Source organism: Perca flavescens, chromosome 8 (assembly GCF_004354835.1).
Source record: "Perca flavescens isolate YP-PL-M2 chromosome 8, PFLA_1.0, whole genome shotgun sequence".
Taxonomy (NCBI): Eukaryota; Metazoa; Chordata; class Actinopteri; order Perciformes; family Percidae; genus Perca; species Perca flavescens.
This window is the reverse complement of record NC_041338.1, coordinates 24,216,817-24,360,995: the sequence shown is the minus strand read 5'-3', so window position 1 is coordinate 24,360,995 and position 144,179 is coordinate 24,216,817. Positions and strand designations below refer to the sequence as shown.

The following is a 144,179-nucleotide window of genomic DNA, read 5'->3' as shown; positions in this document are numbered from 1 at the left end:
ATTGAAAATACAAAACTTAAATGGGTCTGCAGCTTGCAAGTGTCCATGCCAGCAAATCAGATAGTAGGTTGTCTTATTTCATATCAAGAGACATTAACTCCCAATCGTTTTCAAACCCCTGGAGCAAGGGAAGATTGTTGAATTTCACTGAAAACCATCTGCTTGTTCTGAGCAACAGGGGATAAGAACATGCTGAGGAGTAAGCTCTCCAGATAGCTTGTATTGGCTTATGATTCTTTTGCCTTTAACGTTCCTTCTGGCATCCTGTCTTTGGAGATACCACATCCTCAGGCCTCTGGGAGGTTCAACTTGTTGATGAGTTGATATATCAGCTGTCCATATTTTGTATGTAAGTGTAAAATCTTATCTGAACCATGGTGTCTAACAATTGCAATTAAAAACATTTTGCAAAACAACAGCTCTTCTTCGATCACCGAAATCGGTTTAATTGTGATAATAAATATTTCTTTATCTTAAATTGAAGTAGTGTACTGCACAGTTTAGTCCAGGTCAGGTTAGACAAATGACACACCTTATTTTCAAATACATTGCCCTTACAGCCAAGGGCAATTTGAAGTACAGAAAATAACACCATTGGTTGTATGAACATCTGCTCCCTGGGTATTTGATTTCCCAGGCAGATGTTAGACCCCAGCTGCTATCACAAGATAATGTGTATGTTTGTGGAGAGAGCTCCCATTTGGCTGTTCTGTTGATGGTTATGTCTTCCTTTTGTGAATCAGCCAGCATCATTGTTAAGTATGTTTTACAGTCTCTCCCACCTTGATGCCCTTTATGCCCCTGACTGTATGAATCCACCTTAACATTTTTTTTTTATATTTTGTCAGACTAAAAGGTCAGGTGATATATCTCCCTCCCATACAGTACACTGTATATATACACAATAGTGATTGTGTGCGTTTGTGCACCTGATACATTCTAGTATGATTTAAGTAGAGCTGGACCGAAAAATTTGCCAATATTAACACAATGCAGATATATCGGTATCAGTGTATAAATTGGCTAATAAGTAACATGCATGTACTAAGATAAAGTGATCAAATATGATAAAATGATACAGTTAAAATGAGAATGTAGGGCTTTCTCTTCACATCTACAGAATAAATGACCCACTGTATAGACTTACTGTAATGTGAGATAAAATGAATTAAAACTCAGTCTAGAGTGAATTTAAATTTAACATCAATACAAGAAGCAGAATTTGAGGCTAAAATTCTGTTTCATTTTACCATCCAATTGCATTTATTTGAAAATGATCAGATCCAAACCTGCACATGAATACATACCAAGCCTCTCATTCTATATCAACATTACAGCATTATAACAACAGAATCACTACAAATGTATGACCATGTCCTCCACAGTGTGGCTGCACCTTCCCCTCATACTCTGACCAGTTCAGGTGCAGGTAATGTCATCATCTGTGACATGTGAAAGAGTAGGTAGTCTACGAAAAGGTAACTCAAAGGAGATTAGTCCCACTCCTGACCCAGGAAGAAAAATGTAGCATTATCTGCTAGAAGAGAAGCATGTCAGAGACTCACAGGTCTTAACTGACCCCACCACTCCCCACTTTTGTTGAAGGCTTTAAATTCTCCACTCCCAAGTTCAGAGTCGATTTGTTATCAAATCAAGCGTCGAGTGTCTGATTCATTGCTATTCAGCACTCTGGCTGATTTATATGCAGAATGTAAAACAGATGCCTTATGCGATACATATTTATGGTGAGCCCTGCTCTCACAAGATTTATTATAGCTTCTTTCATCGGGGTGTGCATGAGCTGTGCTATGATGACTTGTATTTCCTCTCAGCTGCCAATGCCAAACTCATTAAAAAGAGGTGTGACTATTAATATACATTGTAATACTGACAGCTCCTAATTTATAACCCAAGTGCATGTTTGGGGTTTCTTCTTTCCTTGCTTCTCATTGTTGTGGTGGGGGTAGTGATCTTTTTGTCTCTTCATATGTGTGTACATTAGGGCTGTTAGAACAAATTCTGAAAGTCAAATATAATTCGAACAGTAAAAAACGCAATACTATTCGAATGTGATTTGTTTAAATAAATATGTTGGCTAACGGTTGCTAATCTCCCTCTTCTCGCCTTGGCCTACCCACATGTGAAAACGAAATGCTTTTGTCATGTCACGTCTGATGAACAATAAGTTAGCGGGAGTAAGAAACACAAGGCATTGTGAGTTCTTAAGATCACGCAGCTATAACGTTAGTACGGGGGGTTATAGGCTAGTTTTACATGATAAAATCATCCACCAAGCCATGCTTACGTTATCATTAGCTAGTTAGCTAGTTCTTATTTCCTAACTGCGTCGCAAGTTATAGTAACGTTAGCTTAGCTGGGAGCTTCTTGGAGACAGCTAAAGTTAATGTTAGCTACCCTACAGCTGTCAGAGTTAGCTTCAAAGTCATGTATTAACGTTACCTTCAAACAGCTGTATTCTCAGTAACATGACAATCTGCAAGAAACAGGTTGCTTATAAATCACAAAAATAGTAGTGACAGCACCATTTGCTTAGTTATTAACGCAGTAAGTATCGTAGGTAACACTATTGGTAATTATTTTATGACAAATTGTTTTGGCTGTGCTTTCTAACATGATGTCATTGTGCTAACAAAGCACCGTTAGCCTTAACAACAGAGCGGCTTCAATACACTTGTTAGATAATGTTTCATTACAGTTCTCTGTTGATTTTGGTTTGTCTACCTTCACATTCTTAAAAAAAAATCTTCTATACACATTCACACAGGCATACAGTCATACATGCACACCCATACATACTCATATACACTATACATATTCATCCAACTTGTGATTCCAAGTGGATTCCAGTTACCGGTAGGTGCAAAGCATAATGGAACATCAGCAATGTTTTATAAAACCAGGTCAAGAATACTTGACAATTTTTTTTACTACTAGTTTTTAGTGATCTCCTCCTTTCCAAGAGGAAAACAGTAAACACGCACTGCTATCACTTTCCCAACAGTTAATTGTTATTTTGTTGTCGTATTCTGAGCAGGGTTAACGAAATTCAGACCAGGTGATGGTCTCTTTTATAGAGAAGTATAAAAGATAAAAGAGAGGATGGACAAAAGAGAGTACAAACGAGTCAGTAAGAATATTGAAAAACTTCAGAGACATCAAGGCCCACACCACATGATTGCGTATTTGGAACCATGGCTATTTTCCAGCAAAATGCCTAAATTCTGTGGTAGAGTGGAGCAATATTGGTAAAAAGTAAATTCACAATATTTAAAAGCTCTAATGAAATGGCTTAGCAAAAAGATTTTTCTTAACTTGAACAATCATCAATCTCTAATGAATGCAATTAAATTCGCAAAGACCAGCTGTCACTGAACATTATCAAGACTTTTTAATCAATTTTGAAACACATCAGAATGAATATAGAAATATATAAAGGGAGAGTTGTGAGATACTGTCCCATAGTTGTATAAACTGCTGTGCAGTATTTTTATGTGAGATAAGTGTTCAAACTCATGGTTGTATTATTCAAACTGGACTTTCTGGTTCCTCTGTAGCAACACCCCCCCAAAAAATATGGGATTAGTTTTGTGACTTTAATTCCAAGCAAACCTTCTCAAGTATCAAACAAAAAACACTAACTCAAGCAAAAAAAGTGTCACCTCAAAGGTAAAACTTAAAACTTGCAAACAAAACATTTGTCTAGTTGTAAACTATTGGTCTTTTGTTTGTTTGATATTATGTCTTTTTGTTTACAGTTCCCTCTGCTTCTTTCTCAATGATCAATCTTTTGCTCTCTCCATCACGTTTGCAGTCATTCTCCCAGCTTTCTCCTTTGCGCTCCCTGAGTTTTTGCTTGTGATTCTGACACAAATATCTCGCGTGGGCGGGTCTTACAGGGGTGCTTATATGGAGTTATATTCCTATCGTTATTCAAGAGCGCATTCTTTCAATTTGAGAGCCTTTCTCACTGATATTAGGTTCAGATTTTGTAATGATTTCCCTCAAAACCTTGCTCTCACACTCAAATGGTCATGCTCGCGCTTGGATTTGCTCTGCTTGTGCTCAAACTTTGTGCTCGGACTCAGATATGTTGTTCTGTGGACAGATTTCCTGCTCTCAGCTTTGAACCTTCTCCTCGCACTTAGCCTGATTCTGCGCGCTTGCAAATCTGCTGCTCTCGGATCTCTCCTGCGCGCTTGGATTTTTCTGTGTTACAACACTATCAAAATTCCACAACCAATAGAATGCCAGGTGTAGTGTTGACCAATGAAATGATCCCTGCCCCGTTGAGGGTGCGTTCGTTTTATGTGAGAACATCCGTTGCGGCCGGCTCCTATGTAACCATGGGTCTGTAACCCAAGTTTATTTAACCCCGCCGTCCATCGCTTTATTATTAGTATATGTCAATAATGTGCACAGAATGGTCGACGGTCTTTCACCTGAACCCATCAGGAAACGGGAGAAAGCTTTGAAGTGGGACATATCAAGTTACGTAGCTACACAACTATGAGGGTGAGTAACATAAATTAAGCACATAGCATATGGCGCTAGCCTAGCTTGATGTCTGTAAACAAATAGCTTTTCTTTAAATCAGTAGTTTAGCTAGATAGATTGAACGACATATGACGGACAGTATGTGTGTATTTACAACTGGTATTTAATGACCCCACTTTGTAATTTGTCCTCGTTTGGTTAACCATGTTCCTGGGGATTTGGCTAATTTCAGACATCTTAGAGGCATTTGTAAAACCTAACCTGTAATATAACTGAAAAACAAAATAAACTGGATTGTTTGTATCAGTTTTTACATCACTGGCATGTTTTTCAGATGTTCTAAATTCTTATAACATTATTTTAACAATAACATTTATATATATATATATATATATATATATATATATATATATATATATATATATATATATATATATATATATCTGTATAGAAAGTTGGAAGTACAATTCCAGTCCTATAATAAAACAAATAGTTATTTATTTTTACCCTTATGAAATCAATACAAAGCAAATTGAACAGAAAAAAAATAAGTATTTTGTTTCAGTTTCCCTTCTTCCAGGTGGGGCTGAAGTACCCCTGTTGAGCTGCACCGTGTGCATGGACCAGTGTTGTACAACCACACTACTGTTGTTCCAGTCAGTACATTACTCCAAACGCAAAATCCCATTGGTTCCCCCTGTACTCACCTGTGTGCAGAGGGCAGGCATTAGTGGCACAAACCAAGTACTTGGCAAGTCTGATAATAATTTAATTGTAAAATCATGTTACATACACTTATTTCTTTCTTGCTTAAATTCACAGGGTGCACAACAAGGCCCAAGAGAGAAAATTACTGTGATGTCCACAAATCCAAAGCAGAGAAGAGAAGGTAAGATAGTAATGATGTTAAAGAAAGCTGTGTACACCTAATACCTTATGTGTTGATGTCTATGAATTTGTTTTATATAGGAGCACACTATACAAAGACAACAGTGGAGAGTTGCTGGATCGGTCTGTCCTCAAAGTGCCAGAGATCTACAAGGACTTCACCCGTTTCTGCACCATCACCTGCATAATCCAAGTGATAAAAGAGAGAACAAACTATTTTGTTCTCTGCTTACATGAATAGGTGCCTGTAATGTCTGCACACATAATCAATTAATAAATGTTAAGTATCACTGATATTTCTTAAATCATTGTGGTTTTTCAGAGCAATAAGATTATTAAAGCCATGTTCATACTTGCAACAAATTAAAACCCTTATCAAGGCAAATAGGTTTTTCATTTTCTGTAATCTAAATCTAAAAACAGTATAATTAAAATTTACCAGAGTGGACACTTGCAGGTTGTTAAACAGCTTTAATTTACCTTGTCAAAACAGTAAGTAATTCATAACCAACTGCACAATATTTTACACAAAACCTAAAAAGCGTATGGTTCATACTCCTGTGAAGCAGTACACTTTGCCTGTAGGATTTACTATAGCAGGAACATTGATGTTGGCAAACTGATGACCCAGGTACAGGTGAGTTTGTGAGCAGGGTTATGATATGAACTAAAATAAAGATAAGATAAGCCTAGTGTTCACAAGAGGGATAATTCAGGTATTGCAACACAAGTTATAGAATAATTGAATTAAATAGGAGGTATATATAACTAGTAGAAAATAAATTAACTAAACAAGAGCAATTAAGGCAAAGTTATGAGGTAGTAGCAAGCTAAAGTGACGTATAATCAATAGCAGTGAGTCACATCAACAGTGTACACCAGAATAATATATACTGTGATTAAGTAATGATACTTAGTGTTGTCTGTAGACTACTAATATAACAAAACAGAAAAATAATATAGTGTACGATGCAGTATGGAGAACAACCGAGTCTCATATGACCCCAAGAGACTTTAATTGCAGCTGTTGATGATGTTGCAGATGGTTGTAGTCTGTAGCCAGTCATACAGTAGGTAGATCTGGAGCAGCAGGGTGACTTTTAGCTTTCATGGGCTGGTGATAAGACTCTGCTGCTATGATGCAGCATTGGTCGAGCCCTTCATTCTCAACTGGAAGAAAAGAAAAGAAAAGAAAATGCTTGTTTTTTCTGTTCAGTTTGCTTTGTATTCATTAAAAAAAAAGGAGCAAATTATTCTAGATCTGTTTTTATTATAGTGATAACATTGTACTTAACATTACAACGTTTTATACAGACTGATATGAATCCATCATTTTCAAACTAATGTTATATGAAGAAATGAAGACTACATTCTGATGAACAACACACAACAGTGATGCAAAAACGAACACAAACAATCCAGTTTCTGGTGTTCTTTCAGTTATATTACAGTTTAGGTTTTACTATTGGCTCTAACATTAAATTAGCAAAATCTCCAGGAACAAGGTTAACCAAACGAGGAAAAATACACATACTGTCGGTCATATGTTGTTCAATCTAGCTAAACTATGAAGAAAATCTATTTGTTTACGGACATCAAGCTAGGCTGTATGTTAGCATGTCTGAAATTAGCCAAATCCCCAGGAACATGGTTAACCAAACGAGGACAAATTACAAAGTGGGGTCATTAAATACCAGTTGTAAATACACACATACTGTCCGTCATATGTCGTTCAATCTAGCTAGCTAAACTACTGATTTAAAGAAAAGCTATTTGTTTACAGACATCAAGCTAGGCTAGCGCCATATGCTATGTGCTTAATTTATGTTACTCACCCTCATAGTTGTGTAGCTACGTAACTTGATATGTCCCACTTCAAAGCTTTCTCCCGTTTCCTGATGGGTTCAGGTGAAAGACCGTCGACCATTCTGTGCACATTATTGACATATACTAATAATAAAGCGATGGACGGCGGGGTTAAATAAACTTGGGTTACAGACCCATGGTTACATAGGAGCCGGCCGCAACGGATGTTCTCACATAAAACGAACGCACCCTCAACGGGGCAGGGATCATTTCATTGGTCAACACTACACCTGGCATTCTATTGGTTGTGGAATTTTGATAGTGTTGTAACACAGAAAAATCCAAGCGCGCAGGAGAGATCCGAGAGCAGCAGATTTGCAAGCGCGCAGAATCAGGCTAAGTGCGAGGAGAAGGTTCAAAGCTGAGAGCAGGAAATCTGTCCACAGAACAACATATCTGAGTCCGAGCACAAAGTTTGAGCACAAGCAGAGCAAATCCAAGCGCGAGCATGACCATTTGAGTGTGAGAGCAAGGTTTTGAGGGAAATTATTACAAAATCTGAACGTAATATCAGTGAGAAATGCTCTCAAATTGAAAGAATGCGCTCTTGAATAAAGATAGGAATATAACTCCATACCCACGCGAGATATTTGTGTCAGAATCGCAAGCAAAAACTCAGGGAGCGCAAAGGAGAAAGCTGGGAGCATGACTGCAAACGTGATGGAGAGAGCAAAAGACTGATCATTGAGAAAGAAGCAGAGGGAACTGTAAACAAAAAGACATAATATCAAACAAATAAAAGACCAAGAGTTTACAACTAGACAAATGTTTTGTTTGCAAGTTTTAAGTTTTACCTTTGAGGTGACAATTTTTTTGCTTGAGTTAGTGTTTTTTGTTTGATACCTGAGAAGTTTTGCTTGGAATTAAAGTCACAAAACTAATCCCATAAAAAAATGCAATGCTCTGCTTTTCCTTAAATCACAGTTTTCATTTTTCAGTCTGAAGAACACCTACTAACATTTTTTTTAGGGAGGGCCCACTGACATCCTGCTCTAATTGTTTCAACCCTACTTTGTTCTAGCATGATAGCTCTGCACTATGTAATTAAAATATATTAATAAGCAAATCAAACAATATCAAGAATCTAAATAGCTAAATCACTCGTGGAATTTGGCATGTTTATATACATATACAAGTACTAATGCAGTCTTCTCATTTTTAGCCCATTACAATTTCAAACAAATCTTTTTTTACAGAGAGAGAAACACACTACTCTCTCATGTTGTATTTTTCAAACAAAAGCTAGTGTCTTTTTGCTTGACACAAGGTGCAGTAATTCTTTCCTACGGATGCAGTTTAACTGATCCTGTTACGTCATTTTCAGACAGGTCAGCCACTCATATCTGTCATAAAATATCAAGCAACAGCCAGCAGACGATAAGTTTAGCTTCGCACAAAGACTGAAAACAGGAAGGAAAAGCTAGACTGGCTCAGTCCAACGGTCCTAGCATCTGTAAAGCTCACTAATTAATACAATATATCTAGTTTACTCCGTACAAAAAAGTCAAGTTGTGGTTTCATGGTTGCTTACGTACTGGACTACGTACTGAGCGCAGTGTCTTCCTGGAGTCTCAGCAGTTGCCTGGCACCTCAACACAATCTTGAAACCCCTCAAGATTTTTTGGAACCCATCTTAAAGAGTATTGCAGCAGCAATAACAATACACAGCAATATAGCCGATGAATAATACTTATTTTCTATCAAAACAGTCACAGTTACTATTAGGGCTGTTCCGAATAGTTATGGTAGTTATCCGCATGTACTGCCAGGGTTTTTTCGACCAGAGTTGGTTAAGTTGTGATCTTATTTTGTTTATTTATTAGACTAAAAAAGCTGAGTTACCTCATTAACACATCAAGCTCCCTCATAACGGTGAGCAATCGAGGAATCAATTACTCATGCCCATCCCTATTCCAGTGTAGCCAGCAGATATCCGGGCCAAGAGATCCTCTTCCGTGTGCCGTTCATGATAATAATAATAAAATAAAAAGCTAAATCATCATCAGACGATAACCGATGGATTCCGAGGTTGCATTTCAGCCAATGCGTTTCGCCTCTTTTCCTCTCCACACGGACTGCTTACTTGCATGCAACCAAAGCCCCTTCAAACGTGACTGGTCAATACTACTCAGACTACAAACCAGAACGCTTCCAATACCAAAATCTTGTTCAGTTGCCTACAGATTCTGCATTCATATGCAGATATCTGTTTATAGAAATTACCTTAACGAAATGAAAAGACTACAGGAAGTTACTGCACCTAGCAAAAAATAGTCCATGCATGGAAAGTATTTAAAGGTTAGGGAATGGTTAGGCAATTGAAATGTTGCTAATAATAATAGGAAAAGTACCATATGTCATAAAACTATGAGTCATTCCTTTTATAAGTACATAATAATAATGATAATACTTTTAACTTGTAATAATACTTTCTTCAATATGAGTTGTTCTTGCTTGTGCACATGAGACTGTACTTTTGTGAAGTTTACAAAGTTTCTTGGTAAAATGTGGACTAATCAGCAAAGAACTGAAGACATTCATTGTGTGTTTAAAAAAGTATACAGTATGATCAGCTTTGAATTAGAAATATTTGAGCACAACCCTCAAAGAGGCCATAGAACTGCATCTATTACACTTTCAAACTGTCAAGACTAACTTAAAGGAAGACGCCGACTTACTGGGACTTTAGCTTATTCACAGTAACCCCCAGGGACGGACTGGGGCTAAAAAACAGCCCTGGACTTTCTCCCAAATAGGCCCATCATCGGGCCATTCGCCCCTAGCCGTGCGTGACAGACACTAGCCACGATGTCCTGATACTATGCCACAATACTGTAGCGTATCAGACAAGGTATTCACAGTAAGTAACATCTCAAAACCAATGATGATAATTGGGGTTGTTTATTAATGAAGCCTCAGCCTTCAAATAAAAACTACACTTTAGTGATAAAATAGGCTACTTTTTGTACCTGAACACCGGGATTAGATATATTGTAGGCCTATACCGAAACTTTATTTACTACTATAACTATTCAAATATAAATGCATTAGCATTGAATAACCTGTTTAATATTTTGTCAGTGTCATATTACACTTTTGATTCATATTAAAGCTGTGAAATTATGAAAATGATAGGCCCTATCAATTTTGTCTGTGAAGCTTTCACAAACAACCACCAGGCCTTTGCCAGTTCCACAATAGTAAATGCAAATATGAAAGACAAGGAAAAACTGCACTCTGATGGAAGACAGACAGAAAGTGCAAGCTAGGATTTTTTGGTTAAACTTTTGGTTACATTTGGTGAATTATTTAGCCCCCTTCCTTGTTTGTTAGCACGTTTAGAGTGGTACCAATGCATGCCTGATGTATTCCCGTTTAATTTAATACCATAGTCTTCATCCTAGCCGCAAAAGTGAGCTCACTACAACCTCTCATATACAACCAAGTTAAATCGCGGTCAACCCACGATTAATTTCTAACACGTTTAATGTTTCAAATTAACCTAAGAGAAATGATTAAATACGTTAAGTTTGACAGCACTAAATGGCACGATCATTTTCATATTAATGATGCACACTCATAACCTGACTCCGCCAGATGGATTGCTTCGCATTTGCTCGGCATATCCATCTGGGAACTTTCCGTTGGAGAACTTTTGGGAAGGGGCGAAAATACTGGTTAGCTGATTGGATGAACCATCTGTCTATCACCTATGATAGATCCTGGAGGGTACCGGTTCCAACTAGCCTACTGCTCCGAATAAGTGACAAAATAACACCAACATGTTCCTATTTACATGTTGTGATTTGTATAGTCACAGGGTGTACAAATAACAAGGTCATATGAGACACAGCTGTCTTCTAACCATATACAAACTGGGAACTATATTCTCAGAAAGGGGAAGCACTGCTACTTCTGCTACTTGGGCGGAGTGATTAGCTAGCAGCACCTGAAGCCCTGTGGTGAGGAGAAGAGAGTTCGCTCAGAGTTGGAGTAATAGAGTTAACAATTACTAGATAGTAAAAGCATAGTGACCTTGTTATTTGTACACCCTGTGACTATACAAATCACAACATGTAAACAGGAACATGTTGGCATGATTTTGTCACTTATTACAGTAGGCTAGTTGGAACCGGTAACCTCCTGGATGTGTTACAACACGCACAGAGATGAGAAGGGTATGTATCGACTTGTGTAACTCAGGGGGTTACAGTGAATAACTTAAAGTCCCAATAAGTTGGCGTATTCCTTTAAAGACTTAGTGCCAAGTGCACAGATATTGAATTTGGGCAAGAGTGAAAGTGCATTTAAGAAATCACTTCAACTTGGCAAATATTAGACCTTAAAAAAGAGAGTGATCAAGGAAGGCCAAGGTATGCAAAGCAGTAGGGTTTATGAGAATTCATGGGAATCACAAAACAGCCATTTAGTATAGATAAGAAGTAGTAAGTATTCTTGACCTGGTGTTATAAGGGGTTGACGTATCAATCAAGTATCAAAAACTGAGGAGGATCACGCTGTTGGATGTTGTCCTCCTCTCCTACTTTAATGCCTAACGAATTTATCTCTTTCTCTCCCTGACCCTGTCTATCACTTGTTGAAGCCTGGAAATATTGTAAACAAATTAATAACATAACTAATTACACTGGTCGGACTGTTCAGCTCTGTTTCAGACTGATACCTCCGGTTCAGGCTGGTCCTCATCCTCAACACGTGCCTTTTTCAGTCGCGGAAAATACTTTTCAATACTCATCTGGATTGAAGCAGCAAACATTCAGTGTAAGAGTAATTTTATTTCATTATTCACAGCTGCTACATATAGTGTTTTGACCTCGATAACCCAACTGCATTTTACTGCAAACTTGCGACTAGTTAACTTTCTAAAGCAGGCACAATCGCTTGTTTGCTAAGAGTCGGGTCAGTGATTGTGAATGTGTGATTGTGTAAAGGTGTTCACGAGATAGATGCTAACCTTTAGTGAACTTGTGAATTTCGCCAGCCGTATTCTCTCCTTTATGGAGACAGACGCTGTGTGCGCGGTGGGCTCGATGGTGTTTTAAAGGTCCCATGACATGGTGCTCTTTGGATGCTTTTATATAGACCTTAGTGGTCCCCTAATACTGTATCTGAAGTCTCTTTCCCAAAATTCAGCCTTGGTGCAGAATTACAGACACTAGAGCCAGTCCCACAATGAGCTTTCCTTAGTATGTGCCATTTCTGTGTCTGAGGAGGAGAGAGGGGGGGCAAGGTAGAGGGTGGGGGTGTGGCCAGTTGGTCTTGACCAACTGCCACTTTGCTTGTTTGAAAGCCATGATGTCTCTCTCTCTCATGGGTGGGCCAAATTCTCTGGGCGGGCAAAGCAGAGAAAGGGGAGGTAACCTTGTTCCTTATGACCTCATAAGGAGCTCATTTTCTCAAAGGCAGAGCAGGATACCCAGGGCTCAATTTACACCTATCACCATTTCCAGCCACTGGGGGACCATAGGCAGGCTGGGGTAACGCAGATTAATGTTAAAAACCTCATAAAGTGAAATTTTCATGCCATGGGACCTTTAAGCCTCCAATGTCACCTTCCAGGCAGCTAACCCTCACCTTAACCTTAACTATAACCATTGCTGCGCAGCCTGGAAGGCGACGTTGGGGGCTAAAAACACCAAACAACGCATGGTGGGAGGAGCTGTGTATGTGAGCGAGACACAAGTGACAGAGAGACGGAGGAGAGTAGTGAAAGGAAATGCAGCGGAACGTGTTTTAAATAGCGTTTAAAAAAAAATAATTATAACGCAATGTGCGGCGGTCGGTGTTGATAGTGCGGCGCACCACCACACATGTGTGGGAAACACTGGTATATGTATATGAATATGAACTGGCTTTATCGCTACTAAAAGTTTTTAAAATGTTGACACATTCAAAATGCCAAAGATCCATTAAATCTATACTACCTTTTAATGAAATAGACATTTTTAATCTTTCCTGAACTGTTGGAGTACATGTTAAAATAAATTGTAAAACGCTACTCTTGCTTGAAATACAGCTATAAATGGTGTTTTTCTTTAATAAACAGTCACCTGGTGAGACAACACAAGCGACTGCAGAAAAAGATTAAAAATGATTTTGTGCATGTTTCACTTCACGTTCCAAATGCATCCCAGCCATCTATTCCTATTTCTGTCTCTCTGCGTCTCTCCCTCAGCCCACACTTGAGGTGCTTTTATGTTACACGACCACTCGAATTTGAGCCCAGGGGGACTCTATGGGTCCCTGAGCGAGAAAGCCCAAAAAAATCTATAGACCAGATGTATGATGTTATATGGTCAAACTGGCAAACACAAAAGGTCTAAAAACAAAAGCCATGAATTAACTGAGGGCTTTCAACAGTGTGTTTTCAAAACAGCCCAGCTGAGAGCTCAGATGCCTCTCCTCCCTCTCAGTCACTCCCTCGCTCCAGTCCAGCATTACCCCATCTCTCCTTTCTCCCCCTCACTCACTATCTCCCCCCTTTTTTCCGTCTTATTCTCTCTCTGCCACCCCCCGAGACTAAATGCTTAAAAAGAAAAGAAAGGACACCATTTTTGCTAATTAGTTGAGGACTTAACAGGCGCAGGATATGCTGCCTTAGTTTTTCATCTGCTGTCCACGGGCTGTCGACTGTCCTGTGAAGTTGAGCCTGTGTGGCTAAAAGTAGAAGAAAGGAGCAGGGGAGACACACACAAATGCCTCAGTGGAGATCCTGAACAGGCCTCCAGTGGGGGTTGAGCTCAAAATGGGGGCCAATCATTAGTATTTAACATTTGGGAATAAAGAAGCCTTAAATTAGAAGTGTAAATGGCTCTGTGCCCCATCTCCATCCTTAGAAATGTTCACAGCCTTTTTTAGATCAAATTTTTAAACAAATATGTTTTTTTTCTTTCTTCTTTTTGGTGTTTGTATGTGTTGGCCCTGCATGCAAGGTAACGATAAACTTAAAAAAAAAGAAATCAACCTTTACAAACAAAATAAATTAATTCTGCAAAGTATTTAAAGTAAAAGTATGGTTCATACTACACTTCTCACTTAATTGCTGTATTTCTCTTTGTATTGTACTACATTTTCAAATGTCATAACATACTTTTAGTCTCTACATGTTTTGAGTTAATTATGTTAAGAACGTTATGCTTCTAATAAAATAGATTTATGTGAATTTCTTTTAAAGATGGCTCTGAATTAAACTCAAATTGTGTAATTGTACCTAAACGTGTCTTGGTGGAATTCATGCAATGATACATCAAAAGCTCACATACAGTAGCAACACTGACACAATGTTAGGACCACACATTCTGCAGACGCTGCAGGATGGTATCAGTAGACAGTGATCTATGTTGTTCATTGCTAAATGTTACATGAGCAATGTTTATGTAAATTACATTTAATGGATTGATCTTGGGCTATATGCAGGGTGTATAAACTAGTTTCACATATATTTTATAAAACATGCTGCTTCTAGTTGAGAAAAAATACTCTAATAATGTGCTCATCTATACGGTTGCATGCAGTCAACAATTATAGCAACTAAAACCATTTCCAGCAAGAGAAACAGAAAAAAACAACACATACACAGACGAGGAAAAGCAAAGTGCAAGGCATAAACTTGATTTACATTTCAGAAACCAGTAGGTTAGTTACAAGGTTATTCTAAAAATATGTATGTATAATCACATTAACATATGCAGGACTACAGCAGAGCACTAACTGTAAACCCTCTTAATACCCATACCGTATTTCATGTCATTGAGTCTCGGGGGAAAGGAAACTGACGTGGTAAGCCTGAGCGTCTGAGGTTTAGAGAAGCACAACAAAGTAGAAAATTAACAGTGTGCATACTTAATAAACAGTTGTTTCACTGCAGCACAACTTAGGGTAATTCCCGCAGGAAGAGAAAGGCCAGAAAGCAGAGGAATGGCAATGTGACTCGCAGCAGAGGACTCTGCTGTGTTTAGACAGGAAGTCAGGGGTGAGGAGAGGGAATCTGAGAGTCAGAGTTCAGCAATCACTATTAAAAAGCGGACAGAGTGTCTCTGGCTTGCAATAGCCTTTCAGCATTTCTGCCTTAAAAGTGATGTTATAAATATCTTTTCCCTGATAACTGAAGCTGATAAAGAATCTGTCGGAGCCAGAATTGGTAGTTTTGTTGTCATGTCCTAAAACACTTATTGAGATCTCTAAGTGGTTGTTATATTGCTCACTAAAAGGAACAGGATAAAACAGCACAGACTGCTAGCATTTTCAGCTACTGTGCTCAAATGGGTGTATTTATCAGAGATGTAAGACACACATCCTATAAAACCAAGGGCACCAGAGAAATTCTTCACATGATCACCGCAGGCCCATAACTGTCTGGGACAAAAATGGAGGCTGTGCCGTATGTCAGTTATATGGAGCAATAACCAACTTAAAGAAGTGTGGTAATAGAGCCATTTACCTGATCCAGAAAAACGAGAAGAGAGGACCCCCCCTCCCCGCCCCCATCCCCACCCCACACACACAAACAAATAGCTGCACAAGCACACAAACATGTTTAAAGTTTGTGATGTTTGTTATTTTTAAATGAGTATTATTGTGAATGTAAGTTTAAATTATTGTGCACTATCAGCAATTTGATACAAAATAAAAAAAAAATAACATCCACAAAAATTAGATACACATTGTAGTTTAAGATCCAAAGAATACAATGCAAAAAAAGGTAATAAAAAGTACTGGACGGGCAATGCAAAATAAGTTATTTCACCATTTTGTCTTATTAGGAATGTTTAGTTTTTTTGTCAATTATTGGTGGTGTAATTTTCTCAGGTGTTTGTAATTGCACCCCTATTTGATTGGTTTTGCTGCTTGTTGCTTGTGATGCCTGATGAAGGTCTATGACCGACACTTGAACTTTCAATAAAGTTAGTGCTGACAGTGTTCGGGTTTCTTAAACTTTCTTTTGCATTAATTGTTTTCCCTGTGCACCTGTCTGAGTAATGGGAAATTAAACACATTATATAATACAGAATGTTAATTTAACATTAATTTAAGCAAGTTGAAATTACTTGAAGTTACATGCCACTTATTTTGTCACAAGACCAGACATGAAGCTCCTGTAATGAAGATGTGAAGAATAAATTAAATGATTAATTACTATTATATCCCTTACTGTGCTCTGCTTGTTTCAATACAGAAAAAAACATCTAGTCATCGCATATTAGTGCACTGTAGAGTATGGTATATGTACAATAAAGTATGTATAACAAGACGTTGCATAACGACATAACTGCTTGTCATTTGTATTAAATGTTTTGCTGTTGATGTTGTGGTTTGTCTCGTTATTGTTGTAGTCATTGCGGTGGCTGTTCTTGTCACATCAGCTCAGCACATTGACTTGTGTTATTGAAATTGTTAAAGATTGCTGATGCAGGGAGGCATAGCTCATTGTGCTACCTTTTTTTTTTGACAGGCAGCATGGACGTGCTGAGTAATGGGACAAGGATGTACACCAGCTCACAAAGAATGCTGAAAAGTGGAGTAAAAAAATACTAAAACCACCATTGCTGTTAAATGTGTTGTGGAAAGAGTATAGTATCAATGGCAGCTTACTGTAGTAATTATTGTGTACAAGGGAGCAGAATTATCAGAGAAAATAAACTTCTCTACAGTACATCCAGGCAAGAACTATTTTGTTTCCATCATTTTTGCTTGTAGCCATAGACACAGAGCATGATTTCAGAACAGTACAAGCTGGGAGTGTGTGTGAACGGGCATGTTGTTCAGGAGTCAGGCAGGATTACGCTCTGAAATCCTCTGAAACGGGAGCAGCAGGGGCCACTTGAGGCAGGGCAATTGGGCGGACTGTGAAGCAGGTCTCCAGTAGAAATGTGCTTATTTATGTAATCATGCAAGAAATATCTATTCTATTGCTTGTGAAAGCATCTAAGATGGGAACTCCAAGCTTCTCTGTTCTCTGATTCATGATCAAAATAACAGTATAACTGCTCCCCCTGGTGTGCTTATCACTGCATTGCCTGGGAGAATAATCTGTGGTGTAATTAGTATGCACCCTCAGGTCAAAGTAGTGACTTGGTAGGAGTGCGTGTTCACATAATGCTCCAGCTCAGTAGCCTTTCTCTCACCTCTCCTGGCAGCCAGAAGAGACTGCACCATATTCCAACACTCCACTGAATAAAAATGAAAAAAGAAATTCTCCACAACATACAACTTGATTGCTTAATTAAAACATTTGATATCATAGTCAAAATGTCATAGTATTGTCTCTTAAGCTTTGTTCTATGTCTTGAGTGTTAAACCTTGATGTTGAAGAATTAAGATTTATATCTCTGTCAGGGGTTCTTAAATGGGAAAAAAAGCAAGCTACATGAAGCGGCTCACTTTCTTTGCCTCGTCTTCCCACCCACACACACACACACACACACACACACACACGCACGCACACACACACACACACACACACACACACACACACACACACACACACACACACACACACACACACACACACACACACATACCGTACAAGCTCACACATACACAATTTAAAGACAAAATGTACTTCTCATAATTCAGTAAGCTCATAAATCACAGCAGGTTAATGCTCCACAAAACCCCTTCAACATCCTCTGTGTTAAATCATCACTTTGTGGAGGGAGTGGGAGAAAAGACAGGAAAAGGGGACAGGCAAGCAAAAGAGATAGTGCTGTACTTTTTCAAGTATGAAGTCTGGGAGTGTGTAGATCTAGCCCTTCAGTCAAATATGTTGCCAGGCAAGGGATTAGAGGTCTGTGAAGCACTAGGTCTTGACCTGCAAGCCTTGGAGCCTAGCTGCAACCTGACCCAAAACCAGGTGTATGCCTGTGGGTCAAAGGGTTGGAAAAGCATGCAACAAAAGACAGCTCCTCAATAAAACCCTCACTGCTCCAATTAACCATTTTAAACCTTGTTTTCAAGCCCTCAAACAGCTCCTGCAGTATACAAGCACGGGTTTGCAATGTGTGGTGAAAAGCCTCATATTTCCTTAATTGTAAAGGCCCACACAAATGTCAACTAAATGAAATGTGTAGTGTGTATATCCTAATAGAGAGAATGTTAATGGCATGCTTACTCCCTGCACCCGCCCGGCTTTCCTTTTACTTTCAAAATAATTTACGGTGCATTTAAAGCACCCCGTCATCTGCAGCCAGAGACCCATAACTGTCATGTGAGTCGATCATTTACCCAGCGATCTCCTAAGTGTTAGGTGTTAATGGGTGGAAGCTGTGGAAAACATAGGGAAATAACTAACACCTACAGAACCAACAGATCATCTCTGTAGAAAGGAAAGCTGTATCATTTCATAACACATTCAAGACTGCAGCGGTTAATCAAGCTACCTGCCAAGAGGACTGCCATACCTCAAGAGCATGTCACAGGAGAGGTCTTTAAGTATGCTCATATGGGACTGTATAACTGAGTGGGAGTCTTCTTTCACTTACATTAGATGTTGACACCAGGGAATTGGGAACATTATATTTTGTAGTGACAAGGTTAATGTAACGTAATGGAGACCTCTAATTTTTGGTGCTTATTGTTGGCCATACAGGATACCTGGTGTTGTATTTTTTTTTTTATGTCTAATTGTTATAATTGAGAATTTAAAGATTAAGTAATAATATACACATGCAGCCACAATTCCATACTAAACCATTTCCAGACATGAATGTGATGAATGTTCTGCATATGTTCAGAAATCTAAAATAACAAAAATAACTCTGTAATTATCATCCTGATTATTTCAATATTTATTAGGCATTCCAGGCTGGGTTGACCTACCGTCTGAAATTGACTATACACTTGAACAAGCCTACAACTGGCTGGCCTCAGAGGGTTATTAATTGCTCCAGCATGCCCTTGCACAATGTGTTTGGATAGGTGTTTCTTGTAGCTAACAAAAAAGCCTTTGTATTGCTTCACTTTAGTCCGTGACTCAATTAGGGAAGGAAATGAGAGTAAATACAAAAAGCCATTGTCTTTCTTCAAGCCACAGCTTGAGCTAAAGATGTTACATAACTTTACAGTATCTTCTCAGTTATATGTTTTATAATGTATAGCTGTAAATCATCAGTAGGTCAAGGTGATGGTGCAACATGGTGATACAAGAGGTAACAATCAACTTATCAATTAATTGACTAATCGTTTCAGCTCTAACACAGTACAACCTCAGGTTCAAGTTAGTTTGGATTATGACACATGTGAATATGACACAATTTTAAGTTAAAAAAACATTTAAAATGATTTAAAGTACAGGCGACATCTGGTGTAGTTCTGTCAACATACATCCCTTCAACATCAAAATCTTGAAAACACACAAGCCTTTCAGACAATTTCCTTTGTAACACTGTGTTCACAGTCTGCTTTGTCTCTCTCTTTTACCCATGTGTGCCTCACCCCAGCCCAGCTCCCCTCATTCACTCTACTAGTCTTGGAAAGGGGTTTCCTAGTGAGGTGAATTTCAGCGTGCACTTGCCAAGTGACCCATGACCATGGGCGGACAAGGTTACCAGCCATGACTTTTACAGCCGTTTCTGCCTCCATACGAGTGTCTGTGTTGCCCTGCCTGAAATAGTAAGTTGGATACTGTCTGTAATGAAATGCGCAGAACTGAGAGGCTCAGGACAAACCTGCTGTTCTGATGCCCTTCAGGCTCAAGCTGACAAAAACATCAAGACAATGACAGCAAAGTATGAGAGGTGAACAAAACCCCAAAGGATGTTAGAGAGAGAGGGGAGCAAAAGGTGACAGAGCACTAGAATCCACACGATAAATAAAAGTGCAATTTAGCACCGTTATGGGTCCTTTGTCTTGTACAGTGCACCTGTGCGACAGGACTTATAGCTGCCATGTAGAACATCTTTTGGATGCGGACCCTTTTACATGAATAGGATAGAAATAGAACATGCAGTACACAACACTGTAGGTCTTAAATGTACAGGAGCAGTTTTATACTCCTCAGCTGCTCTTTGTTAAATCGGTGATCTAAGATACACCACTCATACACAACATTTTGATTCAAATCAACATGTCAGCTCATTGATGTACGAGGATAATTACATTTTTAGGTGGAAGAGAGTTGTCACATACACCTCTTCTAATTTTTGACAGTTTTCAGAAAAATGTCAAAGTAATTTTGTCTTATTTAAACTAGATTATGTGATACACACCTGCAAATCAACATTATGGGCCAATAAAACCATTAGAATAACAATTACAATTACATTTAATTATCTTTCTTAAAATAAGAAAAACAGCATTTCGTTTTCTGTAAAAGGCTGCATTACAAGTGCTGCATATTATACTACATTTAGGCCTGTATACCTTTTTGATACTAGCAAAAATACTATTATATTTTCTTTTACACTCTTATTATTTTATCTTTTTTTGCAACAGAAAATACTCAAATCTAATTGGTTACCACTTCTCTAAACATATGCCTGTGAGTGCATTGTAATCCATTTCTTATTTTAGTGATGAAAACAAGCCAGCTTTTGGGCACTATCACACACAAGAGACAACATGTCCTTTCCATTGTTTACTACAAGAAAAATAATCCAGCACTACAAAGAGATGTCCCCTGTTGACATGTACTTTAGTCTAAAATCTTTCTTTGAGTAACACAATGTGACAGCATGGTCAGTAAGGCTGCTGTGAACTTCAGTCATGCAGGACAGTGTAAACCGTGCTTGAGATATAGTCCAGTAAAATAATCTCATCTAATGCAATAAATTGTGCTTTATTATATCATGGGTAACATGTGTATACTTAGTATGCCAAAGATACTGAACACGGGGCGCATAACAGTTTTATGGTGTATGTAATGCCAATTGAATCGTATGTCAGCAGTATGAGTAAATAGTGGTCTAACACAATCGGAATTCAGATTACGACTGTCTTTACTCAAAGTGGCATCTCAGTGGTTTAAAAAGTCTGTTTTACAGTAAAGGTTAAACTGGAGGAGAAGCCAGATAAAGGCAGTGAACAAACTGCCCAATAAGACACAGTAATGTTCTTCTTGAAAGCTTTTAATCTTTAACTCTGCATCGCCATACTTTTTTTTAATCTTCTTCTCTTACTTTACTAATCCTGCAAGGGGAAATTACAATGTTTGTTGTTATTACAATTACACACACATGCTCAGTACCTATACATGCACTCATGGAGAGATGTCAGAGTGAGGGATCTGCCTTGCTCAAGAGGTGGAGGAGGTGAACTGTACTTTGGTCCGTATGGGGACTTGAACCAGTTTGACTGAGCTACTGCTTTTCTTAGCACTTTTCAGATGCTGTCTATTTTGTTAAATGTATTTCTATGAAGCTAAAAGTATTTTATTGTATTTTCTCCTTGTATGCCCTCTTAAATATGTAAGATGTCCTTGTGTATCTAGAAAGGCGTCCGCCAAATAAAATGTATTATTATTATTATTATTATTCTTACATGTCAACATTACAGCCCCGGTAGGTCAAGTCTATGGGTTAATTTTTGCCCAACATTGTCTTTGTCATTTTTGGATCTATCTTAGTTATGCAGAGCTTGATGGACGAACACATAGTAACACATACACAATACATCTGTGTGTGGCACAGTACATATCACAGCTGCAATGCTGAATACTGATCCGCTGTATATTTTGTTATTTTGTCCAAAACTAATCCATGCATTTATACTGCAAACTTGAAATATGAAATAAGAAGGAAAAAAATGGAGACTAACAGACAATAAAAAAATGTAGCCTAAAGAATTACATGAAGAGTGAACAGGGAAATTTGAGTGAGAAAAGCATGCATGAATGGCAGCCAGTGCAGGGATGGCATAGTCAGTGTGTGTGTGTGTGTGTGTGTGTGTGTGTGTGTGTGTGTGTGTGTGTGTGTGTGTGTGTGTGTGTGTGTGTGTGTGTGTGTGTGTCATATGAGTATGAGCTCCTAGTCCTCTAGGGTGCACATCCTGTCAGAGAGATCATAATAAACTGTCATCTGTACAGCCAGGGGCTAAAGTTCCATGCTGGTGCTGAGACCACAGGAAGACTGAAACACTAACTGATGCCATGCCTTAGAAGGTTTCCGTACTGTGAACACACAGGCCTAAAGATAAGTGTGAACAATTTTTTTTCCCCTCCTAAATAACAATGACACAGGATACGTCTCTCTCTCTCTCTAATATAATTATTACTGAACACTTAAAACATTTAACCATATTTAAGCCAGATGCACTTAATAAACTGGCAAGTTTAAATACAGTATACAATCCAACCCCTAATGCTGTTGCGTTCAGGACTCTCAATGCATGCAGGTCATAGTTAAGTTTAGCCAACAAAAGCACTATGGTTTAAGAATAGGGAACTGTGGGTTCAGTTAAATGTAAGTAAATGTGTTTTATCTGGTGTTTAAAGGCAGAATTGACTTTTTCAGTATCCAAAAGATGACAATCTTTCCCTAACCTAGTGTTGTGAGTGCCTACACACAACCATTTAAAGTTTAATAACGCTTTAGTTGCTTCGATATATTGGGTTGCAAGAGTGGAGATTGTAGGAAACCAAATGAAATACATGAAGGTACTTTTGGAACAAGTAGCGCATTGACAAAACAAACAGCGAAAGATCGTGCAAAACATTTCAGACCGTCCTGCCAACCTGCATTAAACTTCAATGTACGCTGTAACGATTTTTCAGTAGCTGAAAGCTGCAAAATCCTGGAGGGACTGTTTAATGCTATGTTACTGAGAGATGAGTCAATATTTTTTCTGTTCATTAAACATGTAGGCCTACAATTACCGGTACTGTTTTTTTTTTATTGTTGACACGCATGTCACGACGCACAACCTTTTCCTTAACTCAAGGGGCTGTGTTCATTTCACGGAATTCTTCCTTGGGCCCATCACAGAATTTTTTGCGATTCTGTGAAACTGACACAGATTTTGAGTTAGGGGGCCGTGTTCATTTCACGGAATTCTGTGAGATCAGGTTGGACTACAATAGTTTTTAGCTAGGTCTACCTCATAAAAAGTGTATATGCACTGTATACATGTGGTTGTATTACCCTACCATTACCCTATGAGGGCTATTTAAAATTGCTAAACTCCTCTAGGTTTTGACCTTTCAGTCACTCAGCCCTACAGTGTGCAGGGTTTTTCCTGCATAGAGGGATTTTTGGCACCCCCCAAAAAAAGTTTTAGCCAGCCCCAAAGGAAAATCACCAGCACCAAAATGGTGACAATTGAGAGTAAAAATAGTAATTCAAATCCTCTAAAAATGTGTTTAAGAGCAATTTACCAAACAACCGTTGAACAAGCAGAATATAAACTTGAATATGAGAGTTAATCTCAGTTTTATCGTCGAGCTGTACCAGACTCTCGGATGGTTTTCTGAACCAGTTTTGTTAATTGGGTCACATTTACTCAAGCCTAATATACAGTACATTCCTGTTTATTAAATTGCCAGAAAGCACAGGGAAATTCATAGATTTCTGTCAAATAAGGTAGCAAAGACTTGCGTTTACTGTGCGCAGACCGATCATGCTAACTGCCGTGCGTAGTCTGCCCCCCGTTCTTAGCCAGGAAAAACCCTGAGTGTGGTGATGAGTAATGTCAGTAGCATCACAGTCTTATATGCTTTGAAATAATACACAAAACATTTACATGGATAGAGTGAGGCCGACATATGAGCTCTCATGGCCCACCCACTCTCGCTCTATAACAAAAACTAGGAATGTCACTTGCAGGCATGGGGGTCAATTGTACACGCTCAGTCACTACAGTGTCATGTGAGGAATTCTTCACCAACCAGCTCCCAATTTCATGGCAAATTTCCACCACGCACTCCATCTGTTTGGGGAATGTAAAGAGAAGCGGCAGGGAGCAGTTCTCCTGGATTAAGTCTGCTTATCAGTTTATCATTCATCAGACAGCGGGAGTTTCAGTACAGAAGAAAAAGAGAGGAGAGGAGGAAAAGAAAAATCCCTAATTTTCTACAGCCATACCTTCCTTTGTACTTCAGGATTGACGACAGGGTTGAGAGAACCTGATGAGTGTAAAGCTTTAGAGGAGAGCAGGGTGAAAGAAAGCCAGATCAGAACAGAGATACCATTAGAGAATCTCATAAATCAAGAGTGCTTATGGTGGGGGAATACACTCTTAAAGACCATCTGGACTTCCCAACCTTAACATTTATTTTGAGCCCGTCTCTGTTGGGAATATGCTTTTAAGGACAGAATTGTCTTCAGTATCACTACACTTAAGGAGGCTCACTTTATGTTGTCTTCACTTAGTACATTTTCTGTCAGTGATTAATAAAGAATGGCCACTTTTTTAGCTCAACACAACAACCCCACAACCATTTAACTGCAAGGACACAGCAGCACTGATGCACAGAGTAAAACAAAAAACGTGGCTAAGCAATGTACTATATGCCGCACTGTGATGACGACCAATAATAATGCCTTTGTTACCCGTTCTCCATGAACATCATGTTAGTCAGGGTGAAACCCAGGCTTCTCAAAAAGATAAATGTGATTGTCTCTGAGGCCTTCACATGCCTGTCAACTTCCTGCAGACACCTCTTCCTTTCTGCGCTTCCTGATGTTATCATAATCCGGGACCCAGAGTGGACCTTTGTGGCTCATGGCCTCGTCTTCCGCTAGCACACGTGTGCGTCACATTATCTGCTGAGAGGCCAGACTTTGCATCCTGTCAGGTGGGGGAGGGGTTGTCCAGCAATGTCGGGAACAGGAAAAGGAAGTGGACACGACCAGGATTAGGTGAGAGAATGGAAGGAACAGAGTACAATATCTATCCCCCGTCTCCCTTCAATAATTTATAAACAACCGTGTCATATTTTCAAAACTGTAAAAAATAAACACAGGTTTTGCACTATGTCAGCACGGTTAAAAGCATGTATCTGGAATCAAATTGACTGACCCCACGGCAAACAGTTTCTCCATTAATTGGCATTCATACCAGTGGCAGTCTACTGCTATAGACTGGCATAGCTAGTTCTTAAGTGCAATAGGCTGAGAGGTTTTGCAAGAAAACATTTTTCTTTGTGTTGTGTGTGTGTATTTGTGCATGTGCACATGTTGGCCCACCACTTGGCTGTACTGTGAGTGAAAGTCAAGCCATGAGCTTGGTCTGGCGCTGCACACTTCACTGGGCTTGGAGCTCTTATTTCAATGGATGCCTAAGTAGAGTTTGACTTTGAAGGCTTTGATCCGGAGGCAATGCTATGGCATTTGACTTCTAGCTATAAAAAAAAAGCAGTGTGTCAGACCTCTGGGGTCACTGGGATCACTTATTGCGGCTGAAAATAACCAGTGGCAAGCCACGATTTGGGGAATCTAAAAGAGGGCTGACATTAGCAGGTGCCCTGAGGTGGAATAGAGACAGCTACAGAGCAGGTCACTGACCTTGGACCACAGATAACTTCTTTTTCAGTCTTTTTTTTTTCTTTTTTTAAACCTGAGGGCCTGGTTACACTTAGCGGAAAAGTTCAGCAGCTGAAACTGATGAACAACAGCACTACATCACCAAGTGTAAAAAACACTGCAAAATGGAGCATCGATTAATAAATCACAATAAGGTCCCATTTTTCAGAAGCCTTGTTATGCCCTTATGTTTTATTTTAACAGCTATAATCAGACATCAGTTTTTTCGTAACTTGCCATCTGAAAAGTATAGGGAAGTTCACATAAAATATGAAACAATATTTGATGATGAACAGTATCAATAAGTAAATAAGTAGCCATGTGGCAAACCACACTGTGTCTAACTGTCCTTCCTTTATAATCTGCGCCCAGTGGTAAAAACTGATAGATCTCACATTAAGAAAACAGTGAATCACATGTTCAATTAGATGTTTGCTTGTCATGTATTTTTTGACTGCAGAGTCTGATCTAACATATTTGATCAGATCACCAACATTCTGTGGCTTACATGCATATAAAGCACTTGCAGTGCTGCATTTGCTGATTCAGAGAGTCTATATAAATTAAGTGCTTATTGATTTTTACTTTAGTGGTCATTCTGCCCACACTCACATGAAAGAGACAACTTGTTTCTAAGCAAGCCCAGGAGAAAAGAGGAGGAAAATCACTACTGCCAAGAAAGTGGTTTTTTTTTCTTATTTAGTAACAAAGAAAAACTTTGGAAGGAAATTACTGTAGCATTTAAACCCATGCGTTTAAAACATATTTGCATCAAGAAAGAATAGCTTCAGAAAAAAACACATAATAGTGATACCCCTGATTGATAAATCAACTTCTTATAAATAAGCATGCCAAGTTTTTCATATGAAATAACACCACAAGCTAAAGAAGCATGTTGAAACACAACTTGAGTCACATACAAATGTGTGTTTTGATCAGCTCGTGAGCATCACAGAATAACCAAGTTTCCACAGAACTTAAGACGTGCGATCAACAGCTAATGACAACTTGTGTTTTACGGTCAAGAATGGCAACATTGGTGGTCTCTGTGATATGTCACATGGATCATATAGCATTACTGAGGTAACTTATACAACACCACATCAACACCAGTAATGCTCTAAGCCTTGTGTGACACAAGCAGGTGCTAGGTATTACTGGACCTTATCATATCTCAAAAGACTGAATCCATATCTTGTTCTAATTCCCAAGAAATATATATGATGGACAGTGTGATTGCCTGCAAAACTATAACTGGAGTGATTCCACAATGATCATCTGGACTACAAAATCATTCATAGAGGTTATGGGTTTAGTTCCCAAAGGGCAATTCAGAGCTTTTGACGCACAAGGGCATGAACATGTGTTCAACCTGTCTCGCTTCGTCTGTCCCATTTTTGCTTGTAAAAGAATCAATGGGGCACAGATGTACGCGACTGTGTTTACAAGTTCATTTCAGGACGTAATGTCACAGAGGATTTACCCACAGACAGGCCGTACTGAGGACTTCAAGCTACTGTATTCATAAATTTGAAATGAGGAAAGAAAAAGCCAAAACAAGTCACTCCTCTGTATCAGAGCTCTATCAAAGTGTTTCACTAGATGGTAAAAACTAATTTGTATATGTCGTGTCCGTTCTTTATGATATTAATGATATAATATTCAAAAGCATAAAATAAGACAGAAGTTGTATTATGGTGGAAATCTAAGCATAAATCACATTTAGCTGACATTTGTCCCATATATGCCATCATTTTTGCATTTCTGTCAATGCAAACACATTACAAGCTGGAAGACTGTTTGGGCAAACTATTTTATGTCAATATAGGGTTAGGGCTAAAAAAAAAAGAAGTCTTATCTTTGGTCCATGTAAAGGTATCTCAAAAACTAATGATCAAATTTCAAGTAATTCTGCTTTTGATGTTCAGCAGCTCAAGAGGATGAATAATATTCGTTTTTCCTATTAGATCACCATCAGACCAAAAAGTTACATTTTCTAACATGTGAATGAAGCATTCTGGTGCACTCCGAGATGCAAATAACTGTGTGTGTGTGTGTGTGTGTGTGTGTGTGTGTGTGTGTGTGTGTGTGTGTGTGTGTGTGTGTGTGTGTGTGTGTGTGGTGGTGGTGGTGGTGGTGGTGGTGGGGGGGGATTCTGAGCACATACATGCTCCCAAGAGGACAAGCCCATTTCATTTTAATGACCCCATGGCCTTTTTTCTTTTGCCAGAGTCAGGACAATCCTACAATGGTAGAGCTTTAAGAACGTTGTTTGTTTAGTCGAAGGCTTTTGTGTTGTAAGGTGTAATGAACATCGCAGGCTGCTGGAAAGGTTTTATACTTTTAGTCCTGTTAATCCCTAAACCACACACTAACCCTGACTCAGCTGCTGCTCGCCCAAATAAGAATGGTGTCCTAATAATGGCAATAATGGTGCCAATGGAGCTTGTGGTGCTCCATTACAAAGACTTCTACTTTCATTAGCTTTTCAGTCAGAAAAGGGAGACATCTGCATCTTTTTGTATTGTTTGTTTTTTAAACTGATCGATTCATTGTTTAGTCAATAAAGTATCAAGAAATAAAAAGAAAATCCTATCACAGAGCGCCTTCGTAGCCAAGTGGTTACAGTGCATGCCACATTACCGCAACGTCCTGGTTTTGATACCAGCTTTGTGTCCATTGTTGCATGTCATACCCCTCTATCTCCCCCCATTTCCAGTCTCTGTCTCTACACTGTCAAATAAAGGAAAAAATGTCACAAAAAAAAAAATCTTCAAAAGAAGAAAATTTCTGAGAAGGTCACATCTTCAAATGGCATGTGTTGTCCCAACAACAGTCAAACATTAAATGCTATTCAATTTACACTTACGTACTTTAACCATAAATGTTCAACCAGACACAATCTATAATTCCAGCTGCATGATTCAATTAATAATGACAATTCATATTTGTTTGGCTATGTTGTGTGAACCTATAAATGTGTTTTAAAATACTTTTAAAAATAAAAAGAACAAAGACAGTGATTATCTTAAACTCAAAGCAAGGCCATACAAAAAAGGCCTTATTCTTTGTGTTCATGTTTGAAAAATGATTACAAAAAAATGCTGCTTTTCACTGTCAACAGCATATTAAAAGTCTTAAAATATGTTTGGGTGGAAAAGACATGACAGGGAGAGAGAGGTGGAATGCGAGGGAACAGAGTGCAGAAGGCAGACGGGGAAAGGAGAGACAGATCTATACATGTCAGGAAATAAGGTAGAAAAGGTTATTTACTTGACATTGATCTGTTGTAGCGGCAGCAGAGCTTGCCCTGTTTCTCTTTTGTTAACCTTTAAGCCAGAGTATACTCACAAATGATGGGGGAGTCAACTAACGGGTGTAAATTATGGATCGAAGGAGTTCACACTACCTCTGTCAACGACTGGTGCCTATATAGTTACAGCCATGAAGAAATTTAAACTTCTATACGGATAATATGGACAATTTGACTATGCACTGGGGATTGAGTATTCTTCTAAAAAGTACAGCCAGTTGTGATACATAATATTTACTTAACTAATCCTGGATGTATTATTTTGTGCGGTACTTGTGTGTATGTGCGGTATCATGTTTTTACTACTAACCAGTTATGGCAAAATAGCTACCTGACAAAACATGGCAACACTTTTCTATATCTATTCAGATCAACTTTTTCAACCATTTTTTTTTTATTTTATTAGTTAATCTTGCGAGCATTGTCAACACTTCCCGTGGTTGTTTCCCCAATACTGCCATCGCATTAAAATGTGTTTTTGTGTGAAACACACACAGGAAGGGACGAGTTAGTATCAACATGAACATTTTTCACATCAATAGTACCTTATCAGAGTTAATGAAAGGAGCAGAAACTAAAACAACAGACCTCCTGCTGTGATATTGCTACTGTAGTGTTCAGTAAGGAAGATTTATACACAAAAGATTGTTGTAGCACCATGCGTGAATGAATGTTGTGGAAACACTGTAAATCTGGTAATTGTTGATGAATAATATTATTTAAGACTCAGTATCAACCAGTAACAAAAGTGACGCTAGAGAATGACCTGTAGGTGAACCCTCTACTGTGGGGTCGTATTGTTCAATTTAAAATAATTGTAAAATGATCCATTATTTATTTAATGACTGTGGGAAGCACCATAGAAAATGGCTATTTAGATGTACTAGTGCAATATCTAATAATAATCGAAAGGCAAACGCCACCACTTTTTCAAATCACTTCAATCCTGTATGTGGAAATGAGCTTCTTCATGAATATTCAAAGGCAAAGTAAGCAAACACCAAAACCTGATAACGATTTAGGTAAAAGGACTCGTACTGCAGGCAGAAGGGTCATGCTGTACTCTTGTGCTGCACATCAGCAGTGCCTGGCCCCAGCCCAGTGAGCACTTCTCCACATCCATCATGTCTCTTTTTTAGTCCATGAAGATGGCACAGACCTGATGCACTGAATGAAGAACTATTTGTTCTTCCATATGCCAGTACTTGTAATCGGTTTCTCAGGATCCTGCCAAATTTTGCCCTTTGCCAACAAGGGCCACATGTTTCCACAAAGGGAAGTCTGGCATGTGGCATGCTGATGATTTTGTAATTTGGGCTTTAGTAGAACAAATCTTAATACCAATCAAGTCAGTATAAACATGTTTGTTTTACCTTACTTTGTTTCCTCTGTTCTTCCTATGTTTCTTATATTTAGACAAGTTAAAATCATAAAGAAGAGAATAAGTGATGGCCTCTAGCTAAACAATGTAAAATAATGTTCACAATATTGAATGAAGTAAAACTTTTATTTTACTTTCTTTCTTTCTGCCTAGATGCCCACCCACCTTAGGGCATTTTGTGTCTGGCATTTTGCTGACACCAACAACCTCACACATCCTTCTACTTACACTGTTAAGGCATTGTAATTTCAAGATGTGGGCTATTTTCACTGGCCTCACTAACTGACTGAAACTTAGCCAGTCTCACCGAGTTGGCAGGGCTGCTAAATAAACATGCATTGGTTGCTCAGGTTCACAACCTTTCCACAAGGCACAACCATGTGCTCTAATGGAAACATTCAATGTTGCGCTAAGGGCTGTTTTTTTTTTTTTTTTCTCCTTTGTCACAGCCCCGAGTAAGACAAAAATGGCTGCATAAAGAAGCCAAATGTAGGTACACATTTATGGTAAACTATGAATACTTGACTAAATACATGCCTTGCTTTGTCACAAGGGTCAACAGCCCTATAAAAAAAGAAGAAAAAATATATACATATTTTAATGTCCCTATACAGGTGCATGTGGAGGCACTTCAATCAGTCCATTGTGTATTCTGGTGACTCATTTTCACAGAGGAAGTAGACCCATGGGGTGAGTTGACCCTAAAAGAGCCAGGAAATTTGTTTTTTTTCCACCTGAACTTGGCTATATCTCACTTTCTAGAGGTGCCTGTCCCACTCACTCACTCTCAAGAAACAAGCCAATCTCCCTTTGTAAATAGAACTATGTTTTATAATTCCCCCTCTCTCTCAGATGACCATATCAATAATGCAGAGGAACCGCATCTGTCCAGAGCCATGAGATTATTTCTCTGATTTGGGCTGACAGTTATGGTAATAGTTTGGCAAACAATCTACTCGAGCAACAATGACCACAGATTACAGCTGTTTTCAGATCAAAGAGACTGCAGAGAGGCCCATGATTGATTGCTCACCAAGAGACAGAGTCAGGCAGTTCAGCCCCCCACATCTCACTTTTGCCTCTCTGGTGTGATAATGGAAAAATTCCTTCATTTCTAATCTTCCTGGGAATTCTGGTATATTAAGATACCAAACCAAATGTTAATACGACAACAGGTGGAACACTGTTTTTGTTTATGACTAAATTGACAATAGTAAATTTCAGAAAAGTTTACTAATAACACAATCATTCATTGTTATATTGCCATTAATTTATATTGGCAAAGTTACTAGCTTGCAATGTGTTTAAGACCTATGGGAAAGGCACAATCAATATTTTGGTTTCAGTTGTTTACAAGCATTTAAATACTGTTACTATTACATATTATGCCATTATCAACCATCAACAAGCAGAGAAGCTAACCCTGCCATTTTACAGTGTACAAATTAATATGACTTTTTGAAATTGTTTTTGTAGACACGCTAGCTTAGGCCAGGCTAACTGTAATAGCATGTCAAATAAAGGATTGTGCTGCATGAGAAAGGAAAGGGCAGCATTTCAGACTGAGACAATGAGTACGTTTACATGTACACCAATATTCCACTATTATTCCGAATATGACAATATTCCGAATTTGATACGGATCATGTAAACAGCATATTCAGTTTGGATATTCAGAATAAGGCCTTTTTCCGAATATAGCATTTTCCGATTAAGACTTGTGGGATATTCCGGTATTATTCAGGTTTTACTGCCATTCTTTGTATACAACTCATTCAGAATATGGGTCTCAATCTGGGTTTTTAACCGCAGTTTACGGCCTCTTGCCTGTTTACAACTTATGGTCAACTCTGTGCGTTGCTATGGTTACTGTACACAAATCCACCAGCAGTTTACAAGGCTGCAGACCCGATAAGAAGGAGAAAAACAGCTACTTTTAAACATTATCAAAGACTTGGATATCAACAGGTTTTTGGATATGTGCACACATCGCTACGCCGACCTTTTCAAGAAACTGGTTGAAGAATGAAAGAGGGACGCTGTGTTCGCACGGTCCAACAAGTCCTCCACCGCTGGTACACTTTGAAAAAATCGTATTTAGCACAGCTGTATGTAAACGGGAATATTAGTGGATTATTCACTTTCATTAGCCATGTAAACAGCTTAGTCGGAATATCAGAACTATTTTTCAGAATAAGGGCAAAAAACAGAATATTATGTGCATGTAAACGTAGTCAATGTCTTAATTAATGGAACTTCTGGAATCCCATCAGATGCATAATGAGGAAAATAACCAAAAGGCCTTTCATAATGGCTGTAATTTTTATTAGCTGCATATTTAATATTTACTAGGGCTGGGTATGGTTAAAAAATGTTCAATACTGTTACCTTGACTTTGATACAGGTTCCTGAGCCAATCTGATCAAATCCATTGTAACAAAAAGATATTAAAATATTACACAACAAATCTTTATTTTTCAGCTCCTTTACATATATGCGACTCACAGTCAAGCCTCTCAAAATACCACACTCAAAACACACGCGCAAAGTTACTGTGCATAAGGCTGCGACATCGCGGAAGATTTTTTGAGTTAGTTGAAAGAGAGCATCAGTAGAAAACTACACTTTAAAATGTAACTATCATTCTCTTTTTTATTGGTGCCTTTTGTGTTCAGTTCAATGTTGAATTAATTATTTTGGGAATAATTTCCTTTGTTTTTTTATTCAAGCAATTTGTTGTATATTAGCAGTATACTGAAAGCAGCAGAAAGGCAGAACTTAGCACACATTAATATCTGTTTATTCATCGAAAGTAATATCGTTATCGCGGTATTTAACAACATTATCGCATATTGCATATTTTCCTCATATCGTGCAGCCCTAGATACTATGGAGGCAATTCGGTACACATTCCTAGTATGAACAGCTTTTTGCACCATTGAGATATGGCCTCCCTTTTCTGTGGCCACTAGTATGAGCTTTATAGCCACGACTTACAGAAAGAAACACTTTTTATTCACCTTTTTGTACTTAGAAAGTACTTTTGTCATGCATTCACTATACAAAGCATAATATGCATGTCTGCATCTGTATTTATTTGTTTATTTATGGGGTGTATCCTATAGAAACTATGTTGTTCAACAATGGGTATTTCATGGTCACAATTAAATCTGATATGGAACATGGCAGATTATGATTTCCACTTAAATGGTTTTATATAACCTTTACTGTATCTTGTTACCTCTAGTTCAGATGCCCTATGTATACAGCACAGCCCTTTAACGTAAAATATAACAGTAAAACAGGCGCACTTCCTTCATGCGCATCATTGTTTGCTAGTATGAAGAGGTTGTATCTAAATACCTTAGATATACAACAAAGAAGCTCATTATATATTAATGACACAAAAGCTGTAACACCATTTGGCTAATACAAATTTGCATATTTATTAAAAAGGAGACATTTGTGATTAATGGCATCCAGCCATGTCACATGTGGATGAGGAGAAAAATCATGGATCCTTGATCATGTAAAGTCCCGAACAGTACGCTACTGTAGTCTTCCAACACTGCTCTCTACCATTGTATGAATTACTTTTTATGCAGTATTATACACATTTAGGACCAGGTATTCAGCATTACACAACACTGTTATGTCACATTGTTTAATGTATAATATACGACAAATCAAGCACTAATCTTGTAATTTGAGCAACACACTTTGACATGACATTACCTGAGAAGGCTGTATTAGTAACACACTAATTACAAGTTAGTAGACTGTATTGAACTGTAAAAAACAGTGTGGAAATACTGGCTCGTCTACCCTTCATTCAAAGAGGAAAAAATAAAAAAAGAGAATAAAAAATTGTCTTGACGACAAGGACATTGTCAGATAAGTGGAGAAGGGCAGTCAGAGAGCTATTTAGAGTGACGGTAAATGGCCTTTTTACCATTTTAGCTACCCCTGCCCCCCTTCCCCCGTTTAGGGATGGCATTAGAGACTGCAGACTGACATACATTTTTTATAGCTTCATAAAGTCGTCCAATGACCAGGTCACCCTTCTCATAACTAGGGAGCAGAACGCTTGAAAAAAGCCATTCATCACCATGAAAGGGCCTGCTTGTCCAAGCGCCTTCAAACATGCACACAGCCTGGCAAGAGACGCTCAGCACAAATGCTAACGTACTTCTGCCACTAATGCCAGATGACCTTCTCACATCTATTAGCGGGCTGGCTGACGCAGAGGGCAGACACGAGCCCCTCTTGTCTCCTGCAAAGATTTCAATGACAAGGAATGGAAAATATCATGCATGATAATGGCTGTTGCCACCAACAAAGCAATCTTTGCCATTTATTTAAACAATACAAGGTAATGTCAGGTGAATATTAAATAATCTGTGATTAATTATACACGCAAGAAATCTTTGTCTTCAAATATATTGCCCTGTAAATGAGTCGTTATTGTAGAGGTGCAGTTAGAGGTAATATAACAGAATAACATGACATGCTTTTTGAAATGTGTCCCCTTTGATTTGGCAAGCCAGAAGGACCTCCAGTGTAGAATTGGAACGTCCCTCACAGACAAACCATCAGACCACCAAACCCCATTAGTGGGCAATTAGTGACAGCTGGTGGGTTGTCAGCTTGGTAATGGCCTCAAAAGGAGTACCCATGGAATACAAAAACTACCAACGATGCAACCGTTTAAACCTGGGCGATAAAAGTCAAAACGGAAAGCTTCTAGTGTGGAAACTCGTGTCGTATCTCCATTTCCACATCTAAAAATGAACAAAACCATGTCAATCTAAGTTATTGCTGTTTTTAAATGCATGGTATTAATACAACAACAAAAAAATAAAACATATAGGATGACAGCTTCAAATGTCAAACCTGGTAAAAATGTTGATATATTCAGCTAATCTCATTTCAACCAAAGGTGTGCTATTTTAGTGTCCTACCAGTTCCTTCTCTTGTTGGCCTTTCATTTCAAAAGCAAGGGCTAAAGTGTGAGAGGCACAAGAGGTAGAAGGGCAGAGGAGGAGGAGGAGGGGTGGGTGGGGGTGTTGAAGTAGTTTAATAATTTATTTAAGAGGGAAAGAAGGCAGCCAAGGGGAACAAATAGTGTTTCTCCCAGAACCAAGCCCTCCTGACCCCGGCCCTGCGTACCTGAAGCCCAAGCCCCATCGCATTAGTGAAATTCTTATTTGATGGCATTTTAATATTCTGCCTTGATGACTTTTTAGCAACATTTACTTTCTGAGGTCTCGAGCGCTTCCCCCAGAGGAAATGAAACATGTCAAAACCCATTACGAAAAAATCAAAATTTAAATACCTCAGCCGTGTTAGCGGTAATACACACAATCCCCACCGCTCAGAGGCAAGGCTCACAAACACTCATCTGCTTGCCGGCTCGTAATGAGTCTGTTTGATGGGTAAGCGATTTGTGGGTCACCGAGCATACGTTACAGATCCAATTTAACCCTTGATTGCTTGTACTCTGGAGGACCTGGGAAAACGTGTTATTGAAATTTAATACCAGATCATTTCTTCTTCCTCCCATGCAGGGACAAAGGTATGCTTACATGACTCCTTCAATGGCCTATGCAGATGGGGGAGGCAGTGGGAAATGCAACCAAGGAAGAAATGGGAGAGACGAGACAAGAGAGAAAAACAAAGACAATTTTTAATCTTTCCCTCATCTGCAGGTCTTGCTAAACACCAATCCAATTAGCCCCTGAAGGCGCTACACTGAGCACCAACTCAATTGAGAATGGGTTTTCTAGCATGTGATATATCACTTTTATAATAATGTTTATTGTCAGTTGACACTCAAAAAAGATGATGACTGATTCAAGGAAACAGAGATCCTGCCATTCTACAAACACTTTGCTTACTCTGATTTGCATAGCCCAATCAACCAAACTGCATCCCAGACAAAAGTCCATGAATGGGACAAACAAAAAAACCTTTTAGGATTTTTTTTGGCAAGCAACAACATTGAGTTTAAAGTTCATGACAATAAACACTTTGCCATTCTTTTTTGCTCATTTCTTTTTCAGAATTGTGGTAGTAAGAGAAAGGAGTTGCGTGTGCTGCTGAAGTATCGTTGAGCAAGACACTCAGCTTGCACATGATTAGTGAATTAGTATTATTTCTTACTTATTAACTACTATTGTCTGAATCCTTTTGTTATATTTCATTTTTTTGGAAATCTGAATAATACGAGAGCTCTGAATGAACTGAAGACTTATTGGTAAGGGGGCTAATTGAGAGCTCAAGTGAGCAGTCACCAGGCTGGCATGGCTCATTCACAGTATTTGTCATTAGACTCGGCTGCAGGGAGAGAATAGAGTGCACTGCACCATTTGTGTGTAACCAAGATTTATGCTAATGTCGCCCTGCATATGCTTATTCTACATATCTATATTAAACTTAATAGACTGTTACATTGCTTCTTAACCTCGGCTTCCATACATGATTACCTTTTCTGATTTCTTTGCAAAATGGCATATAAACACGGGGCATGGATTTTATCAGCGTGTCAGTGAGTTTGTTTCCAGTGGCAGCCCATGGCTCTCATCATCATTTTGATACTTCAGGGACTCTATCTAGAATGCTTGCCTAAGAGGCTACAGTTAGTATGTCACTCTGTATATTTCCAACAAAGCTGAGCAGACCCTTAGACTTGGTACTCTACATTTGCCCAGGAGGTGTCAGTGATTAAAATCGCTTGACACAAATACTGTTCTTCAAGTAATTCTGAGTCATTATATGTATTCAGCAACACTTTCTACAAAAATGCCAGACTAATTTATTTGTTTTAAAATACTTTAAGTAGCCAAAATACTTTAAATATTACAATAATTACATAATATTAAATATTATTAAAAAGGATCATGTAATGTGAGGTTTTGATCATAGCGACAAACTACCAATCATTATATATATCATTATATCATTATATTATTATCATAATCATTATCTACATTTTCCTTCATTTCTCCGAGCATTTTAACGTCTTTCGAGATATTGTTTTAGTTTTCCGTCATTAAAAGCAGCAGCAGCAGACAGCCATTGTTTGCTACTTGCCCAGTACCAAACAACAGACAGACAAGGTTAAACTGGCTGGTGAACAGGTGGAGCATTTACCAGCTAATGAGCCAGATACTTCCATCAGAAATTGGTGGAGACCAAACCAGAGGTAAAAGCCGCGTGAGGGACTTACATTTGTCAAATAAATGCTAATGTTGCTCTCTTTATAATGGACATGTAAAAAGGCAACTGCTTGGTAACAAGTTTGCCATATCATTAGGGCTGTCAATCGATTAAAAAAAAATTAACTAATTAATTGCACAATTTGCTGTAAATAATCGCGATTAATCGCTTTTTTAAATTGAGACTGAAGCTTGTAATAATGGATATTTAAATGCTAAATCACTTAACTTTGCAAATATGAAGAAAAAAACAAACAAGGAAAGGTTCTGCTAAGTTCAGAATGTTTAATATCTTTCAGAACAACAGCAGCAACAATTTGGCTTAGTCCTGCTGAAGGCTGCTGGAACGGCTAGAAACTGTCTGACTTGAGAGCAGATTTTTGTCACCGTCCCCGGCTGCTGTCGCCTGCTCTCGTCTACTTTACAGGCGAGGCGCAGTTCATCTCCAACGAGCCGAGAGTTCAGTCGGCGGAAGGGCAGTCGGGACTTACCCGGAAATGGCGAGCGCAATGAGGTGACTAGTCTCTCAAAATCTGACGAAAATCTTCTAAACTGACCTTTGTTGAGCTGAAATGAAGACAGATTCAGCAACTGCATCCCGGCCTATTTCTCGCTTAAAATGTTTTCAGAAACATGTTTCAGTGAACTATTTTAGTACAATATGAGTTCGTATTATGAACGGCCGCCATGACAGTCTGGCTCTCAATATCCGGAGAAAACAAACCCATGTGACGCGTTCGTCCAATCAGCTGCCGGTTTTCATTACTTGGGCAACAATACAGAGTAGCGCCGCCTGCTGTTATGGAGACGTATTACGTTTCTCAGCCGCCACATGAAGTAAACAAACACAGCTGCGTTAATTTCGTTAATTTTTTTTAACAAGTTAAATATTAAAAACTTAAAGCAAAAATTAACGCGTTAATTTTGACAGCCCTACATATCATCTTTAAAGGAATACGCCGACTTATTGGGACTTTAGCTTATTCACCGTAACCCCCAGGGTTAGATGAGTCCATACCCTTCTCATCTCCGTGCGTGTTGTAACTCTGTCTGACGCTCCCAGCGCTAACTAAGCCTTTCACAGATCCTGGAGGTAACCGGTTCCAACTAGCCTACTGCTCCAAATAAGTGACAAAATAACGCCAACATGTTCCTGTTTACATGTTGTGATTTGTGTAGTCACATGGTGTACAAATAACAAGGTCACTATGCTTTTACTATCTAGTAATTGTTGACTCTATTACTCCAACTCTGAGCAAACTCTCTTCTCCTCACCACAGGGCTTCAGGTGCTGCTAGCAAATCACTCCGCCCAAGTAGCAGAAGTAGCAGTGCTTCGCCTTTCTGAGAATATAGTTCCCAGTTTGTATACGGTTAGAAAACAGCTGTGTCTCATATGACCTTGTTATTTGTACACTCTGTGACTATACAAACTTAGTGCTATGTAGTGGAGAAACTCTGGTAGTACAGAATTTATTAACAACTTATCAATACAGGAAAAATACATTATTATTATCCTGCAGGAGATCTGACGCTAATTAGCCACTGGTATCTACTGTAAATGTTGTATTTCCAAGCTGACTATAGCTGCTGTCCTTCACAACGAAGAAAGACACTTTTTTTTTAAGTCTACCAAATCGTATAATGTGTCCACATGTAGGAGTGAAAATGATATATGGCAGATAGTTATTAAATGTAAAACTGTCAGACTAAGGGCTCTGACAAATTTTCATGTGGGTGTATTTTGGGAGCATCGTGCTGGTCAGATGACATTTTCCAGAGGTGCAGATAGGTGTATTCATCACATGCGCCCATTTGGCATTTTGGTGATGCGCCCTGTGCCGAGATTAGAGGAGAGGAGTTAGAGTAGGGATGTGCCATTGGCGAGCCAGCACTGCAATTTTGGTGTCAAGGATGACAATGTTTAGCACTGTTCACCATCTGCCAATTAGACAAGCTTGACAGCATTGCATTTTCAGTAGAAAATACAGTTGTAATCAGGCTACGGCTATGTCAGTGAGGCAAAATATAGACATGACATACAGTGAACATGGTTTATTCCAAAAATGCCTTGCCACTTTCTCGGCACACAGTGAATTTGACTGTTTCGTGATTTGCACAAAAGTGCTGTGTAACTGTATGGCATGTGTGATTTATTAAGAAAGATAAAGCAATAATTGACCAGTTTTTGAACTGGTTCAATCACGAACATAAAGATAGTCAATACGGATATGTACAGGGAGACTGCAATATGACAAGTTGCCATTTTCCTGACTTTGGAGTTCGCTTTGTCCAAATCTAAATAAATTCCTATTTATATTTATTAGAAAATTGTAGGGCTGTCCCCTCTTAGTCGATTAGTTGACTATTCGGTTGCTTTGGTCTTAGTTGACTAAGATTTCATTAGTCATTTTTATGCTATTTCATGCTGAATGATAGCCTAGAAATCTAGACGCACCAGAGCGGCAGCAAATGTAATTTGCAGCCAGGGTCAGTCTAGCAACTATCCGTTGGCTTGCGAGCTGGAAAAACCAAATTCTGGTCAGGCCAATCACGTCGTGAATAGAGTCGGTGGGCGGCATAAGGACAGAAGAGTTGCGACGGTTCCGCGTGAAATGAACCCAACATCTTGATGTGGGTCTGGCTTGTCAGGCTAGCTGAATGACTTATTTCCACGAAACTTATGAGCACCTCTCTAGTAAAGACAAGATTTAAAGTGGTGCTTTTGCCTTATTATTTATGGAGAAAATCAGCTTAACAGATCTGTTAATTAACCCTTGTGTTGACTTCTTGTCACACTGACCCGTTTTCAATTTTTGTTTTATATCAGAAAATATGGGATGTAGAAATAAAAACTGAAAATGTGTAGAAGAAAAATTTAACAATTTAAAACGTTGGAAAAAGCAAAAACAAACTGTGAAAAAAGGTGTCAAAAACGTCGGGAAAAAAAGTGTTTTTTTCAAGACAACACAAACAATAAGTGGTAATCTAACCATTTAGCAGTTACTGGAAAATCTGATTGATTCAGTAGTATTCTATGTATGTGTAAATACAGTATGTACTAGTTACTCGAATGAGAAGAGGTTGTCTTTTTTCTGACATAATTTGTAGAATAGAAGTACATAACAGTAATTGATATATCTAAGGCTAAAAAGGTTTTTAACTGTGTTGGTGGGGTCTACTGTATACATCAAGCTTCGGGAAGCCACTTAAGTGGGATGCAAAGCTGACCAGAGCTCCACTTGCCCTAAACCCTGGGCTCTCACTTTACACACCATACACTTTCAACTCCCTTTCCCCCCACACTATCCATTTTGCCAGGTCCTTGACTTACAAATTGCTGCTTTAGACTTGGTTTCATTGTAACGGCTTTCTAGGGAGAAGGGAAGAAACATTTGGGAAAAAAAAGCCCACTCAAGACACTCATGTCCCCCATGCAATACAGCAGAGCTGGTCCTTGGCTAACAGTCAGCACATTGTTTCCGTTTTTCCCTCAAAGTACTAACATCAGCGCTGTCAATAACCTCTCTATCCATTCTCTAACCTTCCCATCTTTTCAATCTACTTGGAAGACTTCCAAGAACCATGAAAAAAAGTTAAAATGCCTTGGACATAAGCCCTCAATAGCTCAGCGTAATGCCCTCTTTAAATGTAAGACAAAAATATCAGGGCTCTTTAGCATGCCAATGAGACTGCACAGAGAGCAGTGTTCCCAGTGGAAGGGTGACAGGAAGAAGGGCAAGTCCTTCCTCTGAATAAAGAGGCACTGTGTAGAGGAAAAACATTGAGCAAAGAAACCATTTGAGGTGATACACATGCACACAATCCCCCACACAGTATGCTAATACACAGATATTGAAACAGTCACTGAAACATATGTGTTCACTCTACTACAAAAGGTCCAGTACATAATAATATGCTTTATCATATAACATATCTCAGCACCAAAAGTCAAGGTCTCATCTTGTAAATGTTTTAATCGGCTGCAGAACATTTACCCTTTGGTTCAGATTTACTATCATAACAGCAAGCTTTTAAAACTCCAATCTCATTGAAAGCAGCGCTAGCCCTTTTTTCTTTTTTTTCTAACCTAAAACCTAAAATACCACTTCACTCAACAGCCTTGTACATTCCATCACACTCACCATGGCAAAGAATTAAAAGAGTAATCCAATGAAATATTAATTAAATTATTGTGGGGTTTTCACTTAAGTGCACCATTTTCATAATTGTTTCATAAATTTTATTTTCCAGTACATTTGCTTTAGATGGATAATTAATTTCTGGCATTACCCTTTTCAATTTGATTTTGTTTATGGAAACTGCAGAATGCAAATGTTTGTGCATGTATGTTTTTATACACAGATTTAGCAGAGCTTTTAGCCATGCCAAGATGTGATATATAAGCATATACACACACACACACACACACACACACACACACACACACACACACAATACAATTAAATACAATATAATATGTAACATAGAAGTTGAGAGAATATATAGTTATATATGCTATAATAACAATAGATACATATATAATAACAATATAACAAAGCCAGGTGTAATGTGAAATGTGTCACGCATAGTTACGAACGCACGAGTATCATCGCTTAACTCTGCTGTTCCTTCCACCTCTATGGATCATTTTACCATCTTTCAGCTTAATGTTTTGGTTTTACAGCCCTCAACTTTATGCTTTTGATTTTACTCTGACTGTTCTCATCAACTCCGTTTCCAGACACAGAAGGCAGTTGTTTTAAACTAAAATGTTCAGACAAAACCCACTGTTTGCTACCTGCTCAGCACCTAATAGCAGACAGGTTAGTGAATAGCTGGTGAACATAGTGGAGCATTTAGAAGCTAAAGAGCCAGGAGTTGGTGGAGACCAAAACAGAGCTAAAGGTTGAGGGAGTATTGGACTTACATTCATGAACACAACTCCAAATGAATGCTAATGTTCCATGTATATAGAAGACTGTTTGCCAAAACTGAAGTAACAGATAAATAGTAATAGATAACTGAACGGAAGCATGTCTAACCTAAATCAAATCATATAGAATTGATCATACGTGATATTTTGTGTTGAAATTTGAATGAAGCATTATAGCCTTGTTAACTTGTGAGCATTCTAAATGCAGTGATAACCTGGAGCCAATATGTAATATGTAACCATACATGTATTAACAACTTAACCTTAAAACCATATCCATACAGAAAGTTACGTTATTATAAATCTCAACACTGTGCACGTCTCCTCCTAACTCATGTTAAATCATTTTAGTCTAAAATTAAGTCCAAAGTTAATTTGTAATCATTTTAATATATATCATTGTTCATTTTTAAAAGTGTTTTAATCTGTGTTTTTGGGATCCTGTTTTCTAATGTTACTATACAGGTGTCGTGTTGCACTCTCTCATCGTCATTCAAACAACTCTGAATTGTAGTTTAACACTTCCACAGCCAACCTAATAAAATGTTGGGTTTATATTCGGGCTTGAGTCCATAAATACAGTTAATGGGTACGGAGAGAATGAAGACGGAGAGAATTGGAACTAAAGGCTCAGTAGCAACGATTAGCTCCGGTTAGCGGTTATCTCCAGTTAACTCCATTATAAAGATCAGGTCGAGCAGACAACCCGGGTAAACAACCAGACTCTGATAAATGACGTTCAGGGCTTTCACAGCTGTGGGGCCGCGGCGTTTCTACGGTTTATCAGTACAGTTAATCTGGCAAACCACATCACAACAAGCAGCGTGCTACTACCAGCCCCAGAGTCTGAAGTGAATCGTTACGCTGTGCCATGCAGGCACGACGACTTCACGAGAGAGAGAGAGAGAGAGAGAGAGAGAGAGAGAGAGAGAGAGAGAGAAAGAAAGAAAGAAAAAAAGAAAGAGAGAGAGAGTATAAGGGTGGTGGGGTGGGGTGGGGGGGGGGGGGGGGGGAGGGGGGGGTGCTGGAGGCCGCTGGTCTGTGTGCACTATAAAATGACATTGTTGATTGGAGAAAAAAAATGTAATTCGGAATTTATCTACCTGGGCGGGTCTTAATCTACCTGGGCAGGGTGCCCAAGGAGAACCTATGTGTGGTAAGCACTGAGATGTATTTATATTTTCGAAACATCGGTACTTAGAGTATGTCAAACGACATAATATACATCTACACAAGTGAAATGAGAGCAAAGAACTTTACTCTCACTGTTTTCAACAGTTATGAGAAGCTGACAGTTAACAAGAAGACACAGTGAACTGACAGACATCAAACACGCACAGAAACATGCAAACATACGTCTTCATACACACACATAGTCTGTTCCTCCATGTTTGTCCTATGACTTTTCTTGTGGCTAAAAATGGCAGCTTAGTAGCTTCAGAATCTTGTTTAAGTGAGGCCACATTATCATTTCAGAAGGCAAAGACAGAAGGCAACATATGCCGAGCACAGTCCTTTGGTCCCTCTGACTCAAAGTATTCATCAAAAACCTGTGCTCTCCCATGAGCTTGCTGCCATATGCCGCTGGAAAATGTCACCAGTAAAAGCCATAATAATTCACCGGCTTGAGATCCGCATTTGATATTCCTGTTTTTCAAATATTGGGACATGCATCTCATACTTTGGAGATATACAGTATGTTGCCCAGCAGTGAACAGAAGACAATCGTAATCATTGGCCTTTACATCTAAAGGCAGGCGCAAGTTTGCCAACGCCACAGCTCTTAATATCAACGGTCCTCGGTGGAGAGGGTGGAAAGCTTCAAGTACGGTGATGCCCACATCACCGAGGGCCTGGCCTGGGCGCTGCCTACTGACCTAGTGGTGAGAAAGGCAAGGCAGAGACTGTTCCACCTCAGATGCCTGAGGAATTGCAGGTTATCTCCTCAAATACTGAGGATTTTCTACTCCTGCCTCATTGAGTTATGGGGAACCTCACTGACTGGTATGGAAACAGTACAGAACAAGACCCCAAGGCTCTGCAAAGAGTGATTTGTTGGGCTGAACATACGATAGGCGATGCCCTACCCTGCCTAAAGGATATTTACACCAGGCGCTACAAGAAAAAGGCTAGGAGAATCATTGAAGATCCAAACCACCTGGGTAACAGCCTTTTTTCCCCTGTTGAGGTCAGCAAGAAGGTACTGGATACACCAGACCAGCATTGAGAGGCTCAGGAGGAGCTCCTCAGGACACTAGGATCATAAATGAGGGGGATAGAATCAATATCATATACACAATAAATGCAAAATTTATCAGGGAAAACTATTATTTGGTTATGTGATTTCCACCACAGAATGAAACACTGAAAACATATATGATTTTAAAATGTTGCATTTCAATGTAAATAAATAATCCCCCCCCAACCCATCGATCTTATAAAAAAAGCATTCTTTTTTACTATAGAAGTACCAATTGTTATTCTTACAAACTGCATTCTGACATATCTGTCTTTTGGGCTAACACAACATGTAGGTTTCAAAGTCAAGAATCAACTCCAATTCATAAACAGTTCCAGCTTTCTTAGCAACATACAGTACATACAGTAAAGTAAAACATTGGTTGCTATTTTTCAGTACATACGAGTTTACTGAAAATATGCTCTGACTTTAAAATCAAAATAAAAACTTGAGTAGTAGTCACACAGATCTGTACATCTTTTATTTGGCAGGGACGAGTGTGACACTCATGTCAGAGCCCCCACCGTCCTCGCAGGTACCCTTAACCAAGAGGTTATCCTCTAATAAGGTAGCAGAAAACTGTGACCACAACTCCACAAAGCTATTAGTGGTACGTGATGGAAGTGCCAAAAACTGCTGAAAGTAACCAAGAAATGTCTGGTCAACTTAATGCATTCCATACTAAAACATCTGTCAAATTGTAACTGACCACAACGGAGGAGTTGAAAGAACTTAAAATGAGAATGGACAACTAAATATACTTGCATACAGCCCCAGACATTATTGTACTGTAAAAAGTTTAGATCAGTTGTCCTAGCACACTAAACTGTGGAACATGTGAACAATATATACCACATAAATAAAGGTAGACTGCCAAGGACACGTGAGACAATCAGAAATTTCAGTAATGTCACCACTAAGATATCGGCTACATCCGTGTCCTTGAAAAATCCCCCTGACATATCTGTGAATGCTTGAATAAGAGGAAAATTTAAATAGAAGTGACACCTACAGATTATTATTTTATAATTGGTTTTGAATATGGGAACATGGGTCCTTCGTGACCACTCTGCTCAGATAGCACTAAAATCTGCTTACATTTTAAAAGAGTGCTACAGTTTGCATGATGGCCCACTGTGGAGTTTAAAATGCATGTGGGAGTGATAATAGCGTAGTTTTAATCAGAAAACTGGCAATCCAGAACAGACAGTGTAATGCAGAAGGTATAGCAATGTACATGTTTAACGTAGAGTATTTTCTGACTACAACCTGTATTTGGCTTAGCAACAAACGATTATATTTGATCATCCACATTTTGGAATATAGTGTTGTTACACACTTTAAAGGTTTAAAAGGAAACTATGGGGTTTTCCGAAGGAGACAATTTGGCAGTCAGGAGCTCTGAATAATGGAATTTTTTAAATGGTTAAAATCTGTGTTTTCCTTATTCACGCAAGGGCAAAAAGAGAGAAGAGAGCGAGAAAGGCAACACTATTCTGCGTGTTAGATGAGGGAGCTGTGCTGTTATCTGCTGATCCCAGAACTTCCCTTGGAGCACCGGAGTGGGTCTGTATCACGTAGTGCACCCTGCACTGGGACTGTGCAGCCTGCTGACAGGAAAGCTCGATTAGCGAGCCACAAAGAGGCCAATATAGAGGAGCACTTCCTCAGCCAAAGGGGGTTCGTCCGGAGAACACGCTCCAACCCTCTTTCCTGACAGGGGACAGTGACAAACACACACTGGCTGGCCCACCTTGGGGATTGCATGATGGATTGGGATTTGGTTTCTCCGACACACGTGCATGCATGAATACCAACGTACAACACAACACATACAAAAAGCTATGCAAATAAATACATACACCCTTTGTTGACAAGAAAGAGAGACTGCAATTTTTTGTTCCATTATTAAAACACAACTGCTAAATTGATTTGGAAAGTAACAAAGTTTATGTTCTTCAAAGAATACTGGCAGTCATCCAGAGAAAGAGATGAGTATGTTTGGACTGGCCCCAGCCCTGCGCGTGCTGCCTTCACTCAGACAATGGGATGTAGATGTGGAAGTGGGCCTGGGCCAGATGAGGAAAACGAGATAGCAAGGGTGGGATGAGGGGTGGAGGTGCACTAAGCACAGACTGGTAGGCTGTTATGGGACCCTGTGGCGGAAGGGCATTGTTCAGCAGAGGAAAAACACAACAACAATAAAAAACAACTCTTCCTGAATCTTTTAATATGATTATGTAGAGAACAATTGAGTGGGTGGGATCCGCTACTTTGAGGATATTGAAAGAAGCCTCTCCTTTGAGACTTGGAATGATCCTTTCACACCTTACTTTGGAACACGAGCAGGAAAATAAAACAATGCAAGTTGGTGAGCAAGAAGCATATTGATCAAGAACAGCGTGTCCATTGAGAGAGATTACAATGGCCTTTGGCCTGTGACACATTAAGCAATGAACCAAAGGTTAATGAGGGGAAAATTGAATGATAATAGATCTATTTTTTCAAAGATACAGCATATTACGCATTACGCTTTGGTATAATGCAAAGTCAATCAGTATGAACTCAAATTCAATATAAAATTGACTCATAACAGGTAATTATTCGGTACTGCAGAAGGTAGGAAAATGTCTTTAATGCTAATATAAAGCACAGAAAAACAAGATATGCATAGATAATATCCAATCATAAATCCATCCACAGAAACAACAGAAAGTACAACCTTGTGTTTATGAGAGTGTAACAGAAAGAGAAGTAAGTTGGGTGTGTGCATGTGTGTGTATAATTGTATGCTGGCCACATGATGTCTAGTTCTGTGTCTGACTTTTTCAGCGGATGCTCGGCTGTAGATTACACTAACCCTAAGGTCATGCACCTGATATACCTTTGAATCCCGCTGTTTGCTGGAGTGCAGAATCTTCTCAGGGGAAAGACACGTCCACAGATAAGAGTCTGGTGTGATGTTGCGCATCTTGGCCCTCAAGGCCTAGACATTGGTTTTCTCTTCATCTTCTTTTCACATTTTTGCAGCTTTCCATTGATTTAGTAAGCGAGGGTTGTAAAAGCTGGTGTGCTGTTGCCTGTATACAGACAGTTGGGGATATAAACATTGGAGACAAGTCCACATTTTATCATCGTATGTCAATGTAGACACACTCTACCGGTTATCCCCTTCACATACGCAATGTATCAGAATTCTATTAAGATCCTTAAACCAAGTATACACAGCTAAGGCTTTTACAACAGTAATTATCACATGATAAGATGTTGGCAACACACTGAAAAAATAACTTCTCTTACAGTACATGTTTTTGGTCGTTTGTGGAAACAATACTCAAGGGCATTAGTTTTGTTCTTGATTAATATTATAAAGACAAAACAGTGAAAATTGAGTTTACAAGACCATGAGTGTGATTTAAATTCCCTTGAACAACAACTATGTTCAGGTCACTGTTGTGCATAGTGATCTAGTTGTTTTATAAATTAGTGTTTGGGCTGAGTGTTTTAGACCACGGCAGAGGGGAACCCTTAGGACTTCAGAGAAGGCCCAGCGTATCAGCAGATTAAATATAAGCCAAATAAGGTAAGCTCCCTGATTTTATTTTAACCATGCTTGTTGTGCAGCGTGTTACAGCTGTTCACATCTTTAAAAAATACCCCAAAACATTATGACTTTACGACGTTGAAGGCCCAGTGCCAGACCCCATGGTTCGCTACTGGACCAGGGTAATAACTTATATAGTCATGCATTTCTCAGCCAACGTACATATTTTTTGGAAATATATTCATGTATTATTTACATATTTGTATTTGATTAAACTACAAGTTGCTGTAATTTTGCAATACTAAGTGGGTCATATGTTACTACCTTTCGTCATTTTTGTTTAATTCAAAACTCCCGGGAAATGGGCTTTTTGAAAAAACAAAGTTGGATATTAATATCTAAATATTAGGGCTGGGCGATATGACAATATACATCGTCAAAACAATATAGAAATCTTTCTCATACATATATTTCTGTATGGTTTCTATTGCAATGATGAAAAATCAGCGGCCGAACTGCCTTACAGCATTATTTACATCATTTGGACACTTTACGTTATGATGCTGACACGTGGGAGCGAAGTTGGAGTGAACCATAGAGGTGCTGTTTTGCTAACATGAAGTATGGAATATAGAAAAAAGGGCTTTTGCCATGTGGTTATTTTATATCAATTATTTATTTATTGAATTACCAGAAGAAAATGCTATATCATGATATACATCATTATCAAGATTAAATTACCTACAGTATATATAGAATATAATAATATATATAATAATATAGGATAGAAGGCCATATAGCCCAGCCCTACTTCAATGCTTTGTTGTTTTTTACAAAAAATGCCCCAAAACACCTAAACTAGCAGGTCACAGACCTGCTAGTTTGACATGCTAGTGTACCGACATATAGGTCACAGACAACACGATTACCCCAGCCTTAGTCTCCTAACACTCGCCTATTATTCTTCTATTCTTTAACATAATATCTGACAAACTCTTATAAGTTGTATAGCTGTAAACATTAGAGCTGTCAATCTTCCTCAATAATACCATTCGAATTCCATTTGATTTTTTTTTTTATATTCGAATAATATTCGAATATTGAATGCTCAATTGCAGCCTGTTAAATAATATATAATATGTACTACACTACTACACTTGAGGGGACCTGCACGCAACTTTGTTTACATTCATTTTCCACAACAAGCACACAGCGACAAACACAAATCAACAGAGAACTGTAATGAAACATTATCTAACAAGTGTAGTGAAGCGGCATTGTTGTAAAGGCTAACGGTGCTCAGTTAGCACAATGACATCATGTTATAAAGTACAGCCGAAACGATTTGTCATAAACTAGGTAAGTAACAAACGATGCTAACTGCAGTAATAACCAAGCCAAACGGTGCTGTCACTACTATTTTAATGATTTAAAAGCAACCTGCTTCTTGCAGATTGTCACGTTACTGAGAATACAGCTGTTTGAAGGTAATATATGAAGTCAAAGCTAACGCTGACAGCTGTAGGGCAGCTAACATTAACTTTAGCTTTCTACATGAACCAACTATGCTAACGTTACTATACCTCGCGACGCAGTTAGAAAACAAGAACGAGCTAACTAATGTTAACGTAAGCACTTTGGCTCGGTGGATGTCGATTTTAAAGTCATGTTAAAACTATTTCCCGTCCTTCGTTACAATTTCCAGCCGCAGCCTGTCACTCCCCCTTGTACTAAGTAAACTCGGTATGCAACGTTAGCTCTGTAATGTTGTACTAACGTACGGTATGTAACGTTAGCTTAGACCTCACAATGCCTTGTGTTTCTCACTCCTGCTAAGTTATTGTTCATAAGACGTGACATGAGTGACACATGTGGGTAGGCCAAGGCAAGAAGAGGGAGATTAGCTAACGTTTCAGTAACATTTGAATAGTAATTTCTGCATTCGAATAGTATTGCTTTTTTTACTATTCAAATTATATTCAAATTTCGGTATTTGTTGCAACAGCCCTAGTAAACATTGGGTGGATAAAAAGTCAATGATCAAATCATGCCACAATAACAGGTCAATAATGGACTTCAGTCACATTAAGATACTGCCATTTAAGTACATTAATCACTATCTTATTGCAATGTAGAATGAAATAGAATTGTGTAAATTTCAAATAATAGTAGCAGAAATGCAGCCTCCAAAATTGTTCTGTTTGACAATTTAAGTGAAAGACGGAAAAACTGAGAACCCAGTGTGCAAAGAAACCTTCTCACTTCTAAAGAAAAAAGCCTGAACCCACAGACCTCTTTCTTAAAGGTAAACACTTATTACTTCAGGGGTGCCTGAGGGGCTGGGAGCCCCTCACTTCACCAGGCTGTAAATGTCATCTTCTCTTTGACACATTAGTGACAAATGAGTCAAAGCTCCAGTGGCATAGAGATGCTTTGCCCTTCCTTTCTCTGGTCCAGGCAACTAGCTGGCTAAAATCAAAAGCAGCGTTTAGAGTACTGACGTATTTATTACAAGTAAAGTAATTTTATAAGTAAGTTTATTAGTCTACTCCTCAAAATTGTAGCCTGGTTATTAAAGAGTGTGTTGTGTAAAATAATAAAATAAGTTTGTTATTGTTTTTTCCCTTTTTTAATGAGGTTGCTTACTTAAAGCATCATTGTTATTTTAAAGCACCATTTTAAGATATAAAACCTATGGTCATTTATGACATGTAGTAAATAAATTTAGAATAGATTTTGTATAATCTGTATGAACTATGTATATTTATGTTGACATAAACTGACACAACAATACAGTACTGCTTTAGAATATTTCAAGTTATTTCCATTAAAAAAAAAACAATGCAAATTTCCTTATTCTCTTTCAGGCTTCCATATCCCTCTCTCTAAATATATCTATTAATGACTGTATTGGTAACGTTTTATTGTTAGAACTAAAAATAACTTTGGTAGATCCTGCTCATTATTAAAGAGCACACTAATCTCTAAGGCTTTTTTCTCTCTCTCTGTCTCTCTCTCTCTGTCTCTCTTTCTCTCTCTCTTTGACTAACATTAGGTTGCCTTCTGGAAGTTCTGACCTGGGCCAGACAGCAAGGCTTCAGAACTGGCAACTGTCTCTCCACGCCATTAATCAGGCACACAGAGGACTGTCTTCCATCCAGATGGGGAGCCTCTCTCCAACCAGAGAAAAATAAGCAGGCTAATTAATTCCTATTGTTAAAGACAGAGGGAGATTAGATGGAGAGAAATTGAGAGGGGACAAGGAGAGAGAGTGGAGTCACCTTTAACAAAGCCCTGAATTCACAATATATTCTCCCTGCATGGTCACCGTTTCTTCTGCAAAATATATCTATGACTTGAAATGCTATATGACTGAATGACGAGGACAGAGCGACATCACAGTTAGAGGTTAATGAATGATAAGGAGCCTGGAGCACTCTGGGACACAGTGTGGCAGTGATTAGACGGGCCCAATAGGATGCAATCAAACTCTAAGTCCACTTTACAAGGATGGGTGAGATAAATTATTATAATTCCCACTGGTTATATTACTATGTAGCTACTCTAAATACCTAGCTACACACTGATAGCTAAAGACAAATGTTTAAGACCATTAGCTACTAATATAGGGCATATCAGTCGTTGATGTGGCAACAAAATGGTTAAATTATGGATATTGCGCACATCCAACCCCAATACAGTTTTGAGTTGCTCCACTGCCACGACCACATACACAACAGGGTAATGAATGAGCAGATAGCAAAATTACTAAAAGAGTAAAGTAAAGAAATTGGATTTCTATCAACATTATTATTATTATTATTATTATTATTATTATTATTATTATTATTATATTGTCATCAGCATCTGTTCCAGCAGCAGCAGTGAGCTGTTTTCTGGGAACAGTTCTGATAAAACCCACTGTACGCTACCTGCCCAGCACCAATAAGCTAGTAGCAAACAAAGCATAGCATAGCAATTAGCTGGTGAACACGGTGGAGCATGTAGCAGCCAGATATTTCCATCAAGAGTTAGTGTAGACCAAAAACAGAGCTGAAACGAGAATGAATATATAACCATATATACGGTAAAGAGGGACGCGTCCTCACTTCCTCCCACTGTACAAAAATGAAGCCAAAAAAAACAGGTTACGGGCTCTGCCATCTTGTAATTTTGGAGACAGAGTCTGCAAAATTAGGGATCGGGCGGTGGAGATGTTTTGGCTTCACTTTTGGTGGAGCTGTCAAGCCATCCATCTTTGCATACAATCCAAGACAGAAACACAACTTCAAATAAATGCTCATGCTGCTCCAGGGGCCCGTTTCAGGAAGGAGGTTTAACAAACTCTAAGTCTCACCCTGATCTCTGAGTTGATTTACCCGGAGATGTGAAACTCTGAGTTTTTGGTTCCAGAACAGCTGATTGGAGTTGGTTCAATCAACTCAGAGTTGGTTCACTCAGAGTTAAGCGCATGCACCACCACTATAAAAAGGCAGCATGAATGGAGCCACGATACTACGATTCACCATGGTAACATCCACAAACAAACTGGTCGGCGGAAATACTCATGCGCACATACAGTGAGGTTGAACATATATTTCGTTAAAAAAGCAACACAGCGGCTGCTGCACGAGAGATCATTTGCACGGGAGAAAATTGCTGCTAGAGTAAATGCGTAAGTTTGAATATAGTGTATTAATATCATATTTAATCATAAGTATCATATTACTGGTGAAATGATATTGGAGCTATAATCTATTTCATTTAGGTCCAATCCTGTGGGAGAAAAAGTACTAGGCCTACTACTCCCATTCTGAGGCTGCAGCACCATCATTAACAGAATATAATTCATAATCTTTTATTTCAAAGGGTTAACATCATTCACCTGCAATGCTGTGGAACTCCTTTTTAATGGCTCTTACTGGTTTGTGTCCAGGGAACACTACAAAAACGTTTAAAACACGTTTCAGAGCAAGTCACATTCTTCTGACGGCGCTTTGCTATACAGTGGCCTTACTAATATGCTCCGCATCACCATGTAAAGAAAACTGCCGTTTGCAAAAAAATGTAATACGTCACAAAGAATCGGCTGGGATGTAAGAGCATGTCCACGATGGGTGATGTTAGTGATATGAGGACGGATGAGGTTATGTAGGCTACATAACTGATAGACTGGGAAGAAAAACAATACTGCTCAAATAGGTAGACTAGTATCTGGAAATGAAAACGTGTCTATAGTCAGGGCCTCGATATCATCTCCCGAAGTATGTTTAACTCCCTGTGAAGTAATACAGCTTCTTCATCAACGGGATCGTCGACAAAAGGAAATGCCATGTTTTGAGGGGAAAAAAAACGTTTTATAGTCTGCCTAACACGGTTAATAAACCAACCCTGTTTTTTGTATTCATACAGATAACAAACAGTTACTGACTGATACTGACTGAATGAATGAATGAATGAGGTAATGAAAGAGCGCTGTGTCAGAGGGAGGAGACAGAGAAACTCGAGGTTTACTCAATAAAACCTGCTCGCAACCAGGTTAGGTTCACAGGCTCAGTTACCATAGTAACTGACTCTGAGGTTAAGTTCCCTCTCTTTCTGAAACGGGCTGGAGTCACCCCTCTCTCTCTCAGGTTTGATTAACCTCCAGTTCTGAAACAGAAAACCCAGAGTTTCCCTCATCTCAGGGTTAACAATCTCAGAGTTTTCACTAAACCTGCTTTCTGGAACGGGCCCCAGAGTACTACGTACTACGAAGCAAGATTTGGAGTTAACGAGGTAACTTCAAGTTCAACCCAGGGTTTAGTGTATCACAACGGTGGATCACTGGTTACCAGGTTAAATTGCCATGGTAACTTATGCTGAACACCTAACCTGCTCTGGAGCAGGTTATGTTGGAGATTAGAGATCAACCGGTGTAAAAGCACCGCCTACTGACCAATCAATACTCGGATTGATAACGGTGTCACCGTTCTTAGAAGACTGTTCTCGTGGAGCTCGGTGCGTGGAGATAGAGAGGTGCGCTCATAAAAGTTAAAACATTTAGAGAGTGATACGTTAGCCGGTAAGGGACATACGGGCTATACTTCTCCGCCTTTCGCGTTTTCGACTCACAGCTACTGGTAATGAATATTGTCGCTTCCGGGCCGCAGCAAGTTTGAAGAAGGAAACATGGAGGACCACACGTATTCAAAATCCAAATTTCAGCAACAGGAGTCTTCTTCTTCGCCCAGAAAAAGAAAACTGATATTGAAAAGAGCAAGAGACTGGAAAAAGAGTGAACATTGGAGCTGCTTTGGAGGCACACACCAAATCCCAACTAGTTAATTATCCTCCGGACCGCTGCAGTCACCTTTTCTTTCTCTCTCCTTTCCGTTGGGTGGCGCGCGTGCCCACTCGTGGTGTCCGCGCCACTCTCCGACATGAACTTGTGGATGTATTAAGAGAACGCGTGAACTCCAACAATGACGGCCGATAGACGGCCTTTTGTACACCTTCGCTTTTTGAAGCGTGAAGGCTACCGTAGTTGCAATACTGCATGGCGAGAGAGAGTTGATTGCGATATATGATCTCAACACTAGATGGGAGTAATTCTTACACAATGTAGCTTTAAGCCGTGTGTTGCACATGCGCACATCGGTTTGAATTATGTTTTAATATTTTTTATTGGCTCTCACAATCGCTTACCACTGCCAGGGTTGCAACTGAAATAATAGGCTAAAGCAACCACAGTTTATGGAAAGCACAAGTGTAATTATGGTCAGATCTTGTGCCTGACTGATGGGGAAGTGATATTGATAAGCGTTGTGATTACGCATTTTCAGCTTTTTTTTTTTCTTTCAGCTTTCCTTCCTAATTTAGGAAGCAACAACTGTATTGCGTTTTGCATGTAAAACCATGTCTGTATTCTTCATATTTATGTATAATTATAGTTTGCTCTTCTAATGTAAAATAGGCAGCTCTGGTAGATGTTTGCGATTGGTCACGCTGTGCAAACACCGCCTCTTTTATGTTAACGGCGCTGGATTGGGAAAACCTGGGTTGATTGAAATAGTTGTGAACCAGCGTCGTGACACAGCTTATGCGGGACCGCGGTTGTTAGGTTATGCCAGGTAACTGAAAGAAATCCAGGGCATGTTGATCTTGATTCAGAGTACAGGCCTCTGGTCTTGTGGACGTGTAAATAAGCAGCTGTTTGCAAACTTCACGAGTTTGGCACACCAACCTAATCTGCCAGTCACAATACCATCTAAAACTAAGTAGCGAACTGTGTGTGTCACAGGTATTAGACACACACTGTGTTTGTGTTCTTAGTTTCGTTGCGTTTCCAGATGGCTCTGTTTACATGGTGAAACTTATAAATGGTTTTATTATCAAATGGGAATTACAGAGAGCAGTACCTGTGGAAAAAATGAGGAGGCAGGTTGAACTGTGAAATGAATTATGTTAATATAAGTAAATGAAAGAAACACACAGATGTATGAGGGAAATATTCTTGTTTGCCATGAAAAGTTAAATTTAGGGTTTTAAACATTTCTTTTCAGAGTTATCATGATGTGAAAAGTTGTTAACACCACAATGAAAAAAAAAGATCTAGGAGGCACCTTAAAGTGCCCATATTATGAAAATAACACTTTTTCTGGGATTTGGGGTGTTATGTTGTGTCTCTGGTGCTTGCACACACATACAAACTTTGAAAAAAATCCATCCATGCTGTTTTGAGTGAGATACGGTTTCTGAATGTGTCCTGCCTTCAGTCTCCTGGTGAGCTGTTCAAAATCGCATCACAGTCCGAAATGAGCTGGCTAACCACGACCGTTAGCTCGTAGAGTTAGCGTTAGCATGCTAACGCTAGCATGCTACGTCGTTCTCAATAGCAAAGCACTGCTACAACACACACAAGTTTACCATAATCTACAAAAGAACTACTTACATGTGCGCCCTCATTTAGAAGTCTCCCAGCTAATCCTGCCTTGTAACTGACCAAAGTTGGAGAAACAGGCTTTCTTCTACTGTCTTTAGAGTTAGCTAGCTGACATGCTCTACATCTGAGCTACTGCGCATGTGCGAGTGCAATCAAAGATAGTACAGAAGAAGAAGATGAAAAGAGCTCCCACTCTGTAGCTAAAACAGAAACCAGGTGAAAAGAGGATCTGCAGCAGTGAGAGAGAGCTGTGCAGTACAACAAAAATATGGTGTTTTTTGAAAATTAAACCATGTAAACCTATTCTGGTACAACCTTAAAATACAGTTATGAACCTGAAAATGAGCATAATATGGGCGCTTTAAAGAACTTAATTGTGTAGCTTTGCAGAAAAGCAAAGGCCAGATGAACTGGGTTTTGTTGTTAAACAAAATGTCTTGGTGAATTCTCGTTCCTATCATCTGGGGCAAACACACTGCAGTATCAAACAGTGGATAATGATGGAGTTCTCCAGAGAACTTGCTCAATTATCTCCTCTACCCTGAAGCATCAACTGGCATCTGAAAATATGACACACATTTTATTTAATGTGCTTTGGTGACACAGCATGCTAGTGTTTTGTGCTGATCCATGTGAGCACCAACAACTGCTTAAGGGTGCACACATGCTTGTTTAAAAAAAAAAAAAAAATAAAAAAATATATATATATATATATATATATATATATATATATATTACATCAGTCAGCTGTTTGTGAGACAGCATCTTTTGATATTTTAAACATTCAAGTAAACTAGAGGGACAAAATTTGTACCATTTGTAGACGATTTTTTTATTTTTATTTTTTAGAAATATCGATTACTACACTACATTAATACACATCCACAAAATATCCAACTTCACTCTCAGTCATGTTACAGTGCCCTCACAACTGTCCCCATACAATAACAGTGAGCAGAAACTAAAATTAATCTGATATCTTTCTCACCTTCAGTAAATAAGGTGAGATTAATTATCACTGTATGATTTAAAAGGGACATGGTCATTATTAAAACAATTATCTTTTACAGAGCTATATTTCTGTCGGTCTCCAACCACAACTAACAGCGGAAGCTTTATCATTGCATTGCGTCACAATTACTGCCAGACCAAATCAGGTCCTGAAATACAAAATTCAAAATCACTGTTTTTGGTTGCTGTGTACGCCTGTTATTTGACAGTACTGTTCAGTAAACTGTGGGAATTATAATTTGTTTATTTGCATAAATATCTCTCTTGGATTGAGTATGTTCATTAACTAAAACTAACTGGCCTAATGGCCTGTTTTATGCATGCAGCGATTGTGTATGGGCCAGGGACACTTGCTCTCGTTCTTGTGCAGACATTGTCCCTCATGAACCTGCGAGCATGCTCCTCAACCCCGTGTGAGGCTGTGAAGGAATCTATTATTTTTTCAATCCTGAGGGAAGGAGAAAGGTCTCCAGCATCATTATTTTCCTTCAAAATGTAACTGACTTTACTGCACACCCTAATTTGCTTGCCGTAATTATAGGTCATGCTCCCCTTTTGTAATTTATAAAACCTTTTGTTCTTATCAATAATGAATGGGCTTTAGCAAATCATGGTGTTATAATATTTTGATATTATGAAAATGCTAATGCGTCAGGGACCTTAAGCCTTATCGGCCAGGTCCGATGCTCTATTAAACAGCCGGCAGAAGAAGTTAGACGCAAATTGCTTATGTTAATGCCCCAGTTGTACCCAGACAGCATGAGGAGTCTGCAATTAATTTCATCCAGGCGGTGGATGGACAGGCAAATTTATTTCCCTTCCACAGGATGGGGGCTCCCCCTCCTTTCTCTCAGGTCTCTATGCATAGAATTGGAAAGGCTGTGAGATCAAGAGATAGAGGGGAGAAGTGAAAGTGCGAGAGGAGCGGTAACTTAGGAGCAATCTGTGACCTAATTGAACAGTGGCAAAAAGGGAGGGCAGCGTGATGGAGACAAGAGGCGAAATCTTCATTCATTCCGCTGACAAGTGTTTTCACAACTTAAACCTGTTTTATTAATTATGTTTGACATTTCCCTAATTACTTTCATTTACATCACATCAGCTCCTAGCAGACGATTAGACTGCATATCAATTGGGTGCAGTGTTAGAGCACAGGGAAAGGAGTGGATACTGACTGAGTTATAAAGTGTTATTTCGCTAGTAGTCTGATAGGATACGATCTCACATACTCAAAGACAATGCTTCTCTGTCAACTTATTGTGTATTTGTAGTGTGTAAATAATGAATATAAAGTTTCCGGCTGTTTGACACTTAAATAGAGTAATGAACATACAAGCCTGCCGGGTCTGCCCACGTTTCTAACAGCAATCTCTGCTGAGAGCAGTACACTTTGATGTCTTGTAGAGCACGGCCTATAAACCCTTGATTAATTGACACCACTGTTGCTACTTATATGACCCCCTACCTTCCAAATGCCATACCGTGACAGAAACACACACAAAGTATGCTATTTTTATACTTCCCTAAGATAAAAAAGCATCCTCTCACAGGAATATGCAGAGGGAGAGAGCTTAGGTATAGTAACTCTGGCCTCACTGCTCATCTTGTTAAAACCCCTCATTGGGGCTCTCACAGGACCCTTCAACTGGAAACCCCACACCTTCTCCTTCACAGTCCTCTTATTTGTAATCGCATGCTCCCCCATGCGATTGCCACAGCTGGGATGGCAGCATTTTTGATAGGGAGTTTTCCTCAATAGGTTGTGGGACACTAACTAGACTGCCAACAAGCTAAACTAGAGCTTCTTCATATATTAACCTGCACAAAAATTAAAAGGTTACAATGCATTATCAAATATGGTTAAATGTCATAAGTAATACATTACTTATTTTCAATCAATTGTTTAATCTATGAAATATAAAAAAATGGAAGACGAAAGAAATGCCACAACTTCCCAGAGTCCGAGGTGATACCTTCAGTATCAACTAATCGATTAATGAACTAAATTGTTTCAGTTTTAAATAAAGAATCAAGTAAGATTCCATTTGGATGACACTTTTTTGCATTCTTTGTGAGGTTGTTTAAGGAAAATGAAAGATTGCTAAATGCACCTTTAACCTTCAATCTGTCTGCTTGAAGTAATGCAGTGTAGGAGTGTCTGTTTAATCCAAATAACAGTGATTCTTTCCAGTTTAAATACATAATAGAAATAGATGAGGATGACCCTTAAACATTTATACCTCAATTCTCCATTTTAATTTATAGCCCACCCTCCAGGCACATATTATTCAAACAGTAATATAAAAAAGAACGATACATCAAAAAGTGTTACCTTTCACTTTTACTTTTATTCATAGTCATGCATATTATATGTAGGCTAGGCTTGACTGCTGCCCGTCTTATAACAATTATACATTAAGTAAGTAGCAGATTGATGGATTGATAGATAAATATAATAATATTCCGCATTCAATATACTTAAATTTTAATGACCTTTTCAACACCCCTACTTTTCACTTACATGTTTAGATAATGCACTTTATGCAAATTGTAGAATTCTATAAATTTTAGATTTGTCTCTATTCATCTTTTTCTGTCTGTGAGAGATGTTCATTGTGAAATGTGATTAGAATCAAGTTTAAGAGTAACAGCTGCGTGCATGCAGTCCCCGCTTTGCACGCACGCACACACACACACACACACACACACACACACACACACACACACACACACACACAATACAGAATAATACTTCCTTATGTGTATGCATTATCAATACTATTGACATCAACCCCTGCTCAGGGATGCATTAGAAAATAGATGCAGGCTAATCATCTTGTATAATGTATTGATGTGTAATGTTCTTGTTACTAAAAATCATTAACAATCCACTCATGTGATGTAATACTAACACACTGTTTGCTTTAGCTACAGGGGGTTAGGTAAACAATTTTTTTTTTTTTCATTTTGTCATCACCAGTTTCAGTCCTGTATGTTTGGTAATCGGCATTGGTAAGTCAGAAGACATCAGCTTGACTCTATTAATTACCACCTGATCCTTTCTTCCTGGATAATTAGGTACCCATTAGTTCTAATCAAGTAGTTACTTAATTATTGCAGTAATTAGTCTAATGGTCTAGCAAATTGAAGCTTTATCACTTTCAGATACTTAATGTTCTTGGCAGAGTACATCACAAGTGTCAAGGCTTGGGCTTCAGCAATCTAGCAGTAGAAAACAAAGTTTATAACATGGAATACATGATATTGGTCCATACATGTTTTGATATGCAATAATACCCAATTTCATGTATTTCATAGCTTTCCAAGTTAATGCTCTGAGCTGACACCTAAATCCCTTCATCTAGTGACAAACATGACGTTTAAAAAACACAAAAATATTTTTATTTTAGCACGACAAAACATCTTTTAGTAGCGCAGACAGGCATGGCTGGATTGTGTTGTTATATATACACTTGCATTAACCTGCGTGCACAAGGCAAGATACCTTTGGCATTACTGAAAGAGGGCAATGTAAGCCGCAAGGCTAATCTACCAACAGTTTTTTTTAAGAATGCATGGTATTCATTTTTCTTTATGGGTTATTTCAATGTCCCGTAACCAGACATCAGACGCCAAATGCATGCTTAAGGGGGGTGAAAGCAATGCTCCAACATTGGGACTCAGCCGGGCCACCGAGGGGAAAGTGAATGGGTTGTCTTCAAACTGCAATAAATTGGGCCTGGCTTGTCTGTCATCACCTTCCAATTAGCTGCACTTTATTGAGTCTGCCAGAGATGGAGGAGGTTGGCAGGTGAAGAGAGGTGTCTGAAAGGTGCCTGCGCCAGTACACCAAAATCAGACAGAGCTCACTTGTGACCCAGACATCCTTCCCCACCTTGACCAATAGACCTTACAGGTAAGACAAAATACAAGCCAACCTATGGCAATATGCAGTAGAGAAAAAACAAGCATGAAACATGTCTAGGCCCCACATTTATAATGATATAAAACTATAGATTATTTTTAAATAATCAAGACAGGATGCAACATATGCATGTATATCCCTTTAAGACGGAGTGCAACGTTGTGTGCTTCTCCATGATAAGCCAGATGCGATGGGAGCACGTTTTACGTGATATCATCGTTTTCAAGACACATAACCAATGAAATGCATCATGATTTGCTGAAATACAATGGGGAAGGTGAGATGTATTATGGGAAATGTTTTTTCAGCGCTCTTAGCCCTCACAAAAGTTTTTTGAAGTAGCGCTTTAGACATGGGCTGATGACCTGAGTGAAGGGGAGTGACATCAATGCAGACTACAGCAGTTACTTGGATGAATGACAAGGACTTAGAGGATTCAGACCAGGTTGTGACATGCTTGCTGACATTTTCAATTATTTCAGTTTTTTTCTTTTAAATGTTAATGAACATTAGGGCAAAGGAAATACTTTACAATAAAAGCCAAAGGTTTAACATCTCAAATAAGTTTCATTTTATGTTTCTATCTGCTTCAGAGGCTGAGAAATAAAGGTTTTAGTTCAGTTAGTTTAGTTTTTTAGAAAGTCTTAGGAGTTTTAGAAGGTTGTTTTCAAACCATGCTTTGGTTTTAGAATGCTTTTTTTTTACCTCAAAATCAAAATGTTTGCAATAGAGCTCAAATATGGCTGACATATACACTCGGTTGCCAGCAGTCTAATACCACAGTCCTACAATAGATATTTATGAAGGTTATAATGGAGTGTTTTTAATAGAAGTGTTGATTCAACATATAGTCATTTTGGAGGATGTAGTTTGTGATGCTTTTGAACTGTACTGCATTATACAGAGAGATGTTTGTTATTTAGCTTAAACTCATTTATATAAATGGGGTGGACAAAATAATAGAAACACCATCAGAATAACAATACAATTCAACAGCATCACAAACTGCATCCTCCAAAATGAACATGAAGTTGAATCAACATGTGTACGCCTGTTATTTGACATAAACTGAACATTATAATCTTCATGAAGTTGGGATTTATTGCAGGACAAAACAAACATTTTATGAATTTTTAACAAACAGACAAACTAGCCATCTTTTCCTGACCTATTTATCACTAAAATGCTGAATGCCCCACAAGATGAATTCACAGAAAAAAGTAAAAAGGCAAAACTCTGCAGTGCTCCTTGCCATATGACAGGAGTGTGTGAAAACTGACACACAAGAGTTTTCAAATTGGGGCCCGGGGAGCCGAAGCATAAAATAACTTCAATCTCAGCAGCTCTCCAAGGAATAGAGCAGAAGTGCCACCAACAACAACACAACAACAGAGAGGAAGGAAGGGGTGAAGGTAGGAGTTATTAGAGGATAAAACATGCCTCTCCATCTCACTCCCTCTCTCTCAGGAACCCCAAGGATGATCAATGGACTTAGTCAGAAGGATATTCAAGCAGAAAATTGCTGCCTTTTTGCTTTTCTTTGAAGTATTTCCAGAATACATACCGAAGCCCCTGTCCACCAAGGTTGAAAATAACAGCACAAGTGCAGTCTCTACCAGTAATCCTGGAAAAGGGAGAAAAGGGTGGGGGAGGGTGTTGACGCGGGCACCGAATGTTAAAGGACGCAGGCAGGGCCTAGATTGAAACTTTGCAGGTATAAAATTGAAGGCAGCCAGCTGAACAGACACAGTCAAAGTATGGCTATTTTTCAAAAGGGAACGCCAATGACCAACATGGAAACTTAAAAAATAAATTAAAAAGAAGCAGTCTCAGGGCCAAGACATAGGGCAAAGCTACGCAGATATGGTTGCATGATTTATTGCATCCAGTTCACATCCATTTACTTTAAATATCCAGTTAACTTTACTGTAAAAATGTTTCCTTTACCAGTAAATCACAGCTTGTGTATTTTACAAAAAATCCCAAGAAAAATGGTGAGACTGAAACTATATTTTATCAATTTCTGAACAGTAGTGGTTGCTCTCTATTATATAATAAGCAGCAGATGTTTAGGATCATAGTGATGGTAAAGGTTTTCTAAATGAATGAATGAGCCAAAGTTCACCAGTGAGAGGCTGAACTCAATCACTGGATAGTAAGGACCTCCGCGGCCCCTGGGGGCCCCAGTGGCACTGTGCAGATGACAGCAAAGGCATGTGGCACACTCATGGCATTATGGATAGGACACAGCGATGGGGGACCAGACTCCTCAGCTCCCTGCTGTGCGGTGTGATGGCCTCATCTGTTTTCCCATCGCTACTCTAATACATCTGCAGCACATTCCCTCCTAATTAAGATTCCTCTGTTCTATTTGTCATAGGATGGAGAGGATTTCACAGAGGGTAGTTTAGCCACAGTTTTTGGATTAATTGCTGGGTAAATCACCACACATAAGAATGCTCAGTGAGCCTGAGCAAGAAAACCAGTGACAATAAGTATTTCTTTCTCTGTTATTTTTACAGATAAGCCTCCATAGGGAATTGGATCTTGAGACTATTTGTCACAGCCTGTATCTCACTTATATTATTAATGCTTAATAGAGTGCAGTCCTTGTTTAAATGAAAGGTTGTTTAAAATTGAGGATGTATTTGTCCAGATAAACACAAATGCAGTTCTGTTTTAAGTCCCATTTATGTTGTATATGGATTTCAGAGATAGTGGCTTTATTGTTTGTGAATGCAGTTCCTTTCACACTTCTGAGCATTTAAACTAGTGCTGTCAAACGGTTAAAATATTTAACGCCGTTAATAATGCGTTTAACTGACAGCACTAATTTAAACAGGAACTGCAAACACAAAACAACGTCTTTGGTTAGTCAATGTGATCATAACCCCCAAAAGGTGTATTCAAAAACAAAGAGACAGCTGCATGACAGTTAGCCAAATGTGCCATGAATCCAGTGTGGCAGGGTGTCTCTAAAATGTGTTTTAAAAAATGCATCTGATGTGCTGAATGTATGAAATATAATGAAATATAATGAATTGCTATTGTATTGCGTTACTTCATTTAGGTAACCAAAAATGTCACTTGTGCTCAAAAAAAATAAATACATCAATCGATAAGCAAGACTGCTGATAAGTACAACAGTTTAAGTGCTATATTATTTGAAATATAATAAAGTATTTTTCTTTATAGTTTTAACATGAACAGCCTTAATATAAGTGCCATACATCTAAATGAACATATAGTGCCATGCACTTTCTTATGTTCTCTCTTTAATGCAGGCAGGCACGCAAACACTCCATTGTACATAAGTCAAAACACTCCAGGTAAATCCTGGAGAATAAAAAAAAAAATCCTTCAGCCATGGTTGCTATCATGTCAGGGGGGGAAGGATTTCTTTGTATGGTTTAATTCAACAATAGCATTTGCGATTGGGGTTTTGGGCATCTCAAGGGCATTCCTGGTGAAATTACTGAGACTCTGCACCATTTATCACAGCCTGACATGTGTCATGTTCCAGATTCTGGTGCAGAGAGGTTACAGCTGAAGACAGCTCTCTCTTTGTTGAGCAGCCATCAAAGACAACATCTCGTATTTATCAAAAAAAGGGAAACCTGACAAGAGGATAGGAACTACAAAAGTGCTGTCATATGTTCTCTAATGCCCTCATATTCAGACATATTTATCTGATAGAATATAGAATAAATCAGAGAACCAGTTATTAGCACCCTGGTTCATTAGTATGTTTACAGTCTGGTAAGATATATACTACATGGTGCACTTTCAGGTCAAAAGATAGATAGAATACAATAAATACATTTTAGATGGAATGTTGGCGCTGTACTCTATACTGAAAAATCTTGAATATAAGACAGGATAAAAAAAAAAAAAAAGATGGCAGGTCCCAAATAATAGGATCCAGTCTGTACAAACATACATTATAAGGGCCAGTCCCACATGGGGAGAAAAATTGGGGGGGAAATGAAATTCCCTGTATAATGCATTTGTCCACAGCGCTGCTTTTATCAGTACAACAACACAGTCATGCATGATATCAGACAGAATCGTCAACTAGTTACACCCCGTTTACATCTTCTGTCTGCCATTGCCTGCACTCCAAACGATTTCTGTGGGGGGAAGGAGATTTGAATATTCCTAATCAATTAGAAGAGACTTCAGGTCTGACCTAGCTAACTTCCACTTTAACCATATGCTAACTTGAATGGGGATAAAATAATTTAATGGTGCGGCTCTCTTTATTCTCTTTCCAAATGTTATTGGACCAAATCAAGTAAATTCTGATAGTGAAACAAGGATTTTCTGTAGGGCCACCGGCCCACCGATGCGACGGCTCACGGTATGCCAGTACACCACTGGAGCAAAGTAAAAACAAACTACAATTTCAGCAACATGCTGCTTTTGTAAACACACAGCTTGACAACAGCATAAGTCCGTCGCCGCCACCCCCCGCCCCCCCGGCAGTGATTGGCTAATCGTAACTTCCCCTGTTGCACTCATTAGATTGAGCGTTTTTTCTATCGAGAAATCGCTGTTTATGCCACAAAGCCAGACAAAATAGTGAACTCTGTGAAGTGGGCGGTTTCATAGGTCTGGAGTCAGGCAACAGTCATGCCACACTCACCACTCTTATCCTTTCAATCAAAATGTTGTTTTCACTCACAGAATTTGTTCTGTTTTGCCATTTTCATTAGTTTGAACTACTACATTAACTGGTTTAATTCGTAAAGGACAGGCTCTCTGAGTCTTCCAAGTCTGTCTTCACAAAATACTCACATGCCATATGGATGTTGAGAGTGATTAGTTGCATTGCTCCTGTCCATACTGGCAGTGAAGCAATCCCTTCATAGCGCATCTACACTGTAAGAAATAGGGGACAAAACCCACAGTCCTCGTTGCAAGCAAAAGTGCACAGCCACATCTAGTGGATATCTCCGTCCTGCCAGTCACATGTAGATTTAATGAAGGTGTTTTGTCCCAGCAACAAACTGTACAGTGCTTGCGCTGCCATGGCAAACAAAAAGGGAACTTTGTGCTAAAAAAAGACCGTAACTTTGGAAGATATGATTCAGCTAATTCAGACTGCTCAAGCCTCATGTCAGCATTACCTGAACTTTGGAATACGTTATGGCATGAAATAAGGGCTGTAGATTCTCCCTCTCCCCCCCATCTTTTACAGTACAGTTGCACTAAAAAAGAGGTTTCTTCATTGCTAGTATGGAGAGGAGGAATTATTACAGTGACCGATAAATCTTCCAACGTAGCCTAGCCTACCACTAAACAAAGCGTATCCGACCCTGGTTAATGTCGGTGGCGGCCGCGGTGCATCCTGCTCTGCGGTCTCAACCTAGCATAAACTTGGCGTTAGCACGGAGGAGCTGCGATGCACAACGAGCAGAGAAAATTACCCAAGGGACCTGTAAGTTAATTGACATGGATATTGGAACCAGCATATCGCATTCCAACACGACGTAACATCACCAGACTGGTAGAAACTCACTACGAAGAATGGAATAAGGTTCCCCGGGCTGGCCAAGTTAGCGCGGAGGTACCTGTGCATCCCGGCAACGCGGGTATTTTCGGCGGCTGGACTGACGGTCACGTCTGACCCCAGATCATGTCAACATGCTTATCTTTCTCAACAAAAATCAGTAGACTGGTGCAGAAGTTGTATTTGAGTTAACCTACTGGTTATTTTGTTATTAGGCTTTGTCCGTGCCTTGGATAGTTTTGAGTTACATTTTGACAAAACCTGTCAGATCTAAGTATTATTATGTTTTTGGTTAAGTTATTATTTAACATGATTCTTTTTATTTATTATTTAGGAACAAACAAGGGTCTCTGTTTAAGAACGCCGGCTCGCAGCTACAGGTTCTGCTGCTTCAGAGCACCGCAGCGCATATATCTATAATCTATATCTATAACCTCCAGTTTAACTGCCACAAGTTGTTCTTCTTGTAATTAAGATATCATCGAAGAAAAGCACACTGCATTTTTGTATTTTCATTGCATTTTTAACTTATAAAAAGTTAAATAAATAATGAATGTTAATATAAAAATATTAATGATTAATCGATAGTCGATTGTTAATTCTCCCGACGATCGACTAAGAAAATGTAATCGAATGCCCATCCCTAATCAGTTAGTGGCTAAAAGCTGCGTAAAGCTGCTGACAAAGCTGTTGATTCTCAGTGGCTTCAGCAATATTAGCAACCCTTTCACAGTAAAGACATTTATATGCTTTTAAAGTATTACTTTTGGAGCCTTACTCTGTAGTAAAGTATTTTTTACATTAAATGAGTAGACAATATTTTAAATGATCATTCAGTATACCATGTCATTTGAAATTCAGAGTTTCTACGGTTACTAAATACACAATGAGCAGAGCAGTGTAGCCTCCTGGTTTTTCAAAACTTATGTTGGTGTCCTTTTTTTGAGAGGATTTTTTTTTTTTTACCATTGACTTTCGGGCTCCTTTGCTGTTAAGAGGTGACCCTGACATGTGGCATTTTGATAAATAAAGTGTTTTTCTTGTATCACTGTTGCACAATTCTTCAAATAATACATTTGTTCCAGGGAAGAGTGTTAAGCATCTTCTCAACCTTTATTTTAGAGAAATCCATCTTTTGACAACATTTCTCCTATAATAGTTGTTGGTTGTTCTGCTTTCCTTATCATTTCTGCATTGAAGCCATTATGTTAATTATGCTTCTGAAAGTTTGAGGCCATTTTCAGTAAGGGACATGATTAGGTAAATATTGATCTCTTGGATCATTATTGTTTGGCTATAGAACACTTGGGTTACTGTGTGCTGCATGAGCTTTGTTGGAAAAATCTTTAGTTAAAGTTTAATACCATTGCTGCTTTATTGGACAGTAATGCCATGTATTGAAGGAAAAGGGGTCAGATTTTAACCCAGGCCATTGTCACATTGTATGTGCCTTAATGCCAACTGAGATACCAGGACAGACAATGACTGTTTTCATTATGACTGTTTTCTCCGTTTATTTGCTGTGACTATAGGACGTTGGTTGTCTGATTATTTGATTTATATCTCGATTTCTGCCACACATACATGTTTTGATTAACAAAACATACTTCAGGAAAATTCGTCATCACTGGTATCACTTAAAGTGGAATTACATTAAGCTGTCATAGACTTTTGAAATTTTATCCGAATAATTCCCCAATAAATAATTAATTTCATGTTATGAAGTACCATCAATGGAGGATCTTTCACACAACAGTCCACATCTGCCGGACAACACCATATCTAGCACTCCTACGGCTGCTGTAAAAATATCAGGCCTCAGTAGGCTCTGCACATATGAAATCAAACAATTCTACCAGTGTACACTCATCAGTGCATAGCCCTTGGTCACTTATGTCAGATGATTATTACATGCCACTCTGAGACAGAAGGCCCCGGGATCAAATCCTCCTTGGTGCTTTAGACTATCAGAGTGCAGAGGATTAGGCGAGTAATGCCTGCGATGGCACATCAGTGGCACATGGTCCAAATTGCTTCCTGACCTGGCTGTTTTGAAGAAGTAAGTGCAGCAGATAAACTAAAACCCAAGTTCATGGTTTACAGTTTTTCATTGGTAAACCTGCTGCCCGTCCGCTACAATGGCATGATCAACAAACACCCAGCTTTTGTAATGTGCCCTTGATGTGTAAATTATTACTTATCATCTTATGATATTCTTTTATCATTTATTCCTTTGCCAGATTTATCATGCATTTGAATCTCTGATTGAGTTTTGATTCATTTTCTTACACAATGCTCCTTCATCACTTCCTCCTCTATTAACCTGCATATCAGTGCTCTGGAAAGGGATGCCTTGTGCCACGTTATAATCAGTTGAAAGTAAAAGATAGGAGACAAGCCTGGGTCATCATGGCAATCTTCCAAACAGCTTTTAAACAGTGTTTCACAATTGATAAACAACCGTGCCTGCAATTAATATTGTACATTCATGGTAAAAGGCATTCTGCATAATTACTCCTCTGTCTCCTCCAGTAATATGCACATTCAGTGTTATTATAAAGCACACCAGTAAATCATATTAAGTCATAAATAAGTGCCAGAAGAATTAATTAATTTTATACACACCCCTCCCCCTTGTGTGGTACTTTACATTAAACTATGTCAGCAGTTATTGATGCACTCTTTAAACAATGACATTTTACATGCCTTTTAAAGGGAGCGGTTTACTGAGAGATAACTTGAAGAGTTTGAATAGCAAATATGTTTAAACTGTTCTTAATGTTTTAAGCATTCTTTTCCCTCAAAATATATACAGTATATAGTTGATTAGATGACTGTTTCTTAAATAAATAACATTGGTTAAGTTTTTCCTTATACCAACCTGTAGACAAAATTTTACCTGGTTGTTTAAACCTTGATTTGGGTAGATGCTCACAGCAGGGTGGGGTTGGATACATTCATTAAAGCGCCCATATTATGCTCATTTTCAGGTTCATAACTGTATTTTAAGGTTGTACCAGAATAGATTTACATGGTTTAATTTTCAAAAAAACACCATATTTTTGTTGTACTGCACAGCTCTCTCTCACTGCTGCAGATCCTCTTTTCAACTGGTTTCTGTTTTAGCTACAGAGGAAGACCTCTTTTCATCTTCTTCTTCTGTACTATCTTTGATTGCACTCGCACATGCGCAGTAGCTCAGATGTAGAGCATGTCAGCTAGCTAACTCTAAAGACAGTAGAAGAAAGCCTGTTTCTCCAACTTTGGTCAGTTACAAGGCAGGATTAGCTGGGAGACTTCTAAATGAGGGCGCACATGTAAGTAGTTCTTTTGTAGATTATGGTGAACTTGTGTGTGTTGTAGCAATGCTTTGCTATTGAGAACGACATAGCATGCTAGCGTTAGCATGCTAGCGTTAGCATAACGCTACGAGCTAACGGTTGTGGTTAGCCAGCTCATTTCGGACTGTGACTAGGAGACTGAAGGCAGGACACATTCAGAAACCGTATCTCACTCAAAACAGCATGGATGGATTTTTTTCAAAGTTTGTATGTGTGTGGAAGCATCAGAGACACAAAAGAACACCCCAAATCCCAAAAAAGTGATTTTTTCATAATATGGGCACTTTAAGCGGCTATATGTGGACTCTAAAACTTAATTAGCCAGTTACCCAGACAGGGACAAGTAATAGATATAGTTGTAAATGATCACTGATTATACATGTTATAAATGACCAATGGGTATGATCTCTTTTCCTGGTAGAATTTAGAAAAGTCTGTCTTAACATAACACTCACATGCCAATATCCTACATCTTAGTTGTGGCCATGTTGTACTTATACGCTGCATCTCAGTGTTTGCAGTGAACTAAGTCTTTTTTTTAAATCAAAATGGTCCCACGCCACACTTACCCGTGTCCTCTTCATGATTACTTTTGAAATCAAAACGGAAACTCGCAGCCAGGTAACTGAGTATGGAGTCAAATATTGCCCCCGGGTGGTAAAATGTTTAATTGCTGCCACACTGTGAAATTCATTTCATTGCTTCAAGACTCACACTACACAACGCAACCAGCATTAGTTTCATCGATAACAAATTCTTAATAATCATTATTGATCGTTGAGTAATCATGCCCATCCGTATTACTGATTGGTTGTATAGGTATTAGGGTTGGGTGTAAAAAATGTCCAAAGCCAAAGACCGGACCGGACTACCCGATTTTACCACTGGCAAACTTGACTCAGCAGCCACTCCCAAGTGGAACATAATGAGACCCATGAATGAAAGTGTAGCGACTCCAGTCCACTTGGTGGCAGTAATGCACCTCTAAGCTGGTTTGCCAACCACCAATAAACAATAGATACTGTAAAGCTTTGGTTATACCAAGGGGGTAAGCTTCGCTTCAGAACACGAACCTCCGATGGCGCCATTTTGTTGCTACGAAGCGATCACCTCTTGTTAGCATTACACTGACCGCCATTTTTTTTTTACGTCACTTGACTGCGAATAACTTTACATCTGAAGCGTTTAAAGACTCTATTTGTCCATTGTTTATTTATAAAGAAACACGACAATGTATAAAAGGCTCCATTACCTTGTACCTCACGTTATAGCTCCGTAGCAGACGTTTTTGTAAAAATAAGCTAACGATTGTGTCATAACCAAGTGACTTACTGTCGCACAGTAGAGGAATTACCGTATAGTACAGGAGAAGCTCGCAGGCAGTTTTGACTTACATTAGCTGTTTAGGTTTAATTATTAATGTTAACTAGCATGTTAGTTAGCAATAATTAGCCTGTGCTTATGTTATCTCCTTACATATACCTACACTCTCCGTCTCTGTAAGATTGGGAATGATTGAGATTTCTCTTGTCACAGCTACCAGAAGACTTACAACTTTCAGACACGTTGCTCACGTCACATTTACGTTGTCTCTGTCAGTTGGAGGCTGCGCAGTAAAGCAAGTGATCACCGGAAAAGTGCTTCTTCACTGGTCTCCGTCCAGAGCAACGGGGTCTATTGGTCCATTGTATATATGTCAATGGGTTATACTTGTGTCGTGAATATGCACAGAGACGTTTATGCTTAACGCACTATTCGTTGCAGTATTCTTTGAAACACCAGAGGGTGTACAGACAAAATAATCTGTGAATAAGCAAGAAGTAGTAGAACAGAAGAGAGCGGAAGTAAAAGAAAGCCGGCTGTCTGGCAAAGTAGCAAACACATCCATGATAAACACCGACGTACCGCGAAACATTACATTTATCTACCCTAATCCTTAGCATGACTGTCGTTTATCTCCAAATCGAAGCTACTGTCTGCCTCTAACACTGTTAAGAAAACTCTTTCCATGAAGCCTTTTTTTTAGCTTTGACAAAACGATCCCTTATGTTTTTTTCACACTCTTCATCAAAATGGTTTTTCTTTTCCCAGTGTGGTGTCTGTCTTTGACCACATATTTAAAGGGGTGATAGAATGCAAAACCGATTTCACCCTGTTATAGTTGAATAACGACAGTTCGGTGGGTAAATAGGACATACATAGAAGCTCAAAATCCCATTGACACCCAGGGCTCAAGAGTGCGACCAATTTGGTTGCAAATGCGACCAAAATTTGTAAGGGTGCGACTAAGATTTTTCCTAGGTCGCACCGGTGCACCTAACGTCCTCGCATCCGCTGCCTCTCCACTAACAAAGCGATGTCGTTTTTATCAATATGGTTTAATGTTGCGTTACATGACCCATTCCTTCTGTAAAGCTGTGATCTCTCCTCCACGCTGCCCCGCCCCCATTCACTCACACACCGGCCGGCTCACCTGCAACATGGAGAGACACAGCACCGCTGGTACAAACTCCCGACATTTGTCTACCGTTTTAATTGTTATTAACACAGCTGTATATTGTTAAGTATGAGAGGGAAACCTGTATTGGTACCAGTGTTTCCGCTGGTAACTCTCTGTTACTGCGGCCGCCATGGTGAAAAACACATTAGAAGTTATTAAATGCAACTAACTTCAGTTCGTTGAGTAATAGCGTGTAAGACGGAGCCTGCTGGATCATAGTTCATAAAAATGCAGCGCAGTGACGATACAGACATTTCATAGCCTACACAAGACGGGTGTAACGCCGCTAATGAGTCAGCCGTCACTCTCTGAGTAGCGTATGCTTCAGTCCATCGCACTCCCTCGGTCTTTTTTTTTTTTTTTTTTCTAAAGATTTCGGCCTTTATTTTGATAGGAAAGCTGAAGACATGAAAGGGGAGAGAGAGGGGGGATGACATGTAGGAAAGGGCCGCAGGTCGGAGTCAAACCTCTATATTTACCAACTGATCCGGGCGTCCTCTTTCTCTTTTAATCAGTCTGTTATTGTTGTTGAAAGCTTATGAAGGAGCTTTCTCAGATATATATATACATATTTTTTTTTATATATAGGCTATCCTAGGCTATTTATTTTAGATAACTTTCATTTACATGTGTTGCAGCTGTATATTTTCAAACTGGTAAAGGAAACCCTGTCTTTGCATTTTATTTTAATCACAATCTGTTTTAATAAAAGAGCTTGTGAAAAGTGGCTTTGACTTAAAACTGAACATTTAGCCCACTTTGTAAAAAAATACAGAGCTATATATCGTGTATCGCCATTCAGCGTTACGGCGATGGAAAAATTTGGGTGCACCTAAATTTTGTGCTGGTGCACCTAAATAAAAAAACTTAGGCGCACCAGTGCAACCAAGGCAAAAAGTTAGTGTGGAGCCCTGACACCCCTTTACTATAAAAATTACATATTTTGAAAGTGCCGCTGAAAATGGGCGAATCTCAACAAAGCTAGTTGCTTACGTAAGCATCTCAAAACCTGTACCTTTGTCACGCCCATGGGTGTATTAAGAGAACGGTCACGCCCCAACATTTACATAGGCTACACAACTGACCTGAGATCAGGTAGTCTTCTGAATCTAGGTTGCACAGATCTCTGCTATTCCATTACAAAATTCACATCTGAAACTTTTTTATGCGAGAAATCAACTATGTAGAGGTCACATATGGGCCGTTTTACGAAAATTGATGTCTAATTGCAATTTTTGTCTGACTGTGTGTCGGAGTTCAGCGGCTGGTGTTGCCTATGTAGCTGCCTCGCCGCCTGGCCTGCCTTCCTTCACAGACCCCGGCCTGCTGTGAGGTAGATTGAGCTCTGTCAGGGCTGGCAGCCCACGGCACTCCATACCCGTGCAAAGTCACCGTTTTGTGGGTTAATGGACGAACAAACGCCGCTGCCTGGACAGAGCTCCAGGGCCTGCAGCTACCCTCTTCCTGCTAAATGCCCGGTGTGTGTGAGTGAGAGCGCGGTCAGCGAGCTTGTTACGCCAGCAATCTCTTACCACAGGTTCCAGTTAATCTTATGATGTGTGTAATTATAATGTGTAATGAGTTATTTAAACAAACAATCGGTGAAATAAACACATCTTGTCCACGAGTCTCATTGATAGAGCCTGCTGCTGGATGGAGCTAGCTCGGACACCATTGTTAGCTTTATAAGACCTTGGGGTAGAGGTTATATAAGTGGCGTGACAAAATTCAAACTGTAAATATACTCGCATTACGCCGAAAATGAAGCTAACTATCCGTGATTTGTAGCTACACATAGCTAGGATTGAAGGGACAGTCGCACCTAACGAAACCCTTACAGTTATTAATATAATATAGTTATATTTAAGTTACAGTTTAAATATTCATTAACTTGAAATCAGACACCGTTGTTAGCTTTATAAGACCTTTAAGTAGATGTTGTATAAGTGGCGTGACAAAATTCAAACTGTAAATATACTCGAATTACGCCGAAAATGAAGCTAACTAGCCGCAATCTGTACACGTAGGATTGAAGGGACAGTCACAGCTAACGAAACCCCTAGCTAGTGTTCACAACAATTCATTAAATTGAAATCTGACACATTGTTAGCTTTGTAAGACCTTGGGATAGCTGTGATATAAGTGCCGTGACGAAATTCAAACTGTAAATATAGCTACTATAGTTATGCCAAAAGTGTAGCTAGCTAGCAGCGATCTTTTCCCATTGTATTGAATGGGACATATAGCTAGCTAGCTGCCCATCCTAACAAAACGAGTGACGTTCATAAAAATGCCTTACATTGAAAACTAACACAAAGTTAGCTTTGTAAGACATTGGGGTAGATAAGTGGCGTGACGAAATTCAAACTGTAAATATATTATAGTTATGCCGGCAGCCGGCCGCAGAGCCCCGGTAGGGCAGTATCCACAAAGGGTGACTTTGCCCTGGGTATGGAGCCCAGCAGGCTGCCGCTTTCTCGTCAGAGTGGAGCTCCTAAAGTCCGACACGTCTTACCAAATTTGCAATTAGCCATCAATTTTCGTAAAAACGGCCCATATTTGAGCTTTATATAGTTGATTTCTCGCATAAAAAAGTCTGATAAGTGAATTTGGTAATGAAACATTCAGCGGATTCGCTCAACCAATCAGCGTGCATCTGTAGTGTGTGTGTATGGGGGATTCACTCAACTAATCAGCGCGCAGCTCATCTAAATATTCATGACCATACCATATTTGGAAGAAAAGCTCTTGTTAGAAATAGGGCCAAAACACAGGGATGCATAAGGGCCAATAAAATATCAACCAGGCCATTTTCAGCCCAACCAATGTTACATACCCCACTAGGAGACCATAAGGAACAGTGTGAAATACCCTTTACAATCATTCTATCACCCCTTTAAGGTTGTTTGACTCTCTGTGGTCTGCACATAAAGAATCACACAGATGTTTGTAGGCAAACCTGCTCGGCCAGTCTTCCAAGCCGACCATTTTGAACTGAAAGCCCAGCGAGTTACAAAAATTCAAAGGTGCACATCCACACGCCGTGACAACTGGTGGAGCCTTTACGCTGGAAAGGACAGCTGTTGTGACGTCAATTTATGGCTTGTGCACCTTGCGCCGGGTACACCATGGCTACCTTAAACCTGGCTTAAGAAGAAGCAGATTGTAAGCGTCACTTTTTTTTTTTTGCAGTGTTTAGGTACACATTGCCTCTTCTATGTTTTTCGTCTCGCATCTTTAGTCGGCCTCAAATCCAAAATGTTGCCATATTGGCACAGTTTTCTTTAAGACTTAATGTTACGCTGCTATGCTAACCAGGCTCGTGTTCACTGTTAAATGCGGCTAGCAAGCCCTTAACCTAACCGCCGTGCACATCTTACCGCCTCCCACTTCTACTTAAAATTGCTCTCCTTTATGTTGATGGCCTCGGCTTGGCAGTAAATTGCGCAAGCCATTTTAGTCCATTTATAAACAAACATTATATTATGTTAATCACATTATCATATTGCTTATCACTAATGCAATACAAGCTGGATTTAGCAATTTGACGCTCTCGGCACAGGTTGCTGATGTACTTATAATGACAAATGCCAGTGCAGCTGGTTTGCATAAAAACTAGTTTAAGCTCATACACCGAACCGGCAAAACCAGAAATCGACCCAACTCTGAATGTTAGTCTGTGTGGTTAAGGCCGACCCACAAGCTGACTGCAGCACCAAAACAACGTGATATCATGACTTTGCGTAAACATACACGGCACTTTCCTAAACCCAAGTGGCGTGTTATCTGTACGCATCTACACTCTATACAGCGGACGGCAGTCTGCAATGTCACAACGTAAACATACACACCACTTGGCACTTTCTAAAGCCATGTGGCGTGTTATCACGAGGCTACGGTTGGGTTTAGAAACGTCACGCGGGTCGGGTTTAGGAAAAGAAGAACCAGTTGGGATTAGGAAAAGAAGAACAAGGTTGGGTTTAGGAAAACAACAAACGTGGAAAGGAAACATCACACGGGGGACACAAAGTCACACGCGGGACGCAATCCCCGCTCTCTCCTGGGTGAAAGTCCTGTGTTTTACCCATCCTCCACCCCGACCAACCTCCCTATGCGGATTATCGCCCTTACATACTACTCGCTATGGCGTCAATTCACACGCAATCACAAGGTAATGTAAGTCAATGAAGGCCAAACAGCGTTGATAAACACGCTAACAAAAACGAGTATGCATCTTGATAAAATGCCAATAATGCCACACAAATTGGCATGTCATACATACGCCACTTAATGAGATCAGTGTGACCAAAAGGTAGAGAGCAGAAGTAGGAATAAATGGTTGCTGAGGAGTTTGAAACATCTAGTATGTTTTTATTAAATTGTATTGGCTTAAGAATAAGCATTTTGTAGATTTGACCATAAGGATTGGGGTACTCATCACAAGAAGTACAACTCAGCCTTGTTTGTGGCTCTGTAGTAAGCTTTCTGAAGTCTGAGAGAACAACTCTGATAATGTTGAAGGAAAAACAAATGACCAGACATGCTTGTTACCTTAAAAGCGGGACTTCTCAGTTGAAAAAGGTTAGTGAATAATTGGCATCAACACCTTTGCCAACTATATTCCAAATCCAACTTAAATACGCTTTTTCTTTACAGTACTAGGTGGTAAACCTGTAATTTTACTTTGATTAAAAGGAAAATATATACAAAATAACTAGTGAGTTAAAGATATTGTTTTTCAGCCAACTAGCAGGATTACTACTGGCAGTTCTGTGCTGCAGATCAGTGGATCTAAAAAGGTTTCCTTTATTACATGTCACTACTGCATGTATGTGTTGTGTTGCTGTTAGAGATGCCATGCTTGGAGAACATTACATGTACTGCTTTGAGAGGAGAGGACAGCACCCTGGCTTACACTGTGCCATGTGTCTTCACTGCCCTCTACAGGATGAAGAGTACCCTGTGATCTATGATACGTCCTTGTGCCCCCCCAACATTTTAATAACCACCCTTTGCAGTACTTCTTTCATATGGACACAGAACTTGCTATATGTGTAGATCTAATCAAATTAAAGAGAGTTCAACAAGGTTGTAGGACATGAAATGTTTACCTAAAATTAGGTGTATCATTGCACAAGGTAGCATTATTAATAACTTGTTTACTCTTAGATCCTTACACAGGTTTACAAGTGATGATTTTTATCCCATGTCTTGGTGGACCAGGTTAGTTTAGGGGTAGTTTCTGTGCTGTCTGTCACCTGCTGCACTTCTCAAAGAGCAAAGGGTAAGATTATCTGGAGCTAAGATCATTGACCTGAGTGGCCCAGAGCTTAACCAGCAGAGCAATTAACTCACGCACAAATCCGAAACAGCCAGTTGTCCGGAGAAAATCTATACAAACCTGCTTATCCTCAGGGTCTAGTTTGTCTGTATATTTGTCGGAATCATATTAATCCTGTCTTGAAACTTACAAATTAGGAAAGGAGAGAAGACATTATTTTAATACATACTGGTTGATACACCCTGACTTGTCTTTCCCGTTGCCTGGTGATATGTACTTATCTACACCTATCTCAAATTATAGCTGCAGGCAGATGGTTGCTATAGTGCCACCATCATTATATTGGACGAGACTGGAGCCTGCTGCTAAGTTTCTAATTATGTACAGCAAATTTTGTTACATTTAAACAACCTATCAAAGAACTGGGTGTCTTAAAAGTGTCATAGTTTGGATAAAATGATAGTGATGGACTTCCTAAGGTCCACAAGATTGTAGTGTTCTCAATTCCCACTTTTCAAACTTTAGACAGTTGTCAGTGCACCACCACCAGGAGAATATTTGATGATTTGATTTTTATGCAATTGTTGTTGATGGGAGGTTTGGTAAGAAAGAAAGCAAGAAGGAAAAAACAATACACTACTGCCCCATTGGGCCCAACCGCCTAATAAAAGAAAATATAATTTAAGTGGCCATGTTGGCATATTTGTATTATTTAGTATTAGAGCTATTAAGGGATAAATGCAACATTGCACTGAATTTACAGTAACTACATGACAGCTGGAAGTTGTCATCAACACTAATCTAATAATTGTTTGTATGGGGGCTGGACAATATGACCTAAAATCATTTTACCTTTTTGTTATGTGCCCCTCATAGTTCACACTTTACTTTTCAATTACAGTAATCATCCAGCCATAATATACAGTATGATGCAGTAAGATGAGACATTCTATACCACATTTAACACAAATATCAAGAAATGTGCCTGTTCGCACATAACCACATGCACATACACGTGCAACTATGTTGCAGAAAACACTGTTTCTGACGTTATCTTTACTTGTCTTTAAATAAAGAAATCTGTCAACCTGTATATCAAGGTTTTCCTCGACTTTTCTTCCACCTGTCTTTTGAAATGTTTACAATCCTAAGTGTTATTCTGGTAAAGTTTATTAACAGGTATGACTTTGACATTCATACAATGCCTGATACGCAATTCCTTGCATTCCAAATGTAGAGGTTTAAACCTTAAAGTGACGTCAGAGCACTGGTTACCTCGCTGTCTCAGTCAACACAATCTATAAAGTATGTCTTCTGCAGTACTACAGCATTTAAAAACTGATTACATTAGCTCATCAATGTACAAACATAGATCTATATAAGAAATCAAAACACGTGTTTTATCATGTAATTGATCCACACCTTGCTCTTACACAATAGTACCCCTTTTATCAAATGAGTTATTATAGCTAGACCTTTGACAATATTAGTACATGACCCATCACATTCAGAGTACAGAGAGATAATGATGTGACATGGATATAAATTAATTTAGAGCAATGTTTTCAGCTTGTTTGTTACCTTTTTACACAAAACTGTAACTGGTGTTGTATTTGTGATGCGTTTTTTTAAAAAGCAATATGGTTAAATATCCTTGAATTACCTCCCTGCAGTATTTCTCTTACTGTATGCATGTGCGTGCTCTTACACTCTGTTTAGCCCCACACTCTCTCTCTCTCTCTCTCTCTCTCTCTCTCTCACACTGCCTCTCCTCCTGTCTAAACCTCTTGTCTCCTTTGCACTCTCTCCAATTTTCTTCTGTCTCTAGTCTCTGTGTGGGGCAACTGAGGTAAATGTGCCAGAATGCTCTATTTAGGTGACACTGACAACCCCAGCGCAGTTCACTTGCGACTAAATAGCGACTAAACCCTAGCAAACTTTGACTGCATCACGGCAAGTGGGCAATTCAGGACATGGCATTCTCTATGTGAATTCGTCACCAGATGTAGAGAGCTAACTGCACAACAAACACGTTTGTGCTAACTGCACGACAAAATGATACAGTGAATTTACTTTGCTGCTATCCATCTTCATAATCCCAAGAAGCATTCATAAAATCCGGTGATAATGTTGCCTTTGAGCACTCTTACAAAAAGGTACAATATAAGGGCACTTGGGTCAACAGAGGTAAAAGTGATCTGGCTCTTTAAGAAGTGGCAGCGGGAATTACTGATACTGTGCACAAGGACAGACAGAGCAGCTGCTGTCACTTTTAATGGCATCAGAGATTGCTTCAGAAGCACCACCACTGGCTTTAGGTTCTTCTGTGATTGTAAGGGCTGGACAAAGTAGCCCAAGCTGCTCTGCTTTGTTTCATTATGTGAAAGGGTCATCCACTGGCAGGGGTAGGATGCTATTTTATAAATTTGAAAATATGTCTCACAGTGAGAAAGGCCTTTATGTCGCTACACCATTCTTGCAGTACTGTAAACAAGGATTTAAATGTGATAAAAAAAGATCTGATTATCCAAAAGAAATCCATGGCCTTTGGTGGACACTTTCCATTAAGTCACATCACATACTGCAGTAGCAACTGCAGCCACATGATCCCATAGTCTCTAAATATCTTATTTCTTCTTAGACTATACCAGTTTTACAAAACGAGTTTTTTAAAAACGTTCATCTCCATGGTCCGACTGTCGTATCTATCTCATCACTACAGTACAGTATATGATGGAAGTGAACTGTGTTGTCCTGTCACTCATAATATACTTGCTTTCACATTAAGAGGTCAGCAGTGACAAGCTGGCAGTGTGTGTGTGTGTGTGTGTGTGTGTGTGTGTGTGTGTGTGTGTGTGTGTGTGTGTGTGTGTGTGTGTGTGTGTGTGTGTGTGTGTGTGTGTGTGTGTGTGTGTGTGTGTGTGTGTGTGTGCAAAACAAGCTGCACTAATCTGGCATGATCTGTGACTGCCCCTCATCATCTCATTGGGTGTGAGGTCTTGGGTGTGGTTATTGAGAACACTGATCTAAAGTGGGCCTTCTGCTTTTTCACTGATTATTACTCACTGGGCAGCTGTGGACAGGATCACTGAGCTGTTGGAACTTGTTTAAGTGATGCAAGTTTAGATATCGCATGGCCAATGCTGCAATCAAATACTAAACACTAAAAATCATGTTTATGTATAAGTGTCTACCCCTTGCCAAATGTATTTGTTTTTTTATTTCTGTTTTTCATAAGCTAAACAAAGCATCTAGTATCGCAAGAAAGTGACAGTCTGTGTAGTAATGTATAGTAAATATAATGCAGATTTAGTTGAAGAAGGGGTCAGTGTGTGTGTGGAGAGTACAGTAACAAGTTACTAACTTGATGCTGGAGGGAAGCAGACATACTAGTTCAAGCTCTGAGAATAAGATGAGTGTCAGGACCTGTTAGAGGTTTAGAAGTACTACCCACAGATACACCCATGTCCAGGGGGGCCTGATGTCCCACCCCCAACGTCCCCCTCCAAAACCTTTGCCCTCTCCAGTTTAGCTGTCTTTGGGGTTAATTCCATGTCCTGGAGCTGAAACAACAGGATCACAGCCACAGCACTAATACTCAATAGACACTGACCTACTTTGTTGGATTATACGGGGGGGGGAAAACGGATCCACTGCCCTAATGCCAGCAATGAAAACGATCTAATGGTCCTAACTGCTCTGTTTAATCTGAAAGCATGCTCATGTTATTAATTTCTCATTATGGGAATGCAGTTCTGATGATGGGATTAAATGCCCTGCTCTGGCTCTCTTTCATTCAGTGACCTCCCCACAGAAACACAAAGGCTAAAAACCATCTGGCTGGACGCTTCCTCATGTCCCTTGTTTATGTCTCTTATGTGTTTGTTTTTTGTGTGCGAGAGGCAGTGGGTTACTCATCCATGTTAAGATTTCACAACAATTTGAATCTAAGACAGCGGAAGGGGCTGAATCTTTCTGAATAGGCTTTAAAAATAAAACAAAAAATATATGACTGTGCAACAAATCTCTCTGCTTCGTCTCTCAGTAAATTCTATAATAATTTGGCACATTAAAATATGCATCTTTTCTCCATCTGGCAGATACATTAACATCAACATAAAACATTACATTGTTTAAGGCTTGTATAAGTGGCTTTACAAGTTGTTTCTTTCTGCGCAAATTAATGCTCAAATGGACATAGAGTGCCCTTGGCTGCTTGTACATCCAATTTGAACAATCAAAATCTATTTTTCTGGTCCATTACATCACCACCAGGGGGCACTTGATTCATCAAGCATGCAGTGTTGTGTTTGACAAATTGCTATAGAGGTAACACATGTATCCAGCAAGGGAATTAGGGAATAGGACTGGGTTTACAACCAGTCTCCCACTTATCCACCCACCCCTGATTTCTATGTATATTATCTGCTATATCATGACAGCCAGCAGCAGCAGAGGAGACGCTTTAATAATATTGCCCCTGGTCCATAACTCAGTTATTACTGAGTGCACTAGTTCACCTAACCCTAAAAACAAGTTATTGGTCAGGGAGGTAGGAGAAAGTAAACGTATATCTTAAATTAGGCATACAAGTAGTATTGTATCCAAAGGTAGAATGAAACATAAATGCTTCTCTGGAAATAGAAAACAGGGCTTCCCTTCTCTTTTTTTTCTTTTCTTTTTTATCTACAGCTACATTATTGGCAGTAATTGATAACATTACAACAAAGACCTACCTAGGATGTAAAATAGGGATGAAAAGTACATTGGCCTTGTAATTAATCCAGTATTGTGATTTTTGCCAACATATAATTGAGTATATGGATAAATGAAATTATCTTATACAGGGGACTGCACATAAACTTGCTATAGAGTAATCAGAATAGACTATAGGTCTATATTTACCTTAATCTTTATCAACTACAAAAAAACTAAAACATATTGTACAGCATATGCAGAGAAGCTTGTAGTCGTTGCATTTTTGCCTATCTATCACAGCAAATTTGGATATGAAAGGCAACAATTCAAATGGCTGAATAAGCATAAAATATGTGTAAACATGAAGCTTTCAGTATACCTAATAACATAAACATGACATGTAATACATTATATCACCCACTACCAGTTAGCCATATAAAACAAGATGAAAATATGGAGGCTGTTATTAGATCAGAAAAGGTATTTGCATTACCCTGTGGTATTTTCTTGTCAGTCCCACTGGCAGTGGTTGTAACAGTGCATGTAAGAGGTTTTCAAACACAGTGTTTTAAGGCTGCATTACAAAAGAAAAATCCTCCTTTACTGCTCTGTATCTTCACTAGTGCACAATACTGATGTCAATGTGGAAATTCCTTTACATTTTGAACATTTATAAAATGTGATGTATTTCTCTCTTAAGCACAAAAAATACAAATTTGTCAATTTGTTGTAACAAATTCCAAATGTGATATTTTTAAAAGCACAGCTATAACAACTATATTTAAAGCTTGTGCCTTTAAGTTCAAAGAGTAAACCCTGGGGGGCGAGAGCTATAAATTATTTGCAAGGGAAAAGGCATGATGCATCTTTTAACATGTGCAGTCATTTCAGAGTGCAAAACCTACAAATGTCATGTCCTCTTAAGATCAAAAGTAATTGGTCAGGCTGCACAACAAGGTACAGGGGTAATGAGGCAGTTTGCCAGTGTAACCGACTCAAATGACATACTGTGTAGCATGTCGGTGAGCTAATAGACCCAATCGCACAAGGAGAGACCAGTTTTCCTCTGTCTTATCAAATTAAGCTAAAGAGGTAGACTACTTTCCTTACCAATAAGCAACATTATTCCTCTGTAGTACCTGATTTTTCAAAGCTACTATGGCTTAACGTCCATTTGTAGGCATATTAAAATGAAACATACTACTTATTTCATTTACAGTGAGGCAGAATTTTTCATCTCATAAAAATGTTGCATGTTATTAAAAAGGGGATGTATGAGCATGGCATGGGACAATTCATTGACCTACAGAGACAAGTCATTGCAGTCCAGTGTTCTAGGTAAGCCGAGGAGTGACATTGAAGTGTAAAGGCCAATGGAGGGCAAAGAGGGGGATGGTTCGCATTAGGGTTGGCTGACGGAGCAGTGACCAGAGCCTGTGGTGCTGCAAGGAAGAGGGTGATGACAAGAGAAGCAGGTGATGTGCTCCAAGTGGCCCTCCACCACTTTGCAGCCTGCAGTGTGGTTCTTTATCAGGTCTATATCAATTTCAACTCTGGGGTTTCAAGCAGAAATGAAAAATAAAATTAAAACACTCACAGTATTGTGAAATGTTATACATTGTATGCTGTAGAATTTCTTGAGATGTAAAAGCTATATAAGATAAAGTAAAATACTAGTATAGCTTGGTGATGGCGCAGTGGATATGACACGTGCCTTTGGTGTGGGAGATCTGGGTTCAATTCCCACTGTGATACATCAACCAATGTGTCCCTGAGTAAGACACTTAACCCCTAGTTGCTCCAGAGGCATGTGACCTCTGACATATATAGCAATTGTAAGTTGCTTTGGATAAAAGCGTCAGCTAAAATGGCATGTAATGTATTATTGTTTTTAAGAAATTCATAAAATAATAAATACAGATTTTTTTTGCAAACTGTCAAGCATATATACTGGATTAGGTTTTTTAACTTTTATGTATTTGAAGTGGGCACTGAGTAGCTGGATTATGTAATCAGGATGCCAAGCAGACTTAGTTACTTAATTACCACACCACATTCAACAACTGGATTTGAAGCCATATTTTTTCATTTCCATCCGTCGTTAAATGAATCTGATGTGATGGAAGTACAAGTTAACTTGGCAAACAGTGGAACTGCTGTAGGAAGGTGAAGTTGATGCTGCTTCATACGCAAGAGCATGACTGTCACCCTCCCATCAGTTGGTAAGTGGGTCACAGGACTGTACATGACCCAGACATGGGTCTTGCCCCTCAGGGTCATGGGCCAGTCAGGCATGATGTGCCAACTGAGCGCCTCTGATTTGACTCCCAGTTAGGTGGCCTGAGCTGAGCCCCTGGGTCGCTCTACTGACACAAGGCACAGTCTGTAAGGAACCCCAGGGTTCACACAGTCACAGTTGCATGTCTTCAGCAGGACACTGCTCTAGTGTGCTTGGACTGACACCGCTAGTATCTCAACTTCTCTCTCTGGCTGTCTTACATTTTCTAACCCATTTGATTTATTAGTGTTTTAATACTCAAAACAATTAAATTAAATGTTACCAATTCAAAAAGGTTTTATTCCCATTCCTGCCAGGTTTTTGCTCACTTTCTAAAAGGTTATGTTGAAATAAGGAGCAAGTATGGATGCAAAAACCTATTCTCTGACATTTGATTATATTTTTGTCATGTAATACATCCAAGATAATCAGAGTAATTATGTAACGGTACAGAGTATTCTGTAATATGTATTAATATGTTCTGCAAAACCTTAAAATACTGTATGTTATGTAAGGTTGAGTCCACCTGCGCTCTTTTCTTCTTTTATGAATGCAAATATGGGGCCGTGACGACTGCCATCAAAGTTACTGTACAGTACTATAGCAAAGTTATCATATAGAAACCTACGTCAGGTTAGGTGGGAAAAGGTTTTAAGAAGGGCTTGCTAAAACATACTTACTTCCACCAAAATGTGAATGTTTGGATTTGAATACATAAGGAATACTACTGGGAAGCTACAGGAAAAAAAAATCAAATAAAATGGAGATCCGCCCTTTAACGCCATGTAGAAGGATTTAGGCACTATCTTGCTTGAGTATGTCTTTTTTGCTTGTATTGGTTGGGAGAGAAATATTGTTTTACTTGCCAACATAGCAGAGATCGCCCAACGTGATAAGACTCTTCTCAGAACATGTAGCATGCTGTTAGGCACTGAGGGAAGCATTTCTTCAGTATTGAGCACTTTTATGTGGCCATAAAAACACTATTTTAGCCAAGAAAAGTAAAAAATAAAGAAAAATAAATAAAAAAGCTATTCTGTCTTACCTGCCCAGGGCCTGCTGATTGAAATCACAGTATTACAAATAGGGCAGACATCAGTCTGTCGGTGGGGCCCCCTGCAGTGACAGAAAAGCTTTTTCCAGAGCTGGTTGATGGACATGATTTATAAAGCTGTTGCAAGAGAAAGAAAACTGGGCCAAAATGGGCAAGAAGACATAAATAACATCTAGAATACAGAAGGGAGGCTTTGAAAATATCTGTGCAGAATAAAATGTCTGACTATTAGCAGTATCCATGTACATTTATGTGTAGAAACGAAGCGTGGCAGGTTAATCTCCTTAATGAAGCTACAAAAGAGCAAATACAATTAGAGTCTGAGGCTAGATGCATCCAGCAACCAACTAAATGCTGCTTGGTCAGAAACTTTGAGTGGGGGATATTAGAACGCAATACTAATTAATTCAACTGGCCTATGTAACCCTAGGACAATTCGTACTCCAGACTCTAACATCTTTATTGATCTTGGGAATGCTTCAGTGGACTCCCTGAGCTTATCTTGCCATTAAAAGCATCTCTTGTGACAAACCACGATTTAATTAGATGACAATCACTGTTAACAATGCACAGCTAACATCAGAAAATTTGCACATTAGTGCTGGCAGTGATACATTTCAGTATCTCAGCAGGGACAACTTACATCCTTCGCTTAACCAGCTCTTTACAAGATAACGTAGTTTTATACCTTCATAATAAAGGATGACGCACAAGAAGAATATCAACGTCATCACCATGACTACATATTTTTGCATATATGTACTCACAAGATGTTATTGCTGTGCTGTAAAACTGAAAATGACAAATAGTGAGGTTCCTGTGATTATACCAGAGTTTATCCTACAGTAGGTTACAGCCCTCTAATCACAATCAACCATGCAGTATGGCAATATGAGCAATGTATGAAAACAACCACTGGAGGGCAGCATACAATTTAAACAACATGACATTGTATATTTTAAACACAATATTATATAATGAAGAGGAAGTGGGAGGGGGGGGGGGGGTATTTTTTTTTTTTTATGCAGGTATTTTCCAAAAAGGCAGTGTGGAAAAAAAACATTCAAGCAACTTATATTGCCAAATGAATGATATTGGCACTTTAGTGCAATATCAAACTTAATTGAACCTTGTGGACAGAGCTACAAAACTTTGTGCAATTTAGGTAAAGTATACACTACTATTACACAGATATTTGTTTTCAAGGGTAGGATTGTCCATTCACAATCAAGAATAAGAAATATTTGACCTGCAAAGCTAAAACTTAATAAAGAGGGTCATCAGTACAACAATGGGAAGACAAGGGGCAAGGTACAGGCCAAGGGCTAATAGCAATGAGGGATTTGTCAGTCATCCCTGTATTTAATAATCCCTAGCTCTCCATTTTCTGCTGTTTGTTTATATTAACCTCTGGTTGAACCCTCTTTAGTGGCAGCCTCTTTTGCCCGAAAGTTCAGTGAACATTCAGCACGGAAGCGGAGAGCATGTCATCTCAAATCTATTAGCCCACAGGGGAGATTGCAGCATCCAGCAGTCTGTGTGCCTCTCTCACAGTCCCACACACTAGGTGAGCTTCCAACCCACACATTTTCCATACTGATGGGGCATGTAACTGAGATTATTGTATACAATGGTTATGACCTCATTTTTTCACTCAAGCCTAATAATCTCATCATACCATGCACTATATCACTCTACCGCAAAGCTCCACCAAGCTAATAAACTAAAGCTTAGGAAACAGAACAGTGCAGATGGCGTTTATAATTATTGATTTACTTATTTTATGTGGCGTCATGAGATATGAAAGAAAGAGAATACTATGTAAAATACACTGTACTGTATGATGTATTTGATAATTTTATAAAACATCCCTGATGTTTTATAAACATCAGGGATTATTATAAAATTATCAAATAGGTCAGATAAATGTAGATGAGTAAGAATTACTATATTTTTCTTTAAAGGTCCAATGGCATGAAAATTCACTTTATGAGTTTTTTTAACATTAATATGAGTTCCCCCAGCCTGCCTGTGGTCCCCCAGTGGCTAGAAATGGTGATAGGTGTAAACTGAGCCTTGGGTATCCTGCTCTGCCTTTGAGAAAATTAAAGCTCAGATGGGCCGATCTGGACAGGGCTCTAGAGTGCGACCAATTTGGTCGCAAATGCGACCAAAATTTGTAAGGGTGCAACTAAGATTTTTCCTAGGTCGCACCGGTGCACCTAACGTCCTCGCATCCGCTGCCTCTCCCCGAACAAAGCGATGTCGTTTATATCGATATGGTTTAATGTTGCGTTACGTGACCCATTCCTTCTGTAAAGCCGTGCCTGTGTTTGGATCTCTCCTCCGCGCAGGCCCGCCCCCATTCACTCACACACGGGCCGGCTCACCTGCAACATGAGAGACGTAGAGCCGCCGGTCCACATGCTGACATTTGTCTACAGTTTTAATTGTTATTAACACAGCTGTATATTGTTAAGTATGAGAGGGAAACCTGTATTGGTACCAGTGTTTCCGCTGGTAACTGGTGGTTATTGCGGCCGCCATGGCGAAAAACACATTAGAAGTTATTGAATGGAACTACGGTAACTTCAGTTCGTTGAGTAATAGCGCGTGAGACGGAGCCTGCTGGACCTGGGCGAGAGATGTGACCCATGGCCACATTATCATAGTTCATAAAAATGCTGCGCAGCGACGATACAGACATTTCATAGCCTACACAAGACATGTGTAACGACGCTGACCCGCATTCGACCCGTGCAGGACCCATTCATAATGAGTCAGCCGTCGCTCTGTGAGTACGCTGTAAAAAATATAAAATAGAGATAGAGATATATATTGTGTATCACCATTCACCCGAACAATACAGAGATATGATTTTTAGTTCTGGACTAGTGGAAGATCTGATAAGAATCAGTGTGGAGGGGCCCAGCTTGGAGAATTTTGCTAGGGAGTGTGGCAAGCTGGTTTAGCCAAGGCCAAAGGGGAAGAAGGCCAAATTACAGGTGTTGGCCATCTGAGGGGCATTTGACAGCAAGAGGGGACACGCTATAAGACTTTGAGTACAGTATAATTGTGCTTCAAATAAAAAATAATGTTCCAACTCCTTATTAAAATAATTGACATGAATGTATATGGACTGTGATAAAAAGGTGACCTTGAAATTGTGGCGTTAATGGCGAAGCAAGGAAACATTTTGGTGCACCTAAATTTTGTGCTGGTGCAACCAAAGCAAAAAGTTAGTCCGGAGCCCTGCTTGCTTCTTATGAGGTCATAAGGAGTAAGGTTACCTCCCCTTTCTCTGCTTTGCCCACCCAGAGAATTTAGCCCACCCATGAGAGAGAGAGACATCATGGCTTTCAAACGAGCAGAGTGGCAGTTGGTCAAGGCCACACCCCCACTCTCCACCTTGCCCCCCCCCTCTCTCTGAGAAATGGCACAAACTAATGAAAGCTCATTGTGGGACTGGCTCTAGTGTCTGTAATTCTGCACCAAGGCTGAATTTTGGGAAAGAGACTTCAGATACAGTATTAGGGGACCACTAAGGTCTATATAAAAGCATCCAAAGAGCAGCATCTCATGGGACCTTTAAAATGTAGTGGATTAAAATACACCATAGCAAAAAATATAAATACTTAAATACACTACTAGAGTAAATGTAGTTACTGTACTTTCTACCACTGCCGCCAACATGTTCTCTACTCAGCCCCTAAACAAATGGATAGGTCATGTACCAGAAAACAATGCATTTGATTTGATTCTTAGAAAACAAAGAATCACCTTTGACTGGAACATTGAAAACCAACAATACAATACAACACAACATGCTTTCTATTGTTTTTAGTTTTGGGCTCCTTTTTCCTTCTACTGTGTCAACAGTGTAATTCTGCACTTTTTAAGGAATTCATTTTTCAGGACATGCACAACATATTTATGATGCATTTATTAGGACTATGCACGTTAATCAACATTTCTGTAAATTCCGTCGAGCCATCAGAAATAGGGCTGGTTGTATTCTGGCTCTCATGACCCCTGACCTAGAACTAGGTATGAATTAAGTACATTTGCACAACGATATGGTATTAGGCCTAGGCCCAATTTGTTAGGAATACCAATACCATAAAATAGGATGAGAAATAGTATTGTTTTATTACAGGGTATATACAGAAATCCTGGAGATAAATTCAATACCTTTTAATACAATTTTTAATACCTTCTCAATATTTTCTAAAACCAACACGCCATTAAGTTGCAGGTTCATACGGCAACACGTTTTCTAACCATTAAACAGAGTTTGAGATTTATAAAAATACACCCTCTAGGCCAATAGAACAACGCAGATAGGGAAAGTCAACAGAATAGATTAGACTCACTGACTTTGGATACATCTTGCAACCCTAACCCATCTTGCATTCATTTCACCTTTAGAATAAAATTAATAGATGAAATAAAATGATAAATTAAAGCAGTTCAAAGAAACAAGCACTCGCTGATGCCATTATAACCACTTAAAACTAAGTGAACTTTGTTCTGTATGTACAGACACCCAAATGAGTACACAGAAAATATTCCATGAGGCAAGTGAAATACAAGAAAACAGACATAGATACAGACAAGCAAACAAGCATTCACCGTTTGACCTTGTGATGCCATTCTAACCATTTGAAACTGTGATCTCATGCTAAGTGCTTCAATTGAATTGCTTTTTCTTCCCCACTAGGGGTGCATACTGCTCAAACCAACATGAAAAACGTAGCTAGTAATGTCCACGCGTTTTGTTGTTAAACTGTGTGTAAAATGAGCGGTGACGTTAATCACCGGTTTCAGGCAACAGCACCGTCTATTTGCTGGATGGTTTTAAGCTAACGGTCGGTAGCTAATGTTAGCAGATAAGCCCATTGACAGCGACGTTATTGTTCATATTTTGGCACAATCAATGTTTCTGACAGTAGTAGTAGTGGTCATAGTGACTGAAAGTGTGTTGTGAGATGCTAAAATGAATCTACGTACGTTGTTTTCAGGCAACGTTACTTTTTGACCCCCACCCCGCTGCTGAAAACATTTCTAGAGGAAACACTGTCAACCATCACAGCATCTACATCGAGAGTTAGGAGTACATAGTATATTTTTTCAGAACTTGTTCAAATAAATTATTTACATAAAAGCAATAACACTTCCACACTGTTAAGAGAATGCACAAAACCACCTTGCACACTGAGACTGCTAACACATGTTATTAATCAATCTGAACAACCTAGCTATCCACTTCTACTATACAATATTTTCTTACCAGCTGAGATGCCACCTGCCAACTGCTTGTCCTGGAGGAATGTTTGTATTATACTCTTCATCTGTGTGATGCATCACTCAGGATCTCTGTTCATCTTTGTGGGATACAAACAACTTGAAAACAAAGAAGAGCTGCTGCTGCTGGCGGTCTTTGGAATTGGCTTTGGCCGCGACTCTGGAAGACTTGGAGTTCAGCTTTTCTTTGAGAAAAGAACAAAAAACGGCACTGAAGTCATTTTTAAAAAAGGAAGATGTGTTCGGAGTTTTGCCAACCTGATACGCAAAAGTTTAATCTATTAACTAGCTCCGCTATCTTCTTCGTTGCTCTGCTTGGTTGTAGCGTGCAGAGGGAACCGTTTATCCCGCCCCTCGGATTGAGCCCTGTCACTGGTGAGTTCCCAGACCCAACATCTTGATGTGGGTCTGCCTTGGCAGGCTAAAATAGGCTATCACCCGATGCGGGATAGGATATAATATCACACAAACTTTACAAGATCAACTTAAATAGACATAATAAAACAAATGGACAACTTGTAATTTGCAAAAAAAAAAAAAAATTAAAAAAATGAATACCTCGTAAAATGGTGATTAATACCTTTTTATACTTTTTAATGGCCTTAATTTTTACTAATTTGATTAACTACCTTTTAATACTTTTTAAAACCCCGCGGACACCCTGTATTACAATTCTATACAACAATATTGAATAGGGTAATAAAATGGGGGGGGGGGGGAAAGAGAGAGACAGACCTGCCCCCACTGCTAAAAAAAAATCCTAAAGGAAACACTGACCTACTTGCTGTAAGCTACCATGCCACCACTTTTCATTATTACTTAGATATTAACATATTTTGTTGCTGAAAATTTAATTAAACTGTCTTACTTTCAAACTTAACATAACAGCACATCATTCTTAATTTCTGCAGAATAACAACAGCTTTGTGTAGCTTTTTGTTTGCTCTCCTACAAGCTGTGTACGCTGTGTAAATATTCTTCTAAATGAGGGTTGTTGGTTTAATATCTGAGAACGTATGACTGATGCAGACATGTGTTTACAACAGCTGGTCTTTTAATAATCCAACAGTAAGATAAACATCATCAGTTTAGCCAATTTATTGTCATGGTATGAGCATGAGCTACTGTACCTGTTCTCAAAAGAGCTATCAAAAAGCATTTGTTGGTTTGTTTGTTTGTGTGTTTGTTATATCAAATACTTTTGGATGTCCATAAATTACACAAACTTATTTTCTATGGCTGATCAAAAACAGTAAGAACAGTAATGCAAGGATGGTAAATTTAATGCAAAGGCAGATTTCTTATTAGCTTTGACTATAGTTTCTTGCATTTTTCACTGTTTGCATGGTCTGTGTTGTGTTATTGAAGATACTCACATGGACTGGAATAAGATGCATTCTGAATGTAAGCTCATCATGTGTAAGATGTTTAGAGATAAGTATAAATAAAACACTTGATACATTTCACCAAGTCCGGAATGTCCTGTAGGTAACAACTTATGGCAAGTTGCATTACAAAACCAATAGTTACTGTACATTACCACTGCCGTTACGAGGCCATTTGTGTGTTATCTTTTATCTTATTGTCAATGTGAAGGGCCATGTTATTTTAGGAATACAGCTCAGGCTGTTTAAATCAGGGTTTGGCTGTATTCCTCATTGAAACAGCCTCACTCTTATGTAATGCCATCACTATTCTTTTCAGATCTGTGTTGGATAGCTGCATTATACAGTCCCTCCAGGATTTCACAATGTCACGATCGCGCCAATTCACGCAAATTCACGCAAATTCACGGAAATTCAACCAATCACCGGGACTTTGGTGCGACTCGCAAATTTGACCAATCACCGCAACTTTTCCGCATATTTGACCAATAACCGGAGTTTCCCGTGACTTCAACCGATCCCAGCAGTCCCACGTGCCAGACTTTACGTCAGTATAATATGACTCTGAGTGCCAGTGACCAAGCGGGAGTGAGAGAGAGCTTGTTTCCGATATGAAGATGAGACTTGAACATCTCACATTTACCAACAAAACGTACAGCGAAAGACCGTGCAAAACATTTCAGACCGTCCTGCCAACCTGTATACATTTTAACATCAATGTACGCTGTAACGTTTTTTCACTATAAAGTCGCTGAAGCGGCTGCTGTTTCAATCCGGTCAGCTGTCTGCAGTAGGCGGGGGCGGGGCTGCTGCTCATACAGTTCCCCCCGCTACTGATGCACACACACACAAACACACACACGGTGGATGCAGGAAAAACCGGAGATGAGATGTACAGGATCGCCTAAATTGAGGACAGCTACGCTCGTTATTGTAATTGCAATGATAAGTTAAAGTCCAATAAGTACTTTATCAAACCGTATGAATGGGAGTCCCAGGCCAGGATAGGAAATTAACTAACAATGTAAAGATCAACAAGCCACTGACACATATGTTCAAATTTGATAAAAAAAACAAAACATTAATTTACATCAACTCAATACATACATACTTGTTGTTTTAGTTAATAGTTGTGTAAAGGTAAGTAACCCAAATAGCAGATACAGACAAGACACACAGACAGACAGACAGTCACACACACACACACACACACACACACACACACACTTAATTAAATTATTACCATCATTGTCGTAAGTGCAAGTTAAGTTCGTTTATACACCACACACTATTATATTTGTCAACACTAACTGATATGGGACAAAGCACATAATATATACATAACATATTGAAAAATTAATGGGGCAAAAAAGGCGAGTGAATGTCTTTAGTCTTGCAAAGTATACCACCCCTGCTTTATTACTGTTATTACCGAGCTAACGCTAGCTTGTCATGCTAGTCTGCTGGATAACGAGTAAACAGCACCAGCACCAGAAGAGCTACTGGAGGGACTGCCTCCGCCTTGAGTTTTAGAACAACGTTACGGGTCTCTCCGGTCTCTCTCCGTATTTCCTCTACCCCCGCTCTGCTCTTTTTTTCTTTTCTTTCGATCCGCGCTGCTCCGCGCTGCTCCGCGCTGCGCTCAACTCAATTTTTTTTTATCTCCGCGACTAGGTTGCCTAATAGTTGCACGACACAACGAATCGATAATTAAATTCGTTGCCAACTTTTTTAGTAATTGAATTTTATCAATTTTATCGATTCGTTGTTGCAGCCCTAAAATATACAACTGGATTTTCAATTGATTGATATAGTCATTAATATTAAATCCTTTTGACACCAATTTATGGTGAAAAAGTCTTTATTTATGTCAACAAAATTCTGTTCAGTGGTAACAATTCAATATATAAAAATATAATGGAAATAAAGCAGTAAGGGAGCTTTCACATCCGGGACCTGGGCACAGATCTGTCCAGTTTGTTTAATTAATATGAACAGACCTTTATGCTAACTATTTTCCCAAGGAGAACAAGTGACTTAAATAAGGTAACTGCTATTACTGTTGTAGCTAATTTGTACAATAATACAACTGTGTTATGAATACAAAACGTTATGAAGTACAGGCCTATATGTTTTCTATTTAAAAAAACAACATAAATGCATTCTATTGACAAATTGTCAGTAAGGGTGTGATGAGATACCCAGCTCACGAGATCGAGACGAGATTTTAGCACTATTTTACAGAAAACTGGAAAAATAGTCCTTTATTCAAACGAAAGTCCCAAAATGAAAACAGAGCACTGAAAGGTTTTGCCATAAACTCAAATTTCTGGCATTTCTCCTGTATAACTAACAGTTACACTGTTACTTATTCCATGTGTATGGTGGAGAGATAGTCTCTTCATTCAGAGAACAAAGGTTACAACATAACTAAGCCTTTTCTGGCAGTAGTTGAGACCAAATGTTTTGCACTTGAATTTGTCATTGTACAGTAAACAGAGAGCAATAAAGCTTATTTTACTATTGTTTCACATTGATCACGTTCTAAAGCACAAATAAATTACCATCAAACACTCAACAGATGATTTTTGTGAAGACAGATGCTATTTTCTCCTCCTCTGCATTTTATTAATTGCAGCACTAAACAAGGAAGTAGGCTACTCTAGTATCGATTTATGACTATTATAGGATGAAGGGAGAACATTTCTCTTTGTTTAATATCATTAAAAGTTAAGTTAGGTTTTGCTGTCCACTTCCCAACTCATTTTAAATAGGACAAAGAAAGAGAGTGGTCTCCGCGAGACAGCACCACAGTGAATTGTATGCTGTGGACGCGTGTGTCTCGGCCAAGAGAGAGGGGGGGAGAGAGGCAGTACTCTCTAACGTTCTAATACTGGGTCTCTCTCTCTCTCTCTCTCATTGTGATATTTTGAGATTACATTCTGAATCTGCAATGTTCTCTGTAAATATAGTAGTACAATGTCTTCCTCTGATGTAGACGTAGCCTACACCTTAAGTCAGTAGTAGGCTATACAGTGGAGTTATATATAAGTGGTTTGGGGTCTGTAAGTAATTTTGGGGTACAATTTGGTTTGGAAGAATTCTACAAGCAGCAATACCACAGACCATGCAATCGGCCCTTTCCAAACAGGCACATTTTCAACGGGCACCGTACTAGTAGTGTATAATACAGTTTAACTGACGCGGTTACATGAACAAGGGTGGGCACAGTGTCTCTGCAGCGGGACGCCGCCGCCTCTCAATCAATGCTGATAAAGCGGTGGCAACTGTGGTTTTCATGCGTGCTCCCGTACTGTTCGCAACAGGTTAAAACCAACTGTTGGACTTCTATTCATCGCAACTACAAGATGTTTTTACCCAGTTATGAAACGGTCTAATTTTAATACTGATCTACGGCAGCACAGCCCGCCGTGCGGACAGACAGCAGTCGGAACTCTGGAGGCGGAGCTCCGCACGCATCAGCAGCGAGAAGCCGCCAGTCATCTGGGCAGCATGGTCACCAGGAGAGTCCAGTACAGCGTGACTCTGGAAACAGAGATCCCAGTAGCACTAGCTTCCCAGCAGAGCGTTCAGGTGCAGTCAAAGCAATGCAGTTTAGCTGGTTTATCAGCGCCAGCCGCATGTGTAAAATATTAGGGATAGACCCATTTTCCCGGCCGGCCGATACGCAGCTGCTGCGTTCGGTGATAGTTTTTTCCCGGCATTATTTACAGACAGCTCTGTGTAGCAGAACGTACGCTCAAGTCGGCGTCGCTTCGGTGTGTTCCGAGGCACTTTGTTGAGAGACGGGAGCCGACTGGTTGGTTGGTGTGTCACAGCCTTTAGCATTTCTTATACTCCTACAACCATTACATAATAAACAGAAACATCTGATCTTACAAATTCACAACTTGGGCAAGATTATTCCTGTAAATCTCCTCTTAGGGTTGGAGGTAAAACTCATTAAGTAGGAGTACATCCTTAAGGGAGAAGTCGATTTCATCCTCATTAAACACATTTCAGTGGCCCCATTCATTTTGCTGGCCAACTTTCCTCAAAAACATGCTGCTTAACCTGGGCACGCTTCTGAACACGAGATAACCGCTAGAAAATACCCATGGCAACACTGTGCTTCATCATATTTAAACAGCCAATTCTCTCTCTCTTAGTTTCCAGAGGCGTGTTCAGATTAGTATCCCACCAACTGAGAGTTACACTCTGGGAGACTAGAGATTTAATACATCACCTTTTATAAGAACAGCGTTAAGATTCATGAGGATGGAGCAGGCTACAGTAGTTTAACATACACTCAGTTAACATACCCTTCGAGGCTAAAGAAAGTAATTAGAACATCTGATGCTTCTGCAGGTAAAAAGGTATGTGCAATTGCCAGGGGTGCTGCTCTAAGAAAAGGTTACAGAAAGAGCAGAATAATGTTGAGTGTATAATATTTTCCCTTTAAAACCACAAAAGGACAAAAAAAAATTTGAAACATAAGCTGACAGACACAGCCACCATTAGCTAATCAAGTTGTTATGGCTAATGTGTTAGCAAACAATTGCTGACTTGCACATTTGCATTTGCAACATTGTGTTCATTTGGAATTATAAGTCTGGTTACTATATGATTGCAAATCCAATATTCACTCACTTGTTAGCTGTTTTTATCCGCTTCCAACTCCAGAGAAAAATATCTCACAACTGAAGAATTTCTTCCATAGGCTGTTGTTGAATGTGGGACACATTTTGCAGGTCTTCTTGTGAAAGAGCATTACTTTAGTACATTTGTATGTATAAAACCTCTTTAAACACTTAACAATAGGGGTGTGACAAGAATCTCAGCTCACGAGAAGAGACATGAGATTGGGTTCACGAGAACAAGATGAGACAAGCTTTTGACACTATTTTAAAGAAAACTTCAATTAAGATAATTTAGAGAACCAAGGTTACAACGTAACCAAGAGTTTCATTGCAGAGACGAGGGGAGAACATTTCTCTTTGTTTAATATGAAAAGTTTAAAAAAAAGACAGAAAAAGAGAGCGATCTGCACGAGTCAGCGCCACACTTAACTGCACTGAGAGAGAGAGAGAGAGAGAGAGAGAGAGAGAGAGAGAGAGAGAGAGAGGCCGTACCCTCTACGCTGGGTTTTACAGACAGCTTTTTACAATTGCAACTTCACTATCGCTCTGTAAAAGTGAACTCATAGTCAACTTTGGCAAACGGGCAGGGGATCTTCTATACTAATTTATAGGTCTCAGACTAACTCATCTCAACTCATCTTCAAAGCCAGAAGACCAAACAGGTTAGACTCCGTCTACTGGCTGCTGCTCTGCACTTATATACCGGTATTTAGATATTCCAAGACAATTTTTACCTTGATGAGAAATCTCATCACATTTTTATTTTGTCACACCTCTACTTTATAATAATAAACATTTTAAGAAATACAACATGCAAATGTATCAATTAAGTCATGCTGGTCATTTCTTGTTTTGGAGTTGACAATGGAGACTAGGGCTTTGACTCCAAACTTCGTTATTTGAATATAATTCAAATATTTTTTTTAAATAATGATATTTGAACAAATATTAGGCAGCCCTTAATATTCAAACCTGTTATGGGCATTCTTTTTTGTAAATGTGTTAGCTTGTAAACGTTTTCAATTCAGATTCTGAGGCTTTTTCACGCATTTCAAAATATAACTACACGTTGTGGCGACGCACGTCGTTCGGCCGTGGCTTGGTAGTGTTGCATTTCCCCCCCGACTCATTTCCTGGTTCTCCTTCTCCATAACAACCAACGTGAAATCAAGGAGAGGGTGAACTTTTCCTGCTACAGATGTCTCACCGTGATCAGAAAGAACAGGGGAGACGCTTTATTCCTCTCACTATGACTCTAGAGTCGCTACTCACTCTGAAGCTAATCACCGTCATTCTCTCACTCTAACACACACGCCGGCTCGACGCACACACCAGCACTAGAGGTGTTGAAATTAATCAAATAATCGACGCATTGAATCGTGGACATGGACGATGTTGCATCGATAATTGGCAGGCTCATAATCGATTATTTCTGTTTACAATTTAATGTAGGCCTAAGAACATTTCTGTTTACATATTCTCTTTTGCACATTCAGTAAGTGCCATGTGCTCAGTGCTGTAGTTTTATGTATCAAATTGATTTAGTATTAGAGCACTGCAGAATGTTTTGTTTTTGAAGCTTGAAAAGCTATGAATTAAATATCCTACGTGGCTTTAATAGAAAAATGTATTTGACGCATCGTGATGCATCGAGATATCAAATCGAATTGAATCGCTGACATGATAATCGTAATCGAATCAAATCGATTCACACCTCTAACCAGCACACAAGTATAAACATCAGAGCACTTACGTACTTACGTGAAAGCTCTGAACTTCCTGCCAAAAGCATACTGTTTGTGTTTAATCCAGGGTCTGACTTTTAATATAAAAAAAACAGTCGTGGCAGTGCGTTTTTCTTCAGAAAACATCATTGCCTGCCTATTGACTGACTGATACACTGCCCTCTGATGGACAGAACATACAACTTCAGTTTGATACCAATATAGCTCTTACTGAAGGAATTTAATGATCAAAATATTATTAATAAATATTCAAATATATTCAAATATTAATATTAATAAACAAACAAACTTTGAATATGATTTTTGGGCAAAAGTCAAAGCCCTAATGGAGACATACAATCAAACAAGCAGCTAATTGGGGGCCAAGCAGCGAAGCTTATTATTACACATCTTTCCTCTGCCATGGGAGTCTCCAACAGCCCATAGAACCGTACAGTAAAAAGTTGTGAAATTTGGTTGATTTGAGACATAATTAATTTCACCAAGTTTTAGGTCTGCACCACAGGCAGTCTAGTGCCACCAATGGGTCAAAGTTGGTGTTGTATCCATGCGATTAACTTTTGAACCATATGCCCGATTTTGAACATTGAGATATAGTTGGAATCATTGGATGACGCCGAACTCAACGCACCCCATGATGTCAATATCCACCATGTTGGGCCTTCCACCATATTGGATTTGATCAAAAACACTAAAGTTTTCACAGGTCACAAAATTGGTCCAATTTTCACAAAACTTGGCACAGATGATCTTCAGACCATGCCTCACAAAAGTTATCAACTGCGTGTTGATATTTGACAGTGTTTGCCTGTCACAGCCAATCGAAATCAACGGTGAAGCTGCCAAACAGGAAGTGAACTCATATCTCGGCAAGTCTTTCACGTATCAACACCATCTTAGTACATAGGTACAGGGCCCAATTAGAAAGAGGCTCAAGAAATTTGGTGATCTTAGACCTATAGGAGGCACTGTAATTAGCAATATTACGTTTTGGCCTATAACGTTTGATGTGTTTCGAATTAAAACTTACTAGCGGTGTCTGTTAATACTGTGGGAGGTCCTAAGGCCGACACATGCCAACGTAATTGATCCGGCCGCCATATTGGATTTCATCAAAAACACTAAAAAGTTTTCACAAGTCACAAAATTTCTCAGATTTTCACGAAACTTGGCACAGATGACATTCAGACCAATCCGCACAAAAGTTATTTAATTGCGTATTGATATTTGAAAGCGTTTGTCCGTCACAGCCAATCGAAATTGACAGCGAAGACGCTAAACAGGAAGTGAACTCCTATCTCTGGGAGGCTTTCACGTATCAAAACCAATCTCAATACTTGGACTCATTACCCAATTAGGAGGAGGCTGAAGAAATTTAGTGACTTTTGACCACTATGGGGGCGCTATAATCACAGGAAGTAGGCTCATATCTCAGCAATGCTTTTACGTATCAAAATCAAACTTGGTACCCTATCCTGAGGAAGTACAATACATTTGGAGTCTTTTGAACACTAAGGGGGCGCTATAATCACAGGAAGTATGATCATATCTCAGCAAAGCTTTTACGTATAGAAACCAAACTTAGTGTATGGACTTGGGACCCCATTCTGAGGACACACAATAAATTTGGTGACCTTCGACCACTAGGGGGGGTGCTAGAGTTACAGGAAATGAGCTCATATCTCACCAACGTGAAGCCCAAACTTGATACAGGGACATGGTAGCTGATTGTGAGGACGTGCAAGGAAAGTGGTGTCATTTGGCCTCTAGGGGCGCTGTAATAAAGAAAGTGAGGTCATATCGCAGAAACGCTTTGATGTACTAAAGCCAAACTTGGTACAGAGACTTGGCACTTGATTGTGAGAATGCACAAGGACATTGGTGTAATTTGGCCTCTAGGGGCACTGTAACAATAAATAAATTGAATTGAAAATTGAAATTGAATTAACAAAGTAAATGAGCTGATATCTCAGCCATTCTTTATCCAATTGCCATCAAAGTTGCTGTGAGTGCTTGCTCATGCCATGGCAACGCAATTCCTGCTAGTGTACTGCTCGGCCTGCTTCATTGCTGCTTGCAGCTATATTTGTTAATATGATCTGCTATTTCTGCTGTCTATAAAGAGTTATGGCTAACAGGGGTGGAGTAATGAGTTACAATTCTTAATTTCAGAGAAACTCAGTGCATTCTATAATGAAAACAGAGAGGATATATATCACCAACCAACAGTATATTAAATCGTATGTGACAGCATGCCACAAAACAGCAGTAGCAATAAAAAGACAATCTAAGTTCAGTTCAGTTAAAATTATACTTAAAACTTGTAAACTACCTCACAGACATGTGATAGTCGTACCCTCACGCCTATATAAATTAAATCTGAAATCTTTTGGGATGAGCCTCCTGTGCAAAGCTCAGGGGTGATGTTAAATGTTCTGATGCCAGTATTTCCCCTGTACGTGTATGAGGGGTTAAGTGAAGGTAGTAAAGGTTTGGTTGCTTCCATATTGCTCCCTGTCGTCACCAATAAGCAGCTACAATGTGTCTTGAAAGTCAACTTATAAAACTTTTATGGAACTCTGAGAGCTTAAGTGATCTTCCCAAGCTCTGCAGTAGCCTGCAGCGCGCAGGATGTCTGCTTATATTAATTTCATGGAGTTTAAGAGGTCACCAAACTCATTTGGAGATTTTTACTCATTTATGAACTCTGCAACCCTTCTGTTCTGCAGTGCTTTAAGCTACTGGTCTTGAGATGCTTAAATTTACATGGAATATTATATGGTTATGTACTTTGAAATGACATTTACCTGCATTTTAATGAAATGTAAGGTGAGCAAGCTGGTGGTTTATCTGCCTTGTGTGCAGGGAATTGGGCAGCTGGAGCAGGGGATGCTGGGTTAGGGATAGGGGCTTTGGGGAAATTGGTTTATCCAATATTCAGAAGATTTCCAATAAGACAATGGAATTCTCAGAAAACAGCTTAGCTGGAGAGCAGTAAAACCCTGAGGGTGAAACTGAGTAAATGAGCGCACTAGCTTGTCTTAACTCTCACAGAAGGCATACTGATAATAAAACAGAAAATACGAAGCATTCCTTGCAATTAAAAATGAAGTTAAAATACTAAAGCAGGGGAAGTAGTTAAGGCTCAGCTTAAAGGTTAATCTTATGGTGCTTTCTCACACTGACCTCCCCTTAGAGCAGCCTGACTCACATATTGGGGACAGCCTCACTGTCTACAGAAGCCCTTTGACAAAGCCAGTTTGTGGCAGTCTTACGTCTGCAGCAGATCTCCCAGTGAGAGAGTTTAAAACCAATGAGGCCTCACATCTGTGCTGGGACTGACCTGTGCTGGGACTGAGCTTGGTCAGGGGGGGTAGTGGGTGATTAATTGATGGTCACATCCCGCTGACTGCTGCCCACAACGCTTTGATGAAGAGGGATTAGGTTGTGCACCATAGGCTCAGCTGATAATAGGAGAACAGAAAGGAAATGCTCATGTCACGCTCCATTGCAAGGATTTCAATCAAAGAACCACTTCATTCAGAGAGCCAAGACTTTTAAAAAGAAGTAAAACCCTTAGCTTCCTGCTGCCTTTTTTTAGAAAGTCACTAAAATGTCAATTAAAAGTTGGCCTCTTTCTAATTGGCTGCAACTTTTTTTCTGAAAAAAAAAAAAAACAAACATACTGCACAAATAAAACGAAAGTCTTTGAAATATCCATAGAGACATCATGCAATACTTTCTGCTCCCAATGCCAATGTATTTCTCTACAGAGATAATTGTTACACTAACACTTGCAATGCAAAGGGAATCATGTAAATGCATAATGTATTGGACTGATGTTCTACTGGCTTTATTTATGGAGGGAGAGACAAAGAGTATACTTGTGTCTTTAACATTCAATTTTACATCCCTGTGTTTTTATAGTTATCATTATAATACTAACCTGATTCATATCAAGTTAATCTCAGTTACAAACCTCCATGGTCTCAAAAGCCTAAGAATCAGTATTTGATGCTGATTAGTCCACATTGATTGAGAAAATTAAGAAAAAACATTAATGGTCATACAAAGGTATATTTTCTAGCAACAATATTCTACATATGGCGAACATGTTCATCATAGAAGGTGGAGTGAAGTGATTGTTTTGGGGTTGTAAGGTTTAGGTACAGTTTCATCTATCTGAGCCTTTATTTAGCCCCCTATCCTGTCTCGGTACATGCTGAACTGAGATCAGTCTGCAGTTTTCCCTAGAGACAACACTAATGTCACATACTGACTTGGCACACCAATATTTCACATCCAAACCAAACCTATTAAGGATGACTACTTACCATAGACAAGATGTGTCCTTCACAGCAGCAACCTTCACATTCAGTGTTTTCTCAATCTACAAACACCCACACAGATACATACATGTACACATACACATGTGCACACACACAATCACAGACTGCTGTGCATATTTTTCATGTTATATTTCATCTACTGCCACATATGGCGATGGTGTTGTCCTCCCGCCAAACACCCTTATCATACCCTTGAAGTCTTTTAAATCATATACTGTCCCTAGACCAGTATTTTTCTGATAACAATGGAAATGTCGCACAAGACAATATCTTTGCAAACTTACACTAAATGTAAGTTACAGTAGCTGAAACAATGCTGACCATTTTATTTCTCCACAAATTCCAACTCCAACTACATTATCAGAGGAAATTTGTAACACAGAAACCGTTATTTCCATAGAACAGTTTTTTTTAATTGTAACCTTTAAAAATTGACAGGCAGTACCACGTCACAATACACTGTAATGTTGACTCCATACAGCAGCTTAACAGATTAGATCTCCCTCTAAAGAGTAATCTTAAGGTACCTGGCAAATTCTCTTAAATTACATATTAATAATAAATGAGGAACATTTTTTAATTTTGCACTTAATTACTTTATTCATGCTCTCGAATTAATATAAACTGCTGCTTATATTCAAGTCCAGTTTAATTGTTTCAATAGTACCTGGTATTGATTGTAAAGACTGCATTGTGGGGTCCACATTTCTTTTGTAATTTCTGACATTGGTGACTCCGATTTGTAGCATCCAATAGACACCAGACAGCATGTGATGTGTTACTACCACATACATAATCTACACATATGTGCTTTAAAAAGTCTGTGTGGAGTTGCAGTTGAACAACAAATTAAAGGTGAATTAATGTGCACTGCTGTCCGCCACAGTGTTTTTTTTTAATGCTACTACTACTAATTATAGCTGGGAAAATTGCTGTTTATGCCTGCATTGGCAATAAGAGGTGGCTAGAGCAGGTGGGATGATAAGTGCCCTTTCATGCCAAAATGAGTACCAAAATTGCACTTTTCCATCTACATAAACATTACCTCAGCTGCGCCATTCCACCCACCTCAGTGCAAACAGGTTCACCTGGAAACAGGTAATTACCAGAAACAGGTGCAAGTGCACCAAAAAGAAACAAAATCATTTATAATATATATTGATCTAAGATTTAAAACTGAATTGTTTTTTTTGGGGGCTGCTTGGGAGAAATAGAAACAACGTGTGAACAACACCAACACTTTATCATTTTTGGAGTTGATAACTTGTTAACAAACAGTTGCCTGTTTGCTATCAATGCTGGTGATTGGCTGTCTAATATTATAATATGTCTTAGAGGCAGGCAGGAACAACTCTACGTTACACACAGATGGAGCTCACGCAGTAGAAGCTGAAAAATAAATAAAAAGATGTTTTGTTCTTTGTAATGTTGTAATTTATTTTTGATTTATAAAATGTTATCAAAAAAGTATTGTTTGAGTGCTTGAGTGAGCTAGTGTAACGTTAGGTTTAAATGTTAAATGGATAATTAGCCACTGTATTGATGAATATGACAAAAATAACTGCGTTGAGCTACCGAAGCAAGATGCTATCAACACAGAAGCATGGCAGCACGTGAGCCAAGCAGGAGGCAGGACAGCCGAGCCGGTGTAGCCTACTGTCCACCTGGTGACTGTATGTCCAAAAATATTCACTCTCCTTTGGGCTCTGATTTTGGTCTCCACCAACTCCTGAGAGAACTATCTGATTCTTTAGCCACTCCTCCACCAGCCACTGATTCTTCCTCCACGAGGTTTACCAGCTAATCGCTAACCGTGTCTTTTCGTTCGGTGCTGGGCAGGTAGCAAACAGTGGGGTTTTAGAGCTATGAGAGTGTTGAGAGTGAACTAAAACAGTAGAGTTGCAGCCAACATTGAGCTGAAAATGCACAGTAAATCCATTTTTATTTAAATAAAAAATACTGACTATAGCCACATTGTTGCTGATTTGCTTTTTTCATTTATATTGACTATTATGACAATCTATGATTTCAAAGATTAGAGACTACAATGTATGTTTCCTTTTGTAAAGAACCGAAGAGTTTGATTTATGTTCTCCCCTATTCTATTGAACTATACAAAGGAACTCTCCACCTTGACCGCTCTATTAAGGAAAGAAGCCAAAGTTATCAATCGAGTTGGTGAAAGAAAGGGAAGTCTTCTCAACAAGCTATGCTTTTGCAGCCTAATGGATCATACTATGCTGCAGAGAGCAAAAGAGAGAGAGACAGAGACCGAGTGAGTGAGATGGGGAGAGCAAGATGTTGCTTCTACTGTATGGTTTTGACTGATTATGCATTTTTTTTTAAGCTATTCATAGAAGATAGATTCATCATTCCAATTTGTCAAGCTAGCAAAGATTTCAATTAATTATGTGCAGCGAAAGACTGGGTGTATTAGGCCTCTCTGTCAGCACTAGTCTGAGTCCCCATTTACCGGACTCAAAATAAAGAGGTATCAGAGAGGTGCTTGGATCCACTAGTAATTAATTTGATGAATGCCTTAGCGGCACAAATAGTGGCAGCCGTGCATCTTTTCATCAGACACCAGCAGAAGTCCCTGTGCTTGGTGCTAATTTGAAGGGGGCAGCTCATCTGTATAGTGGATGTGTTTGTGGCTGGGTCTATTCTTCAACCCATGTACTCACAGCCTCCTGCTGTCCAGACAGTGTGTGGGGGGCCTCATGTTTTCTGTCAACTTTGTCCTTGTGCCAAGCAACTTGCTCCACTTAGTGCCCAGTTTTTTGACTTTGTGGCCCGAACTTGATAATGGGAGGTCTGCTGGATTAATGGAAGGCGCAGTCATGTTGTTTCCCGGCTGCTGCTGTTGTGGTTTTCCAGACACAGTATTGTGGTAATGACCATCATATCACATACTGTACCTGGCAGGTGTAAAATTGATAAACATTGCGATGAAAACGCCAATCTGATGAACTACCAATAATCCATTAAAGGAAAATGTGATTACAATCTTTAGAGATAAGGGTGCATCTACAAAATAATAGATGAAGTAGGTAACATGGTGGGAGGTGTGATTGGGTCAATCTTAAATGATGGATCATATTATTGTTATTAGGTGAAAGCTTCAATGGCAGCTATTTGTGATGCACAGTGTCAATGTCAACAGGAGCCTCAGCCGAACAAAGAAATAATTGGACTGGTGCCACATAATTCAGGTTCATATTTTCACAAGTGGGGGAACCTCATTATAAATCAGGTCAGCCACTGATACAAGACCATAAATCAAAGAAAGACATAGCTCGAACAATTAGATAATTACTAGACCACTGTGTCACCGTTGCTGACATGTTTTGCTGTGCCACTGAAAGGGAGTATAGAAAGTAATGAAAAGCACTAAGAACCCACAATCACACTTTCTGCATTAAATGAGACCGCTGAGAAGACAGGAAGATCTGAAAAATACAAGGCATAAGAAGAGATGTTGAAATGTTGGATATGAGCTTGCAATGATGGTCTAACAATTACAATTTGGCAGCAGTTAGGACCACTAATTAAATTACAAATTTTCAATTGTTGCTTAAGTTTGTGTAAATGTATCAACTGCCACCTTTGGTCATCTACTACAAATTCTCATCACCCCTAAAAGTGATGATATACATGTTGGAAAGGGTCTTTTCACTACATGATTGCACAGACTGCCACTGACCCCTAGTGTTGCTCAAATGTTCAGTTGCAGTGTTTGAACTACAGTATGAAAGCCTGTTACTTTAATTATATCTACGGCCCTTGATTAGCCCTAGGCAGCCTGAAATCCAGAGGCAGGGGTCCAATTGACCCCAATTGAAAGTGTCATTTCACAGGATTGCCAAGTTTTAGAGATGCTCTCGCAGCCCAGCGGATGTTAATTCAGTGTTCCTCCTCAGCTTCATTGTTTGATTTTCGAGAAGCTCTTCCACTCTGCCCCCCTCTGCTTGGCTGGGCGAGTGTAGAGATGCCTGTACTGTTCTTATGTCAAACCAGAGTGCAAGGAAGATCCAACAGCAGTCAAAATTGAGGTCACAGCACAAGAGTGAACCAACTGGAACAGATTGTTGTGGAACCTCCAGGCTTTTGCAGACACGTGTTGATCCCAGCACAGCATGTCCTAGCTTTTACCTTCCCAACCCCTTCTTCCCAACTCCCTTGACAGCAGTTTATGGATAGCAAGAGGTTCCAAGCCTTTCAACTTCACTGCAGCATTTTATCATCATATGCACCAAACATCCCCATCCATGTGTAAACTATATGACCAGCACCCTAATAATTAATTGCTAATTTATGGTATGGAATAAAACATATCCTAAAATTAGGGGTCATTATTTATTTTTTTACTACTGTTCATTTGAATATTAAAAAGAGGTAGAAGAAGAAAAAAAATTACAAATTTGGGTAAAAATTGGATTTAAAAAAAGAAAGAAATTGTAGCGCCAACACACTGTTTTTAGGAGGGAATCTTGTGCATAATCTGCAGCTAATTTGCATTTTCTACACATTTTTCTTTTTACTAGAAGCATTTATTGTGTATGAAAACACTGTGTGTACTATAGTGATCGGCTTTTTTTTCTTTTACACGGAAAAACAAGAACTTTTGGACATGTAGTGACACAGTGAAAATCAGTAAAAACTGAAGAAATTACCTATATCTAAATTTAAATTGTATACTGTATGCGTATCAGCAAAATCTAAGGACATTTATGCTGTAAATATCAGATGCCAGTTAGCTCTGGTCTAAGCTTTCTCAACTCAGCTGAACAAAATGTAAATGTCTCATTAGATCACTGTCTCTAAAGCACTTTAAATGGATATTAAAGCCGTTCTGCAAAAATCCCATCTGTTGTACTGCATATCCAAATGGAGGAGAGGCAGTGTTTTAAGGCACAATTGATCCTTTCATAATGTCACGACCATTGTATGACCCATAGCAGGGGGCGTGTTTGTTTTTGTTTTTTTTTATTGGGGGCTGATGGGAAGGAGCTAGGTACAATGTCCCTGTTTAAGAATGCTGGGATTAAAATTGTCGTCTTGTGTTAACTGGCCACATCTGGCATCATTTCTGACATTCTGTCATTATTGTCACTTTACATGAGAGCTGGGACAGCAAAGAGGGAGCACTGACAGCAGATTGACCCCAGATGCTGTTCATTTGATTGATATCTCTACAGACAATGATCCTTTTTCGCACTGCAGTGGTGGTTACATAGGGAGGCGTTGGGTGTGGGCAAATACAGGAGAAATGTCACACCAGGGAAGTCAGCGAGGCGTAAAGCCCTGCCTGACGAGCGCAGGGTCACTGGCTTCTCTCTGCCCCCTTTGTGCCCCGGGTAAAATGATCTAAGTGACTCTGGACCTCTGCCACCGATCTGCTGGAGTGCAGGAGTCAACCGCGTAGGCATGGCAGAGTAAAGGCTGGCAATGGATTTGGTGGTAAAACTGCATGTAGCGTGCTATCGCCTAGAGGACATACTCATCCCTTTTTAGTGGTTATATTAGATGTTTTTCCATAACTAAGACACATTCCAATAAAACATAAACTAGTTACATGCTTGCAACTGATCCATTTCACACCATATATAGAAATATTTCTGATGCTGACTGTGTTTATTTATAGCTGGATAGTTGAGCTTCCCAGATGATGAACAAAGGGTAGAGGTTAAGATTACATTGTTCTGGTAAATTACTTGCACAGAATGGCTCCAAGGCAGAAGCCATATCATTGGGTACATCCTTTAAGACTGCAGCACAGAATGTACAATATGTCTGAGCTAGCTTCTGGTTGTAAGCTGTCTGTGTTTGATGATTGTGATCAACCTTAATTAAATGTGTTAATATCGTCTTTGTTTCAGTTCATTTAGGGAGGTGGAGACTGCAACACACACAAAATAAACTTCTTTGTCTTTTCTTAACAGACATATTCCATGATGATATTCATAAATTTACTAAAATGTAGTAATTTAAGCATTTAATGAAACTACCTTGTCATAGTTAATATAGCATTAAATGTTTTCGTCATTGTTTTTGTAATTTATTGGTAATTTACTGCATGTTATGCATTACGTAAACCTTGGATTACTGTGAACGTAGTCAATATATTTCACAAGTATCTAAAAGGTTTTTATGGATGTTAACAATTAACGAGTAAAATATTTGCATGTGTTTGTGTGTTAAAGAGTCAGCAGGAGCAAGTTATGTGGCAGGCTCGTCACTGTGCAGGGTAATAAGGTCAATGCAAAAGATTACCCAGGGACACATTTCCCAGCAAATGTGCAGAAACACACACACTCACACAAACACATACACAAACACCACTGTCCCGGCCTTATGCTGCAGAATTCAAACCAATCGAGTCAATTGCCAGAAAACATGACATGACCTTTCAGATTCACTGAGCATCAACCGTGAGTGGCACTGGCGTGCTTTCCGTTTCAGCGCACCCTCTGCCCCTCCCGCCCACTCCATCCCCCCCAGGGCTCTAAACCCTCCACAAATAATTACTCTCGGTGGAGTCTCTACTCTTTAAGACAGAGCCAAAAAAAACTTGACTCTGATCTTGACCCCTACTTAGGGTACTCTCACTATTAAATCATCCCTCACACAGCGGTTTTGCTTTTTGAACAATTCAGTCACCACAAATGAGTAAGGTTTAGACCTATTCTGTTCAAAATATATGTTATGGGTTAAAAGTTGTTGTTTTCTGAGAGGTATATGTTTTTTTTTTTTTTTTTGCTGAAAGGTAAGACGTAGTATTCCTATTAACTGTCATTTTTAAACCATAAGTGAAACGTTGTATAGGCCACCTGCCCTTTTATTGGCATTGTGCATAACCTTCAGTTTGCAATAATAGTTGTCTTAAATTGTGCAAGAAATAAAAACTCAAATCTCTGAAGTTGCTCAAAAGTATTCACACTTGTATGTGTACGTTACATTTTTCATGGTGTTATTATGCCTAATTACACAACACCATGTTTGTATTTCTATTTTTAGCAAATGAAGAACCGCAAAACCAGAAGTAACATAGAGCAGCATGTTGACATTGTTGGTAACTAGGTTGTGCATGGTCAGAAACAAAGATCTCCATAGTGATGCAGACTTCAATCAGAGAGAAGCTGCAGAGTTTGAAGGGATGGAACTAAATGCATTTTTTAAAGCCTTTAAATTAATACACATCACTGGTGTAATATGACTACCACCTACTGGTTAAAGAAACAGACTGCCATCCATCCCTCCTGTCTTTTAAACAGTACTCTTGCAAGACACAATTCTTGCCTGACCGATTTTAAGGCAAATACTGATTTGTGACGGTTTGTGATTTGACATTTGGGTGTTTAAAGTTAATGGTAAACAGTAGCTTAGCTAAATGGTAGTTTAACACTTAGGCTGATCTCATAATTGTTACCGTTCAGCAAAAGTTACATAGTGTTGCTTTGAGTGGCATGGGACTCACAAAACAAGATTTCTCAGTTACTGAGACAAATGTTAAGGTACACAGGACCTTAACAACAGATACCACAGTAGGTACAAACTCATATCACAATGTGTCTGTCAACACCTCTTGAAGTGTTCATGTTTAAAAAATAGCCACTACTAACAAAGTGTAAATGCAAAATGTCTCCATACCACATATAAAAGCTGCATAGACAGAAATCCACTTTCACATATGGCTGCACGATTATGGCCAAAATTATAATCAAGATTATTTTAATCAATATTGAGATCATGATTATTTACTATATTTATGCATTGATTTTAAAAGGACAAAATATATTTTATTGCACATTCACATTTAAATAAACGTCCATGTTGTGCTACATTCCTGCTAATGTACAAATTGTTGCATTAAAATAACTAGGGCGGGACCCGAATATTCAACTATATGGATATTTATTCCTTGGGTAGGTATTCGGTTTATAATTTTGGGATTTGGATATTCTTTTTTTGTTTTTCTCCAATACTGTAGAATAACAGAATCCTAAAAAGAAATGCCTTTAATTGAACCGAAATACACGTGTTGCAGCAGTGTTTCCATTTCAGCTCAATGTGAGAGTAGGGATGGGCGATAGAGACGATATGCAATATAAACGATACAAAATTGGCCTACGATAGAGATTTTAATTATATTGCACTATCGCGATAATGCCTGTTGATGACGCAATCTACCCGCAAAGTTTAGAGCCACAAGCTGCAACCGGCTGCAATGCATCATCGTCATCTTGAGTAAACATGGCTGAAAGCGAAACGAGGAGCTGGTAAAAAAGACCAACATCCATTATTTGGACTTGGTTCGGATTTAAGCAGCTACAACGGACCTGTGATCAAGCCATACCATGGAGCCTTTCATCAGCCTGAAAATTCACTATATAAGGACGATTGGAATGGCAGCTGGTGTTTGCAGACGTTGTACTTTCCCACTGAACATACGTCCGTGTGCGTGTGTGTGTGTGTGTGTGTGTGTGTGTGTGTGTGTGTGTGTGTGTGTGTGTGTGCACGCACGTGTGCGTGTGTGTGTGTGTGTGTAAAAGTGTGTACAAGTGTGCTCAAATGCGTTACATTAGGCTGCAGGTAAGAAACTTTGTTTGAAATATGTTTTTATTTAAAAGTATCTGTGTATCTTTGCCTAATACTGAAAGTATTTCCAGTACAGTGTCTCTGCATCTTGGGTGGCATTTAAGAACCAAGGACTTAAACTAAGTGTTGTGCCTTTTAGAATGGTTTGCACTAAAGGAAAGAAACCCAATACTTTAAGTGTTTTCCTTGTTAAAGTCTCTGCAACTAATGTACTTGAATTTTATTTATCTGCAACATTATGTTGTATAATTACGTTTTTGCACAATAAATGTTCTCAAAACTATATACTATGTTTCTTTCTCTTTTAAAAAAAAAATACATTTAGCAGTTCGGCTTTCCTTAGTGTCTATGTAACCTGGTCTGAAATGGTTCTATTATGATTTATATATCGTGATATATATCGTTATCGCAAGAGGCTGCAATGTATATCGCAATATGGATTTTAGGCCATATCGCCCATCCTTATGTGAGAGTCTTACTATCACTTACTATTGCGGTTCTCTTCTTACACCAGTGTTTCCTCTATGTTGATATAACCGTGGCGGCCCACCACGGTAAAATTTCTGCCGCCACGGTATCAGAAATAGGGCAGATGCACAACAGGCTTTCCGCTATGTACACCGCGCACCGCCGCTCCTTCAGTCAGTTTATGAAAAGTCATAATTACACGACTCTGCAGAGCGGTGTGCTCTACTGAACTCAAGCGGACAGTCATCCGCTATCTCTCCCCTTAGGGTGAGCAACTGGAACAGTAACAGGACGTCATCACTCGCAAACTCATGGCAACCAAATAAACAGCAGGGCGAGTACTACTTGTCACTCAATCTTAGGCAAAGTGACAAACAGCGACAAAAGCAGCAACATGAAATCCACACTCACGCGGGTCCCGTGAAATATGACAGCTACAGTTTATTGGAAAATAGCATTGTGGACACTGAATTTGATGAATTTATGGTTTATCAGACCCCAGATGAGACAAGAAGCTAACGTTAGCGAACGCTGCGGTGACGGTCCCTCTGCCTTTGACTCCCCGCTGCAGGAGACGCTGTATTCCTCCGACATGCTGTATTAACGTTACAGTTTTAAAACTGTTTTCCAGGTTAGTGGGGGTGCATACCGCTGAAAACCAACATGAAAAACTTAGCAAGTAATGTTCACTCAGCGTTTTGTTTTGTTGTTAAATCACCCTATGGTACCGTCTATTTGCTGGATGGTTTCAAGCTAACGGTTGGTAGCTAACATTAGCAGATAAGCCTGCACTTTTTGACGTTCAACCTGAGTAAGTGGGCATGGTTAAAGTATAAGGGGCGGCTCAGTATCACATGTAGACCACACATTATAAGTTTCATGTAAATCGGATAATTGTCATATAAGGCTTATTTCCTATTTGTGCTATGACCAAAAGTAAATTTTTCACCTTAACTTTTAGGCCTACTTCCTGTTGCCACTATGGGGCACTATGACTTTGAGTAAATATTGGCCTTAAGATGTCCTCAGGGTTGGACTCCTGGAATCCTGAAACGTTTCAAGCCAATTGGACAATGTACACTCAAGTTACACCCACTTCCTGTTTCGATGGCGAAACGTACAAAATGGCCACCCCGCCACGGCCTTGCCCTATGACGAAAAGTTTTTCTTTTAATAAATTTTCATCTTTAAGGTCTTATGATGGTACAGACCAAATTTGAAGTCGATCAGATGAAATCTCTATGAGGAGTTTGTTAAAGCAACACTATGCTCTTCGGCGAGCCGCGCAACCTGTAGTTCCAATGAGACAACCTGTAGGGGGACCAAAGAGGGAAAAGTTACATAGTATTTCTTTAAGGCCGGGACACAAAGGGCCGAAAATCGTCCGTTGGACAGTCTGGCGAGGTCAGTGACTCGAGTCTGTTCGGTGTGTCCCGTGCCGTTGTCTGGGGGGCTGTCGGCGTTCATTTTGGCCGACCTGACATGTTCAGTTGGCAGCGGGGCAGTCGGGACTCACCCGGAAATGCCGAGCGGAATGAGCGTGACTAGAGTCTCTCAAAATCTGACGAAAATCTTTTAAACTGACCTTTGTTGAGCTGAAATGAAGACAGATTCAGAGACTGCATGGCCTATTTCTCGCTTAAAATGTTTTCAGAAACATGTTTCAGTGAACTATTTTAGTAAAATATGAGATCGTATTCTGAACGGCCGCCATGACAGTCTGGATTTGAATTTCTGGAGAAAACAAACCCATGTGACACGTTCGTCCAATCAGCTGCCGGTTTTAATTTTTTTGGGCAACAATACAGATTAGCGCTGCCTGCTGTTATGGAGGCATATTACGTCTCGTCTCTTTGGTGTGTTCTGTGGCACTTTTTGGACCAACACGGGGAGACTGATCATTTCGACTGGCTTTTCTGTCGAAGGTCGGCCGTCTGGCTGGTGTGTCCTGGCTATTAAAGTGTGGAAATGGTCAAAAATCTGTCAAATTTCAAACTTTCAATTCAAAATGGCGGACTTCCTGTTGCGTTAAGGGTATGGGTCCAATGAGCTTTTTTGTACGTCTTCACATGCTACATATGTGTACCACGTTTCGTTAGTCTACGTTAAACGCACTGCAGGGGCTTTTTTAACTTTGTAGGGGGCGCTAGCAAGCCATTTTTGTGCGCCTATTCCCGAAACCCTTAAAATACGTACATGTTCACCAGGTTTGATGCGACCACCAATTTTGGTGAGTTTTTGAGTATGTTAAGCCCCTCAAAAAGGCGATTCATTTGCCGGAAGAAGGAATAATAATTCCTTCAGTTTTAATAGGTCCTTCGCCACTGTCGGCGCTCGGGACCTAATTAAACGTGTGTTTAAACTTCACCTGAGGAAACTGACTTCACCTTCAGAGGCTCGGGGGCAGCTCAGTCGCTCCAGTCTTTGCCGGGATGCAGGGCCACTAGGCTCGTGAGACCGTCCTGATCTCGAGAGCTCCAGTTTTCTACTCGCAGATCAGTCTGGCATCTTGAGATAGAGAAAATTTGGAGCCGTTCGCCAAACGACCGAAACAATCAGCGTTGGTTTTGAGGGGTCTAAAGTTTTATCCGAGTTAGAAAGTATTCCTTCATAAAAGAAGAGCAAAAAACAGAGGAAAGCTGGTCAGCTGCCCCCCCTGTCCCCCTGTAGATCCGACCCTGGTCGGGATTAAGCCACTAGCTAAATGTCTGTAATTTCAACACCTCTACTAGATTCTGTGACTTTTCAGACCCTCTTTGCGATTTATAAATATATTCTATTGTAATTCATTTTCATGCATGCAGTCCACGGATCCACGATTAAACACTAAACAGCGCTGCTCCCTCCCCGTGACCCTTTGCACAAGCTGGCAGAGGGACGAGGCGGTGGAACAGGAGCGGATGGCTAGCAGAAACAAAGCTCCTTGAGCAGAAATTGATTATTAAAAGGGTCTTTTCAATGGCAAGTTGAGTTTCAAAGCCCTTCCAGATGGTTCTCTCCACAAGATTAAGGTTATTAGCATGTACTGTCGATGTGAATTGAGTTACCAACGGAGTAGTCCAGTCTCAAATACCACTTGAGCAATAAAAACTTTAAAATTATCCTTTTTAAAGTACATTTAGATACATTTATTAAAAATGTGCGACTCTTATGCGATGAATCGTGATTCAAAAATTGTACCGATTGACAGCCCTACTAATAATACTTAATGTGAAGATTGCATCAATTAACTGTAAACTAACCATTAAGCCATGAAAATCTGAGCTACATTACAGTATGACAGGAAGTAGAACCCAAATAATGCTATACTTAATAGTTTGCTTTACCACACCTGCTGTCGTAAAGATCTTATCTAGCTGTCATGAGCCAAAGCATAAGCAAGAGTTTGTTGTAGCATCCAACCAACGTAATAACTAAAACTGCAGGTAGTAATAAACTGGGCCCAAGCAAAAGTCACCCCCGATAGACCATGGAGGCGATGCAAGTCATTTATATAGTGCCTTTCATGAAACCAGTGGGACAAAAAGAAAATAGTAGGCTAACAGAAACACAGACTGAAAAGAAATAAACAAATGGGCGCTAAATGGACATCATTTCATGTAGGCTACTGACGTACAAGCATTTCGCATTGTAAAGTTATTTTATGAATGAAATTCCCTTCTGTTTAAAGCCCGACTGAAGTTGATTCGGGTTTTCACCCGTCGTCAGTCATTCTCCCTTTTAGCTTTTAGTTCTTCTTTAGATGGTCCTGCCCTAGTGGTTTTTATATATATATATATATATATATATATATATATATATATATATATATATATATATATATAAAAAGAGACTAAACAATTTGTTTCTCAAATTCTAGCAGACAATGTCAAAATGTCAGGGGTCAAACAACCAGGTTGAAGCAGTGAGTGGACTAATTCCTGGTTTGTACCACCGTTCTGCATGGCAGCACCTGATAAAGTCATGGATCACTGAGGATTGTAGCAACTGACACTCAACAGTGAACTTAAACAATGTCATCAGCAACCTTAATGGTTAGCCACTGAGCTGTAACCAAGAGACTGTTACTCACCAAGGCTCCAAACGCATGATCTCTTTATAAATCAGCGGAGCATAACTGATTCTCTTTGTTCAAAATATTTAAAATACAGGCCTGCAGTTGTACTGCTGAGTTTATAAAGATTACTGATATAAAGACACCTTTAACTATATCAGAAAAATTAATACATAACTTTGAATGACTGTCTGTAAATGCATGTAAAGATTTGTCAATCAATTTGGAACTGACATGTTCCAGTCTTGTTTTTTAAGTTTTGGTGGTGGGGCTGCACATTTGTCTACTTTTAAATGACAGATTGGATTTTAGCCAAGCCCTGCTTGGAATTGTCCCATGCACTGTTGCCCAACAGAGCTTTAAATAGTCAAAGTATAATCACGCCACACCTGTTACCTTGTTTTTCAACAACACGTTTACATTTAAGATTGTTGTGACTGTCGACACTAAGGTTCCTCTGAAGAAGCGTTCTTCTCAATTATCTGACTTTTGATACCAAAACATTAGCATAGTGGTGTGTTTAGCCAACTCAACCAATCCTGCAGTGCCGATTTTGGGAAATGCCCTATGATTGCTCGCAAATAGATGTTTCAGTGATGTAATTGCCAACGAAAGTATCCTATTGATAGTATATTTAAGTTTTCGAATTATCTTTTGAAGGATTTGCTTATTAAGTTTTTTTAATCACCCAATTCTACTTGGAGTTATTTAATCTTCAGGCGGCAACTGCAGTACAGCATGAAAAATAATTCAACTACAAGAAAAATGCAAAAAAAGTTGATTTACAAGTTCATTTATGGCATCCTTTTTGACATATTATTTGGCAACAATGTAAAGCATATTTGATTTGCAATTAATGGGCTAAAATAGGGCTGGGCGAGAAAACGGTCTCAAAATGGGATATATCATGACGGGAAAAAGACGGGATCACATGTTTTGCCATATTGCCCAGCCCTAGGCTAAACCATGCAAAACCACCAGTATGGTATTAAGAACACACATATTTCGGTAATAATTAGTAGCAGGAAGCTACAGTGTACTAACAACAATGTGATTATTCTATTTGTTAAGCTTTATTATGATGGAATTGATAAACTTCCGTCAAAGCTCAATCCCCTTTTTCTTTCAGCATTGATAAAAAATATATAAACAGAGTACAGATTGTGTAAAGGTTAAATGTCAGGACTTTGATCGCTGGTTTCTAGTTTGCCTTTAATTGTGACCGGCTCTTCTGTTTCCTATCCTCCTCCTCGCTAAACAGATTTAAAGCCTACTACAATGCAAGGTCAAGAAAATGTAACCCTAAACATTTAGCTTATTCCACTGTCACATCTGCAAACTACAACACATTTTTTCCCCTCTGAGAGGGTAAACCTTTGTGACACACAGTGGGGAGGATCCAACAAGTCTCTTTTCATTTACCTCAAAATGAGGACGGCAGAATGATATGGGGCCAAAAGTCTTAATACAACAATCTTATTTCATGGAGGATACTGCCCTTTCTCCTTTTTTTGTGCCTGTGAAGTTGATTTGAAGTCATGGTTAGTCCTTTTGATATGAGGTTGGGTCAGACCAATTTGCCACCTGGTGAGGAGGGGGAAGTAGGGAGGTACATTTTTTAATTGTCAGGTCACTTGGTGCAGGGACAGAAGATCCTTTGGGCACATTGTCTGTCTTTGTGTGAAGGACCAGCCATCTGAAATCCCCCACCTCATTATGAGAGAGGGAAGATTAATTGACCAGTTCACAAACTGGCAGCCTCAAGACTAGCTCAACTTAGCAAGGGAACTCACCAATTAAGACTGGACTGCATCACCTTTTCTTATACCAAGAGTAATCCTTTTTATTATCATTAGTCTCTATAGTCCTGTAAGGAAGATCAAGGCTAAGTTGTCCTTAGTCAAAGGCACAAAAAAAGACTATAGGGTGTGACAGCATGATTCAATGTTAGTGATAGCATGGGTTACTCCAAGTACCGTAGAACACTGCTCATTAAGGTTAAAATAAACAGGCACTTGCATAAGCAAATCAACAACACTGAACTGGTCAAAATCATCTATAAATGTCAATGCAGTGGGTTGTTAATTTTTTACCTACTGAGAGATGCCTATTTTTTCCACTGATGTGACATTTTGGCTCAGACTGACCTTAAAGAAAGCACATTCTTTATTTCCGTTCCCTTATATACACATTTACAATTTTCTTATCAATCTTTATCTTGAGATTTTAACTACAGTGAATGATGCTGTAACAATCATCCAAAAACACTGAAATTTTTTTCAAAAACTGCTCTGATGGAAGCTTTTCAAAACAGCTTTAAAGACATGAGAATCACAACAAAGTGCATGTAAATTTGTCATATTCATAATACACGGCATATCAGGCCCAAAATGCTGTTGATATTCTTCAACTGAGAGGTTGTTCTTGTCAAACCACCATGTGTTGTGGTAAAACTAACTGGAGGGGATGGATATGTCATGACCACAGAGGTGTCAGAGATCTGGTGCCAACACCTGTCGGTTCCCAGGGAGCTTGCATCTCCAATAACAATATAGACTTTGACATGAAGCATAGAATACATCCATACATATATCCATACAACACACACACGCACGCACGCTCTCTTTGTCTTTGTCAAATGCTTTGAGGGGGAACAGAGTGCTGAAAAGATGTCATCATCACTCTCTTCAGAAGGCCATTATGGATAGGAAGCTAATATACTGTGCAGATATTCCCGCATCTTTTTCACTAAGGGCTGCATATCCCTTGTGGGTGATCGGTAAAATTGGTTGACATTTCCTTGGCTCCAATTAACCTTCGATTTGACTCTCAGTTTTGCCTGTCTTCTTTTATTGTCTTCTTGAAAAAGTGGCAAAGGGATAGCACGGTTGGAAACAGAAGAATTGTTTCCCAATGTTGACCATTTCCTTTTTTTGGCCTAATTGTTCACTTTCCCTGTGGATGATCACCAAATGGACAGAAGATGTACTTCATCAGTAGGTCGTGGCATTCTCTACAGAAGGTTAATACAGTACTGCTCTTTAGTGAATTGTATAAAATACCTTTTGAAATTAAAGATAAGTGCCACTATGTTTTGTTTATGATAAACACTACAAAATAATGTAATGGCTGATCATTTTGTTCTCTTGTTGAAAATCTATTTTTGTTTTTTCATCCTTTAAATATTTGAGTCAAGTTCATAGACTGTATATTAATGGACAGTGCATGTGTGACGTCACCCATTGGTTTGTGGCGATCTGCTATGAGTCTTTGAGTTTGCCGTTACGGGCGCAGCCATCCTGGTGCGGATGTGACGATTTTAGACGAGAGGGAGGAGTGAGGGAGGAGCCCTTACACTCTACGTTACGTTACACACTTTCACTGGTAATTAGAGCCCTGCAAGGGCCAAAAACTCCAACCCTAACCCGGCCCTGGCCCGTGGTGTTCAAGCCCTACCTGACCCCAGCCCGACAACGCCTGCAATTTTTTCAGCTCGAACCCGGCCCGACCCTAGACCAACATCAATCACTTTTAAGCTCTTTCTGACGCGCGCGCTCTTTGATGCGCTCTCTCTCTCTGACGCGTGCTCTCTGGTGCACGCTGTCTCTGCTACACACGCAAACACACACACGTCACACGCTACTAAGATGGGCACAATGAGGAGAGAAGCTAAAATAAGCCAGAGTCCGACCCGAGCCCGATCTGTAAAAAAAAAAAAACTGCCAGAGCCCGGCCCGAATGGGCTTAGCCTGTTGGGCCCCGTCGGGCGGATTGTGGCAATCACATCATAGCCACGCCCTAAAACCCCCCCTGCTTTATCGCCGATTTTAAAATCGACGAGACCATAATTTAAAAAATTTACATAAAAAAAAAACAATGTGCTGATATCCTCCTTCCATAAAAGGTGCTCTAAGTTCCCAATGGTGTTTAGTTTTCTAAACTACAATAAGAAAAAGGGAATGTGCTCCTAGCCTACAACAAACAAAACAATATTTTGATCCCCATAAAAATCCATCCCCCAAAAGTGTCGTGGGAATATTTTGGATTTGGTAACAATGGCAAACTTATTGTTGAATGTTAGCACATACAGAACATAGCCCTACAGTGATAGCCAAGAGGATACGAAACTGCCAGTCTGTAGCTCTCCCTTAGCAACTATATATGTATCTGGATACATGGTCAACAATGCAATACTAAAACCATACATTTGTAACGATTTGATACACAAAGACGATTACCGTATTTTCCGGACTATAAGTCGCACTTTTTTTCCTACTTTGGCTGGTCCTGCGACTTATAGTCAGGTGCGACTTATATATCAAAATATATATAATTTAACATGTTTTTACATGTTAATTTATACTGAAAACATTGCCGTCTACAGCCGCGAGAGGGCGCTCTAGGCTTGTGACAACTAGAACGCTCCTCCTAAAGACAACTGAGAAAGAAAAGAGATAACAAACTGCAGGTAGTAAAATATGCAGCCGAAAACGGTAATCGAGCAGCAGAAAGAGAGTTTGAAATGAGGGAGAAACTTATGAGGGAGACTGGGGAAAAGGTGACTCTTACTGCAATGAAGAAAACAAAGAAAGCTAATCGGCTAATCGCGGGCTGAAAGCGAGACGGCCAGAGCTGGAGGAACGAGTCGAGAGGGGCTCGTTCAGGGTGCAGTTACGTCTCCACGCCTTTTAATACCTCCATGCTCCACGCCCTGGTAGCTAGTTGTTCTGTGTGCTATTGTATAGTTCAATAACTGTTAATGTGTTACGTTAACATACCGGACACCTACCGTATTCAGCGTATTGTTCTGTGTGCTATTGTGTAGTTGAATAACACTTGTATTTATAATCTAAATAAATGCGACTTATAGTCCGGTGCGACTTATATATGTTTTTTTTCTCTTCATGACGCATTTTTTGACTGATGCGACTTATACTCCGGAGCGACTTATAGTCCAAAAAATACGGTAATTATGATCGGATGGAGTTGTTGCCTTTGACTGGGTTTTAGTGTACTGTTTGTGTTGTTAGCTGGTAGTAGGTCATCTTTATATTTGAAGCTGCCAATTGTATTAGGGAGAGTTTCAAAATCAGTCTGAGAACTCTTTGTAAAAGGTATTTTACTATGTGATAGCCAGAAGAAAAGAACAATTGATGTTATTTTGGTCATTTAGTTTGTACAAAAAAGGTGCCTGGAAGTCAATAATTATCATTCCAGCTATTTGCTCAGATTACCAGCATGCTGGTGGCTAAAATATAAATCAAAAGAAATGGATGTCAATAACTAGAATAAGAAAGCAGTTTACTGAGTAAAGGTTTCTATAACATTACACTATGAGGCATTGCATACACACTCACACGCAGACTGAAATGTTAGCATGCTTCAGTTGTAACCATTAAAGAGGTGATAGAATGCAAAACCGATTTTACCCTGTTATAGTTGAATAACGACAGTTCGGTGGGTAAATAGGACATACATAGAAGCTCAAAGTCCCATTGACACCCCTTTACTATGAAAATCTCATATTTTGAAACTGCCGCTGAAAACGGGCGAATCCCAACAAAGCTGGAAGTTGATGTCAACCTCCCAAAAACCGGAACCTTTGTCACAGCCGTGGGTGTATTAAGAGAACGGTCACGCCCCAACATTTACATAGGCTACACAACTGACCTGAGATCAGGTAGTCTTCCGAATCTAGGTCGCTCAGATATCTGCTATTCCATTTCAAAATTCACTTCTGAAACTTTTTTATGAGAGAAATCAACTATGTAAAGCTCAAATATGGGCCGTTTTACGAAAATGGATGGCTAATTGCAAATTTTGTCCAACTGTGTGTCGGAATTCAGCTGCCGGTGCTGCCTGTGTTGCTGCCTCGCCGCCCGGGCCTCCCTTCCTTCACAGACCCCGACCTGCTCTGAGGTACTTGGAGCTCCGTCACGACTGGCAGCCCACAGCACTCCATACCCGCGCAAAGTCACCGGTTTTTGGATAATGGACTACTAAACGCCGGTGCTCTGACAGAGCTCCAGAGCCTGCAGCTCCCCTCTTCCTGTTAGCTAAATGCCCGGTGTGTGCACTAGCGGCGCCAGGATATTGATTGTAGGTGGGCCTCCAGAAAACTGGATGGGCCAGTTAAAATAAGCCAAAAAAAAAAAACAGGTTCCCCCTGCATACAGACAGCCAGACACTAACGTTAACGTTAGCCTAACTGTTACCCTACTTGCCTTGCTGGTGTGAGGGGGGGTGGCTACGGGAGGACTTGATGGGGTGAGGGCGGCCGAGCAGGATGGTAACTCGTCACTTGTAACCGCATTACTTAAAATGTCCTCCTCCTGCTCCTCGGAGCGTTTATGGCTGAATTTAAATGAATTTTTTGAGCTTGTTTGAAAAGCTTGCGCGCAACGTCATTCATTTCATTGGATCACTTGCTGGTGATGATGCAGCCTGTGGGCGGGGCTTAAGAGGCCACACGTGGGGTAGAAGCCGCTGATTGGCTGAGAAGCTTTCACTCAAAGCTTCCTTTGGGCTGCTTATTGGAAGAACTGCTAGAATGAAAATCACTCACTACTCACTATAGGCCTGGGTCAAAATGGGTGGGCCCGAACCACAAATGGGTGGGCCCAGGCCCACCCGGGCCCAATGGTAGCACTGCGGGTGGGTGTGTGTGAGTGAGAGCACGGTCAGCGAGCTTGTTACGCCAGCAATCTGTTACCACAGGTTCCAGTTAATCTTTGAATGTGTGTAATTATAATGTGTTGAGTTATTTAAACAAACGATTGGGGAAATAAACGCCGCTTGTCCCTGAGTCTCATTGATAGAACCTGCGGCTGGATGTAGCTCTATCAATGAGAGCTAGCTCCTCTTAGAATTCCTCTGAAATTCACAAATATTCATTTACTTAAAATCGGACACCATTGTTAGCTTTATAAGACCTTTAGGGAGATGTATAAGTGGCGTGACGAAATTCAAACTGTAAATATACACAAATTTTACAGAAAATGAAGCTAACTATCCGTGATTTGTAGCTCGCTACACATAGCTAGGATTGAAGGGACAGTCATAGCTAACGAAACCCCCACTGTTCACAAAAATGTATTAACTTGAAATCGGACACTTAGGGAGATGTTGTATAAGTGGCGTGACGAAATTCAAACTGTAAATATAGCTACTCTAGTTATGCCGGCAGCTGACAGCCAGCCTAGAGTAACTGGAACTGTGGTAAGAGATTGCTGGTGTAAAAAGCTCGCTGACCGCGCTATCACTCTCACACACGGGCCATTTAGCTAGCAGGAAGAGGGGAGCTGCAGGCCGGGGTCTGTGGAGGAAGGCAGGCCGGGCAGTGAGGCAGCAACACAGGCAGCACAGGCAGCTGAACTCCGACACACAGTCTTACCAAATTTGCAATAAGCCATCAATTTTCGTAAAACGTCCCATATTTGAGCTTTATATAGTATATATATATATATATATATATTTATATATATATTTCTCGCTTAAAAAAGTCTCAGAAGTGAATTTAATAACATGATAGCCCGACAAACAATGTTTAACTTTGCAGTGAGACCTGCTGTCGAGTCTCCCATGTGTTTCTATGTAGTTTGCTCAAACCAATAAGCGCGTAGCTCATTCTGAATATTCATGAGCATACCATATTTGGAAGAAAAGCTCTTTTTCCAAATAGAGCCATATTCACAGGGTAGTTAAGGGCCTAATAAAATAGCATTCGGGCAATTTTCAGCCCAACCAATGTTACATACCCCATTAGGAGACCTTAAGGAACAGTGTAAAATACCCTATATAATCATCACCTCTTTAAAGTATTGTCAATAAACAGTCTTTCTACAGTAACAAATGCTCAGCCCCAACTTTGGCTGACATACTTATGGACAACTGATCTGACTTTTAAAAGAAAAGCTAATTATTTTGATACTGATCAGCATCAGGCTTTTTCCCCCCTTTTAATGTGATGGTTATATTTCAGTTGGTTAAACTCAAATGCCAGCAAATTTTTGGTATTTAAACGTTTTCTGTGTGTTTGCTCTTTCTTTATTTTTGTAATTTTTTCTGTATGTTCAGAAAAGGCAGAGTATATATCTACAGAGTAAATTGAACAGGCTATGTTTTGACACTATCAGGTTTTTATCAGGCAAAAGGCAATGCTTTTTTGTAATTTCTATTTTTAGTATCACTGCCATTGCTTACTCTCAGGACTATCCATCAGATCCATCATGGCATTTTTACAGGGTCTAGCTGTTCTATACAGTTGTTACACTACTGCATAAAGAGTACAGTCTTCTATACAATAATTAATATTTCAATGCATCTCATTCTCCCCATCGTCAGAGATGATTTAATGGCTGGAAAGTTGAGATCATGTAGTGGTTCAAGTAAGGCATAAAACCACATTGCAGTGCCTGTACACATCTTGCATACATTATTAAAACCCCACGGTCACAAGGAAGCTCACATTCTATCGAACCACAAGGCAAAGGTAGTGACGCTCATGACTGCAGTTTGAACTCGCACTGAGGATTACCAAGCATTACAAGATAGCCCCCTCTTAGAAGGGGAGTGTTTTTTCCAACACAGCCCATTACATTACATTAAAACCTCTCAACTCAATGTTTCTTGGGGGTACATGCATCGGAGCTGTAGTAGAAAATTATCACAACAGGTATGAATGAAGTATTTTACAATTAACAGTCTACCTGGTTAAACTACTCTTGCACTTAGCCACAAACATGTCTTACTTCATATGCATACATTTATTTCCTTTGTTGAAAGCTTCCTTTTCCACTGTGGTGAGACTGTGTTGAACAGTTTCCCTATTGCATTAATCTGCTGGATATGTGTTAGGTGTGTAGCTAACCTCCAACTGCTATTCAAGCTAGACTCATGCTTCTGCATTAAAGGTGCATGATGGTGGCTGTAGATGCCTTTGGGCCTTCTTTCATCCACTTTGTCATCAGAGCATCAATGGGTACATTTGCATTTGGCTACTATATATAAAGCAGTCAAAGTGCCAGAAATAGGACTAAAGAAAGTCTGGTGGCGCTATGTCTATGTCAAAGCCAGCAAATACTCCAGTCACTGGTAGGCCAGGGGCAGTAATTTAGAGGCCAGTGGAGCTAAATGAGAAGCTAGTCACTAACATTCCATTAACAAGCTTGCCTAGATTAGCAGGTCACTGGATTTTGTAAAACTGCCTTGCTTCATCAGTAGGATTCCTAGATTAGTAACACATTTTGGCAATCCACAGGACTGGTAAATTAGGCTAGTAACTCACATGCCTGCCTTAGCATCGTAGCATTCCTCAGCTGGGGGTTAAAAGCTAGTGGTCATTTTGTGAGTGGTATGTCTAGTTGTTGGTAAATTTTAAGATTAACCTTCTATCCTGGCTTTGCTAGACACAATCCTGATCAAGTGATTGATTAATCAATACCAAAACTTGAAATATGCATTTTCAACTCAACAGTGACTTTACTACCAATAAGCAACCAGCATTGTAAAACAACTCATTATTACAGGATGCTAAAGTGATGACATAGATCAAGGAGAGAGTATATTGTTTCATTTATTCCCATAGTCACTGATATTGGTTAATATGAGGATACATCTCCCCCTTTCAGTTATGCCACTATGTTAACTTGTTACTTTTCTGTAAAAGCACCTTTTTTTATTTAGTTATCTGTCTGTAATCGAGTAATACTTAACAAAAACATTCAAATTTCGGCTCAGATAACACTATGAAAAAAGCTCCAATTTAAACAAGGTCACAAAGGCTTATGCCCTTGTTTAACAGAGGCACAGGCTACAAACACAGACGGCATCATGATCCAGCACCATGCCCCAAATGCCCTAGCTCTGGTACCCAGCTAGGGCGAGGTTATACAGAGCCTCAGATCTCATAGGGCTGGAGTGCTCGCTCAACGTCAATCACAGTAATGTTAGATGACACATTAGTGAGGGTGGTGACAGGGCAAGGTTATGTGCCACTGTATGCTCATGGCCTGCATAAAGACCACGCCTGCCAGAGCTCTGTCTCTCATGTGAGTGGTCACCCTTAGGGTTTGGGATTCAAATTAATATACCCCACTACAGTTGCATAGCACCTATCAGCAATTTGTTCAGTCCCGTGGCTTAAGGCCTTCCTTGCCTGAAATTGTACCCAAAGCAGCCTGAAATACATCATCATTGACACACCATTATGATATGCAAGGCTGCTTGTTTTTTTTAACCAGCATGTTTGCTCTCAATTTCTGTCCCCACAGAGGCATAGTTGACCTCATATTTTTTTGTCCAATATTCAATTACATACGGAATATTATCATGACAACATAGTTTCAATTTTTGGTGAATCATTCTATTTTAATCGACAATTGAGAATAGAGCTGCAACTTAATAGATGCTTAATTTTTTTGTCGATCAACTATAACTGAAAAAAATAGTTATTACTGCAGCTTTAATTAGTGACCATTAAGCTTAAAGCATTAAATTTATTAAGAGTTAAAGTTAAGTTTCTCTGAAAGGTGGCATTGTCCACAAGAAACAAGCACATTTGTCATAATCTCCCCATAGCTCAGTTATACATTAATTTGACCCAACATTAAGTCCTAACAGAAGTTCAAAAACAACTAACTTATATACAGCATTACTGCACTTTTCCAATGTTGTAGAATTATATTGAGATCTAAACATGCACTGATGTGTTGGTTTGAATGTTCCTCCACTAGTGATGGACTGTTGAATTAGGCCTCTCCGAGTTGTGAATCCTGTTCACCTGGCAGTTGACATTTAATCAATAAACATCTGAACTGTTGCCATGACCCTGAGCCATAAGGATTTAATTTGGTTTTCCCCATACCAACTGCTGAAGGACCCCCACAGATTTCCGAGACAAACCTCCAGTCACCTGTAGTTCATTTCAACATCCACCCAGCAGATGAAAGCAAAAATCTTATGCTCTATTTTCTGCAAGACAAATAATCAAATGTTTCTCACAGTGTATGGCAATAGGGTGTAACCAGGCCTCTGTCAACACTTCAATAACAAAGAAAATAATAAGTGTTAGATGCTAATGATGACATGAAAGATTTGCCCTTGTTGTGCATGTAGATTTTAAATCAATTTGCCTTCAATACAACCCTTAAAAAAAAAAAAAAAAAAAAACACATGACTCCCTGTAGAGCCTTGTTTTGATGAAAACGTAAGCTCCCCAAACTGGTTTGAGGCTAAAGATCGCTGAGAAACAGGAGAGATTTTTAAATATTTCCCCTAATGAAGCATTGTATTGATATCTGTAGCTGAACTGTTACCACTAATTTATCCAAACTGAAGTTATAACATGAAAATGTTTAAATAGTGAAGCCAGCATTTTGTGTATATGTAACATCAACATGTGTTCGTTTTTTAAGAGTGGAAGTCCTTTGGCTTTCACTGTCACAAATGTTTTTAACACAAGATACTGAAACTCATATGATGTGGCCATACAGCAATGAGTTCATAAAAACATGAATCTTTCACCTCAATAAATGTTTAATCTTTGCTCTGAATCATTTAGAGCAAAGCCCATACTGTTGTTCTTCGGGCAACATGTGCACAGTGTGTGTCTCTCTCTCTCTCTCTCTCTCTCTCGCTCTCTCATATGGCACATTATGCCGCTCTATTGATCATCATTCAGACTAACACCCTGATTCTGAATGCAATGTAAATTATATGATGATTCCCTCTGAGGCAGCATTAACTTTACTTTCGTTCAGTGTTTTCAAGTGCAATGGTTGACTTCATAACACAATGAAGTAAATAGTAAGGTTTACTGTCGCTTAATGCCGTGGTTGCGCTGGCAGATGAACAGACAATAATTTAAACAATTTTTCATGGTTAAAAAAGGGCAACAGCATCCACATATGAGATCAATTACTACTGAATGATTCTTTTAATTAAGAGACTGGTTTATGTCCTTAAACACAAAATCAAATTAGATTTGCTTTTGAGTCGACTATGCTATCTAGTTAAAGGAGTCAACTGCAGGTCATTTGAAATATGCATGCCTGCTGTTAACTCTATGTTTAACCAGTCTTGCTTGTAGCTTAGCCCTGTGGGAAATGTGACTAGAAATAATGTACACATACTGCATTTCATAAAAGACAAGACTATAACCACTGAGTATAAAAAAGATGCTTTATCCTTGACAAATCAATTATTCAAGCCACAACCCTGCTTATTTGCACACGTTCATTCAGTCTACTGCAGGGTAAAATATTGTACATCAATTGTCACGTCAGCTACAAAGATTTTTCTAATGCATTAAAATGCATATTTCTGCACATAAAAAACAAGAATCTTACAGTTTTTCTGATCTTGAACAATTCCTTCCAAACCCTATAATTTCTTGACACTTCCATTCTTTAATTTCAGCTCAAGGAACATAAAATGCTGCCATTTATTATGTCTCTATAGACTTTAATCACTATTATTTTTTTCTATTTAACAGCAAACTGTGCTAAAATCTCCATTAAAATTCCATTTTACAACACACATTCACATTTTAATGACACTACTTTTTGTTGTTGTTGTTTTTACAACATTTGTTCCCGTTTGTAAAAATGCTACAATCCCATTGTGCACTTCAGCTGTACGGATGAATAAATAACTAAGATGACAAACTTGTGAATAGGGCTGCTTGATTATGGAAATAAATTAATAAATCACGATTATTTTGGTCAATATTGAAAATCAATGATTATTTAATACGATTACTCATTAACATTTGGAATGGTGTTGCATTTATTGAACTTAAAAAACAGTGAAACAGTTAAACATAATTGTTTTTATCGATTACATTGTTTTTGTGATCGTTAGGACCAAAAATCATAATTGCAATTAAAAGTTGATAAATTGCACACCTTTACTTGTGAATGGTTCCTTTATGTGTATTTTGTCGATGGACCTTCCTCCCTACACACTGTAGTCCTACTTGCCACCACATCAAAAGCCTGATAATCAGTCTTACTTGCCACGTCGTTCATTTAACCTGAGATTGTGTTCATGTTTGCCTGGGGGCAGTTATTGCGTTTTGTTTTGCGACAATTAATTAGTAGCATGTGATGTATCTGTCCACTCAGCATCATTTTTAGTCGACACAGAAGCTTTAGTAGTCATTACTAGGAGTAGTTATTCTGACATTTTTCATGACAAGCTATGAAATATGCAATTTAAGAGTTGTTAAATCTGTAAATCGACTTATAACATCTTGCACAGCTGCTTCAATTTCATTCTTGTCACCATTTTGTATGTAGCTAGCAAGCTACATACAAAGAATCTAAATCCAGACAACAATGCACCGATTGGTCAATTGTTTCTCCTGCCAATGGAAACAGACGTTATTGAGCAAAATGCCAGACCTATTTGAATGGGTCCATTTGCATTTAATCCACATCCAATAAACTATACCATATACTTTTACACTTAGGCACATAGTATATATGCGTCTCGGTTAGCCAGATCACAAATTTTATTGTAATCCCTCTTGGTTTTTATAGGCTACATGCAAATCAGGTTTGGTTCGACTCCACTCCAGAGGGTGGTGGTAAGTTGTGCACTTTATAAATTTAGTTAAAACAATTACAGTTATCAGATTGCTGACCAATCACATGTCCTGCATTCTCCACGTGGTATTTCTAATACCTCCACACACAAAACATAGACAGCAACAAAGAGAGTGCGACAGAAGAGATTATTTTACATTACATGTATGTTACATCGATACTGATACAAGCGTTTTAGGCAGTATCGGAGCCGATACCATATCGGAACATCTCTAGTATCAATATTTACATTCAGCTGGGACATAAATACATATCTGACAAGAGAAAGAAAAGCTCTACAGTATTGACAATTACAATTTTAACAGAACATGTGTTCACTCTTAAGTATTGTGTAGTATTAGTGTCCAACCTCCCACTTTCTGCCTCTGTGTCACTTTCATTGTCCTTGCCTCTAGCACTAATGACAACAAGCACTTGAAAAGGTTCCATTGAAAAAGTGCTTTCTGAAAATGTGCAAAATGTTCCACAATAACACCCGCCACTATACCAATGTCATGGTCTGTGTGATGACAATACAGCTTACCTTATCACTTCTCTCTTTTTGCTCTACAGTACGTAGGTGCGCTTTCTCTTTCTCCGTCTGAAACTGATGTTTGGACAACAAGTATATAAAAAAAAAAAATAATTACATTGCTGCTACTAATCAAATCAGAGGTATTTGCCATAATTAGACAGCATTAGGCCGGTTACACACTGAATGCGTTGCGCGAGCGTGTCAGCTGCGTGGCGTGTCTGTTTATATTTCGGCTCCCATGTTAACAGGTTAGAGCTTACACACTGCCTGCGTGACACGCGCGTCTCAGGCGCGGCTCGAGCCACGCCAAAAACGCGTGCATGCTAGAAATAGAACCAACGCCTATTTTTCACGCAACACGCAAGCGTGTTGGAAGCGTTTCCAGGCAAAATAGAACAGGTGTTTATATGTCGTTTAGACACAAATACATATTAATAAATGACATGTTGATGTTTGAAATAATTTCCTAATATTGCACCTGTCAATACGAAATATTCTGTAGCCTATTTTGCCGTCAATACTGCCGACGTTGTCTTTGCTGTAATCAAATCAGTATATATTTATGTTTAACATGGTATTTAATTTTATCAATGGGAAACATACATGTGTCCAGACAAGGCTAGCAGCAGCAGCACCGCGTCAGACACGTTTCTGGTGTGTAAAGACATAGAAAAATCCACGCAGCCGCCACGCAACAGAAACGCCACGCTCACGCCACGCAGGCAGTGTGTAACCGGCCTTACAGTTCACTCTCAATTCTCACCTGTACTGCCTTCTCTCCCTGCTTGGCTAGGGCTCTCTTTGCATCTCCTTCCTTCTGATAGTGCACCTGTATTGATCATAGGCGAGTATCAATATCAATGTCATTCTCTGTGGGCAACAGCTCACAAAACAAATAAATAAAGTCACAAGTATTTGGACCCTGAGGCTAGACCAGTTGGAAAACACTGAACTAGATTCTGTACTGTATATGTGTAGACGATGTGGATCAGCTAGATCAGATTGGGATCAAGGCCAATCAAGGCATATTTTGATGGATCAGTATTAGCCTTATCAAACCCAATTTTACGTCCAATGCAATGTTTGCAGCAGTACATCAACGACATCAACACTGTCAAAAACGCCCCACGTGCTTTATGAAGACACAAGATACAGACAGTGTTGAGTTCAAAACCTGTACAAACGACTCAGCAAAAATAAATAAAATACCATACTATACTATAAAATACTGTAGGACATTATACAAAATATTACAGGAAACTATCAAGGGAAATTCATGTAGGTTATTTCTATCATATTTCAAGTAGAGCTATTTAGCTGTCAAGCATTAAGCTGATTTACTAATGTAATGCAGGCTTACTGTACACTGTGCAGCTGTATGTCAAAAGAAAGTCAAAATTAATGTAATGAAAATGAATAGTATCGGACTCTACAGATATTCATTATTAAAAAGGACTTGGGTGAGGACTGCAGGAAAACAAAAGGTCTTCAGAGCATCCCTACTCTCCATATTATCAGAAACCTCCAAAATATTGGCAGGCCAAGTCCTTTATGAACATTGTTGATGGGGTTTCAGTCATCTGAAAAAGTATACTCATTTATACTAATCAAGAAGAGTCTTTGTGGACTTTAATTAAAACATAAACCATCGATTTAAAAATGCAATGCAAGGCCAAAATGCATTGGCCTTGCATTGCTAAAGCAATAGCTTTGTAATTTTATAGGAAAGCCCCTGTGCAACCAGTCAGGTTCGCAACAAAATCCAGTTTTATTTTATTTTTGCTTGACACTTCGCTTCTTTATAACATATAAAGTTATTCCCATGACACAAGTAATTAACCTGTGACAGAGACTGTAGTAACGTTAGCGTCTAAGTAGTAGTTTAGCTAAATGTACGTTTATGAGCTAGCTAGCTAAACTAGCTATGAAGTCATGCATTATATTTCTTCTAGGTGAACAATTTTGACATTACTGAAGGTATCATTTTATGAATATGGGTGAACCATTGTTTTATGACAACGGACCGTGTTATGCTGATATTTACCATAGACTGTATATTATTATTAATATTAACAGTCTATGATATTTACTAACGTTAGAGTAAAATCATAACTTGCTCACCATTGTCGTCCTACGCACATAATAATGCGCTGTCACTGCAAACTGGCGCTTTGAATGGACTTGTTGGCCAGACGGAAGAAAGTAGTCTGGGTTAGGCCTTGCCTCAAACCACTTTAGACACAGCTAAACTATACATCTCATGGGAGGATTCGGATTACAGCCATCAAACTACATACATTCAAATTAATGCGCGCTGTTTAGCGTTGACCAATCAGGTTCCTTGTAGGCAGGACGTTTGTCACGTTCCAAATCGTAATGGACATTGATTTAAAATAATAACTGAGTATATGATGAATATAGGAGGCATTTTAGACAGTTGCTGTACATACATTTGTTATTCCCAATGTATCTAACACAGTACAGTACTACTATGTGTTTTCTTTTATAGAGTAAACTATGTACGGACATTGACAAAATTAAGTGTGTATTTGTAATTCAATTATGAAAATCAGTAGTGATGGCCTTTACTAATTGTCAAAAGATCTGGATGCCTATTGGTGCATTTATTTGTATTATATTCCCTCAAATCTTGTGTACAAAATTGACATTTTGCATGAGCTGGACATTAGACCTTGACTACTGGAGAACAATCTTGGCTTTCATTTTGGTGGATTGATAGAAGGGGTTCTAGGCTACTCTCCTTTTTGTGGCGGCATTCATGAGGCAATTAACCATGGCTGTAATATTTTCAGACAAACTACCAAACTGAATATTCCATACCTGTTAACAATAGCAATCAATACCAGAATGGAATTAAAGCAATGCTTTGCCCCTTGCCAAAAGGCCACCTGCATTAGTTCTGATCATGGTTCTGATAAGCAGATGAGCAGCTTTGAACAAATGTTAAGAGATATGAAAGATCAATAGCTTCATCTAGTGGTCAAAGAAAGCCCTACCACTATACTGACTTATATAAAACTTTTTTGGTTCTTTCCCTGGGAACCTAGGGATCAATATTTACATTCTAGCATCCTTGCTGTTTGCTGTTGCTGTCTCACCACCACTTGTCTTGTACTGGGAAGCTTACAGAGGGATAGAGGAGTCCTGTGCTTCAATGGATTAGATCTGATGTAATGATGACTTTCTACCAACAGATGTCAGACAGAGGAGCTTTTTAGTTACTAAATATTAATCAGCATTTACGTTTTAAAGAGAAAATATTCTGAAAAGGAAATCTCAAATACTTTTTTTATGTAGAGAAAAAACTGTATGGTGATGATATTTTCTGAAACATATTATATGGGTAAATTTTTTGTGCAGAGCTGTAAGCCATACAAAAAGGTATTGCAATGAATCTGTGTATATTTTGTTTTTAATTTTAGTATGAAATGTGCACATCTTTTATATTCTCTTAGATCTGGTAGTTTCTTGTAAACTGAAATATGTTTTTTTAGTTGTTTGTTTGTTGTTAGACTGGTCATGTTCAGTCCAAATTAACCTCCTCCAACACTCTTACATGCCCAAAGAGGCCACATTGAGTAATGTCATTAGCTCATTGCGAATTAGACATTATACTCAGATGGCTCTTCAGCTTACGTTTTGATAAACTTGAGTTTGATAAACATGATATTTAAAACATTTAAAATAACTTTGGTCTAACACCTCACTATCGCTCTACTGAGCAATTCCATTGGGATTGTGGATTCATGTGAAATGACAAGACTGACAGAAAGTGAATTCACTAAGTTTCATTACCACATTTATTTCACTTGTAATGGTTCAATATATGAATGTGAACGGGTATTGGTCACATAAATAGGAAAACCTGTGTGTACACAGTGTCACACACTGCAATTGACAAACAAAATTACACCAATTTAAACAAATAAAATAATAATTAGCATCATAATATAATTTCCCTCATTTCATTGAACCTTTTTGTGAGGTTTCTTTGGAAATAAAAATGATTGTTATTTCCAATGGTGTGTCACATTCTAAAGAGGGTACAAAGAAGAAGTAGGCTAACCATGGTCAAGAAAATAAATTGTTTTCAGGAGGTTCTTGAACATTGTAGACATATAGTATATGGGAAGGATTTGAACCAACTCAAACAACTATATAGTATATAACTATATAGTCCAGACCATAGAATAGACAATAACATAAATGGGATCACTTTACTACTAACATATTGTTTCATTTTGTAAATAGCAGTCTACTCAAAGAGTGGCGGGTGTTATTGTGGAAAGAGTAAATATTGTATTTGATTAATATACATTTGTGGTACTTGCAAGTATTTGAGGCAGCAGGACAGTGTACATGGGATTCTACATCCGTGCTTCAAAACGGCAGTCCACAAACCAATGGGTGACGTCATTGCTGCTATGTCCACTGTAAATAGATTGCACTGTGAAACTGTTACGACCCAGTAGGTGGTGGTAAAGCATCTCATGTGGATGGATGGATGGATGGTCTTAGAATACATCCAATACATCCATGATGCCAACGCCATAGAACTCAACAAGAAAAAGAAGTAGGCAACTGTGTCGGCCCTGAGAGGGCTTGTTTACAAATTCTAGAATGGTTAGACAGGGGGAAATATAACATTTATGAGGGTCCCTGCACATGAGAGAGCAGACAGGTTGGAAAAAGAGGCAGGTAAAAACGAAATTGAAGTCAATATTGAATTATCAAAATAGGGACAATGTATAATGTGGCGAAAAGTATAGGCCTAACTCAACATTAGCAACAGCACTGGGATAACGCAATAAAAAAGGAGCCATTTACACTCATTGACATATGAGTTTACAGTCAATCCAAAAGAAGTAGGTATGTTTAGAAGTAGGGGAAGAAGAAGAAGAAGAAGAAGAAGAAGAAGAAGAAGCAGCAGCTGATGATGATACTTATATACTGTCTATGGATGACACAGGAGTGTGAAAGTCATGAATGTATTAAGAGAAAAGTGGGCAAGGCTGAAGATGCTTGGTCAGCTTCCTAATGAGAACAGGACTGATAAGGAAAATCTGACATATACTAGACACTGGAGGAGTTAGCTAACTCCAGAAGATGGCAGTAGTGCAAAATTAAGGCTGCAAGCTGTCGGTAAAAGACAAAGAAGAAGAAGTAGGCTAACCAGTAGCTAGCGCCGTGCCACAAGTTGCTGTTGTAATATGTTAGTAGCAGGTAGGACTGCTGTGGGAAGGTGGTGTCCTGCAATACTGTTGCCAAAGCATTTGGATAAGGTAACTAGTTGGGGACAGGAGAGCAAAGTCTTTGACACTGTATTTCTGTAAGTAGTATCTATCCATGTGGTGTCAAGCACACGAGCTGGCTGGCTAAAGTTAACTGTAACTGGAGCTGAAGTAAAGCAGTTCGCTGACTTGCTGTCTGCCATGGAATTTAGGTCAACCTAACATGCTGAACGTCAAAAGCTAAAGCTAACCTGCTAGAACTGTTGTTTGCGTTAACTTAGTTTGTATAACGTTAACGTTGCTAGCTAGGTAACTAAAATGCATGTAAATACTTCATGTTAATATTTGAAACATGCATGGTGCTGTCAAACGACGTTTGTCTGTTTGCTTTGGTCTCCCCTTTTTAGCCCCCCCCCACACCTTATCGACCCGCAAGTGAACTCTGGTGCGGGTTGTAACGTTATGTGTTGGGAACGCAAAGCAGACCAGCCAGAGTCATAGTATCGTTAGATATGTGGCATTAGTATTGACCCCAAATATAAACTACTCTTTACACGACCCATAAATTGTAAGAATTGTCAAGGACACGTGTGATCTAGCTAGTTTTATGTAGCTGTATTCAATCTCAGGTAACCATGGCAACGCTGATGCTGCTCCATGTGTTTTGCAGTTCCTCTTTAAAAAGTGAGCAAAACATAGCGAGCGCACTCTTATTTGAAAGCAGCCATCTTCGCAATTATAAGGCGGATGTTTTTTATGACATAAGGTATTGTACTCGAGACTGATATGTTGCCGTTAACCAAATGTTCTCTTTGAGCTTGTGACCACCAAAAGTAAAAATGAACATTAGTCTTGTGTTGTGGGCCCAACTCAACGAAACGGCACTTGCCTGCACTCTTCAAATTGAAACCATGTTCTTTTCTTTGGTAAGACAGCCAGGTCAAGGGACATGGCTCATGAAAGGTTTCTCATAACCAATGGGTTGCTTACTTGTAGCTATTAGTAAGACAAGTGTGCGAGTAGATAAACAGTGATAGTGGCCAGCCACTGCAGTTTAGCCTAAGCAGATAGAATGTAGATAATATAAGGTTGGGTCATGGCCAAGTATCTGCTGGTTGCTTAGGTGAGGCTAGGATCTGATGACCGGTGCATTGGGTCAGACAATGGTATGGAGAGTTTCTTACATAAATAGTACGTATAAGACTTGTAGAGCTATAAGCAGTGATGACAGCTGGACTACTGAGCGGGCCATCATGTCTTTCGGATGAAACTGCCTAAAAAAGGCCAGTGGGGCCAGCCACTGTGTAAGCAGATATAAGTTAATATAGACATAAAGCCAGGTCAAGCCAAAAAGTCTATGCTCTCTACTTGGGTGAGTGTAGGATTTAAAGGCAGATTAAAGGTACGTTAGGTCAGGGTTAGAGAATGGTGTCACCTGTCATGTGGTCCAGTAGATTCAAGACGGCACAGCCTGATTCCCACTGTGAGGCCTGACATTAAGTCAAAACATAATTTAACATGAATGCTGGGTGTCTGTAGGAATGCTCACCCGACATTTAACACTTTATGTTACTGTGTATAGATAACTGTATTTTTTGTAATAAAGAAGATTTTTCAGTTGTTGGTCTCCTTTTAGCATTCAACAACTACACCTGCTATGAGGCTGTGTGCCAATGGCTGAGACTCTTAGAAAATATTTCATATTCATTTTATCTTGATTGATAAGATGCTCAAATGTTGCTTGAGTCTAAGAGACATGAAAGAAACCTATGAGAAAACCTTGCACATGTATATCTGAGTTTGGAGTAAAGTTTAAAAAAGTCTTTATTTGTATCCTTGCTTTAATGTTGGGACATTCCTTACAGGCTGGTGATTGATTATGCGGCGAGGGGAGCACGTTTCACGGGCTTTCCAGGCCCCGGTGGATGTCCATGCCAGTGCAGATGGCCAGGTTTACATGTTCAATAGGAGGCCCAATGAGTCTACTGTTTCCTCAGATGATGAGGAGCTTAACGTCATGGAGATGAGGCCGCGGGTTTTCCAAGAGCAAGAACAGGACAGTCTGGGGAACATCCAGCTGCTGGAGCGGGAGTTGTTAGATGGTGACAACCTCAACAAGCTTGCACTGCAATATGGCTGTAAGGTAAAGATTTTGGATAGTCACTGAAGTTCTTTTTCAAAAATCATTTCTGGTGTTGATGTTTTCAGTGGCATATTTAGTGTTGACATTCCTGTTTCTGTCAACAGGTGGCAGATATAAAGCGGGTGAACAACCTTATGCAGGGGCAAGATTTATTTGCACTGAAATCTATCAAAATACCTGTTCAGAAACACAGCTTTTTAATGGAGATGTGCACAGACCTAGGTGACCCTCAAGGAGAAATACCACATTCATCCACCCCACCAGTGAAGCCTCCAGACCGAGCCAGAGCCCAACCACATCTACAGGAGGTCAAAGACTTTCTAATGGATGTGGACCACGATATTGAAAAACTGATTCAGATCACAAATGATCAAGATGAGGATTTCTTGTTAAACTCAGAAAAACAGCAAAGGTTTGGTTCCAGAGGACAGCGCCTGACCAGTCACGGTGCAGACTGGGGCATCCAGTGGTGGAATGCTGTAGTGGCCATGCTCCTGATAGGCATCGTCCTGCCATTATTTTATGTGATTTATTTTAAAACAAAAGATAATGGAGTAGTTTTACCAACGGATGGTAGTGGTGCTTTACAGTCATCCACCATCTCGTCAAACTCCTCGGGGACAGGCCTTAGTACAAGAGGACCAGGATAGTACAGACTCAGAAAACCAGAATCATTTTTGAAAACTGTTGGGTAAGATGGTCTCAGAAGTAGGTGACAATCAAGATAAAGCAATGCAATACCACCACATTTCAGTACATGTCACCTTTTAATGTTATACTATAAATGCGATGCCTGAGACAGATACTTCATTGATTGTCTTGAAGTGAAATGGCTGCACACTGTTCCCATTTGTGTGACCATTTAGGACACTAACGTTTTTTTTCAAACAGCTTTCAGAGTACTGTTTCCTATTGATCCTATTGATCCCTGATCCTTTGTTTTCAAAACAGTTGTGTTGGGATTACAGGTCCTCAGGTGCTTTACTAAATGTGAGGTATTAAATGGTTGTGTCTTAAACCTCCTCACATGACACACACTGAATAATTGCAAATGGAAAATGTATTTGTCTGTGTAGACTTTATCACAGCCTGCCTTTCCACCAGTGCCTGTTGTCAGTATCAAGTGTCATCATATCGGTGTCATATTGGGCGCAATCTTGATATCTGTTCCAATACAGTAATATATTTTTAAACATTTGCCTAAAAATTATAAAATGAGAGACAAATTGAAAGTTGAACTGTATTTGACATGGGATTGATCATTAATTGTGTGCCTTGTTTGATTTAACTTATTTGTGGTTGTGTTTTGTGTTTACAGTAAGAATTTCGTGCAATACACATTTTAGTAGATTATATGTATTCACCTTGCAATATTTAAAATACAAGGTGTTGCATTTTGAAAATGACATTTAGTCATCTATAATTTCCCTGAATTAAGTGTGAAATATAATTAAAAAAAAAGTACTTAATTTTCAGGTTTAAACAGTATTGCATACTCCATTTTACGTTGTTTGATGGGTAATTGAGTCCACCATGAGCAGGTGGTGAATTTGCGTGGCTTGTCCAATGCACTTTTTAAAATCTGAAGTATTTTAATTTATGAAACTGGATTTTGTTGACATATTTTTTTAAGTCAATTTGAAAACATTTTGATGGAAAAATTGACATGATTGATGTGCAAGAACATTTTTATAAAGCATGTTAGTATTCTCTGACATGACGATGTCTTTTCTTTTGTCTGTTTTTCTTTAACTTATCTTTCTTATTTTATACTTGTGTATTGAGATTATACACACAGACACACAATTTGCTGGGATTAGACTACCGACAGCAAATCTACAGCTAAATATATATACATATTTTAATAGAATAATGACTTTATTAAGGACACAAAAAAGGTAGATATAGAATATGTACTGTGTTTTGGCAGTATACTGTTTTGATTAGTTGCAGTACCTATGGTTACCAAAAGATGGCATCATGCACAAACTGTTGCTGTGGTGTTTGTTGTTGGAGGGATGGAGTCAGACAATACTACTTGACAGCTTCTGAGTAGGACTGCAAGTAGAATGATTATATGGTTTGATACATCGATTTGGGATTACAAATGATTGTAAAAACATAGTTTTTAATGATAAAAAAGGCCTGTGGAGCTGCGAGTAGCCAATTTGGACACAATTTCTCATTGTATTTACAGTAAAATCCAAAGTATACAAATACAGTATGTAAGGAACAACTGCAATGTGATTTAGAAAGATTTGCTAAAGAGTTACATCACTCAAACACCATGCAAAGGTTTTAGATTAATGCCAGTTTTGCCTGGATTGGCATTGAGAGAAAACCACTCTTCGTAACTTGTTAGCTGTCAAGTGAAAGGGTGAATTTAAATTGTGATATGTGTGGCATGATTAAAAACATGTAATTTGAACAGTACACCGCAGTCAATGTTTTAAATATGAACAGTTGTATTTCTAAATCAACAATGAATACACAAATCAAATAACACACAATGTACAAATGAAATGTTTTCACTCAGTAACACAACCAGCAGGATTTAAAAGGCCCAAAGGCAAAATGTATAGTTTTTTTGGCTTTTCCATGCAGAAGTTAAAGCACAACGTCTGCACTGCTAAAACTAATAGAAAATTCAGAGCCTGGCCCACGAATCGGGATTTGAACCTTGATATTCTGGTTGAAAGATAGTATTCCTACACACTGCTATCCAAACAGTTTGTACCCTATTTTTAAAGCCAAAACACAGACTATAAGACACATCCTAAAGAGACATGTTCAATGCTGTAGAACTTCAAAGGACAGGGACAGCTGAATAGGTTATGAAGTTTGTGAATTTGTAAATCCATTCCTTATAACCATTGTAGTCCTCTACATCAAACGGTAGTCCTACAGCCTACAAGGGGGAAAAAAAGCTATATCAGTATTTTCTGAGTCACGAGAACAAAAGTTCAGTAGTTTAGCTCTATTGCTGCAGAGGCTCTATGCCTTTTATTATTCCATGTCATGAGACCCTCATCTCATATACAGCTCACGAACCCTGCTTTGATCTAGCTCCAGGCCGCAGAGTTCTGGTGTTCTGAAGGGTTTGGCTGACACATCACTGTCAAAAAACAATGACTAAATGCCTATACAGTATTTCACTTGAATGTGATCACTTTTTTCTAATGCATTGAGTGGACGTTTGCTTTCATATTTAAGTTGAAAATAAATGACTCAACCTATGCACACTCTGTGTTTTTGGGGGATGGTGTCACAAAAAGGCTGGTTTTAAATCCAGCACGTTTTTGGGGTAGAGTGTGCTTTTATGGAGGTGGGGGCTGAAGTAGAGGGGGCTTTCCCCCTTGAACAAAGCACAACCATCCATACCGTCTGGGTGAAGGGTAAATACAGTGAAAAGATTCACGAGCAACCCGAAGCTCTGCAGCTTTAAGAAGTTTGCACACTTGAGCAGCTGGCAGTGGGCCACTTGGCCAACATAAACAGCCCTAATCCTTTTTCCAAGGAGCTTTCAACACTCATCTCTCTAGCACATCGGCCACTGACTCTCTCGCTCTCTCTCTTTCTCTCTCTCTCTCTCTCTCTCTCTCTCTCTCTCTCTCTCTCTCTCTCTGACATTCCTGTCTGTTTGGAGTTCTGCAGAGCCGTCACCAGGAGGCTCTGTGGCCCTTACAATGTAAACCCTGTTGGGTTTATGCTGTTGATCATTATTCACTGCTAAGGTATGTGCCTTCCTTTGATTTTCCCCTGAAGCGAAACAGGTTTCAGTTTTCACTCTTTCTTAGTGGGAATGAAGGCTTAGTTTCACGATGTCATGTTGACCTGAAGCCTAAAGAAGTATGGGTTGTTTGTACAATTGGTGTTGACTGGGAACTTTCATATGGTTCTTCACCTCCAGACACTTTGACCACCAATCAGCTTTTTGGGGAAAGGTTAACAGCTTGTCTTGACTTTTAAAGCCAAATAAAAATTATGGATAAGAATTAAAACTTTACAATTCAGTGTAACAAAATATCAAAGTACATTACATACATTTCTTGAATATATAAAAACTATTTATAAACATAAATACATTCTACATGATTTCTGTGGGAGTGAGGCTGAAGTCTGTTTCAATGGGGGCAGGGAGATCCAGGGGTTTTGATTTCCTCAGCTCCCGGGGGGATTTGGCAGACACAGGGTAATTTGTAGTGAAATTTCCAGCACAGTTTGTTTTGCAGGTGGCTGAGAACGAAGGCAGGGTGTGGCGGGGAATGAGAGAAGCAATTTGCTGTCTGTGGGCTGTGAATGTGTTTATTGTTGCACAGCAGTAGGTTTAGTGTTGTGCCGGTATGTGGTACGGTCAGGGCTGGACTAATGGAAGGGAGGCAGCAGAAGACATGGATAAACCAAAGGATTGTTGAAAAGGATTTAAATGAAATACTGTATATATTTTATTTTTTTACTTAAGTAACTATCTTTGTCTGGACAAGACTGTCCATTCTGCAAAAAAGAAGTTACTCTTCACTCTTCACATAGGAAAATATTGTCTAGTTTGACACAAGAGTAAAAAAAAAACGAGACAAAAACTATTTCAATCTGTGAAACAGGTCAGATGACAAAGCAACATGAATGTGTATTCGAAGGGTCTCGCCAGAAGACATTTCAGTCTCACGTGCTTCGGAGTGGATTCAATTAAAACCTCTTCTCTTTGGATCCCCAGCCAGAATTTTAGTGTATAAATCCGTGCCAGATGTTACAGCACCACTTGAAAAACACACAAGGTGTCAAGGAATGAGCTAAGACTGTTTAATTTGTTTTTATCAGTATATCTTTTGATATAACATATATTTGTAATATGAAAACTAATCCACCAGAAAAAAAAGCCTTAAAATGTGGCGATTGTTTTCTTTTTTTTAATGTAGGGGACTATGGAGTTGACTGAGAATGCATACTATAATTTTCTGCATGCTGAATGTTATTTATTAAGTCTCCCTGTGTAAGTAAGGGATCATCTGGAGACACAGCTGGCTGGAGAATGTGATGTACTGTCACTCATGTTCCTGCAGGGGCGACTGTTTTTCTTTCGCCCCAGCTGTGGAGGAACCAATTGTGCAGCACCTGTTTTACATTCCAGCCGAGGTTTGAGGGGTCTTCACCCGAGGGACGCTTCTAGTCAAACCACGCAGATAGAGTATATAAAGAGAGAGAACGTTATATAGTCTTTCATTATTGTAGTGTCTTGAATCTGTGTGACACCTTCAAGACATCAGTATGTGTGAACTGTAGAAATACACAATAAACATCTTCACAGAGTATTTATACAATCTATGTGTTATAATAATTCTTGAAAGAATGAAATTACTAGTTACTAGTTAATTTAGCTTAAGAACATTTAGCTTTACGACATGATATGTCCTTCTGTCCATCCTACTCACACTGTAACTCAACTTTGAGTATTGATAGAAAGGAACATTAAATTAGAAAGTTTAAATGTTCCACATTTAAATTATTATAGCTAAGTCAAAACATGTATAAGGAAATAAATGAGGTGCTATTAGTTCAATGAAAAAAATAGCTTGAAGACACTCTTGTTGAAATGTCACGCAGTATTGTACGTCTTTATGGCATTCATAGCGGGAACCGTGAACCGGGAATAAAACAGAACCCATTTCAAAAACAAATAAAGGGGAAATTGTTAAATTTGACAAGGCAAAATCGTAGGCCTAAATGGTAAATGGACTACTTTTATATAGCACCTTTTTACCATACAGGAAAAGTGCTTTACAATTTGCTGCTCATTCACCCATTCACACACATTCAAACACCAATAGCAGAGCTAACCATGCAAGGCGCTGGCCTGCCTAGTGGGAGCAACTTGGGGTTTAGTGTCTTACTCAAGGACACCTCAACATGCAGACAGGAGCCGGGTATCAACCTTGTGATTAAAGGACAAACCGCTGTAACTCCTGAGCCACAGCCGCCCAACTTCACATTAGCCTCAATTGCAGCATATGCTGTAGATATCTGCAGGTGACCCATGCTCCTCATTCCCAAACCCAGCCATATGTGAACTTTGATATTGTCAGACATTGCTGAGAAATCAAATTTCATTTCATTACGGCCATTATTTAATTGCCGTAATGAGATGTTACGGATGATGCTTTGCGACTTTTTGATGCAATCATTACTGTGATTCAATCATTACTATTTTCAGAAATACATCATATATAGAAA

General features: G+C 39.2%; 1 protein-coding gene and 2 long non-coding RNA genes across 8 annotated transcripts; 2 read left to right on the top strand and 1 right to left on the bottom strand.

The window, feature by feature from the left end:
- Window positions 1-5,223: 5,223 nt before the first annotated feature.
- Window positions 5,224-5,521, top strand: LOC114559507 (uncharacterized). Its single transcript, XR_003693113.1, has 3 exons — window positions 5,224-5,259; window positions 5,338-5,404; window positions 5,485-5,521. It is a non-coding gene; the product is annotated as an uncharacterized LOC114559507 (long non-coding RNA).
- Window positions 5,522-47,113: 41,592 nt separating this feature from the next.
- Window positions 47,114-132,855, bottom strand: LOC114560316 (uncharacterized). 2 transcript variants are annotated; one of them, XR_003693173.1, is made up of 4 exons: window positions 132,678-132,855; window positions 131,320-131,385; window positions 130,566-130,628; window positions 47,114-47,904 (listed from the first exon to the last, which is right to left on the bottom strand). It is a non-coding gene; the product is annotated as an uncharacterized LOC114560316 (long non-coding RNA). The 2 variants fall into 2 exon arrangements; XR_003693172.1 differs by lacking the exon at window positions 47,114-47,904 and having other exon boundaries at window positions 129,811-130,628.
- A 2,651-nt stretch (window positions 132,856-135,506) lies between these two features.
- Window positions 135,507-139,663, top strand: lysmd4 (LysM, putative peptidoglycan-binding, domain containing 4). 5 transcript variants are annotated; one of them, XM_028585560.1, is made up of 3 exons: window positions 135,507-135,859; window positions 137,806-137,951; window positions 138,056-139,663. In XM_028585560.1, exons 2-3 carry the CDS (start codon window positions 137,826-137,828, stop codon window positions 138,599-138,601), a joined length of 672 nt encoding a protein of 223 aa, XP_028441361.1. In that variant the 5' UTR covers window positions 135,507-135,859; window positions 137,806-137,825; the 3' UTR covers window positions 138,602-139,663. The 5 variants fall into 5 exon arrangements, with proteins under 5 accessions (XP_028441361.1, XP_028441359.1, XP_028441358.1 ...); XM_028585558.1 differs by having other exon boundaries at window positions 135,507-135,906; window positions 137,674-137,951; XM_028585557.1 differs by having other exon boundaries at window positions 135,508-135,859; window positions 137,674-137,951.
- The last annotated feature ends 4,516 nt before the right edge of the window (window positions 139,664-144,179 follow it).

Bases quoted from the DNA above. Each gene is read 5' to 3' on its own strand.
- lysmd4 (XM_028585558.1), top strand. From the start codon at position 137,688: ATGCGGCGAGGGGAGCACGTTTCACGGGCTTTCCAGGCCCCGGTGGAT. The intron at 137,952-138,055 runs GTAAAGATTTTG...TTCTGTCAACAG, and splicing joins CACTGCAATATGGCTGTAAG to GTGGCAGATATAAAGCGGGT.